Consider the following 129,027-nt stretch of genomic DNA (forward strand, 5'->3'; position numbering starts at 1 on the left):
TGGGGTACACGGAGGGCAAATCCACATGACAATTGTGTGATCATCCTGCATCTCCATCTCTCGCGTTCTTTTGCATAGCGTGTGTGTGATCTTTTTTGATGGTGAAAGTGCGAGTTATCGACAGAACGACAAAAAAAAGTAATGAAGGTTCATCGGTCAGACCTCGAAAATTTCTGTAATGGCACTTTGGGTGGCTGGTTTTTTCATGTACACCGGCACAATTTTTTTTTAAACCATCTGCAGTAACAACTCGTTTTTTTTTAGAGTCATTTATTATTAAAAATTTCATCTGACAATATTTATGAAGACTTCTATAGAAAAAAAAATCATTTCACTCTTGGCTGTTTTGTGTTGGATGTGTTTTCTTCATCTCTCCTCCTCTCTCTTTCTCTCTCTATCCTGAAGGTGAAAATTTCATGACAGAACATTGTAAAAAAAAAACAAAAAAAAATTGGAAATAAAACTATTTGACTAACATTTTTGCTCCCAATCTCCTCAATCCAAATTTTCTTCATGCAATTCTCCTTTTTCATCTTCTACTCTCAAAAAACGCAATTGATACAAAAAAAAATATTATAGTAATTGTAAGTTGTTTCTCTTCTCACCTTCTTTCATACTATTTTAAAAAAAAATAAAAAGAACATTTATAGGTTTTAATGGCATTTTTCATGAATTTTCCACATTTTTTTTCTACTTCAAATTTTGTTTGTGGGATGGGTTTTTCTTTTCACAAAAATCTCTCAATCTTGGAATAACATCTTTTTTTTTCTCGGTTAGTTTTAGCCGACAAAAATTCAATCGCATCTTTACTGTTGCTCTTTCTCTCTTTTTCACGGATTTTCTTCCATATTTGTATGAAGATGTTAATTATTTCTTGAATTTCTTTTATGAGGCTTATTGCTTCTTTTTTTTCTTCTTCTTTTTGATTGTAAAGAGTGGTTCATCTCGTTATTATTTTGGCTATAAGAGATAGTGCAGTAAAAGAGATATACAAAAAAAATATCTCATAAATTTTATTAACAGCAAAGAGGGACAAATTTGATCAAATTAACATATTTTTACGTTTTATCAGATGAAATACATTTAATTTCTCTGCACTTTCTCGCGACAATTCAAAAGAGACGAATAATAATTTCGAGCAATTTTTCTCACTTGATCGAAAATCATTAATTTACCAAATTATTTCATAGAAAAAAAAATAAAAGAACATTGAATACACAAAAAAAAAATTATTACAAAATTAAAGACGAGGAAAATTTGTATGGCAATAACACCTGATTCTTTTGTACATTATTTGGGCCACTTTTGCCCCCTTTCTTTCATTTTTGCTCTTTTTCTCACACTCGGCTGAATTTCAAAGGTTTTTTTTTTTTGGGGAAAATTTATACCTTATATGACAAATAGTGTATTAATTTAAACTGTGTAGTAACAAGTGTAAATTATGAACTACTTCTTAATAGAAAAAAAATTTTTTCTCCTTGCATATTAATAACGTACATTAATATTTTTTCTCTCCTCTTTTTTTTTTAATTATTTACATTAATGTATTTCATGCTAATATACAAAGTTCTCCTTATGAGTTTTCTTTTTTAAAATTTTATCCATTTTTTTTCTTAAATCTTTGCCACATCTCTTTTTTTTTGTCAAAAATACTACATTGCCTTTAACTATAATTCAATTTGTTTTTTTTTTCTTTAGTTCTTTTTTTCATCTGTCAAAAACTAAGATTTATAAAATATTTCCGTGTTGACACTTCCCAAGTTAAATTTAGTATATCAATTTTCATTTTCGGGGCGTCTCTAGTAACAAAAAAAATACAATTGAGGAAAACTAAAAAAAAACAGAAATTTTGGAAAAAAAATAAAAAAGAGAGTAGAGAAAAGTAATATTGAAATTTCACACAAAAGATGATAAAGAAAATCTGCCTTACATTTTCTCAGTTGTGGATGTGTTTGTGTGGGTCTGGTTTTGAGGGACATGGCTGCATTTATGGAGCTGCAACTTCCTCAGTGGGTTTTGGAGATATTTTCGGTTCACCTGAAAAAACAAACATAACATACATTTATTTAAAATTATTTCACAAATTATTTAAAAAAAAAACCGAGGATAAATTGATGTAGGGGAAAGTACTCTCCTTTCGAACGTTCGAAAATGTGAATTTATTTTATTTTTCCTAAAAGACTTAGGGTAAGTGTGCCAAATTCCGGGCAGCTTGTAATTTCGGCCACCTTTTTTGTTCCTCGAATTTCCATGATTTTTTAGTTTTTACATACTCTAGAGATTATACAATGCAAAAGAATAACAAAAAATTTAGCTTCGACAAACGATGATGACGTGAAAAAGACATTTGAAGAATTCCCGAAGGGCAAGGAACTATGAGAATGAAGGTGGCCGAAATAGGGCACCAGAGCTATGTCTATATTTTTATTCATTTTAAAATGTATTAAGAATGATTTAAGAGTAAATAAAGACGGTAAACTCTTTACAAGGTTCCAAGCAACACTCCTACAAAAGAAAGAATAAAAAAAATCAATTTGTATTTAAAATATTACATTTCAAACTTGAGACTTTGACGCTTGCATGCAACTATGCCGAAATTTGGCACATTTGCCCTAACAGAATTTCATTTAAAATCATTTCATAACTTCAAAAAAACAAGTATAAATTGAATTATTGATCTCAATTCTAAGACCAAGATCAAGAAAATTTAATGAATTTGGTATTCTGAAATGAAAAAGGGATGACAAAGCGTCCCAGGCTTTGCAAAGTGCTCGAATTCGTGACTTAGATAGATAGATTGTATAGGGAGCATGGTACGATCTGTGGGCTGCAGACACCTAGGCTCTATTTGAGCCCCTTATGTCTACCCAACAAACCTTACTCCAATTCTTTTAAAACGTGGCTGAACTGCAGAATATCCTGAGCTGCCGCTCTTTTGATATCCTCCAGTGTCAGCACTTCTTTCTTAAAGATCTGAATTCTCTGGCTTGAGAATTTGGAACAATAACATAAAATGTGTTCTACTGTTTCCAGACTCTCTCCACAACCCCTGCAAGCTGAGGTAACGTCTACACCCAACTTTGCAAGATGTGAATTTAGCCAGTGTCCTGTGTGAATTCGTGACTTAGATGCAGATTTAGATTTATTGTATTCAAATGTACTTTCAAAATATTTGTTAATATCTCTCATGGAGCCAAACAGTCACCAATGGCTAGGCTCTAGTATTCTCTGGTTGATATTTGCTGCTTTTAACCCAGTGGACTTGAAGGGGATAGGGGAAAGTGCTGTCCCTTCGAACGTTCATGCCTTCGAATACTGTGAATTTTCTTTTATTTTTCCTAAGAGACTTACACATAATTATCAAAAATTGATAATAAAAATGTGTAAGACTCCTAGCAAAAAATAAAATAAATTCACATTACAGTGCTGTCTCTCTATATGCACAGATTTTGTGTCGGTTGCATTCAAAATCAATTTGTTTACATTTTGACAAAGTAATAAAGAAAATTATTTTCTTGGTAACTAATTTTTCTTGTTTTTAATTTTCTTAATTTTATTTTTTCTGTCTCATATTATATTTAAAATAACACGGGAAATTCTAGAACAATAAAAAAATGATAATTTATTAAAAGAAAAAAACCGTTGGGAATTTAAAAAAAAAAGTTGTGCATATTCAGAGAGAGAACTGTCAAAAAAAGTACCCAAACTGTGCATATAGAGAGACAGCACTGTATTCGAAAACTTGAACGTTCGAAGGCAGAGTACTTTCCCCTATTTATAATTATCGGAATGAACGCCAATATATTGATTGATTGGTTGAGATGTTATTCCTCAAAAGTACTTTCGCATCATTTACCGTTTACCGGTTATCAACCGATTTATTGAACACATAGAATCACTCAAACGATCGTCCAAAATAGCTTAGGAGAAATACAACTTATTTTCTGATAAAAATTACTTATCGGTTATGAACCGATTAAGTACCGGTTTATAACCGATTAGAACCGGTACAGACTTGTTAAAAATTCCACAAGACCTTTCCAACGAGCCCAACATGACCCGATTCGGTTGGGAAATACGCTCTGTTGAGCTTTTGAAAACTTTGACCTTGAAAAACCGTTATTAGGAATAATTCAAAGGTATTTTCGTATAAGGACGAAATGTCGTCTGGGTAAATTGTAAAACATTTCCAACAATAAAAATATCACATGACACATTTCCGAGGAATCCCAAAAACTTTGGTTTTGGAAAGGAAGGGTTGATTTATGGGGGGTCTCCCGAATATCCCAAGTCTCTATCTTTAACCGTTTGTCTTCTAGGAGTGATAACGGCTGGACAAACAGACAGGCGGATAAACAGAAAACACCTGAAATGCAATTTTCACTGGAAATTTTAGGGTATGAAAAACTTGAGGGATTATACATACTGTATCCGCCAAAAGTTTCTTGACAAAGTTTTGTTCAAAAAATCAGGTGGAAAAAATGATAAAAAAAAACTACTTTTTAAATTTTTCTTTTTGTAAATGACTGGTTTATAAATTAGAGATATTATTTATGCGTTTCAAAAAAAAGAACTAATTTTAATTTATTTAAAAAACTATTTTTTTCCAAAATTTTATAATTTTTCATCGACCAAAAGTTTCTTGACAAATTTGAAAATGTCGCTCAAAATGGTCAAATAGGTGCAATCAATATCCTGTTATCAGTTATATTATCAAGTTTTGTTATTTGAGAGGTAAATGATCGGTTTGCACATTTCTAAATTTTTCAGTGGTCAATATGCAATATAGAAGCGATGATAAATAATGTATTTTTGTTAATTTATAATTTAGGTGATAATGGCAAGTTACTAAAAATTGAAAAATTGAAAATCGTCCAGAGATACTACTGGAATAAATATGTGTCACCAATATTTAAATTTGATAGAAAATCCCTGCAGGATATACATAAAATCGTAAATATTTATGGTGATAAGGTACGAGTACATTTGAAAAGGCTACTAGCAGACCAAGGGTTTTAACTCAGACGGTTGATAGCCACATTATAAGTACAGTGGAACCTCGATAGAGTCAACCCCCGATAGAGTCAATCTCCAATAGAGTCAACAGCTATTTTTTTACTCTACGCACTCCGATAGAGTCAACTTTTCCTTTATTATTGAACTAACAATATAATATGATTTTATTATGATCTTCTCGAAATTAAAACTAGTCTTTTTGTGTACCAATGTAACGTCTTTAACACAAGAAAAACATTTATGTAAGTACATGGTAATTATGATAAAACTCGTATATTAACCATGTAATCATTTATCAACAAAATAATTTTCTTCTCGTGATTTTAAGCATTTTGACCGATTGAAAATTCTCTTGTCTTTTCTTTCTTGTCTTAAGATTTTTTGATAAAGCATATGACCGCAATGATTGAACCATCATAAATTTGGAAGTGAATAATATTATTGCACAAGCAGAAAAAATATGAACTCGAATTACAAAAAGAAAAACGTACAAGATGCTAGTTTTTTGAGCATAACATAGTGAAGAAATTTTTCTTTTTAAAGAACTTACTGGTTAAAAAAAAATGTACATGATAAACGATCATAAAATTATCCTTCAAAAGAAAACGTGTAAGTTTATTTTAAGATACATTTTTAATTTAAAAGATTAGCATCTTAAAAGAAAATTTGGATCAAAAACAAATAAGCAACAGAAAATTAAAATTGGTCAGCAAAAAATGATATTACTTTTTTTGTACATTTAAGATTTAAGTACTCAATCTTCCGAAAAAAAAATCCGTACGACGTGTTTTCCTGTAATCACAAAAAAACCATTTTAGTGGTGAAGGGGAGCTGTAAGTAGGAAATTTAGGTCATATTAATAATCATGAGGTTGACTTATTAGGGGGTCATCAGAAGACTTCAAATCGATATCTCTAATGCCCATTTAGCGCCCATATTACAAAACAAGAAGAAAAAAATGAGAACCATTGGTTTTATTACCCTTTTTGTGAAGTTTAGAGCCATTATTAAAAGAACTATCAATCTCTTGTTTTATAAGAAAGAAGTAAGTTTAAATATAAATAAGTTTAAATATTTAATAAATAGTTAATATTTAAATATAATAAGTTTAAAAGAAATTTCATTGGGCTCGAATGTTTGAATAAATAACTAAAATTCTAGTTAATAACGTTAATTTCATCAGAATTTTCAATAATTAAATATGTACCGGAGCTCTTCTAAAAAAAATTGAAAAAAGAAATCTTTAATACACTATGTCCGTATCTTAACATCGTGGCTTGACTTCAATATTACCACATGAAGAGTAATTTATACTCAAGATATTTACTAATAATAAAAACATTCCGTAAAGTCATATCTTAATCACCAACTTTTTCCCAAACATGCGACTTTTTCGGACCAGAGGGTGTAGAATTTATGGGATAATTAAATAATATTCGACTATAATTTTGAATTTATCAATGACCTAGTACAAACATAAAATAATATCCCTTCCTATCAAAATTTCATATTTTAATGATTTTTTTTTAGACTCCAATAGAGTCAACGAATCCAATAGAGTCATCAGGCCTGGAAATAATTAGTTGACTCTATCGAGGTCCCACTGTATCTATAATAGTGACCCAATGTTGTCTGCTCCAAAAATTCAAAATCAGTTGGTTGAAGAAGGAGCATAAGCCCCAAATATTCCAAAAATCAAGCTCAAATTGAGAAAAATGGTAAGAATGATTGGATGACTCCTTGGATTTCATGGATAAGCAAGTTCAACCTGAATAAAAGGTTAAGTTCAACTTAAAGCGTACATCAGCATAATCTGCAGATTGCTGATTACTAATGTATTATCGATTGCCCGAAAATGCGTCGTGCGATTTTTTTTCATTTTTGGATATGTTTTAGAGATATGTTTTTCAAGGTCAAAGGTTAAAAATGAGCTCTAGAGAGCGCATTTATCAGGCTAATGGGGTCATGCTTGGGCTCGTTAGAAAGCTTTTCGTAGAAAAGGAATTCTTGACAAGTTTGAGCCAATTTCAATCTGTATGAACCGGCAATGAACCGATTCATAACCGATAACTAATTTTTATCCGAAATTCAATTATATTATTCCTAATGTGTATTTTGGACAATGTTTTGAGTGCTTTATAAATTGGTTAAAATGTAAACCGGTAATGAACCGGTTATGAACCGATAAGTAATTTTAGTTACACAATTTTCGTTTTAATTTAAATGTCTCTAACGATAGCTACTAGTCCATTTCCCTTACCGTTTCCTTCCAAAATTATTTTTTATATTCAAATAAGTTTTCTGACTTTAGTAATTTCACTGTTACTTTTCCCCTCCGTCTAGTTTCCCGACAATAATAATTTAGGAAATAAAATATTGTTTGTTACTTACAAGATTCAAGAGCAGATTGATCTTTCTTCTCTGGCGAAGCATTCTGTGCATCTTCGGGTGTCTTTAACTGTGGCGTATCTACCTTGACCTCCTCCTTCGTTGTCTCACACGGTGTCTCTTCAACTTTCTTCTCCTCGACAACAGCTACAGGTGCTGATTCAGTTTTTTGTGTGTCTGACTCCGTATTTGCACTCGTCTCTTCCTTTTTCTCCACCACAACAGCATCAACTTCCATCTTTTCCGGGCTTTTGTTGTTACTCATCTGTTCTGTCTCCTTCTTCTCCTCAGGCTCTTTCACTTCTTCAGCTGCATCATTGGCCTTCTCTTCTTCCTTCTTTTCTTCCTGTGGCTTCTCTTCTACTTTGTCATCCGCTTTGGCGGGAGTTTCTGCCTCCGTATCCGTGGTCTTCTCAGTATTATTTTCCTCTGGCTTTACTTCATCATCATTTTTCTCCTGGAAATTTTAATTATTTGTACAAAAGGTTAACAATGTGGGCTGAATAATAATTCAAAATATAAGTAAATATTTTTTCAAACAAAAGAAAATGCCTTTTTGTCTTGACATTTCGATAAAAAAAAATGTAGGATATTTCATAATATCGCGCAATCCACGCCAAAAATGAGGAGTAACGAAAGAAAATAATTGAGTAACCTTGATAAATTTTGTAATAAACTTACTCAAAGGTCAAAAAAAAAATTTACTATGCGGCAGTTTCTGATATTATGTTTGGTGTCTTTTTGGTAAACAAATTTGTTTAATTTGTAAGATGCTTATAAACAAAATTGCTTCATCTAAAAATAAAACATCTTTTCATATAAAAAACGAACTTTTTTGGTTAAAATTTTATACTCAAAAATCTTATTTATATTCCTAATAATAAAACATCAAATATGTAGAGATTTTATCTAGAAGAGAAAATCAGGAATTTAGATGACTCAAGTCTAGCCTCACAGGGTTTTATAAGTTAGACCAGTTCCAGAATGACCTCTTGAGGTTACTATAAAAATTTCCCAAAATTTTAAAAATGTGAAACTTTCGGGATTAAAAAAAGCTTTGCTTGTCCCTCAAATAGTAAATTTGATAAAAAAATATATACTTTCATTGTGAAAAATTCAGTAGGGGAGACCGGGGCAGATAAGCCAGCAAATGAAATTTTTGTTTGCCTAGACTTTGTGAAAAACATGTTTTAATGAAAGTAATAAATATTTCAATGAACCAGAAGGGAGTTAATTACTCTGATTAAATAGTAGAAAGGGTCCCAGGATTATGCATATTTTCGGGACCGAATACCGGACAAAATATTATAAGTTACAGAAACGCCGTGATGTACGAAAAAAAATCGGTTTCAATTTCTTTCATCTTCTTTCAGGTCTAACTAAAATACATAACGTATAGGCCTTACAAAAATGATTTTATAAGATTCCAAATTGCCATTTTGTACCTTAATTGTAAATAAAGCACTATTGATATTTTCAAAACAATGACCAACGCACAATAACTTTTGTTTATAAACATGCTTTCAACATTTCTTATGAGACTGTGTGAGATGACTAATTCTAGATTTCATTTACTCTCATTCGAATGTCAAAAACATGTTTACAAAACAAAAGTTATTGTGCGTTGGGCATAACACAGTAAAAACAATTTGTCATGTTTGCAATTATTGATTTTTTTTTCTATTTCATTCTGAAAGGAATTTAAAACTCAATAAAAGGGACAACAAAACGTTCCATGCTTTGCGCAATGATCAAACTCGTAACTTAGGGTGGTGGCATTACATACTTCTGGCCTGTCTTTCTGTTTAGTTCGAGCAAATAAAATACCAGAACAATTTTTGTTCGATTTTAGGAACTACCAAAACCGACCTTATGGCATCTACACACTAGAGAAATTTATGTCCATATTGAAGCGAATTCCCTAAGCTTACGTACAGGAAAAACTCTTCAATATGGACATAAATTTCTCTAGTGTGTTAGACAACAAAAACATTTTTGGCGGGATATTCTTAAATTAAGATTTCTACATAATACTGTTTCTAATATTTAAAGTAAATATTTTTAGTTCAAGCATTGTCTATTCTAGGAGACCACCTTTTCGGAGAGGAGGAGTACTTTTCGCCACCTTGTAAACACTTTTTCGCCACTTGTTTTCAAGTGATTTTTAAGAAACAGCAGCTTTCGAAAACCCCCAAAAGTACACGGCACAGTACTTTACTTATTTAACACCGATATTAGACAATTATTAGAGTATTTCGAATCATTTTTTGCACATTTTTTATTTGCGATAAAAATCAATTGAAAATTATGCTTGTTTCAACTAAATTCAGCGAGGAGCGCCACTTGTAAAATGCTTGGAAAAATGAGTGGCAAAAAGTACTTACACAACCGAAAAAAGTAAGCCCTATTTCACCACATCCGTATTTCTTTATTTTTTGGAAAACATTATTAAAAAATGATATTAGAACAAAGCTTAGTTAATAACGGATTGAATTTTAGTGAAAAAACATAAAAAATTGCAAGACAATTTGTCTGAGCGTTGACAAGTTTATTAAGAACTCCATTTTTTTGGTGACTGTTCATCTTGTCGACAATTTCTTTAATTAACTTTTAAATAATCTAGTCGGTGGAGCATCTGATATGGTTTTCTGATTCATTTGGCTGGAGGTCACGAAATAACACTCATTTCGTAGTTCCACAAACTCATAATTTTCTTAAAATGTGATTTAAATTTAGATGGCGAAAAAGGCTTACCGGCGAAAATGTACTGACTCTACCCTATTACGTTATGCTATGGCCCAGCTTCATTTATAAATATGCAAAAATAGCGTTTTCAATGTATCTCCACATTCTTCTATTTAATAGTTATTCTATTCTATTTAATTTAATCTTATTTAAAGTTAATCTATTCTATTCTATAATAATTCTATTTAATTTAATTTCTATTTAATATCTATATCTATATCTATCTTCTATTTAAAACTTTTTGAAATATTACGTGTACCTTTTGTCAAAGTAGTAATTATATACTTGAAATTGTAGGGCAAAAAGAATAAACATTAAAAATAAGTTTATCAGGATTTAAAATGAAAAATATTACGAAAAACGCTGGAAATGGTTAATTCTATGCTATGGCGTTAAAAATAAATTTTGGATTGACAACTAATCGAGTAAAATCATTTACCATAAGAACTATCACAGCTTTACTTTACTTGATGTTTTCCAAAATGTTGACAAGTTTTTTACCTTTGGTGTTCGCTAATAGATTTTTGTTAAATAGTACGGATTTCTAATCGATTTAAACTGCTTTGAACTTAATAAAATTTTTCGTTGCAAAAGCTAAAGGGTTCTTTTTAAGAATTCGTCACTTATATCAGCAAATGTAGGGGGAAGTGGGGCACCTTTGAAATATGGATTTTTCATCTATTTTAAAATATAATTAAGTCTTATCGTGATATAATTTACAGTGCCCGCTCTCTAATCCGGATCGGCGTAATCCGGACGAGTTATCGACGGTTACATTTAAAATCATTGAGGTTATGTATTCAGCAATGAAAATGAATTCTCCTGTGAAGTTTTTGTTTAATAAATGAAGTATAATAGCATAGAATTCTCTAATTATGTCTTTTTAAACTTCTTTAAAACTTTTATTCTAATTCTAGAAAATAACCTTGTATTATATTCTCGAGACGTTGAACAAATTCAAAAAATACATCCGGATTACGAAGCGGTCATCTGTCATTTTGTCACCCAATCATCCGGATTACGAAGCGGTCATCTGTCATTTTGTCGCCCAATCATCCGGATTACGAAGCGGGCACTGTAGCTTATCGATTTGTTTGTGCAAATAAATTATATCACGATAAGGCTCTGTTTTATTTAAAATTAGGTGAAAAATCCCAATTTCAAAGGTGCTTCACTTCTTCCCTCTACTAATTGTAAATCAGGCTTTCTCGGGAATATTTTAGTAATGTCTCCGTAAATCAATTTTTTGTTTTTTTTAATCAGATTTTGATTATTAGAAGTTTGAGGTTATACTGAACATAACCTTAAAGACCTAACCAAACTTCTAATGAAAAAAACAAATATAACAAATTACTAAAACTTTTTGTTATTAATTAAAATTCTTAAAACATTGCTAATGTAAAACACATTTTGGTTGTTACTCTTTTTCAATGTAAGGATTTGTGCTATAAAGTCCGTTATAGTGTTTGAAAGTTGTAATTTGTGAATTAAGACGATTAAGACTCACCTCAGCTACTTCCTCATGATTCTCCAGCTTCTTGGGACGCCCACGTCGTCCACTTGTGGGAGTCGCTGGAGTGTTACGGGCCTTCTTGGCCGGTGGTGGTGTAGCAGCATCCTTTGTGGATGGTGTTGTACCTTTGGAACTGGAGCGTGTTCGGCGTCCACCTTCCAATTCAATATTTCCACCCATTGTCTTCAGCAACTGCTCACTTTCGGCCTGAGCCCGCTCCAATGTGGTCTTTCGCTTGCTGGGTGTCCTCTTGGGCTGTTAAAAGAACAATAAAAAATAAATAAATATCACAGCAAACTGTGATTTCCCTCCTTTTTCCCAACAAGTGAGGTTATGTCCTAAGTGAAAACAGCGCGAATGACCTTCAATAGAGTTGTCTCACTCTTGATGACTCTTTCTCCCTCTCTCTCTCTCAAAACTCAGAGAGACAGACGCACGGTGAATGTTGATGCGTTTGGGGGAAATGATTTGAGTGTTCCTCAAATTTTTTCTACTCTCTTTCTCTCTCTCTCACCCTCTTTTCTCCCTCTAGAGAGCTTATTTGATAACTCTACCGCCACGCATTCTCTCTCCCTGTATGATGATGCCATGGACAAAAAGTGTGTGCAAATTTCTCGGGAAAATGCGCAAATTCATGAGAAGAAAATCTCGAAATTTCTCTGTGATTGCTCCAGTGGAAAAAAAAACTGCGTTGCGAGGGAAAGAGATAGGCGTTGGAAATTTTTCTGCGCGCGTCCTCTATTTGCGCTCTCTGGCATCGAACAGAGAAAGGAGAGCAAGGCAAAGAAGACGGGAAAAAAAAGCCAAATGTATGCGAAGCCACGCGTTTTTACCTCAATTGCACAATATTGTATATTGTGTATAATGAAAAATGATATGAGAAATTGGGATAGAAGTGGGTCAAATGGCTGGATAATTTGTATGAAAATGGTTGATTTTTGTTCTTACCGGTGTCTTGTCATTCTCCTCCACCTTCGGACTGACTGGCTGAACTTCTGACATCTTTTTGTCCTACTTCCACACTATTCCAATGGAAAACACTTTAATTTCGTTCACGACACACTCGAGCTGAATTTTGAACTATTGAATATGGTGCAGAGCGGTGGAAAATTGGAGTTTTCAGCTAAACTAGCTCCCGCACAAACTCTCAGTTTCACCAAATAATCTCGTTCAATATGGCGGCATGTTCGCGTCGGTCACGTGACCGCCGACAGCGCATGCAAATTCAATGGCGGCAAATTCAAAACTGGCATAAACTGTTATACTCAGTTACAATTTATTATTTTTGCCGGAAAAATTACAAATGAAAAATTGTGGGAAAATAATTTTAATGTGTGTTGGAGCGTCGGAACCAGAAGCGTGCTCGGTAGTCATCGGAGCACGTGAGAAAAGCCGGATGCGTGGGAGAATGGATGATATAGCGTACGGGACCATTGTGGCCCAGAGACATGAGATGCAGCCTCGAAGCATTGCGAGAATTCCAGGAGCACAGAGATGTTGTGGCTTCATCGGGAAAGAGAACATAGTCTTCGGTGTGATTGAACACGGCCTGGGTGCTGTGTTCCTGCTTCCCGGTTGTTCCAGCTCCCGTGTAGGCTATCAAACAGCGACTGGTGCTCAATTCCCAGAGTTTCACGAGCGAATCCTTGCCGGATGACAAGAGATATTTGCCATTCTTGGAAAATGCCACTGAGCACACCTCGGCTCCATCGTGAGCAGCAGCAAATGTATTGACACACCGTCCACTGACTCCGTCCCACAATTTTATGGCTCCATCGAGGCTTCCGGAAGCAAAGAGCTTAGCTGTCTGGGCGTACTTGACACAAACCACTCCAGCACGATGCTGCTGCGACGGAATAGCACTCACGAAGCATTGGGATGTCGCAATGTCATATACCCTGAGAACATGATGATCCGTGCCCACTACCATAAAATCTCCGGAAGGATGAAAGGAGAGGCATCTCACGGGCTCACAGTCCGTAAGAATCTTATGGGCTTTCTTCACCGAAGCCTTGGAGATGTCAAACAACTTCACGGAACAATCACGTGAACCAGATGCCAGGATTTGCTCCTTGGGATGGAATTCCAAGTAGGCAACTTCATCTGTGTGATCATACAAAGTCCTGATCACCGGATGACCTTGCTGCTCGCGTCCCGGATCGAGTTCTTCGGGAGCTGACTTGGCCAGCATTCGATCAACATCGAGAATCTTGATACTAGCATCAACACTGCCCGTGGCCACGAGTTGTCCATCAAAGCTGAATGCTCCTGCCCGGCATGCCTGCTTGTGCGATGTCACATAGGCTGTCTCATACGATGCTGGCTCAGGAGCAAGACTGGACCCTTCAGTCTCAAATTCAAGATCCAATCCACAGGCAATCTCATCGTACGAATTCTCCCGCTTAGTCGCCTCCTCCTGCATTCCTTGTATCATTACATTAAGCAACCTGTCGCTGGGTGGACACGGAGGATCAGCTCGTACCATTGTCGACAGTTCCACGGCGAGATTGTGATAGCCATCATAAAATAATTGGCTGCAATTCACAAAATAATAAACATCAAAAACCCCTTTGAAATATCCAACCGGAAAACTCACCTAATAATCAATCGATAGAGCAATTCCCTGTTCTTCAGGGTATTTCCGCTGTATAGGATGTCCATTACACTGCCTAATAAATCTCCCAACACAACTTTTGAACCTGAATTTTCCTTAAAACTTGAGAAAATTGAAAATTTAAGAGACGCCGCGTGTTTGTTTATATTTTGATTTCTATAACAAAACCACCAGGTGGCGCTGCAAACTGAAAAAGGAGGGTTACCAGATGAGTGAGAGAAAAATAAAGATTTGTAATTCTTTTTTATTGCAAAAAGAAATAGACAAAAGGTCATGGGAAAATACTTGATTTATTCTTTATTATATTCATTTATAGATGAATTTTCCAAGAAAAACAGGACTTCCGGGAAGTGTCCCTTCTTTGAAGTGCCATCAGCGCCACTGGTGGCTGGTAATGGAAACACGGAAAGCGTCATTGATATGATACCACACTGAAGAAACTACAAACCCTCGGTGCGTGCACAAACTTTCAAAAACACCCAGAAAAAGTGTGTCAATAAAGCTCATTTTAATTTTATCATCTGAAATACAAAAAAAAACAAATACAAATAAAAATTTCTTGCATGGGGAGTATGGAGTATCCACGTCAGCTCCCGTCAAATTCTGGGGCCCACATACTAAAAATCACATAAATTCTTAGAAAAAATGCATTTTTTGTCGCAAAATAGTTCCTTTTTGTTTCCCTCCTTCACTAACAACCCCTTACCAATGTCTTAATCTAGCCCCCGGCGAAGTGTTTTTTTATATGGAGCTGTTTGAAGCCACCTCACAAATTGATCAGAAACTCAGCTTACACTTCTCGGAACAAGACCACATTTAGACGGATAAGGCTTAGAGTGTTGTACACAAGGCTCAGCTCAATTTTGACATATATCGTGTAACGGTCACGAGTGCAGAAAAATTCCCATACGCATTTGTATGTGAAAGTAAGAAATTGGCTTCAACTTTGAAGGCCACTCGCAAGGGACTAGGTCTTAATGCCCTAGACACTATGAATTAAGCCGAGAGACGGCCTAACGTAATTATAATCAAAATAATGACTTGAATGAATTCCCATCAGTTTCCCACTAACTAAGCCGTTTCTTAGCTTAAGCCGAAAGACGGATTAGGTAGGAACTAATAGAAATGTTAATCTCATCATCATTTTGATTATAATTCTGTTAAGCCTTCTCTCGGCTTAAGTCGTAAGTATGTCTGTACAATTAGGTCGTGAGACTTATTTTGACCAATTCCTGATACATAAAGTGATCATTTATAAAGCTCAAGAAGTTTCACAAACTAAATAACTAAAATCATATCTTTATAGCATTCAACATATTCGCTATCTTACCCATCTTATAAAAAAGTGAACAGATAACCGATTCAAAAATCTAACCTATTTATTAACCGTACTCGCGATATATTTCATGAAAAATAAAAAAAAATATCCTTAACAAAAACTTACTAAACGGGTAAAGGGGTTGTAACCGAAGGTATGGAATGACAGAGCAAACAATAAGGAAGTAAAATAGTAGATTTGTTTTCCGATCATTCTGAGCCCAGAGTTGGGGTACAAATTGTGCGTTTCTGGAGCGATGTTACTATTTGGACGGTTTGACACAGAATCTGTCCAAATGGTAACATCGTTCCAAAAAGTCATATATGAAGTCCAAGTGTATGTAAGGCTACAAGTGAAGTCCAAGTGTCTACTGGCTTCTATAGTTATTTTTTGCTCTAGTTTTTGTGACTCCCAATTTTTGAACCTCACGTCCTTAAAGGGTTAATGATGAGACTATTTTCCCTTCGAAAATCAACAATAAGAGTGCAACTAATAAACAAAATTAATTAAATGTCTTAAATTTAACATTTGAAAATCCAATAGAGTCTAATTCGGTGTATTTTTTGCCTCTATAGACGATAAAGGGAAAAATAGGCCCAAATATTTAAATAATTCCTCTGACAATACCAATGAATGATATAATTTTTTGCTTAAAATATTGAAAATATAAAAAAAAATTAAAATATAACGGTGATTGAAAATTAGTCACTTTTTAGTGCATATGTGCATCTAAATATTTACTACTTAACAAATGGCTGGAAATTTACAAAAAATTTAGATTTCTACACCTTCTATTTTACGATTAGGGGAGACTGGGGCAAAATTTGCCAAAACGGATATTTTATTTTTTCACAAGTTATCAGTGAATTTGAATGATTTCTATTTAGCATACTCTTATAGGAAATTTACCGCTCTACAACTTTGCCGAAGTTATTTTCCTCCAGCTCAAAAGGAAATGCGCTTTCCGAGCCATTTTCCAAAAGATGATTTTATGGAAATTCTCGAAACAGCTGGGGCAAATTTTGACAGACGTGGAGTATTTTTTGTCATTTTCTTTCGTTTTGTTACGGGTTCTCGTGAATCAAAGAAATATTCAATTGAGATATTTTGATAGAAAATTTATTCCTTTGTAACTTTATGCAGACCACTTTTTAATATCTAAACCAGAAATATGTTTTCCAAATTATTTTCCAAAAGCTGTTTTTGGCAAGAAAATCCTCTTCGCCGGAGAAATGACAGAAGAGCGAATTAGCGAGTTGAATTGAACGAAGTTTGTAGAGTAAATTTCACATAGTAAAATAGAGGGAGAAAGGTGGTGGAGAGTGTTTTGTGTTTATGGATCTTCAGAAAAATTCAAGCATTAAAAATACATTTGTGATGTTGGGAATTCTTCCAAAAATCATTTAATCTCTTCCTGTTGGAATTGTGCTGCCTCAGAAATCATCTGCAGTTTAATCAGAACCAGTGACTGTATGTGTCTATTCGTCATGTGAAATGTCGGAATTATTCGTTTTTAGCCACCAATTATTGCCCCATGCCTTCTTGTAAATTTTAATCCGAGTGTTCATTTTTAATAAAACTAGATACTTCTGGAGAAAAATCAGTTTGGAAACAACAAATTCGTGTTCAGGATATCCAAATTATACAGCAAACACACACTAATCTAATGCATCAATTTCGGAAAGTAAGTTAACGAAAATTAATATCTCCTGAAAGGCAAATATTTTAAAAACAGGGCTCAAAATTTCAATATTTTTTTATTTTCTATATTCCTTGCTCGAATTCCTTAAAACCTTTGACGTTTACTGAGGTTCATGAAGGCAATCTATGATAAAAATTTGAAGCCTCTGTCTCTTTTTTCTTGGAACATGTCGAATTTTAAAATTTTAGAATTGCCAAATTTTGCCCCAGTCTCCCCTACATACAAGGATTAGAAAAAAAATTATGGAAAATCTTCAGTATAAACTTTCGATATAAATTCTTTTTCTGAAAGTGCGCAAAATTTTATATTCAATTTTGTAATAATCGAAAAGTCCTCAAATGCCACTAAAATAGCGGAAGTGCGATGTGAGTGAGTGAGCCCCAAAATTTAGAAAAAGTGAATGTTGAATGATGAAAAATAAAAATGAGCTTTTCGACCTACTTTTTTCTGAGTGTACTTGAAAGTTTTTGACTCACCGAAATTTTGTAATTTCTTTAGGGTGGTCATTGACATTTTTAAATTTTGTAAACAAACCCACGTGTAAACAAATAATTTTCTAAGGATTTTTGTGGAAAAAAATCAGTAAAAACCACTGAGAAAAATGGTAAAAGTGCGAAAACAGCGTCAGAAGAAGTCGTACAACTATGCAGCTAATAGAAAACGGATGAACAAGAAGCAGACTCGCGATGGGAAGATCAAATGGTGAGTGAAAATAATTTATCTGGAAATTCAGTTAGAAGTGAGCCTCATTTGGGGGCGCTTTTGCAGTCCGGAGGCAAAGGGTGCTTGGGAGAAAAGTCGCACTGTGAGCAAGAATTTCAAAAATATGGGTCTGTCGAGTGATCCCAATGCTGCAATTCCCATCCGGAAGAGTCAGAAGCAGCGTGTTGAGGTGCTGAAGAAAAGTCTCGAGAGTAGGGATATTCCTAAGGATGTCGTGTCAAATGCCCTGGAGGCTGGAATTCGTAGAAAGAAGAGGAAGAAGGTGGTTGCACCAAAGGGGCATGTGGCGAAGGAACTCGAAGAGAATGCCAATGCACCGAGAGAAAGTGGTTTCCGCTACTCCAAAGGCCAAGTTACGTTGATCTCCTACTACCTGGACAAGTACAAGTTGAACTACAAAGCCATGGTGAGAGACAGGAAGAACTATGAGCAGGAGACATGGAAGCAATTGAGGAGGAAAATACGGAAATTCCTGTCAATTCAGGAGCACGTCGATGGATACCTCAAATCAAGGGGCCTGGAGAGACTGAGCCTGGAGGAAGAGGACACAGATTCAGACTGAGGTGTTATTTTGTTCAAGCCTCTTTTTTTTTAATTGTTTCTCCATGTTTTTTTTTGTTTTTCTTCTCTTTGTGGTAATTGATTATGTCACATACATTACATTTAAATAGGTTTTTTTTCTCAACTGCAAGATATTTTGGGAATTTTCTTTTTGAATAGAACTTTTTTGTTTTCAAGTTATTGAAGTGTATTTTTTGTTTCTACCAAGGAGAATACATGGGAAAGAGATTGAAGGGGGTATATTTTTCTTTTAGTTTTGTGCAATATCTTTGCCAAAAAACACTATATATCTTCCTGCCTTCAATCCTTGAAAAGATATTTTCAGGATTTTTCCTCTTGGCAGGAATTTTCTTAAGAAAAAATTATACCCAATATAATTATTAATGTGAATAAACACTTAACGAATTAAATTTTTTTTCTAATTAATAAAATTCTTTCCAATTGTTCATTAAAATCAATTCTACAATATTTTTTTTTTAATATATTAGTTTTTTTTCAGTTTTTCTTGCTTAAATAGAAATTATCTCGACCTCTGCTCATTTCACAAGCATCACATTTTCCTTTACGGGATGTCTTTCTTCTCTCTCTCTCTCTCTCAATCTTTATCAGCTTGTATTTCCAATGATGATTTTTTTTTCAAGGAAGAAAAGGATGCACATGGAGCAAAACTGATATTCCCACTTGAATATTAGATGAGCACATATATTCTGTCAGTAGAAGAGGTCGAAAGTTTGGAGTGGTATATCTCAGCTCCTGATGAACATAATTCGATGGGTGAACTATTGATGGAAAGCTTGGCTTATTAGCTTTCAGAATCTGGTATATGTAATCTTCTATGAGTAAACCATGGTCATCCAGAACCATTTATGTCGAAAAAGACACTTTTTGCAACGTCATTTTTGGCCACCACTGCTGGGACCAGAAGTGACCCATAATTCTAATACATGGACTACTTGTTAGAGTAACTCAAAGGGTATAATTTGTAGAAGAAACTTTTTTTTTGGACATCTTACTTTTTTTATTCATCGACTTTTAACAGAATTTTAAAATGTTAAACGCAAGGAAAAAATTACAAATATCCTTCTATCCCATTTTCTGGACAAACTGATGAAGATATCGATTTGGAATGTTCTGAGTACCCCCCCATAAATTGATCCAAGGAATCCAAATGTCACTTCAATTTCACCCCAACGTCTATCTTTCCCCTCCAGAAACCACTCTTTTAGGAATATCTCAAGAACCAAACCATCGATACATTTCATTTTTGGATATGTTTTAGAGAGTGTCCTAGCGGACATTTCATCCATACATCTCAAAGACGTCCAACCTCTTCTTCTTGCACGTGCTAATAATCTGGTCAGAAGAGCAAAATTTCCTCTGATCAATTTTCTGACCAAAGAGACAAAGTTAGCGACCTTGATTGTTCTGAGTATCCCCCCAAAAGTCAATCAAAAGAATCGCAAAAACATATGCATTTGCCTCTAATCCCACTCCTTGTCCTCCAGGAACCACTCTTTTGCGAATATCTCAAGAAATAGACCATCGATCTTTTCCAATTTTGGATATGTTTTTGATATGGCCAAGGCGGATATTTTGTCCTCAGGCACCAATATCATACAAAAAATTTTTCTTGACATTTAGAAGACAACTGTTTAAATTCTTGTATCAGTGAATTTCAGCATAAAAAAATTACTTAACCAAATAAAAATTTGTCAAACTTGTAAAAAATTTAAAGATCTATCAAATACAGGGACTGTTTTATAATCCGGATGATTGGGAGACAAAATGACAGATGTCCGTTTCGTAATCCGGATGATTTTTTTTAATTTGTTCAACGTCTAGAAAATATAATACAAGGTTTTTTGTAGAAATAGAATAAAAGTTTTAAAGAAGCTTAAAAAGACATAATTAGAGAATTTTATGCTATTATACTTCATTCATTAAACAAAAACATCACAGGATAATTAATTTTCATTGCTGAACACACATCCATACATAACCTCAAAATTATTTTAAATTTAACCGTCAATAACTCGTCCGGATTACGCTGATCCGGATTAGAGAACGGGCACTGTAAAGCACATCCTGTCTGAATCCGTTAAAAATACACTCTCTTGCGCAGTCTATTCATTGGCCTTTAAAATTCCAAAAAGAAATTTCTGGATGATATTGGTTTCTGAGGACAAAATGTCCGCCTTGGCCATGTCAAAAACATATCCAAAATTGGAAAGGATCGATGGTCTATTTCTTGAGATATTCGCAAAATAGTGGTTTCTGGAGGACAAGGAGTGGGATTAGAGTCAAATGTATATGTTTTTGCGATTCCTTAGATTGACTTTTGGGGGGTTGGTACTAAGAACAATCAAGGTCGCTAACTTAGTCTCTTTGGTCAGAAAATTGATCAGAAGAAATTCTGCCCTTCTGACCAGATTATTAGCACGTGCAAGAAGAAGAGGTTGGACGTCTTTGAGTTGTATGAATGAAATGTCCGCTAGGACACTCTCTAAAACATATTCAAAAATGAAATGCATCGATGGTTTGGTTCTTGAGATATTCCTAAAAGAGTGGTTTCTGGAGGGGAAGGATAGACGTTGGGGTGAAATTGAAGTGACATTTGGATTCCTTGGATCAACTTATGGGGGGGTACTCAGAACATTCCAAATCGATATCTTCATCAGTTTGTCCAGAAAATGGGATAGAAGGATTTCTGTAATTCTTTCCTTACGTTTAACATTTTAAAATTCTTTTAAAAGTCGATGAATAAAAAAAAGTAAGATGTCCACAAAAAAAAGTTTCTTCTACAAATTATACCCTTTGAGTTCCTCTAACAAGTAGTCCATGTATTAGAATTATGGGTCACTCCTGGTCCCAGCAGTAGATGGCCAAAAATGACGTTGCAAAAAGTGTCTTTTTCGACATAAATGGTTCTAGATGACCATGGTTTACTCATAGCAGATTACATATACCAAATTCTGAAAGCTAATAAGACAAGCTTTCCATCAATAGTTCACCCATCGAATTATGTTCATCAGGAGCTGAGATATACCACTCCAAACTTTCGACCTCTTCTACTGACAGAATATATGTGCTCATCTAATAGATTTCTGTGCATGGAAGACAATCAAGGATTTAATTTTTTTTGAGAGGGATTTTTTAATTAAATGCATTTTCCTCCAAATGTTTTTTATTGCTCTGGGAAAAGACGTAAGTGAATTGTGAAGCGAAACTAGGATAAGATTGCTCCATGCACGAAATCTCAGTCTTCAAGGAAATGTCCAGGGGGAGAGGAATCATGTTTTTCAGTTGAAGTTCCCATGGGAGATTTCTTCATTTTTTTTTGTTTAAAAAAGGAAGGAAGAAGGAAGAGTTCAAGAGGAATATTTCTGGGGTTAGCATGGGAATGTCATGGCACAAGCGAATGAGGATATTCTAGTGATGGATGCTGAAGAATAGGGAGCAGCAGGAGCAAGACAACGATGAGGAAAAAAATTGGAAGAATGTGGAATGAAATGTTGATTCTGGGGATGGTAAATGGGGCTTTTCCTACGAAATGCCTTCCGGTGGTGCCGATAGATGTGGGAGGAATGTAAGAGTGTGAGGATTGTGGACTTTCCAGTGCATTTATCATCATCCCCATGGACACTTGCGAATGATGCAACGGTCAAGTAGATGTAGAAGATGATGGCTTGAGAGACAATAGCAGCAATATTATCTAATAATTGTTTGTTGTTGTTGTTGTTGTTGCTTGAGTATTTGTTGAGTGTGGTAGTAGTTGCATTGATGATTGAGGGGCCCTCTAGTTATTTCTTCTTTTGGGCCTTCTCGGCGGCCTTTGTGACTTTACCAGTGGTGGATTCTTTGAAATTCACCGACTTTATCACACCCACTGCAACCGTTTGACGCATATCGCGCACCGCGAAGCGCCCCAATGGCGGAAATTCAGAGAAACTCTCCACGCACAGGGGCTTCGTTGGCACCAAATTCACAATTGCAGCATCACCGGATTTTATGGCCTTGGGATTGACTTCGGTGGTTTTGCCAGAACGACGATCGCATTTTTCCTTGATTTCAGCAAATTTGCACGCAATATGAGCCGTATGGCAATCCAGCACAGGAGTATAGCCATCAGCAATCTGACCAGGATGATTGAGGACAATCACCTGTGAACAAATTGAAAATCTTAGCTTAAGTCATTTCCGTCTCTCTTGAAGAGGACGGCAGGGGACACCGAGGCAAATTAGTTGATAAGGTTGATTCGACATTTTTGGTGAGGAGAGAAAATAAAAGATCACTACAGCACCAGTTTTGGATTAGATATCGAATGCCGTTCTTTATTGAATACACTCAGTCCCGGGATTAACTCTTTCGTCTCTTTTGGGACTCTGAGTACCCAAAGAAGCATATGAATATTCTATGAAAAACAACGTTTTTTAATTATTTAGAACTGATAAAAAACCGATTCTTGGGGATGATTACAAATTATAAGGATGTCCAAATGTAAGATATTTTTTTGTAGAACCTCAATTAATTCCTGAGTTTAGATATTTTTGATTAAAAAATGATGAAATTGGCTTGCAGCATTTTTTAATCAAAAATATCTAAACTCAGGAATTAATTGAGGTTCTACAAAAAATATCTTACATTTGGACATCCTTATAGTTTGTAATCATCCACAAGAATCGGATTTTTATAAATTCTGAATAATTAAAAAACATTGTTTTTCATAGAATATTCATATGCTGCTTTGGGTACTCTCAGAGTCCCAAAAGAGACGAAAGAGTTAAGCACATTTTCGAGACCGAAAAAAACGCGCAAAATGTCTTTATGCAGCGAGAAAATTTGCATACTCGCAGGCGATTTCTTTTGAATGAATCTGCCGTAGAACGAATTTCAGCGCAAAAAGTCAGAGCAATAAAAGATTCAACTATATATTTAAAAGAAATTCAGTACCGTTTGACCAAAGTTCTTCAGTTGTTAGAATATTTAAAATTTCTACCCTAATAAAAAAAATTAAATATTTTTACTGAAAAATAAGCAGAGTCTTCAAATTTCCCGCGTCATAAATAGTATTACATTCAGGCGAATTTCAAAAATGATTTCATAAATTGACTCCCAATGGTAGGCAAACTTGCATAATTGTATGTACATAATCTCGTCATATGTGCATTATCCCGAAGTGCATAATGCCGGGACTGAGCGTACAATTTCAAAGAGACTGTATGATACAAATAATGATTGTTCATGCATTTTATGCATGAATTGTCTTTTTGGTCTATTTTGATCCCTAATTTTATTTTGGAGACTTTTGATGCAGCATATGCTGCATGTTATTGTGCAAATTGCACTCTTTTAAAATATTCCTATCCCACTTTTTTTCACTTTCTATTCAGCCTTTGAGAAATGAGCATTATCGCGAACATCGTGGAAAATTGAATTGTGAAAATTGGAATTAAATAAAGCCCTTAAGGCCAATAAAGTCTTTTAATAAGTTAAAGTGATTCTTTTAATAAAACTACCGCCGCTGTGACGGCTATAGGTATTGAAAGGCGCTGAACAAGCAGCTGAACTTGAAGTGGGCACTACGTCTTTTTTTGGCCCCTCTTCACTAGCTGATAAACCCATTTCAGGTAAAGCCCCAACAATGATCAATGATTGATTTAGATGGGCTTTAGACTTAAGGCATATCCGGCAGAGCTTCAAATCTAGGCTTACCCATATGGCTTAACCGGCTTGGCTTAACTTTTCTAATTTCTTATCAACCTATATTTCTTGGAAAATTATCATTTCCAATTTAGTGATCCATTAAATTTTAAAAAAAGCAATAAAATTGGTTGCTATTATGAATTTCAAGATCCTGGGGAACTGAGCTAAACCTTAGGTCTGAAGCCGGTCTTGGTCTTAGCCATATGGCTTAACTGCTCTAATTTCTTATCAATCACAATTAAAAAAAATACTGAGAATTAGATTATTAAAGACAAATGAACTATTAGGTTCTCAAAAAAAAACAATAAAATTGCTTGCTACTTAAGATTTTGGCACCTTCGGGAACTGGGCTAAATCTTTAGTCATCCTGAAGACCGCTTTACAGTCATGTCCCAAAAAGTGTTTCACAACATAGGGGGAAGTGGGGCACCTTTGAAAATTGCGATTTTTAACCTATTTTTAAATAAAATTGAGCCTTATCGTGATATAATTTAGATTCTTAATCTGTTTGTGCAGCTAAATTATATCATGATAAGGCTCAATTTTATTTAAAAATAGATGAAAAATCCAAATTTCAAAGGTGCCCCACTTTCTTCTAGTCAGTAAATGATTTTTTTCGTTAGGGCGAAGTGGGGCACCTTTGTAATAGGGCAGTTTTGAAATTGGGCTCATTTCCTTTTTTTTAAGTTCAATTGAGCCTTATCATGATGTATATTTCCTTCGCAGATGGTTTGTGGAGCTAAATTATTTGCAAGGTCCAATTTTAATTTAAAATATGAGCAAAAAACTCTATGTTAAAGCTTCCCTTATTTCAAAAATGCTCCACTTTCCATTACATATAATTTATGAAAAATGTTCGTAATGGATTAGAGCCATGGCTCTTTTCAGGAAATTTAGGCATTGGGCTAGCTATTAAAATTTAATATTAGAATAGGTCAAATTCAGTAAAAACATATTAAAAAAAATGAGTTGTTCGAAGCTTGAACCGTCCGAAGGTACTATGCGTTCCTCTACTATTTTTTTTTTGTTTTCCGGTTGTGCTTAAAAGCTCCTCAATGTTAGGTAATTTTGTCGAAATTGATTACGTAAATTTTGATACATATTGAAATTAATGGTTTCTAATCATCACTTAATGACTCTTTACTCAATCACAAAAAAAAAACAATTCTGAATTCCTCGGGATTTCAGAACCTTTCATATAAATAAAATCTTGGTCAAATAAAAGTGGGAGGGTTTGACTTATGACCTTAATGATCTTGAAAAAACAACTACATATTTTCTTGAGGTAAATGACCAAATGATTCCTCCATCCCGGAACAAGGTCTTCCAGGAGAAAGAAGGGCATGTTCATCCATTCATATTCTTTAATTATATCCATTCATAAGGTCAATTTGTGGGAGTCAGCTAATTTTCAATGTCTTAGAGACCCGAAATCGATACATCGAACTGGTTCATTCGTTTCACTCAAACAGTTAGACAGAAAAATGGAAGGTGGGGGTCACGCTAAGTATCTCAAAACCAAAGGACTATATAAAGATTTCTTTTTTAACAAAAAAAAAAAAGAAATTTTACCTGAGCAGTAAAATCAGCAGCAGCCTTGGGAGGCTGATTCTTGGAGTCCCCAGCCACATATCCGCGACGAAGCTCCTTCACTGACACGTTCTTCACGTTGAAGCCAACATTGTCACCTGGCATGGCTTCGGCCAGAGCTTCATGATGCATCTCAACGGACTTCACCTCAGTCGTGAGATTCACAGGAGCAAACACCACGACCATTCCTGAAAGAATACCCAGTCAGGAGAGGACCTTCTATTTTTAGAATCTTGTATTTTATCTCCAAAATCTTTTAAATTTCAAACCTGGCTTGAGGATGCCAGTTTCCACACGGCCCACTGGAACGGTTCCGATGCCGCCAATCTTGTAGACATCCTGAAGTGGAAGTCGCAAGGGTTTGTCTGTGGGTCGAGATGGTGGTAAGATTGCATCGAGAGCATCAATGAGAGTGCGTCCTTCGACTTTTCCCTCTTTGCGGTCAATGGACCATCCCTTGAACCAGGGCATCTTCTCGCTCACTTCCAGCATATTGTCCCCATGCCATCCACTAATGGGCACAAAGGCTACAGCAGCAGGATTGTAGCCGATCTTCTTGATGTACGAAGACACCTCCTTCTTGATTTCTTCATAGCGAGCTTCGTGGTAGGGCGGCTCAGTTGAATCCATCTTATTGACGCCCACAATCAACTGTTTCACGCCCAAGGTGAAAGCCAATAGAGCATGCTCGCGAGTCTGCCCATTCTTGGAGATTCCTGCCTCGAACTCTCCAGTACCAGCTGCTACAATCAGTACAGCACAGTCAGCTTGAGAAGTCCCAGTAATCATGTTCTTGATGAAATCCCTGTGGCCAGGAGCATCAATGATGGTGATGTAGTACTTGGCCGTCTCAAATTTCCATAGAGCAATGTCTATGGTGATACCACGCTCACGCTCAGCCTTCAGCTTATCCAGTACCCAGGCGTACTTGAAGGATCCCTTGCCCATTTCCTGAGCCTCTTTCTCAAACTTCTCGATGGTACGCTTGTCGATGCCTCCGCACTTGTAGATCAAATGGCCAGTGGTTGTGGACTTACCAGAGTCCACATGACCAATCACGACGATGTTAATATGAATCTTTTCTTTGCCCATCTTCAGGGAGATTTCCTCACTCGGGTTTCACTGTTCTTTTTCAACTGCAATAAAGGATTACTTCGATTAGGGTTTCTGGATTTTTTTTTAAATCTTGTTACTGAGATTTTTATTAATTTTTTTTTCACCAAAAATTACTTTTTTGTTTGTTTTATTGGGTTTACTAGTTAAAACGTGTTGAGATTTCTTTAATCGAGCGTAAAAGAGAATAAAACAATATTCATAGTAATCTTCCATACTAAAATAAATTACTACGATTATCCTGTAATGGAAGTAGCATGACTATCGTAGTAGGGGGAAGTGGGGCACCTTTGAAATCGGGATTTTTCATCTATTTTTAAATAAAATTGAGCCATATCATGATATAATTTAGCTGCGCAAACAAATTAAGAATCTAAAGGCGATTAGGCTCAATTTTATTTAAAAATAGGTGAAAAATCGCAATTTCAAAGGTGCCCCACTTCCCCCTATAATTTCCAACGATTATCTTAGCAAATCGTTCAAGTTTCAGATCAAAATTCAATTTCTGCTTTTTGGATGAATTACAACGATTATTATCTTTCTTTTTTTTTGAAAATTCAACTGATAAATTTCATTTAGTTTTTCTATGTTATCTAATTTAAAAGCATAATTGTCCTGTTGAAAAATTAACTTTTTACTACGATAAGCCTTGAAGTTGAAAATTTTACTACGGTAATCGTATTATTCCCATTACATGGGATAATTGTTGTAATTTGTTTTACAGTGGAGAATTTCTACGATTGTTGTTATATTATTTTCGACAATCGTTGGAAATACTACTATGATAATCGTGTTAGTTTCATTAAAAAAAAAAGGATAATCGTAGTATTTTTTACAATGTAGGTGAGATTATTGAGAATCTAACATGGGTTGCTAGGGGGTTAAGATAAATTATAAAAGAAGCTATAATATAACACACATATTCGTCCTCATGTGATATTAAGTTACTTCAGATAAAAAAATCAAATCCATAAGCTTTTTAAAGTTTTCAAATAAACTTTCAAAAAGGTTGAATAGATTGAGCAATAATTTGTCAAATATGCTTCGTAAATGTCAAATGTTTTGATTGAACAATTAAAGTGGATCCATAAATATTTAACACATAAGAAATAATAAGGTATGTTTCCTTGGAAAACGGTAGAATTAATAAATTAAATATGAAATGTGTTGACAATTTATACACGATGATGGTTTAAAGTGATTTCTGTTCATTTTTGGTTATTTATTAACCAAATTGGAATATAATATATTTTGTGGAATTGAATTGAATTTATTTTCCATTTCCTTGTTTTAAGTCGTGTGTTTCTCATTGTTCTCACGATGAAAAATCCCATCATCATTTTGCTACCGAATCAAGAAGTTAACGTAGGAAAAACGTTATGTTCACGTTATTAAATAAATATGTTAAAATTAACTTTTTCTTGTGATGATTTTTCCAAAATGTATGTGTGGATTGTGTGGAAGAGGACCTTCAAAACAAAAACAATGAGAAAGTCCCACTTTTTTAACTATTTCAATTTTTGAGGCCTCTGCTACATCTTTAGATCAGGAAAATTTCATGAAATCAAAATTCATTTGCCTTTCTATTTCAAATGTTTTGTGAATATTCTGGTCATTCTAGTCAGCACTCAATTTAGAGTGAATCTAAATTGAATTTCTTGTGATGTTCAAAAGAAGAACAAGAATATGCTAAATAAGAGTGTCTTATGAAAAATTTTTGAGGGGAATACAAGCTCAGCTCAGCTCAGCTTTTCATTATCTCTTTAAGGACGTGAAGGTCAAAAATTGGAAGTCACAAATTTCTTTCTTTACTTTGTAGTGCAAAACATATGGTCATAGAAAAAAATTGTTTTTAGGTCACCGGTGATCCAATCGTTCTTAAAGGGTTATCTTGGCTGATTGGGCGACGAAATGACATTTTGGTTTTTTGAATGTGGTTAACGGTTTTTATTTTAAGAAAGGGGTATGAATTTCGATTTTATGAAATTTTCCTGATGTAAAAGGTGTGCCGGAGCCATTACTGCCCAAATTTAATTTATTTAGGGCTCGAGCAGACCTTTTATATCAGGACAATTTCACGAAGTCAAAATTCACTACCCTTTCTTAAACGTTTCCCATCTTATGAGACTATCTCACTTTCTCGCTTTCTGTTTTCTTTTCTTGAACATCAATATAAATTCAATTTAGTTCAATCCAATATTGAAAGCAAGTGGAGAATAATAGGATAGAGATTTGCAAAATATTTGAGAAAGAAAGGCATGCAGATTTTGATTTCATGAAATTTTCCTGATCTAAAAGGTGTGCCGGAACTATTATTAACCAAATTTAATTTTTTTCTTGACTACATTGAATTTTTTTGACCAAATTATATTTTTTTATTGCTCAACTATTTTTTCATAAAAAAACATTTTACTAAATTTTAATTATTTTATGCTCAGGATCAGGAAAATTTTATAAAGTCAAAATTCACATCCCTTCCCTTCTTAATAGCTTTGCATGTGTCTATCCTAATTCTCCACACTCTTTCATCTTTTGAACATCACACCAAATTAAATTTACTGCAGTCCAATTTTGAGACTGAAAAAATGGGTAGACTTATGCAAATCTTTTGGGAAAGAAAGAAAAGTGAATTTTGACTTCATAAAAAAATTCCTGATCTAAAAAGTTAGCGGAGCCATTACAGAATGAAATAATATATATATATTTTTAATTTTCAAATTAGTTCTGCTATAAATCACAAAAATTTTATGTCCTATATTTTTCCATTTAACTTTGTTATGAAAGCAAATCTTATCTTAATCTTCCTATCTAATCATTCCTAATAACGGTTTTTCAATTTCAAAGGTTAAAAAGACACAGAGAGTGCACTTATCAAGAGAATGGGGGTCATGTTTGGGCTCGTTGGAAAGGTCTTGGAATTTCCGACAAAACTGAACCGGTTCCAATCGATTTTGGACCGGTAATGGACTTTGTTGATTTTGTAATGGAATTTGAGTGATTTATGATTCGGTTCAAATCAGTTGAGAACCGGTAAACGGTAAATGACGCGAAAGTACTTTTGTGGTATAATAGCATCTAAGTCACGAGTTCGAGCATTTCGCAGTCTAAGACACTTTGTCACCCCTTTTTTTTAAATTAGTTCTGCTATGAATAACAAAAAAAATATTATGTCCTATATTTTCCAATTTAACTTAGGTATAAGAGCAAAGCGTATCTTAATCTTAATTTTTGATCATTTTTTTAAACTTTAACTTCACTTTTGAATTGTGTTCTGGTTTTACAGTTTTCAAGAATACCAGGAATGGCATTAATTATTAAAATCTTCCCTTCATCATAATTTTTTGGATAAACATACATTTTCATGAAACTTTTTCATTTTATATGCAAAAAACTTTAGGATTCCCACCTGAATAGGTAACACCCTCTATTAACTCTTTTGCATCATTTTGTGCTTTTAATATACCCAAAGAAAAATGATTATTCTGGGAAAAACAATTTCTTATACTATTTAGTATCGATAAAACTTCGATTCTTATGGATAATTACACACTATAAGGATGCTTAAATCTAGGATATTTTTGCGGAAGCCCGGTAATTTCCTGAGCTAAGATATTTTCGATCAAGAATGTGTAATTTTCTAGCTGGAAATGTTACGTTCTCGAAAGAGTTAATCCAGTGAAGAGAATTAATAATTTTTGTAAAACCTTTCTCCTTCTGAGCTGCTTTTATGAAATTATTTTTCCTTTGGAAAATCCCTCTCTTGCAAAATATTGCTAAAATATTTCCAAAGCTTTAATATAAGCCGTGCTATCGATATTTTCTGAGAATTCCTGGAACATGCAATTATTTTCCCAGGACATGTATTTCCTTGAAATAGGATTACAACACAATGTAATACATTATATTGAATTTTCTCTCTTTAATGACATTTTGCCTGAGAAAGTGCTTCCCATTCTCTCTTTGTAAAATAATATGCCATAAAGGAATATTTTTTTTCTGGTTAGAGGTAATATGGAAAAACTTTTGCCACAACATCAGTTCTTGGAGAGAAAATTCTTTATGGGAAAAAGTCCCACGTTTGTGAGCTGGAACTGAAGGAACTTTTGTACAAGTATTTAATTCTTAAAGGAATTAAATTTAGCAAATTTGATGAAGATATGCTGCGAATTCATTTCCAAAAATACTCTTTGAAAAGAGATTCTATATACTTTGGCTTTTTTTTTGTCCCTTTTGCCATTCTATACTGTGGTTCATCGTGTCCCTCCTCCCCATCTGTCTCCTCGAATGGATGCACCGATGCAAATTTTATTTTTGGAATATTTGAAGAACAAAAACGACTCAGCAGAAAATTGCTGCAATTTTCACATGCAACCGATCTTCTTTCTGTTCTTGCAATCCTCCAAGGAATTTGAGAAACTTTTCTATACTTCCACGGGGGAGATGTTCTCTTTTTTTTCAACTAAAAGGGGTGCTTGGGGGGAGGAAATTGATTTGGCAAATGGCGTCTAGAGAACCGGCGTGCCACCCACCAGAATATATCCCAAAAAACCCATCCCAAAATTTTGCCTCTGTCGCATTGATGTTGGGAGGCAAAAAGGAATAGAAAAGCTTTGGATTTTCATCGGGAAATTTTGTCGTGAATTTTCACACGGTGGGAAAAGAGATTAGTGGGGTGGAAAATCTGATGGAAAAGCGAAAAAAATGGAAGGAGACGTGAAAAAATCATATGAAAAATAACGCTTAAATGAAACCAACAGTGTGGAGATTTTTTTTTGCCAAAGACCTGAGAAATTGAGGCTTTATTGGGGAAAATCAATTATTTCCGGGAGGTAAAAGGCTTTTCAAAGTAAATTTACCACCCCACGTTTTTCCTTGATAGTCTAAACTCCCATCCGATATCGGCTTTTTTCAGGAAAATTTTCCAATTTTGTGTTATTCAGACGACAAACATTGCTAAAATTCGCGCCAATTTGAAGCACAAAGTCAAAAAGCTCGATTAGAAATGCGGAAATTATGATTTTTTCTGAGGAAAATCAATCCCAAGATGGAAGCCGGCATTTTCCCGAATGTATAAGAAAATTCTATTAATCCTCCCAGACACTCTTGGGATTGGGAAATACTCTCCCTCATTGCCTACAGGATTGTGAAAAATTCTTAAGAGAGAACACTTAAAAGATGAAGTACCTCTTGGTGAGATTGTGGGATGCAAAAATGGAGTCACCAGGAACCACCACACAATTTTTTTTTTCCACAGTCAAAGGAGTCACACACAGAGCTTCCACTCACCACGAGCACGTACGAACGAAAGAACAAATTTTTCAGTCACGGTCTCACCACTGAGATGCTCCTGCGCTCTGGCAATCCCGGGAACACTCGACAGTCATCCGATCGATAAATAGAATCTCTGTGGCGGATTGTCTATTGTTGCTCATCTCTCCATCTCACGGTGAACGAAGCTTAATGGGGAGCTACCAAGGGCGTCTTGGGAATGGGGAGTTGAGGTCAGGACAATGGGAATCCAATTTAATTCAAATTGACGGAAAAAATACTCATTTCTGTTGAATTTTTCTATTTTAAAATCATTTTTACAATTTAACACAAAATTTTAATCCAATTTATTGATGATTAGACCAAATAGGAAGAAAACTGCTCCAACCGAGTCCTTCACCACCTCGTGCTACAGATTGCAGCTTCTGTGTCTCTTCTGGACTCAGCTTAAGAATTGTATTCAGCACAGGTACCAGATGAGCCTTCTCATCACCATTGCTAAGAGTCAGGAACTGGAATTTAATAATAAATAAATAAATGGCCAACATTTTACCTACGGGAAGAAAAGATATGGGGCAGTTTCACTAAGGGGCATTTAAAAATGAGCTTTTAGCAGTCCCTAAGAATTTTATCACAATTGTTAATTCAAATTTGGATGCTATTCAAACACTGCACTGAGAGAAATCCGAAAAAGTTAAAATAGCATTCCGGAAATGTTTATTTTACCCGTTTTACCCTGCAGTATTGATCCGAAATCGGTGTAAATATTATGCTTTTTAGGTGTATTAGGGGTTAAAGTTATCCTTTTTCATGTTAATTTTACCCTTAGAAAGGTGTAAAATTAACATAAAAAAATGTTGATATATTTTTACACTTAAAAAGTGTTAAAGTTATGAGGAAAAAAAGTTAATCGTACCCCCTTTTTTCTCATTGCATCAGCTTATAATGCGTTCAATGCGTGATTTGTGTTTTTTGTAGGGAAAGCGAGCTACCTTCGAACGACCCAATGCAATGGAGGTCATTAATGGAGGTTATGCAGATTTTCTAGGGAGAAATTCTGCCGAGAATCTGCAGATTTTCGGTAGAAATTCTGCCGAAAATCTACAATTTTCTACGCAGAAATTCTGCCGAAAATCTACAGATTTTCTCTGAATGTACTAGAATATACCGTTAAAATTCAAAAAACCTCCGAGTAAAATCGGCAGGCAGAGCAATGATTTGACGGGTTCAGTGAAAAATATTCCATCTTTTCTGACACAGCTGTCTGGAAAGTCTGGAATGTAGATAATAATCCACAGAAAATCGGCAAAATATCTACAGAAATTCGTCAGAATATGCACTAGAATTCGTCAGAAAATCTTCAAAAAATTCTGACGAATTTTGTCCCAAGCTCAAATAAAATTCGTAGGAATATCTACAGATTTCTCGGCAGATTTTCAGCAGAGGTGTAGATATTTTCTGCAGAAATCTTAAAGATATCTGACGGGAAACCTTGTATCCAAGCGGGAACTATACTTTTTTGCCAATATGGCCGATAATTTTGACATTTGGCAGCGAGGGAGATTGCTTTCGGGGAAGTTTTTCCTATTCTTCCTGATTTTGGTGAATTCTGATTGTCCAGAAGTGTTTTTTTTGGCTCTTGAGAAAGCTTAATGTGTCTGCAATAACATCGTGTTGAGAGAAATGTGTGTTAAAGTGTTATTGTGTGAAATATTTTGAGGAATCTGTTGGCAAGCAGGAACTTTGTGTCTTCTTGACCACTTCCTGGACATCTCAGAATGATACTGGTCAATAATTCTTCTTGTTTTAGTGATCGACATTGTAAAGAAGTCATTTGACACGCAAAAATAATTCACAAAATTGATATTATTGGCTTTTGGAAAATTCAAGTTTGTCTCCTTTTCGTTCTTTTGGGGACGAGAGTACCAATGAGTTTTCAAATTTCCCAGAGGCGGAAAAAATTATTTCTCTCTAAAAGTGTCATATTTGACCACTAAGACTTACAATAAAGTGAGTTTTACTGAAATGCGTTCGCTGGATATGTTGTGGTCCGGAAAGAGTCAAGGTTTTTCGAGTTTTATGAACTTGATTTCAAGGAAGAGGTAGGGCAAATGTCCTAATTCAAAACCATTTCCAGACGCTTTGACTTTCACAGAAGATTCAACACATTAAGTTCATATTTTTTCTGAAAGGAATTACATAAATTTGCTCCTTGACTCTTCTAGAATGTTACTGTTTAGTGAAAATTCTTTAGATATAATTTGAAAACTTCTTAAATACAAGAAGAATACGCGAGGGTAAAATGCTTCTATTGGAAACATATTAATCCAAATGGAGACAAGGGAAAGTTTCTAATTGGAGACAAACAGTGTAAGTCAAACCGCGATGAAAGGCTTCCAAAACCTTGTTGAGTTGCTCTTGAGTGCACGATTTGTTCTTATTCCTGGTCTTTTCTTCTTTCCCATCTAAAACAATAAGAAAATCTCTCCAAAAAAAAATCATATTTCCGGGGTTTCATATTGAAGCATTTACAGACACTTCAGAAAAACCCTTTTTGTTCACGAAATTAGTAATTATTTCATTTGAAAACTTCACGTACCGTTTATAAAGATTAGCACTTAATTTAATTAAAATTAGCCAGAAATATGACATAAATGTTAAACGAAATGAATAAACAACCGTCACTTTATTGTGTTTTTCATTGGAAAACATGGTCGATCGATGAAAACTTCGATGTTGAAAAGGTACACTTTTAATTTTTCTGAGAAATTAATAAATTAAAATTCGTGAATATGAATGGATTTTCGCTTTATTTGGAGCAAAATTAACTATATAATGAAACTGAGGTATAGAAAATATATAAATATAGTAATTTAGTACTGTATTTATCATGATATATACAAGGAAATATAATTAATATCAAACCAAAGACAACGAAATTTGGAATAAACTCGATACACTACCATGCAATAAATAACTATAACAATTTACCAACCAAACTTAAAAATGCAAATGAAAATGTTAAATTTAAGAAGTTATTGATAGATGGGCTTTAGGAGGAATCACCGGAGAATCGGTTGCAACAACGAAAAAGAAAAAACTAATTGTATAGTCTTAATATAGAATCTATGGATTTGTAAGACACTAAGTGTAACAATAAATTGAATTGAATTGAATTGAGAACAGTGACGTTTCCATTTAGAGTAGTGAAAAATTTCCATTTAAAGCAGGTTATGAATTAGCTTAATTTACCCTACCCGATTTTCAGATTGCGGCACATGATGATTAGATAATGTGAAATTATGTGAACTCAACTCACCTTGAAAATGACATTCTTCAAATACTCGGAATTATGCAAGTGAGCCTCCCGTTCGAGGGATCTCTGTTGTCGCCGCACTTCCTCCTTCAGCATCTCATTGAGTTGCGTCAACTTAGCCAAGTCCTGCTCAGCTTCTGCCAGAAGAGCAGTTAAGTGTTTAATGTGATTTTCACTGGCCTGCAACTTCTCCTTCGTTGCCTGGAGTTCGGCATTTGGCGAAACAGATCCGCCTACGGCACCCTCGTAAGTAGGCGCATGATCTTCAAATGGTGAATTGAGAAGTTCATCCAGTGGAATCAAGTCTCGACGTCCTCGACTAATTTTTCGTGTTACTGCATTGGATGATTGGGAGGTATTTTCTGATCCCTCTCCATCTTCTCGTTCCATCAGCATGAGGTCCATTTTCTGTTCATCCGTTGTGGCCAGATCAAAAGGAAATCTCGCTCGTTCTTCTTTTCGTACATCAGGAATATTGGCTGTTTCAGTAGGAACTTCTGGTTGAACTCGAATATTGGCCAATTCCTTGGAGTACTTCTCGTGTAGATCATCAATTTGGGTCTTGAAGCACGCATTGAGTGTTTCAATGTGAAGACGCTGGACTTTCAGAGCTTCTTGATGATCCTGTAGTTGTTTCTTGTTGGCCTCGATGAGACTCTCGTTGGTTAAACGTGTTTCCTCGAGTTGTGTCATCAACTCCTTGAGACGCGTCTGCGAACGGACTTTATCATCCTGAAACACTTTCACCATACGCTCAAGTTCATCATGCTGCTGCTTTAGGGCTCCATGGCGATTGTTCAAACTGTTCACTGTACTCTGAAGAGCTGCAACTTCTTCTTCAAGATCTCTCTCACGACTTGTATCCTTTGTCTCGTGTTTCTTCATAAGAACAGCCTGAGCACGAACTTTATAGTTGGAAAATTCTGCTAGAGTCTCTTCCAATTCCTTTGTCTTCTCTGACATTTCCGTTCGTAGCCTTGTAATTTCTTCTTCGAGATTGAACACCTGCCTCATGAATTTATCTCGTTCAGCCTGAAGAGTTGAGCCTACTTTCTCAGTTTCTCTACCTTTCTCAGACAATTGCCCACGAATCTCTTCTAGATCCTGACGACCATTCTCAATTTCCTTGGTTGCCTGATCGAGCTTCATGCGCAATTCTGTTTTATCGTGATCACTTTCTCTGAGCTTCTTCTGCTGCGAATCAATTTGCTTCTTCAGTTCAACTGAGTGAGTTTGTTCAGATTTGAGGCTCTCCTCGAGAACACGTATCTGATCATTCAACACTTTTATGGATTCACGTTGAGTCTCTAGACTCGTTTCAAGATCTGCGACTTGATTCTTCTTAGCATCGAGTTTCTGTGATACTTCATTGAGGGATTTCTCGTAAGCATCAATTTCCAAGGAGAGAACATTAGATTTCTTAGCTACAGCTTTAGACTTCTCCAGTTCACTCTTCATGTTCTGCTCCCTCTGAACGGCCTCTTTGTGTTGATTCTTACTCTCTGCCAAGTTCTTTCGCAATTCGTCAATCTCCTTCTGAAGCTGTCGCTGCGTGATCAGAAAAGCTTCTTTCTCCTTCTTCAGCGATTTCAATTCACCAAGATCTCCTGAATTTGAATCGAGTTTCTCAACTGTTGTCCTCAATTTTTCATTCTCTTTCTGGAGATTCTCACGATCCTTCCCTTCAGCTTCCAATGCAGCGATTTGAGCATTTTGTTCACTGACTTTCTTCTTAAGTTTTTGCGCCAGGACACGAAGTTTTCCGTACTTTTCTTCGAAATTTTCTCCTGAAGTGGATTCTGTGGATTCCTCCAGATGCATCTGGGAAGACGATGTGTTAGGATCAGGAGAGGAAAGTTGACGCTTCTGCAGTTCTTCAATTCTCTGCTCAGCTTCATGGAGTTGAACAGCTAGCTTGTCATTTGCGGCCTTCAGTGACTCTAAATCAAGTTCCTGCCTTGATATCATCTCCCCACGTTCCTTCAGAACTTCATTAATCTCCTTCATTTCCTTCAGCAGATCCCCATTCTCTAGCTTATACCGCGATTCCATTTCTTCAAGCTGGAACTTGTGCTTCTCCAGTTCAGCTTGTTTCTGTTCAGCTTCCTTTTGAGACTTCTTCAGTTCTTGGCTTTGTTCATCCAGGAACTGTTCTTTTTCTTGAATTCTTATCACCAATTCTGAAGATTTAGCTTCCAAATCTTCAACTTCTTTTTGAAGCTTAGCGTTTTCTTTCTCATGTTTTTCTAGAATTGTTCTCAGTTTCTCTTCAAATGATTTCGTCAACTCTTCAATTTCTGCTTCTTTCTTCTGAAGAAGATTCTCAGTAGAGAGCTTCTTCTCTGTTAATTCCTGAACTTGAAGCTGGAGGTTCTCAAATTTACTTTTCTGATCTTCATTGAGAGATAGGGCTTGTTTCTCGAAGCATTCGGTAATTTTAAGGCAATCTGCTTCCTTCTGCTTGATTTCTTCCTCTAATTTTTGGGATTGTTCAGCCATTTGACGAAGTTTTTCTTGAAGATCTTGAACTTCCTGGCTGTGATTTTCTTTGAACGTGTTGGACTGCTCTTCTTTTTCTTTCGTCATCCTGGATAACTCCGCTTCTTTCTCTGCTTCCTTCTGCTTCAATTCTTCTTCCAATTTATGGGATCGTTCAGCCAATTCACGAAGTTTTTCTTGAAGATCCTGAATTTTCTGGTCCTGATTTGCTTTAAGGTTGTTAGATTGCTCTTCCTTTTCTTTCGTCATCCTGGATAACTCCGCTTCTTTCTCTGCTTCTTTCTGCTTCAATTCTTCTTCCAATTTATGGGATCGTTCAGCCATTTGACGAAGTTTTTCTTGAAGATCGTGGATTTTCTGGTTCTGATTTGCTTTAAGGGTGTTTGATTGCTCTTCCTTTTCTTTCGTCATCCTGGATAACTCCGCTTCTTTCTCTGCTTCCTTCTGCTTTACTTCTTCTTCCAATTTATGGGATCGTTCAGCCATTTGACGAAGTTTTTCTTGAAGATCCTGAATTTTCTGGTTCTGATTTGCTTTAAGGGTGTTTGATTGCTCTTCCTTTTCTTTCGTCATCCTAGATAACTCCGCTTCTTTCTCTGTTTCCTTCTGCTTCACTTCTTCTTCTAATTTATGGGATCGTTCAGCCATTTGACGAAGTTTTTCTTGAAGATCCTGAATTTTCTGGTTCTGATTTGCTTTAAGGATGTTTGATTGCTCTTCCTTTTCTTTCGTTATCCTGGATAACTCAGCTTCTTTCTCTGCTTCCTTCTGCTTCACTTCTTCCAATTTATGGGATCGTTCAGCCAATTCACGAAGTTTTTCTTGAAGATCGTGGATTTTCTGGTTCTGATTTGCTTTAAGGGTGTTTGATTGCTCTTCCTTTTCTTTCGTCATCCTGGATAACTCCGCTTCTTTCTCTGCTTCCTTCTGCTTGAAGTCTTCTTCTAATTTATGGGATCGTTCAGCCATTTCACGAAGTTTTCCTTGAAGATTTTGCACTTCCTGGCTATGATTTTCCTTAAGCATCTTCAACTGCTCTTCCGCTTCTTCCCTAAATTTGGTTAATTCCATCTCCTTGCTGTTGCATTGCTTTTGAAGATCTTCAAGTTGCTTCATTCGATTTTCCAGTTCAGTATTTGACTGTTCTTGTTGGAATTTCTCAAGCCCCTGTTCTTTAAACTTCTGCTCAAGTTCAGAACATTTATCAGAAAATTCCTTAATTTTAAATCGAAGATTTTCTATTTCTTTTTCATAATTTTCCTTCATAGCGTTGGATTGCTCGTTAAAGGACTCAGCTAATTGGACGTTGTATTGCTCTTTCTCATTCAGAGCAGACTCTAGGACCTTAGAATGTTCAGAGAGCTTCAAGATTTCTTCATGGAACTTCTCCACGTCTTTCTTTTGACTTTCAATTATGTTCTTCGTCTCATTTTCCAAGGATTCTGCCAGCTTTTCGCACTCGCTTTCCTTTCCTTTCAATTTCTCCTCGAGATTTTGTGATTTTTCTGTGATGTCTTGGATTTCTTTCTTCATGCTCTCAATGCTTTCTCTGTGATTTTCTTCTATTAACTTCCTTGCGTGTTCTCTCTGGACTTCTGCCTCCTTCAGAGCACTTTCCAATTGCTGTACTTTCTTCTCAGCTTCCAGGAGGCTTTCTTTGTGTTCTTCTTCTTTTGATTTTGAATACTGTTCGAAGGATTTTTTATACTCTTCCTCTTTCTCTGATAGCTTTACATTCAGCTCCTTGATTTTTGATTCAAGTTCCTTTATCACTATTTTGCAAGCTGCAATCTCTTGCGATTGATCATCTGCACTTTGTTGCTCCTTCAATAATTCCAACTCTTTGATTTTCTCACTGAATTTTTCCATTTCTACATCACGTTCTTCAATGAATTTCTTCATTTTACTGGCCACTTTTTGCATCTCCTTCTGCCATCCTGGAATTGTGACAGAATAATCCTTAACGATTTCCACCACAGTCTTGTAGGATTGCTTCAATTGCTTCAGTTTGGACGACATCTCGATAATCTTCCCTCGGTAGAGTTTCATTTTCGCAGCTGATTTTTCCATCTCCTTCTGGTACTTTTCCTCCAAAGCTTGACTCTCGGAGAGTTTCCTATTGTGTTCATCCTTGAGGCTCTTGAGGTCTTCCAACAATTTTGTGTTGTCTTCAGAAACTCTAGCCAATTTTGCTCGAGTCTCTTCGAGAATTTGACTATCTTTTTCTCTGCTGGAAGTAGCTTCCCTAAGCTGAATCAACAAATTCTGCTGTTCCACTCCAATCTTACTAACTTCCTTCAGTTTAACATCCATCGAAGTAAAATCAGCAGCCAGGGAGTCATTTTCCTCAGTTAATCTGTTAATTTGTCTCTTAAGAGCTTCATTTTCAATAGACAATCCCTCCAGGGATTTCTCCCTCTCAACACAAGCTTCCTTCAGCTTTCCCTCCAGGGATTTTATTACACCCTCAAGCTCACTAATTTTTATCGTGGCATTGAGCTTGTTTTCAGTCAGTGACTCCACAACTTCCTGCATGGCTTTGAGGCATTTCTTATCAGCACTCTTCTGTGATTCATAATTATTGATATCTTCCTTCAGGTTTTTATTTTCTTCCACCAATTCTATCGAAAGAACATCGTGCTGTACCTCGTATAAAATTCCCTAAAGACATTGACTTACCTTCTTTCGATTGCTTAGTCTTCTGTATAAGACTCAGCAGGAACTTGCATTTCCTCACTAGCTCCTCACGGGACATTCCCTCGAAGGGACTCGCCTTTTTTCCATCCGAGGTGCCCTGAGACAAAATCAATTTATCAATAATTCTGTTATTAATTTTCAATGATTTTTCAACAATCACCTGCTCCGGGCTTTCCTGATTCATTTTTAATAAATTTTTAGAACTTTTGGCCAGGAATTGAGGTAAATTCTCCAGCTTTTCCTGGAAATTATCATTTTTATCCCACCACGTCAAGTGACTTCACTTTCGAATGATTTGCACTACACTGAAGTAATCATTCTAATTTACAAAAAAATACACTGCTAAAAATTACAAAACTTAACGAAGAAAAATATTTTTAAAATTTAAAAGCAATTCTAAATAATAGAAATATCAGTCACATTTCAATATATTCAATAGATAATATTTTTAAGTGTTGTAACTAGAAGTTGATTTTTGATGATTGGATTTACAATTTACATATTGATATTTCTATGAGTTTTTCTCGTCCTTAAAGGGTTAAACTTCTGACTTAAATATTATATTCAGATTCAGAGGTTAAACAGGCCTGTCACTCACGGTTCACTTTTGATGCCGATTTAGCGCGATGATAAAGGATGAAGGACTGAGCGGCACGCTCAGCGCAATCACGAAGATTTACGGTGCGATTAGCGCGATCACCACGATTATTGAGACCATTGAGACTACTATCTCAAAAATACTTTCACATCATTTACCGGTTCGAGTTCGAAACCAATTTGAACTGATTCATATCACTTTAAAAAAAAAACGCCTCTAAAATAATCTAGGAGTAATACAAATAATTTTGGGATAAAAATGTTTTATAAGATTTACAATTGGTTCATTACCTAGCTAGGGTAAAGTGATACAATTTGGAATTTGGACAGTGGTACAAATTGGACATTTTCTCAAGTTCAAATCAGACAGCGAATTTTGTGCTTGATAAATACAGTAACTAAAGTTTTAATTTTTTTTATTTTCTATTTTAGAGTTTTATTACAGTAGAGTCTCTCAAATCTGAATCTCTCAAATTCGAACGCCGTTTGGATTCAAATTGTCAATTGTGAGGTTATGTTAGAAAGTTCGTATTCTTGGTGAATGAAAATCATATTTATGTGCTTCTTCCTGAATGTTTACATACATTATGGTCGAGTAAAATGAAAAGGAAGTGTGTTGCCACTAAGACTTGCGAGAAAGTACGGGAATTTGATTCAAAGTACAATTTAATCTCACACAAATTTCGTTAGTTTTGAAAAAATCGTTCGAATTTGGGAGGTGAGAAATGTCAAAAATACCCCCCGAGCGTTCGAATTTAAGAGACTCTACTGTATTTGGTTTCTTGTGCTCCAATTAAAGTGAAAATCCATCAATATGACTAAATTCTAACATACAAAATTCTCATTTGAATTAACAGTGCAACTTTTCAGCGTCGAAAAATTTCATCGATCGACCATTATTTCCAAAGAAAACCCCAAAAAGGCTGATTTTTGTTCTTTCGATTTTGTTAACATTTCTTAACATTTCTGACAAATGTTAGTGGGATAAAGTGTTTAATCTCGATAGTTAACAGTACATAAAGGTTGCATTTTATATAATTACTTATTTGTAAGCAAAAAGTGGTTTTGTGAAATATGAGAACGTGAGTAAGTGACAATTTGCACACCGAGATTTGATTTTATTGCAGAAGCAATCTTAAGGCCCATTTATAGCTATGTATTACGCCGACGTAATACACCGGCGTATTACGCCGACGTAATACAACGTTATATTACGCCGACGTAATACGCCGGTGTATTACGCCGACGTAATACAACGTTGTATTACGCCGACGTAATATAACGTTGTATTACGCCGACGTAATACAATGTTGTATTACGTCGGCGTAATACGCCGGTGTATTACGTCGGCGTAATACATAGCTATAAATGGGTACTTACTGTTTCAGATGGGTAGGAAGACGAGGAAGACAAATATACCTGTGGGATTAAATTTCTCACTAGGGGAGACCGGGTTACTTTTAGCCAGCAAATGAAGCTTTTTTTTCGCACATTATTTGTGAAAAATGATAAGGTTTTTCTATTGTTTTTATGTTTCATAATTAGCATTAGGATATTGGCTGTATGGAACAGTGTAAAAAAAGGTTCTGGCAAAAAGAGGTCAAAAATAGTCGTATGTTCAATATACGTCTTTAATACGAGTGTCCAATACGTTTTGCCCAAATTGTATTGTTCTGCATTCACATAGTTTTCTAGTGTTTAAGAACTTTTTGAACGGTATTTAAAGAAATTGCAATAAACAGTAATATTCTAGAAGAGGGCATTAGATTAGAAATCTAGATTACATTAGAGGCAATAAAGGTTTTTTAAATTTAAAATTAGTTTAGTACCCTCAGTCGTAGTCTTACTAATATTTTTTTGAAAGTTTGAGTTCATTTTGAGCTTTCGTTTGGTTGCTGTTGTCAGTTTTGTGTGACAGGTCAGAGAAAAAACAGCAAATTTCCTTGTGCAACATTTCTCGTTTTCTAAGTGCAAAAAAACAATTTAAAGTACTCCGTTTGAAGCAAATATTATATTTCCTGAAAGGTGTTATTCTACTTCATATATTGGGTTTTATGACCGTAAAAATTGAAATTGTGAGTTTTAGGAGCAAAAAATGAATATATTCTCTGGAGCCTCGGGTGGTTCGATGTAAAAATTCAAAAATAACCGGCCTTAGCACTTAATTGTTTTTTTCAAGTAAATAACTATTTTGCATAATTTCTCTCACAGAAGATAATTAAAATGGCATAAAGACAGACCACAGCGAGTAGTCAGGTCAAATTCTTGGAATTGATCAATGATAAACGGCTGGAATTCATGGTTTTGGTCGTAATATACGAAAAAGCAGATTTTGGCTGTGATGATGATTGAACCCGACTTTAAATGTCCAAGATCATGAAAAGACCGGAAGATGAACAATGTATTTTATATTACCTTTAAGATATACAAGAAAGTGACATTTTCATAGCTGATCTGTGAATTATTTGTTAAAAATCAGTTTTGTCAACGCTAAATTTTGAAAATTCTAAAGTTTTTTTCTAAAAATATATATTTTTTATAGTAATCATAGAACAGCCATCCATAAAAATACTTAGTATTAATTTATTTTATTCTGTGTTCAGTATTTTTTAATAAAAATATTTTAGTCATTTGATACCTAAACGATTATCAAACTCTTCAGGGTATCTTCACCTTTTCTCACCTGGCTCTGAAATTAAAAAAAAGATAATGACGAACAGATGGTATTTTTGAGTTTGTTGGACCATAGCCTAGAAATGTAAAGAGTCTCATTTAAAACTTATCTCACTATACTTTTTAAAGAATCAGACGTTAGAGGTTATAGGGTTAATAATAATAAAGAGAAGATAATTACTAAAATTTTGCCATGAGAGGGTCAAAAATCGGTGGTCAGAAAAACTTACTTTTTCTGACTTTTTAGATCAAAATACAACTTTAGAAGGCAGTAGGAAAAATTTTATTTTTGGGTTACCGGTGACCCCGGTGACCCAATCGTTCTTAAAGGGTTAAGTTACCTTTGCATTTTCTTGACATCCCTTTAATTTTGCTAGTTACCTCGAATATTATGTAGTGTAATAACGACCATTTTGTAATAAAGTAAAACGATAGGTGTCAATAATATATGAAAACTTTAGTCTGGTTCGTCACAGATTCTGTGGGAATGGAAGAAAATCAAGAAAATACTAAATATTATGGGGAAATCTCTGACGATAATAATTCTTCATTGATTGGGGGAGAAGTGGCAGAAGCTCCAACTCCTGAATATCTTCAGAGGAAATTGTATTTCCTCCTGGAACATCTCAAATTGTTCCATGCAGAACTTCCAGAGTAAGACTTTGTTATTGTTTTGATATGGCTTGAATCCTTCATTTCTTAATGTTATGCAAAATCCACCCTTATCACAGATCATACCAGATGAGGATCCCATATGAATTACTTACCGGTTTGGCGAATTCTCTGCTAAATGACACCATTTTTGAGATCGTGAAGGGTCTGATGGAAATTCAGCACGTTACAGAGAAGCATCTGGAACAATTGCGGCAGCAAGTTGAGACAGAACACAATATTGAGGTTCAGGAATGGGTATCTAAGATTCACGATGATGAAGAATTGGAGCATATTCTCAATCTCATGAAGATAAAACATACGCAGAAATTGAAGGAAACGGACATAAAGCTTGTATTGCATTTGGATCAAAAAGTGAAGGATCAACAAATAACTCTGGATAAAGCAGGTGTTCCTGGATTTTATGTCACAGACAATCCTAAGGATATCAAAATCCAAATGCACCTATTAGATTTTATTCTTCGACTTAGCAATATGAAATTCGAGCCAAATAAATAAAATTGTATTTTGAAATTCCCGCCTGAAACTTTTCGTTAATTTTTTTTGCGCTCAGTTTTCGCTGAGTTTGACGTTGGGGTTCGGCACGTGAAAAACGTAAACATTGAGAAAATAGTGGAAAATATTTGTTAAAAATGTCCAAATACAAAAGTTTAATAAATTTAAATACACCCTACGCAAGGAGGATGCAGTATTTGTCTAATAGGATTTTTGGGGAAGTTGCCAGACCTACAAATTCAAAGTCAATGAAGGTGGTCAAGATGTTCAGCGCCAAACCCGTAGAAAAGGAAGATTATTACGTGAATTACTACCCGCGGCATGTGGAAGTTGGCTGGTTGATGAGGCATCTCCGGGCATATGGTCTTTTCCGCGATGAGCATGAGGACTTCAAAGAGGAAATGAAAAGACTCCGCGCTCTACGTGGGAAAGCTCCTCCACCCCGTGGCGAAGGCAAGAGATCTAAGAAATAGTCCCTGGATCAATTTAAATTAATTTCTTTACATAGAATTATGTAGATAAAAATGAGTTTATGTAAAAAATAATTAAAATTATTAAAAAAAAATCAAAATTTTTTGTTTCTTTTACTTCACACCCTTCACACTGCTGACAGCGCTATGAGTGGCTGGTATTCGTATTACAATTCAGTCGAATAGAAAATTCAGTTGGCCCAGTCGAAGAAATTTTATTTTTCTCGTAAAATGTGTTTTTTATTAGTTTTTACACAGAAAAGTACTTGAAAATATACTCTTTAAAGTTTAATTCTAACATCACATATCTAGAGAAGTTTATTTTGGACGTGAATATCCCAAAATCTAGATTCTTTATTCAATAGTTGAGTTGTCATTAGAAATTTACAATAAAGTTTTATAATTTTTGGTATTTTATCACAACATCGAATATACGAAAAGGTAAATACTTTTTTCTTCCTCAAATATTACTTTTTAATATCTTACTGATTGTAATATTTCGGAAAAACCTTGGAAATTGTTCTATTGCTTCGTTCAAAACGAAGTACGTAAAAGAATGGGGCATAAGTATTTTTTCCAAGAAAAGGGGATGAAAGACTTGTATCTGATCCGATTCCTGTCTCTTTTGAGGATCATCAAACCTAGTTTTGAAATATTAACAAACCCTGGGGGTTTCTTACCCTGTTAGTCTGCATTTAGGAAGGAAATCCTTAGGGCTTATGGGATGATTTAGAGCTCAAGGAACTTAATAATCTTGGTATCTTTGGCACTGGGGTTTAGTTTTCTTTACTTTAGAAGGGTTTTGATTCCTCCAATTCAATCTGGAGGTTCTCAAGAAATGTCTGATGTTCAGATTCTCTGCATTCTCCTGGAACAATCTTAGGATGTGTTCATGACTGTAGATCGCCGATTGTAGCCTTTCCGACTTTCAGTAGTTCCTTGGGCTTCACATTCCTTCCTTACGCGATTGATAATATTTGCCACAAGTTGCTCATCCCGTTTCCTCTGATCTTCCCATGAATCTTCAAAAAGGCGATTCCCTGTAGTTATTTTCACGGACACATTTTCTGTAGACACTTCCTGGTTCACCGTGATGGTAGCAGGAAAGTCTACGGTGTTTGTGTGACGACTGGCCAGATGTCCGATGTAGCCTTTGCGAGATTTAAAAAATGCACTGCACTGGTCACATTGGAAGAGAGCACTTGGGTGGCTAGAGGAAGAATTAGTGGGATTGTGGATTTTGTACTTGTGGCGGTACCAGTGAGTTCGACTGGATAGAACTTCTCCGCATAATTTACACACAACACTTCCGTCCTCTTGAATGAGATAGTGCAGTAAGTCAGCCTTCTCTTGGACATTCTTAGTTTTGTCCAAAATTGCAGATTCCCTTTCTGGATCGTCTTCTGCATTTTTTGGAGGTTTTTCTGGAAGAATCTGCACTACCAGGGCTGGTGGGAAGTTGCACATATCCTTGGTTTTATCTGAAAAGAAAAAAGAATATTTGAGCTCCCTTAGACTGTCTTCAGACCAAAGGTTTAGCCCAGTTCCCGAGGGTCTCAAAACCTTCAACAGCAACCAATTTTATTGATTTTTCAGCCCCTAAAGATCATTATTTACCCTTCACAATCCAATTAAGTCAAAATTTTCCAAAAAATCTTGATCGATATGAAATTAGAGAATTTAAGCCATATGGCAAAGCCAAGGTCTGAAGTCCATATTAGGTGCAATTGAAATTGATTCGAGGAATGTAAATATATTTCCTTGATTTTGAGAGATCTAAACGTATCAGTTGATATCCATATAGTCTTAAATTGTGTCAATTTTGGATAGAATTTTTTTTATTAAATCTCTCACGATAGGAGCTTCACTCTCTAAGTATGATTAAGTAACCAGATATTTTTCCCTGGCTACTTATGAGAACTGTTCCCAAGGGTCCAAATGTTCCAAATGTCGGACACGTTACATGAGCCCTAAAGTCCTAAGGTTCTTCGCTTTATTTGCTATCTTCTTTTCAAAAGTTATTTAGAACCTTAAAAAGTTAAATTATTTTCCCTCTAAAATTCTTAGAATATTTAAAATTAAATAAAAAAAATCATAGATATTGCCATATTGCTTTGTGTTTTATATCGGACACCATGTTCTTGAAGTCCTTTCCAAATCTCTTTCAAGGTTTATTTTACAGATTTTACATCTTGTTCGTAGAGTCAACGCTATTTTGTTCCTTTGGCATTTATACAACTTCTAGAAATTGAAAAAAAAAAAATATAAAAATTTTGAGAGTTAAAAGAAGTGTCCGATATTTCAAGCTGACTCACAGATCCCCTATTTTACTAGGTGAATTTAAAATTCTAAATAAAAGGATCATAAGACTAGCTAATCATCATATGTAAAACAAAGATAACGTTCTTTTCTGATTGTAAACAGGTTGCAGACCTAAGATTTATCCATATGGCTTATTGCTCTGATTTCTCAAAAAATAAGATTTTTGCGAAAATATTTATTTTTAAGCAAATAATCCAACAGATTTTGTAAAATCACTAGAATTTCTTATTGCATAAATTCCAGATTTTCGGGAACTTGGTATAACTGGACTAAATCAAAAAGAAGTGAATTTTCAGACATTTTTTCTTTTCAATGAACTTTTGCTGGGTCCAAGGAGAATATTTTAATGAAAGAGATAAGTGGATTTTGACAATAATCTGACAAATTCAGGGAAGACAGAGAGATAGGGATGTAATTCGTACAACTAGACTTATCCTGTAAAATTTGGTAGTAAAGATTTATCGACATACACAGAGTATTAAGCTAAATATTCGCTAAAATATAATAGAAAAAATATAATATAAATAAATAAAGCTAAAATATAATAGAATATTTAGCTAAATATTAGAGCTAAATATTCTTGAGAATCAGTTGGAGTTTGTTTGGGCCTTAAATCGGTCTTCAGATTAGAGGTTTAGTCCAATTCCCGAAGTTCTTAAAATCCTATGTACAGTATACTCTCGCTCAATCGGCTCTTTCTCAATCGGGCGACAAATTTTGTTGACAATTTTCACGTTTAATTATGAAGCTAATTCGATCAAATTCACTGTAGTTCTTTCTATTTTATCGTGATTCTTTATAATTGAGCGCTTTTTGTGGAATTTACATAGGCTTTGACGGTCAATTCTATCGCTAAACCGGATGACATTTTGCCCCATATTCCCGATTGAGAGAGAGTCTACTGTAGCAACCAATTTTATTAGTTTTTCAGATTCTAATAGAGCATTTGTCCTTAATAATCCAAGCATAAGTCAAAATTTTCCGAAACATTTTGATTGATAAGAAATTAGAGGAATTAAGCCCTCTGGCTAAACCTTTAGATCTGAAGCCCGTGTAGGGCTTAGCAATATGGTTTAACTCTAATTTCTTATCAGTCAAGATTTTTTGAAATATTTTTGGTCAAGATTGGATTATTAAAGACAAATAATCCACTATAGATTCTAAAAATCTAATGAAATTAGTGGCTACTTAGGATTTTGATACCTCATAAAATGGGCTTAACCTCTAGTCTGAGATCGATTTATTGAGATAACACGAGTTTAATCAAATAATTCCACTACTTTCTTAAATGTTTTCAATTTAATATCTCAGAATTGTTAAATAGAATGTCTTCAGTAAATACCATATCTCTATTACCAAACAGGATCTGGGGACGGATTCTGCATATTTTCCAGAATTGTCATACAAAAAAAAAAACTAATGAGAAAAGTCACGAGTTAAAAATAACTTGATAAACTTTGTAATGAACAATGTAAGATTTATCGATTTTAAAGCCAAATCCTATGCAAGTATCCAACTTAAACTGTCCCAGTTTGTTCATTTATACGAAATCTTTCTACAGTATGACAATTCTCATAGATATGCAGAATTACCTTTATTTCAGTGAATGAAAGTGAGTTCTTGTTACATCTTTCACTCATCAGATAAACATTTCGTCGCTTTCGTCGGCTCCAAAGAAGAGTATTGTGAGTCTACTTACAATAGTATAAAAATACTATCTTTTTATACTATTGGATTCAGAAATCTTAGATCTAAGTACATCCCCACAAAATTTTATGTTCATTAAGATAAGATATTGCCGCAAAAGTTACAAGAAAAAAATACTGCAAATAACTTAAAAGTAGCGTTAACCAGAAGATATTCAATGCGTATGTATGATAAAATATAGTTTCTGAAAGTATACTACTGAAGCTGAAAGTATATACAGTAGACTCTCGCTCAATCGGCTCTTTTTCAATCAGGCGCAAAATTTTGTTGGCAATTTTCACGTTTAATTATGAAGCTAATTTGCTCAAATTCGCTGTAGTTCTTATTTTATCGTGATTCTTTATATTTGAGCACTTTTTGTGGAATTTACAATGATTTCGATACCCAAATCTCTCGGTCATTTGGATGACATTTTGACCCATATACCCGATTGAGAGAGAGTCTACTGTAATTGCAGTGAAATATTTTAAAAACAAATTTTAACTGTCAAGTCAAAACTTTTTAACCTCTTTTGTAAAGTTTACATTTTAGACTTATAATAATGCTCAACGTATAATAAATTTTGTTTTGCAAACATCTTTTTGACAACTTAGTGAGAGTGAAAGAGATATAAATCTAGTAATCTTATTCACTGTCATAGGAAATTTTGAAAGCATGTTTACAAACAAAAGTTATTATGCGTTGGGAATATATCTACATTTCATTTACACTCATAGATAATGTTGAAAACAGGTTTACAAACAAAAATTATTGTGCACTAGGCGTATAAAAAATTTCCGCTCCTCTAGTAAAATTTCCGTAAGAGTGAATAAGATCGACATCTAGTCATCTCTGTCCATCTCATAAGTAATTTTGAAAACATGTTTAGAAACAAAGGTTATTTCGTGTTGGGCATAGTCCCTCTTGTTTTGTAAACATGTTTACGAAGCAAATGTCATTGTGCAAGATGACTAGATGTAGATTTCACTTACTGTAATGTCACATAGGATGAACATGGAAATGTGGAACATATCGCCATGTCGGACAAACTGATTTTAATTTCGGCCAGACTCTTAAAACTTAAATAAAAATAAATTATTTTAAGAGCACTTTAAAATTTAACCCTCTAACGGTGTTTTCTTTAATATGTGAAAAAAAGTTCTAAAATAATGTTTTCTAGGATAATTATGATCCAATAAACTCGAAAAAAACCATCCATTCTTCATTATCTCTTAGTTTAGGCGCTAGGATAGAAAATATAAAAATTTTTTGAAACTCTTTTTGCTTCTAAAATTCAAATTTTTAGTTTTTTCAAATTTTTTAAATAAAATATACAAAGTAGAATGACATATCTTTCAGTAAAAAATAAATGTATTTTAGTCAGATAACTTTAAATCGGTATTTTTATGGAAATTGGAAATGAGTTTTTGTGCACAAATATTTTTTGTTGCTTTTTCTCTGACCTGTCACACAAAACTGGGAATAGCAACTAAACGAAGAGTCAAAATGAGTTCAAACTTTCAAGAGATGTTTATAAGACTATTACCGAGGACACTATAGCACTTTTAAATAAATAAAACCTTTATTGTCGCTGTAAATGTAATTTTTGTGAAGACCGCCTGGAGGCGGTCTTACCCGTTCGTTAGAGGGTTAATAAATTTTTACTAGAAAATTAAAATTGCAGCTTCCAAATTGGTTTGTCCGAAATACCACGTTGTCCGACTTTTTAACAATTGTGGCTCAAACACAATAATTTTGTTTTGTAAAACATGTATTTGAATTTGACATTTCAACGAGAATATGGGCTAAAATTTACTTCTAATCATCTCGCCCATCTCGCTCACTCTCATAGGCTGTTTCGAAAACATGTTTACAAAACCAAAAATTATTGTGCAATGCTCATTATGATAATAATTTGTTAAACTGCATCTCATGATCGATATAATTAAAAGATTAGTTTTCAATGTAATAAAAGGCTGTTGATAATTTAATATGAAATTTATTACAATAAAAAATCATTCATTTCCGTTTTTTTCTGTAATTTCTTTCACACCGTGTTAAATTAAATTTTCAGTGTATTCTTACAAAGCATTTTTCTTCTATTTTCAGTGGTTTTTTTCTCTTCCTCGAGTGGATGACATATATAAAAGTTCGATAAAAAACAGGTAAATACTTTTTCTCATTTTAATCTTGGGTTTTGTTTTGCTTTATTAAAAAAGAACAAAATATGATTCATCTTTTATACAAATGATTTTTTTTGTCTGACTTGTTGTAGGTGTAAATACAAATATATATAAAGATTCCATCTGCTTTTTTTGTTTAATAATATTAATTTTTTAAATAATTAAATTCACACGCACACAAAACACACAAAATTGTTTTAATTTTACTTCATCGCGAAGCAGTTTTTATATTTTTATATTTTTCTTTGCAATGTTTTTTTCACGTTGTTTTCCCTTTCAATATTTTGTTGTGTGCGAAAAATACAAATTAGACTAAAAGTATTCACTGGACAAGGGTTTTCAGAAAAAAAAATAGGTGGTTCTTGTTTTCGCGATTTTTTTTTCAATAACAGGGATAACGGGTGGTATATTGTTGTGAAAAGAAAAATAAATTGCCAATTGTCCCTCTTTGAGGTTCTTTAATTATACAACACTAGAATTATTAGGTTATATGTAGGTGATTGTAAAAAAAAAGGTTTATTTAACCACACCCGTTAATTAGGACTTTTTTAATTCCTTCATTATAACTTCTTCCATGCATTCTCTCTCTCTCTTTCAAAAATATAATCATTGCACTGTTCTTAATGTTGAAAATAGACTTGAAATTTTTTTTTATCAAAATATTAAAAAAAAAACAAAAAAAAATGAAAATCGGTTTTTACAGCACGTGAAATTTCTTTTGTTTTAGCCTATTCTATATATATATTTTTCTTCATTGAAAATAATTATAGTAGAAAATAGAAAATAATTAATAATATTTATAATATTTCCAAAATAAAAACTTTATTACTAGAGTAATATATTGCTTTTAAGTTTTTTTTTCTTTAAATTACTATTTTTACTGAAGATTTTCCTTCATGGTTGCTTCTTTCTTCTCCTTTTTTTTCGATAAATTATTTATTCTTTTTTGTTATTACTCTGTTTTTCTCTTTTTACATCTCCATTGTACAACTGCAATGGCACAAATCTTTTAATTTAAAAGATTTGTTTTCGGTGAAGCAAAAATAGACTACAAACTGACCAATTTTTTTTAGTGTGTTTATGTGTAACAAACCATCTGTTCGTGTTAATACAATAACCACTCAAAATTAGAGAAAAAATATACAAAAAAATGTTTTAAGGGAAAAAAGGTAAAAGTTCTATACAAATTATATTTATACTAAAGATAGTGTTTCTTCTCCTTAAAAAATTGTTATTTTGTTGCTTTCGTTACTGTTGTATATTTTCTTTTTTTTAATTCTTTCACGTTCTATTTTTCACGGTTTTTGTGCAAGTACTTTTTGTGTTTATGCAATTCCTCTTTACACGAAAAACTTGTTGTTTTTATTTACAGAAGAAAGAAGATTATTAACATTATTCAAAAATAATAATTATCACAAAAATTGTATAAATCAAATCGAAATATTATTTTTTCGATTTTTTGCTATTGTGAGTTTACTCGTATTTCGAGTTTATATTAAAAAAAAAAACAGAGGTGTTAGCAAAGCTTAGCTTTTCATTCTAGTAATATTTTCACTCTTTTTTTTTAAAGGTATTTTCCGCTTCCAAAAAATAAATGTGTAAGATACTAGGGCAATTTTTCAGGGTATTGTTTTTTTTTATTGATAAAACCTTTCCCATTTTACAATTAAAAAAAATTCACTTTATTTAAATTAAATTGAGAACATAGTATAGTTGTTTTTTATTTCAAGTAACATAATTCAATTGGGACTAAGATTTCTTTTAATTATTTTTTTCTCATTTTTACTACTCCATGGCATTTACTTCAATTTCTTTTTAATTATTCACTTTACAATTTTCCTCAAAATGATTAATTTATTCTAATTTGTACTTTCTTTTTTTACGTGATAGTTTTTTTTTTAAATTTTTTCTCATATTTCTTTATTTATTTTGTAGTTGTGGAGAAAGAAAAAAATGAATTTTGATTTTATTTTTTGATTTGTCTCCGGTACAGCTTTTAGGATTAGGAAAATTTCGTGAAATCAAAATTGATAATCAATCGTTTTGGATATACAGTAGACTCTCTCTCAATCGGAAATATGGGGCGAAATGTCATCCGGTTTATCGATAGATTTAGGCACCAAAGCCTTTGTAAATTTCACAAAAAGCGCTCAATTATAAAGAATCACGATAAAATAGGTAGAACTACAGCGAATTTGAGCAAATTAGCTTTATAATTAAACGTGAAAATTGTCAACAAAATTTTTCGCCCGATTGAAAAAGAGCCGATTGAGTGAGTCTACTGTATCCATCTTACTTTTTCGCACTCTTCTTCTTCTTCTTCTTTTAACCATCATAAGAAATTGAATTTTACAGTAGACTCGCTAATTCGCACTTTCTGCGTCCAGTTTAATCTTGAAAAACTTTAGCCTTAGATTTTTCAAACCATTTGCTGACGTTTTCAAGATTTTAGTGAAGAAAGGCCATTTTTGTATATTAAACAGAAAAAAATATTTTGTGAAATTGTTCGTAAATGTTTGTGAAATCCTATGGAGGATTTACGAAATGCTCGTGAATCATATAACCCACAAACAAGTTTGTAAAATTTTGTACTTTTTTCACAAACATTGTTCGTAAAATGATCATTTGACGAACATTTTTTGTACTTTTACAAACATTTGTTCGTAAATGTTCGTAAACACACAAAAAAAATTTCATAAAATTTTGTCATTTGTTCGTAAATTTTTGCCAGACAAACAAAAATACGGACAAATGACAAAACTTTATGAAATTTTTTTCGTGTGTTTACGAACATTTACGAACAAATGTTTGTAAAAGTACAAAAAATGTTCGTCAAATGATCATTTTACGAACAATGTTTCTGAAAAACGTACAAAATTTTTTGTAAGTCCACCATAGGACTTCACAAACATTTACGAACAATTTTACAAAATATTTTTTTCTGTGTAGAGGCCTTGTCGTATACAGTCTACTCTCGCTAATTCGGCTCTTTTAAGATTGGGCTACTTTTTAATTCGGGCAGAAGTTACATTTGAAAAAAGTTTGTTCATTGTTCAAGTTTGATTATGATTATGAAATGAAGTAAAAATGCTCAAATTTGCCTTAGTTTTGATGTGATTTCGCATTATTTAAGGATTTTCATGAAATTTACAATATAATATGAGTATGTAAACTTGATATGTGTGTGCAGATTAATACAGTAGACTCTCACTCAATCGGCTCTTTTTCAATCGGGCGGAAAATTTTGTTGACAATTTTCACGTTTAATTATGAAGCAAATTTGCTCAATTTTGCTGTAGTTCTTCCTATTTTATCGTGATCCCTTATAATTGAGCGCTTTTTGTGGAATTTACAAAGGCTTTGACGCCCAAATTTATCGATAAACCGGATGACATTTCGCCCCAAATGCCTAATTGAGAGAGAGTCTACTGTAAAAAACCGTTGCACTTCAAAAAGTTTGTTGCCCAAATTTCTCTCTAATTCGGGTGACATTTTGGCCCCAAATGCCCGAATTTCAGAGAGGCTACTGTATTTTAATTCATTTTGAGTACGAATGAGATGGACTTAAGCCCTACACCTTGGAATCAATTTTTGTCAAGTTACATTTTTGACAGAAATTTGACGTTTCTACCTACAGCACTGCGTAGGCAATTTCCTGCAAAAAAAGCAATTTTTGATGAAATTTATTCTCAATATTTAGAGGCCTTTATGGCCTCTACACATTGGTAGCAATTTTTGTCAAAAATTGCTTTTTTGAAGGAAATTCCCTGCAGCGTTGTAGGGGGAAACGTCAAATTTCTGTCAAAAACGCAATTTTTGACAAAAATTGCTCCCAATGTGTAGAGGCCATTATGCAAAACGTTTGAGAAAGAAAGAGATGTGAATTTTGAATTAATGAAATTTTCCTGATCCAAAATCTGACAGAGGTATAAAAAATATTTCAGAAAATTGGTTTAGTCGCAAAAAGCGATGATTGGCTTGATAGTTAATTCATTTTAAAAATTTATTTTGCAAACCAAAATTTTTTGTTTTACTTTTAAAATTTAGTTAGGCTAATTTTGGGGATACTGGATTTCTGTTTTTTTTCTCTTGTTTTTCAAAATTTGTATTTCAGACTTTGGAAGAAAGTTGAAAGAATTGTGTAAATGTGTAAATATTTTTTTTGTACAACAAAAAAAGGAAAAGAAAAATAGTCAGTCAGATTGTTGTTCATTTAAGGCACTTTAGCACCACAGGGGTCTCTCTTTCAGAAGTTCCTCTCAAATTTTATTGCTTCTGGGCTCTTTCTTCCTGATCCTTATTTTGTTTTTTAGTGTTTTCTGTTTTTTTTTGGCGCATTAGTGGTTTCTTTTGTGCTTGTTCCTTGTGGGAGAAGAAAGGATTCGAGAGATTCCTTGTCATTTTCACACTGTTTTTGTTTTAAATGGAGATTTTCTGGATTTTGTGGTTTCCGGATTTCTCCATTGGCAATTTTTTTTTTTAAATTTTTTTTTAGCTTGATGGATCACAGGAGATCACTGGGTGTTTCATCTCTAAAAAAACAAGTCCAAATGTCTTTCCTTCATCTCGTTGATTGTTCTTGTTTTAATTTTTCTGTTGTTTCTCTCTCACTGAGTTGTTGGCATTGCAGTCTCAATTTTTTCCATCTTAGGAATTGAAGCATTATCAATTCCAGCACCCACGAGGAAGTTCAGGGGATAGACACAGTCCTTGGGCATATAGCACTCATGTGTTGTCTTCATATGATTTTTCATTTTGTCTGGCCTCGAGAATTCTTTACCACATACAGGACATGGGAAGACTTTGCGTTGCGTACCTTCGTGGTAGAGAAAGGCATGTCGCTGGAAGCTGTATTTGTTTTTGAACGTCTTCTGAATATTATCCTTGGCACATTCTGTACACTGGTAGACACCTTCATTGATGCTGGCATAGCGGAAGAGATTGAGTCCTCGTACACTCATTTCTGTCAGCTGTTCTGCGGGATCATCAACGGCCGAATTGGCTTTCCGCCGTATCCGTCTACGGACTGGCTGTCGTGTTGATCCTGACGTAGGTGTACTGATTGTTGTTGTTGTTGATGCCGTTGTTGTGGTGGCTGAGGCAACTGAGCTGCTGGTGGCAGGTGTTTCGGCGGGTGGTGTCATTGCCAGTGTGGCGGGTGATGAGTGAGACTGCGGAGATGACGCTCCCTCAAGGGTTGGTGAGTTGTTGTTGAGGGAGTCATGTTGCAATTGTTGCAGTGCATTGGGCAAACTCATCGCAGTAGTCTGTGTGATTGGATTTACCCGGATCTTTATAGATTTTCCATCTTTAGATTCCTGTTTCGGCACCACATATCCCGCCATTGATTCTCTATTCCCATCATCTACAAAAGCACCATTCAAATAAAAAAAAAAGAAAATACTAAAATTAAAAAAAATAAAAATAAAATGTACAAAAAAAAAGGAATGAAAATCAAAGCATAGGGTAAATGTCCTAATTCAAAACCATTTCCAGACGCTTAAACTTTGACAGAAGATTCAATACATTAAGTTCATATTTTTTCTGAAAGGAATTACATAAATTTGCTCCTTGACTCTTCTAGAAAGCTAAATACTCTTTTAGAAAGAAAAATGCGCGAGTGTAAAATGCTTCTATTGGAAACAAATTAATCCAAATGGAGACAAGGGAAAATTTCTAATTGGAGACAAACAGTGTAAGTGAAACCGCGACGAAAACCTTGTTGAGTTGCTCTTGAGTGCAGGATTTGTTCTTATTCCTGGTCTTTTCCCTTTTCCCATCTAAAACAATAAGAAAATCTCTCCAAAAAAAATCATATTTCCGGGGTTTCCTATTGAAGCATTTGTAGACACTTCAGAAAAACCCTTTTTGTTCACGAAATAGGTAATTATTTCATTTGAAAACTTCACGTACCGTTAACAATGAAGATTAGCACTTAATTTAACTACACAGTAAAAAAATTAACACTATTATAGTGTATAATCTTTCACACCACTATTATAGTGTTAAATTTGGAAAAAGTGTTAAATTTAAAATTGTTGAATTTAAAAATTGTTGAATTTTTATGTGTAAACTCAAAAATTGTCGAATTCTGTTTATTGTTGAATTTTCTTTTCATTTCGAAGATTTTGATTTTTTTGCCTTTTTAGACATTTTTATTAGTTTTTCCTGTACTCGGGATCCCCCCTAATGTGAAATGATTACATTTGATGCTCGGATCTTCACGATATACTTATTATGCATATAAATATTTGATGTTCTATATGACTTTTGCTCAATGAAAAGCATCTCGGCTGAAGTATAAGTCTTAATTGGAAATTCAACAATTTTTACACAACTTTTATTTAAAAATTCACTAACTTTGGTTGAAATACACAAGGCTTCACACTATAATAGTGTTAAAAATTATGATCAAACTATAATAGTGTTAATTTTTGATCATGTGACAAAAAATACCATAAAGTTGTGTATTTTTTCACACTATAATAATGTGAAAAACTGTAATCATACTATAATAATGGTAATTTTTAGAACTTGTCAAACAGTTTTAAATCACGAAACATTGTTGAAAAATTTTTATGATTATAACAGTGGGAAATTTTACACAGATCGCAATTAAATAATTAATTTATTCGATTTCACACTATTATAGTGTTAAAATTTTACACATTTTCAAATTAAACAATATTGTTGAAAATTTTTCAACTATAATAGTGGTAATTTTCAATCACGTGACAATAAATTACCAAAATGTTGTGCATTTTTTTAAACATTTTTAAATTAACCAACTAAAATGGTCGATTTTGCACTATTATAGTAGTAAATTTTTACACATTTTTTTACTGTGTAAAATTAGCCAGAAATATGACATAAATGTTAAACAAAACGAATAAACAACAGTCAATTTATTGTGTTTTTCATTGGAAAACATGGTCGATTGATGAAAAATTCAATGGTGAAAAGGGTTTGCGGAAACTTCGTATTTTACATGTTCGTATTGCACTTTTCGTATTGCGGAAATTTCGTATTCTAGTACATTTCGTATTTTACCATTTCGTATTTCACATTTCGTCTTTCATACATTTTGTACAAAAATTGAACATTTTGTCTGCCATATATTTTACACAAGCATATCAACCAATAAAATAATAAAATTGCAGTTCTATGGGTTTTGGGGTTTAAAGTCGAACTTCATAAGCTCTAATTATCCGTATTGCCTGTTCGGGGCTAAGAGAATTTTTTTGTGTTTTTGGAAGATATCAGTATCGCCTGTTGGGCAAAGGGAATTTTTCTGTGCTTTGGGAAGTTATCTGTATCGCCTGTTGAGGCAAAAGAAAATTTTGTGTTTTGGAAAGTTATCAGTAGCGCCTGTTCAATTTTTGTACAAAATGTATGAAAGACGAAATGTGAAATACGAAATGGTAAAATACGAAATGTACTAGAATACGAAGTTTCCGTAATACGAAATATGCAATACGCACATGTAAAATAAGAAATGTAAAATACGAAGTTTCCATATCCCGGTGAAAAGGTACACTTTTAATTTTTCTGAGAAATTAACAAATTAAAATTTCTGAATATGCATGGATTTTCGCTTTATTTGGAGCAAAATTACCTAAATAATGAAACTGAGGTATAGGAAATATATAAATATAGTAATTTAGTACTGTATTTATCATGAAAACAGTGACGTTTCCATTTGGAGTAGTGAAAAATTTCCATTTGGAGCAGGGTTTGAATTAGCTTAATTTACCCTAATTCACAGTCGAAACCAAAAGACAAACCAAAACAAAATGAGGAATATTTGAACGAAAAGTAAAAGCAAACTTGAAATAAATTTCAAATTAAATTTTGATTACTTTTATTTACTAATTTTTGCCAAAAAAAAAAAATATAGATGTATATATAGATGTAAATTATATTTATTGGGTGTATTGTGTTCTAAATCATTTTGATAAAATTACTTCATTTTTTATCTCTCTTTTCTTTTTAGTTTATATCATCAGCATTGTGTTGTGTGTATTTTTCTTTTAAAGAGACATAATACATAATAGAGAATAATAAATTACACCTTTACAAAATAAAAACCCATAAATTAAATTAAAAATTAATAACGTATTGGAAGGTTTTTTTCTTCATTTTCTTTTTATCAGCTTCATCCATTTCTGTCTTCTATATATAAAAAAAAATATTTCCTCTATGCGTATCATTACACGCCTTGCAAATTGATAGTCCTTTTTCTATTGGGAGGATACTTCAATATTAAAAAAAATATGTATTGTGCAAAAATGTACAAAGAAATATAATAATAAAAACAAGTAAAACATAATAAATCTTTGAGTGCACTTGTGGAAATAAAAATTATATAAAATTGAGAAAGTTTTTCTTTTGTTGTTGCTTTCCAATAAATATTAATTTTTTATTTATCTTTGTTTGGAAAAAAAAGAATAAAATCTTATGGGTGTTAATTACACAAAATAAAAACAAGAAAAAAAAACATTGGATTGTGTTTGCTTGTTCCAAAGTCTACAATAACGCAAATATATATGCAAAACTTTTTAATCAAAATTAATCGTTATTTTAATTTCCTGATTGAAAATTTGATGTGCATTTTTTCACACTTTTGCTGTAATTATTTATTCTTTTTTTTATAAACCATTTTAATATAAAATTAATTACTATTTTGTATAGTTGTTTCTTTTTTTTCATTTCTCTCTCTACTAACTAAATTGCACTATCTATGTAAAAGACTAAGAAAAATGAAAATTCTACAAATAAAAAAAAGAAAAATAGGGGGTTTTTAAAAATGAATTATTGTTTTTTTTGTTAACAAAACCAAAATAATGAACATAAGATAAATATTTAATTGTTTTCTCCTTGATTTATTTTACCTGGAAAAGGTCTGAAGAACTTTTTCAATGTTTTGTCTTCACATTTTTTAGTTCGTTACTTTTAATTTTTGTTGTTTTAGGCGCATTGTGTATTTTTTAAAATTTTTCTGTTAAAGAATTTGTTGTCTTCGTATTTCCGCATAATATTCCAGTTGATCATTTTCAGAAAATAAAAGTGATGGATAAAAAAAAGAAAAGATTATTAGAATCTTATATGCAAAAAATGAACTCTCACCATTATTCCATTGCTCAAAATATCCAAAAATTCATAGATTTTTTTTTAATATTTGTATTTTATTTGTAAATATTTAAATTTTTTATAAGATATTTAATTTTAACGTGGTTTCTAATTCAAAATCAAATTAAAACTGGAAGATTACATTATTTTTTGATTTTTAAATTTCTAATATTAGATTTTATTGGGAAGAATATTTCAAGGCATCTTTTTTCAGTCTGTTTATATTTAGCATTGTATACTTTGTTATATTTTTTATCAATAGTTTTTTCCTCTTTTTTTTTTCTTTTACTTTATTGTCGTCATTAATTACTCAATTTGATATCAAATGATTTGATAAGGCCTCTCGTAAGTGTTTAAAAAAATTCACGGTGAACATTTTCAACTTGGAGCTTGAATCATTCGGTGAGAAGCATCATTGTATGATTAGCTCTTTTGTATCTTTCTCTTATCTTGGTTTCTTTCCACCTTTTACACAGTTTCTTATATTTTTTTTCACTTATTACTTTATCGTGTTAATTTTATTACAGAAAAAAAGTGCCGTACACTTGTTTGGATCACAGGATGTCAGTCCCAGTTAATATATATTTTTTCATTATAATATTTCATTTAATTCTATATTTCTTTGTCTTCATTATTTGACTCACAAAAAATTAAAAAAAAAACAGATATAAGAATTTTTACTTCGCGGATGCTAAATTTTTGACCAAGATAATTCAATTTATTTTTCTTCGGAAAAGTCGATAGGAAAAAGAGTAATATTAAATGGAACATGGACATATTAATTAGTTCTTCTTTAAAAAAAAAATAACAACTTTATGGTATATCTTTTTTTTTTGAATTTTCATTTTTAATTTCTTCCTTCTCCTCTAAGTATAGATAACAATTGTACTCATTTTCTACAAAATATTATTATATTAGTTTTCATTGATTGTTTTTTCTCTTTTTTTTATTATAAACACTATAATTTTTTTTCTATGGTCGCTAAATATTTTGATCCATTGTTTTTTTTTAAATATTCTCCATCTTCTTTGTATATCTCTGTCAATTTTGATTTTATTTTTTGTTTTGTTAGAAATTGCGTAGTTTTTTCCTTATACTCCTTTGATTATTAAATTATTAAATGTTTCTTTTTTTTTATTACACAGTAGTTCTATAAAAATACCCTTTTGAAGGAATGATATTTTTTTTTATAAATCATAAATTTCTAATTTAACAATTTTTAACGTATTATTGTTTTTTTGCTTCCTTGTTTCCATCCCATCTTAAGCGCTGCCACTGTTAACAGCCACAATATTTTAGATAATAATAATTTTCTTTTTATAATAACTTTTTTTTTCTCACTTAGCACTTTATCTATCCCACGGAACTGTACAAGTTCTCTCAAAAAAAAAATCATACATATTTTTTTTTTATCTCGTCTTATAAATTTTAATAAGTTCTACTTGCAATTTAAGGTACACAGGTTGATTGAAAGTTACTTTTTCACTTTCGCATCAAAGTCGCACGATGGTGCGCGACGAATTGTGGATTGAGAAGGAAAGAGGTGGAAAGTGAAAAAGGATTTTTTTTTGCTTCTCACAAGGTTTCTTCCTTTGTCAATTTTTCTTTTTTTTTTGGGTTTTACTTCTTTACTGAATCCGCTCACTTTTATGAATCCTATTGACCCTGACTCGTGGCGGCTGAGACAGTTGCAGCGCCAGTTGCATTTGCTGAACTACTTTCCAATTTGTGGATAATCTTAACGTGGGCCGTCATATTGTCCTTTCTCGTGAATTCTTTGAAGCAGTAGGGACATGGGTAGACTTTGACATTGCGCTTGTGTGACGTAACATAGTGGCGACAGAAATTGCTGATGTGGGTATAAACGCGGGAGCATACTTTGCAGCGATACACATGATCGCCCTCTTTGGTACAGAAATCCCTGACGGAGCCCTCTGAGTCATCAATGATGTACTTTCCGCTGCGATTGCTCGTAATCTGTGGCTCAATCTTGATGGTGGTGGTTGATTGGGGGGACGTCGAGGAGGATGTTGAGGTGGCGGTCGTTGTGAATAGGTTGCTGCTGAAGATGTCAATAAAGTCATTGTTATTGAGGTTTCCAAAGACATTTGTCACTTGGAGGGTGTTTCCGCCAGTACCACCACTCCCCGTACTTCCACCCTGTTGCTCTCCTGAGATGCCATTTTGTTTCACTTTTGGACGTTTCTGTAGCTTTGGTAGGATTTTCTGGGGTGCCAAAATATGATGCTGCAGAATTGGCGTCAATTTTGGCATCTCCAACTGAACGGTGGTACTCCGTGTGCCACTAGATGTGGCCCCTCCGCCTGGTGTTGTCTGTTCGCCTGAAGGTGGGGGTGGTGATGCAGAATTGGGATCATACTTAAACTCTACAGGTTCATCGTATTCATCCAACATCAATTGGGGCTCCATAAAGGTGGCATCCATTGCACTATCGCCATCTGATCCATCATCGCCAAAGCAACGATCACCTGAAATTAATTAATTTAAAAAAAATCATATTTATCCAAATTTTCTATTCTATATCCAAAAAAAATAAGATATTTCATTTTTAAAATCTCTCCAAATGATCTTGAAATTTACTGTAAAAAACAATCAAAAACAACTCTTGATCTTTCACTTTCGCTCAAATGACAATGAAGTGTAGGAAAAGCTATAGGGATTTAAAGCCTTTTTGTTTCTGCATGTCGGTGTATCGAATTAAATCATATCACGTCGGCCAAAAATCCCTAAAGCTCTATTTTTCCCTAATTCGATTAATCATTTGATCGAGTTAGAAAGAAGGCAAGTCGCAAACGAAAAAAAAAGAAAAATTGCAAGAACAAGAGAGAGAGACAAAGTGAATCCGACTCACCTGCCGACTTGATTGATATTCGATCCGAACACTTTTTTGACTTTAAATATTACTTTGAATTAAATTTCTTTAAGGAAATACAAAAAAAAGTTTAAAGAAATCAATACTGATTGTTGGAATATTGAAAAGGCAAATAGAAAGATGAAAAAAAAAGAAGTTTCATATAGAGTATCACAAGATCGCGAAAAATCTCAAACACTACGACGCGCGTTGCTTTACAAATCCCATTAGCTTTTCCGACTTTTTTTTTGTTATCATTTTGCTTTTTATATTGTCTTTTGAAATATCTATTGGCTTACACTATTTTTTTTTATGTGATTTTTGTTACCCTGCGAGAGAGTAAGAATTTTATAATACAGCAATTGACTTTGGCGCTTTTGACGCCATGGGAAATATCCCTCATTTTTTTTTAACTCATACACAACTCATTCATTCCACAATCACACAAGACCTATCATTTAATATTCAAAGTCTCTGAATTTGAATATTTGATTAAAGTCTGTCTATCAATATGTTCACAAATACACTCTGATCACTTACCTGAGGTACTGTTGTCTTGATCTTTTCGCGGACTGGGTTCTTTAGACGTTGAGGCGGCGGGATGAGACGCTGATTTGCTCTGTTGCGACTCTGAAGTATCCATTGCTTCCTAAATAATCCAAAATAAGTGGAATTACTATATGTGCGCAATAAAAACGAAATACATAAAATATCGAAAAAGGATATACAGTAGAACTCCGCTATAGGCCATCGCTCTATAGGCCACAATTTATAGATCGTTGATTTCAAAACACTGATTTTAAGTTAGGTTATGTTTTTTAGTACGAGACATGCAATGTTGTCATACAGTAGACCCTCTCTCAATCGGAAATATGGGGCGAAATGTCATCCGGTTTATCGATAGATTTGGTCGTCAAAGCCTTTGTAAATTCCACAAAAAGCGCTCAATTATAAAGAATCACGATAAAATAGGAAGAACTACAGCGAATTAGCTTCATAATTAAACGTGAAAATTATCAACAAAATTTTTCGCCCGATTGAAAAAGAGCCGATTGAGTGAGAGTCTACTGTACTGTAATTATTTTAATATTTTTGGCAAACTTTATTGAGTAGTTGTGATAATTGTGATCCATAATGAAGAGAGCGAGGACAAGTACCACAATTGCAAAGAAAGTGGAAGCCATTGAGCAATTTCAATACTAAAAGTCGTTGATAATTTTAAAAATGACATGGACAATAGTGCGACCCAAGTGTCAAATCTGGAACCAAATATGGACTATAGCGAGGCTCTACTGTAAGTTAATATTGATGTTAACTTCACTCTGGCATACTAGACATTCATCTTGGTGAAACCGCGTCATAAATAGAGTATTTATTAATTGATTCTCGTGTTTAGGAATAATTTGAATACATCTTAATTGTATGCATTTGCTTAGTAGGGTTCTTGAGATTTCATAATGCAATAAAAAATATTGTTCAGTGCCAATTTTTTTCCAATTAGTGACAGGATAGCTTTGTTACGTAGCGAGTAAGAATTACAAGCAATGGTGTATATCGGTATATGACAAAAGTGACAAAGATCTCAATTTCTGTCACTCTCCGAAATGTCAAATATATCGTCGGTTGCGTCTACCTCTGTCGTATCTGCATTTCTTTTGTATTAGCATTTCACGCAAGAGGGGACGTCTGTATTGTAGCTTAAACCGAATGCAGATACAAAACAAATGCAGGTACGACAGAGGTAGCCGCAACCGACGATATGTTTGCAAAGAAAAGTTTGCGTTGTGCACTAACGAGAGCTTGAGCGGCATTTATTGTTGATAAGGACTGACAAAATTGCGAAGTGATGTTTTCACTGAATTCCGGATGCACAATCTAATTCTTAACTCTGTATATTTTTACTTAACCCTTTGTTAAGTAAGACCACCTTAAGGCGGGCATCACAAAAATCACATTAACTGCGATACTAGAAGTTTTTATTCATTTAAACTTGCTTTAATACTGACTTACTGACATTTCTTCTGAAGGTAAATGTAAATAAATGCAGTAAATGTTAATTTGAACGATGTAAATGTGTTTTGTCGATGCGTGCCTTAATACGTAGTAATTATTAGAGGCTTAAGTAGTCAAGTACAGCAAATATCAGATATCTAATCAATTGTTTCTTTCATTTCAGAGTTACTTACTTGATTGGAATCTTGATCAGCGTCTTCTCGGTTGGGGTTATCGTCAGATCCTTCATTGCCGGAATTTGAGTACATATCTGTACCCATTTTTACTTCCAACAGTTCAGGTGAGCCCTAGAAATTAGTTATTGATTAGATTCTTCAATTCCTTCAATTCATTCAAGTGTCTACGGAATAGGAGCAGTTTGAAAGATTTTGTCCCAGTCAACTTTAATAGAATGCATTTTTGGTCATTCGAGCCGATTTATTAACTACATTATTTTCTAAGATAAGTAGTTTAAGTGAGCCCTAGAAATTAGTTATTCATTGTATTCTTCAATTCCATCAAACCATCCAAATGTCTACGGAAAAGGAGCTGTTTGAAAGATCTTCTTGTTCAAGACAACTTTAATAGAATACATTTTTGGTCATTCGAGCCGGTTTATTAACCACATTCTTTTTTAATATAACTTTATATTAATATTAAGGTAAGTAATATTTTACGTCTTAGAATTTTACTAATAATTTTATAATTATTAAGTTTCTTAAAACAAAAACTGTAATGTTAACAAAGTAATTCTGTGATACGATTTTTTTTTAAAACTAAAACTCTTTTGAGTGCATATGAATCGTGTTAATACTTACTTGAATGAGATTATCGCGGGATTCGTAGTCATCATAGTCATTTCCTGCACCATTTGAACTGCCTGATAATTTCCGCGGTCTCCCTCGTTTCCGTTTAGGCATAGTTAGTGCACTGCCTAGCAACGGATTACTCAGAAGCATTCCTTGTTGTTTCCGTTGCGCCAAATATGGATGGATTCTGTGTAACTGAGGCGGGGGTGGTGTGTGAGCTGGACCCAAGGGTCTTTCATCATTTACTTCTGTAAGACCCTTTATCCGTAAGCTTTCGGCTACCCTCAGAAATGCCGTTAGTCGTTCTTGATCTACAGAAACTTCCCCTCGATACATAAAATCCAGTAAGCTCTTCATATCGGCAAAGGGTACATCTTTCAGTATAACGATGGGATGTTTTTCGGGGTGGTTGACAAACAGTGCCTGGAAATAGGGACTGCATGCCGATAACACCATCTGCAAAAGAGATGTGAGGGAAATATGAAAAAACAATCTGTTGTCCCTATATAAAATTTGGGGAAAAAAACAGATCACGGATAGGAGGAGCGAATGAAGTGGTTGCAGGGTTGATTGTGACACAAATAAATTAATTATTCCTATCAGTGTGTGTCAACAAAATGGGAAGAGAGACCCTGTTTGTTCGCCATGGCAGAGCAACAGAATGCCACGATAAGTCCTTTTCCGATAAACTCCTTATCACATGGCTGTAAAAACCTCCCCAGAAATTACTCATATCACAGTTGAAGCATATACAGAGTTTTTTTTTTTTGTTGTACTCTCCAACTCCCGATAGTGACTTGGCTTTTCTTTCTAAAGCACTTTTTTTCTATCAATGTCTATCGATTTTCATGAGCTCCTCGTGACCTTTTTCCCACAAAGTCTCTATCACAGTGCACTGTACTATAGCCTGTGCGATAGATCAACCTAAATCGAGGGAATAAAGCTTCGTTCTCACTTACCTTGTGAGCTTTGAGGTATTGTCCTTCGACGGCTAATGTGACATCCGTAAATGTTTCAGCATGTAGCAATTGATCGAAGACAGATAGTAAATTTGTTTGATGATTGTTCCATCGAAGACAAAATCTTTGGGACGTCATTTTGCTATTTATAAGAAAATATCTCTACTAAGATATTTTATAGGTGTAAAAGAAGAGATGAATAATACAAGGCGTTGTTTAACGCCTTCAGCCAGTTCCACGCAATTGTCTCTCCTCGTGAGCAATATCCTCTCAAACACGTCCAATTTACACCTTCCAATATTCAAAATGGAAGAACTTTGCGAAACACGTTGTCACAGTAAAACAAATTAATTGCTTCTCAAAATTGTTTCTGTGGTTTGGAAGATTCTCCTTTTGTCCCCTTCACTGTAAATAGAATAAACGATCAACAATGAATGAGAATTGGTATTGTTCTGCTTATGGTTGAATATAATTAGTTAGAAATATTGTTATTCTACATATTTAATTTAAAAAAAAATGGGAGGATTGTATGTAAGAAGTGGGATATTTCTAGATTTAAGATCGGATAGAATACGTTATAGATTTCTAAAAGGGTTAATACGATGACAGCGCCCTCGAACGAGAAAATACGATCCAGAGAAATATAATGTCTAAGGAATGGTATTTGTGGAATTCAAGTTGGACTTGATGTTTTTAAAATTTACATGCGAATTGAGTATTTTTTTTTCAAGATATTCTTCGTATTTCTCTTGTGGATTTATTGATTTATCCTTGACGATTGATTCTGTAGAATCCAACTGGCTCATTCCAGCACACTCTTCTCCTCCTTCAGTTAATCGCCTCCATCATCTCACTCTAATGAGCCTCAGAGAGCATAGAAAAAAAATTCAATGTATGGTACACATGTGCGACTACTCGTCTTATATATTTGATAGTCGCAAATTGCGTAATAAGATTCAAGAGAACACACACAGTCATGTGCTGAATCTACAGGTGTCGCTTTATTGATATCCCCTCATAGTTCTTTCTCTCTCTCACACTCAATACACCAACTGCAGGTTGTATGTGACTTTCAAGAGTCATAAATACACTTAAAACCTGAGTGGATTTTTCATCTCACTCACACTTTCTTCCATTCATGCGACTATAAGCAGTGAAGAAGTAATAATAAAAAGAGACAGGCAAAATATGAATGGACAGTTAGTAAAAAAAACAAAAATAATAAAACTCGCGGATAGAAAGAGAGGCATTATCTTATGTACAAAAGCTATACATCTTTCATTATGTAGGTGTACAACATTCTGTGAAATATTTTTTCTGACATTTTTTTTCACTATTTTATATACACTTCAACTTGAAATGTGAGCAAGTTTTAAATATGCAATTTTCTCTTGTCCAATTTATATACAATCATATGCAGAGTGATGAAATCTTGGTCAACTTTAAACGCGTTTTTTTTTGACCAAGATTTCATCACTCTGCATATGATTGTAAATAAATTGGACAAAAAAAAACGCGTTTAAAGTATATAAAAACACAAATGATACGAATGTTACATAGATTCTGTGTAACGTGTAGATAATTCAAAATAAACCATTTATTTTTAATGCAATTTTTCTGTAACTGAATAATGAAATTTTGTTTTTGTCTCATCTTTCTTCCGTTGTACATTGGCTATGACAATATTGTTGAATGTGGGTGATGGGTTAAGTGCTGATTGAGGGAGTGTCCCATAAGTTTTATTAAGTCTTTCGTGTGGACAGTACGAATAAATCTATCCTAAGAAAAGACTACAAAATCTAATAAGTTATAACTACTAGTTTTAAATCTTAAAACTAGTAGTTATAACTTATTAGATTTTGTAGTCTTTTCTTAGGATAGATTTATTCGTACTGTCCACACGAAAGACTTAATAAAACTTATGGGACACTCCCTCAATTACAATCATATGCAGAGTGATGAAATCTTGGTCAAAAAAAAACGCGTTTAAAGTATATAAAAACACAAATGATTCGAATGTTACATAGATTCTGTGTCACGTGTAGATAATTCAAAATAAACCATTTATTTTTAATGCAATTTTTCTGTAACTGAATAATGAATTTTTGTTTTTGTCTCATCTTTCTTCCGTTGTACATTGGCTATGACAATATTGTTGAATGTGGGTGATGGGTTAAGTGCTGATTGAGGGAGTGTCCCATTAGTTTTATTAAGTCTTTCGTGTGGACAGTACGAATAAATCTATCCTAAGAAAAGACTACAAAATCTAATAAGTTATAACTACTAGTTTTAAGATTTTCTTTATTAACAACTTTATTCTCGTGAATTATTCCGTAATTTGTCTTATTAGCATAACTTCTATAAAGATCTTTTGGATCTTTTCCTATAGTCAGATTTTAAGTGTGTTGGACAAATATAAAATGCGCAGCAGTTGAAAGGTTGAGATCCACTGCCTTATTTGTATTTTGAAGAATCCCAAAAAACATCCCACCCAATGATGTCCAAATTGAATTCAATATAGGAGTCAATAATACAAAATTGCGTCACGTCACTCTTTTATCCGAGTGGCCCCGCGAGGAAAAATTTGTGTGTAGCATAGAAAAAAGAAGTTTTGGTGCGGAGTATAGAGAGGCTCAAAAAATAAATGACTCACAAGTTTTTTTCCAGTATGGCACACTGTTAGATTTTGGTGGACAAACTATTTTTTTTTCTCATGTGGATCCTGCCGCCATTTTAGCGCGCGATCGCGCAATCCACGCGATCGTGGTGGATCTTCGTGACTTTTCTCACCCGATCCGGTCTTGTGTTTGCTCTCTCGTTTGGGCTTCGTGTGTGATTTTCACACACATACTACAGTAACTAAGTACTTAATTCTCAGTATTATTATCCTCCGCCCCAAGATTCTGCTTATTAAACTGGTAATTTTAGGGTGTGGGAAAGAAATGCAATCTTTACTGAATTCAACAGTTTTTTTTTTGATTTTACTGCATTATTAATTAAAACTACTACATATCCTTAATGTATGGAAGGGAAAATTGTTGCTTGTAATAACGTGGGAAATGTAATTGGATTATTGACATTTACCTTTAAAGTGACAATTTATTCTCTCTCACTCTCTTTACTGTCTCTGTATCTGTGCAAATTACTATAATTAACTTGGCATTCGTTGGGAGAAGAGAGATACGATTCAGTGAAATTCAGCCCCACAAGGACTTAACACTTTCACAGTTCTATCTTGTGTCACATGAATATACACTCACACTTTTATAGAAATTTTCCACAATTTGCGCCAGTAGCGCCTCCACAATTTTTCCCTGGGACATTTAGATTTTTCATCCAATGAAAAAAAATTATATATATATATATATATATTTCACTGTGGAAAGTCCTTAGATAAACTACCACTAGATGTGAGCAATGCGTTGGTGTTTCCACTAGTTTTGATTTCTGTGGGGAAATATATTTGAGCTATTTCAGGAGGGTAGAGTGGCACTGTGGTGAAAGACAAAAAAAGAAGTGTGCGATCACTCCTCGTAGGATATTAATACTGAGAGAAGAGTGCCATGTAGCACGAGAGTAACTCTCAGAATTGGGAGGGATGAAATTCTCCTCAAAATAGATGACGACACTGTATAAAAATTCCGCAGTCGCGAAGTCAAGCAGAATATCCCACCGTCATGGTTATTTACTGATGGGGCAAATATGTATACGTGCATGGATTGAAATTCCCCATGGAGTCACTCAGCGGGCTCTCACATATACATTGACATTGAGGTGGATATAGCGGGGAGAGCCCCAACATGGACGCCAAGTCAGCAAAGTTCCACATATCCCTTCCTTTTTCACTCTCTCACACCTTCCCTATCTTACCATTTCACTCTGGCTCTCATATTCAAATAGGATTGGGGTTAAGCCGTGGTTATATGTATCTCCCTTTAATCTCTCATTCTCACGATTCTCTCTTGGATACTTGTGGTTCTATTGAAGTCTCTCCTCTATGAGTGGGTAGGATAAAGCGCCTACTTTGCCTAGCCACACAATTGTGACAATTGAGTACATTCTACCATGTAGCAATTGATTGGACTTTTGACGAACTTATGCCCACTCTGATGGTGGTTAAAAAAAAATCATAAATGTTAATGTATATGTGTGGGGAGTTTTGTTCCATGCTCCACAGAGTAATGTGGAAGAAAAGTAAAAAAAAGCCACTTCAGTATATTTGCCTGTTTCGCCATCGTCATCAAAGCATGATCATTAAATACGATCGTCCACACGAGGGGAGGCGTACTTTGCGGTGGAAGTCACGATTAACGCCACATCGATGTGGTGGTGGGTAAAATGTGAAATCATCAGTAAATTCTCTCAAGTGTGGCAAATCACGAGGCTTTTTCCCATCGACATATTTATTTCTTATGAAAATAAACCCTCTCCCTTCCTGACTCCAAAATCAGTCTCATTTTACACATTTTTCAGGGTATTTTGTAATGACTTTGTGGTTAGATTCAAATTACTCTACAAAAGTCTACACAATCTCAGAGATCGAAAAAAGGGGTGGATGCATAAGCGCTTTACGGTTCTTTCTATTTTTTTTTTTTTAAATTTCTATCTCATTTACTGAGAAAGTATGGTATAAAAAAAATTCTTATCAAATTCCTGTATCGCATACACACATACTTTTATGGCGGGTAGATAATTTTTTTTCTCGTCTCACAATATCACTCTTTCTTCGCAATGTGACAACAGAGAGGAATTAAGCCGAGAATATACTTTCCTTTACAGCTCCTATCGACCAAAAGAACTGCCAATTCATGCTACTTGGTACAAAAAAAAAAACTTGCTGATCTAGAAATTTTCAAGTTTGAAAAGTCTACACAACTCTGGGTAGAAAGTCGCCCTTCGGATGGAGACATCCGAATGCCCCACGATTCTAACACGATTCCTAGTTTAATGTTTCCAAGTCGGATGCCTGTGTGAGTATGGCGCAATTATAAAATATCCCACATCGCTTTTTGCCAGTGCTAGAGAATATTTAAACAAAAAAAAAAGCACAGTGTATGTCCCAAGAGGGAGTTAGCAATTCGTGATGTGCGCAGTGAATTTCCTCTTCTGTAGTCATCATATTAAATATTTCCACGTTCAATTGCCATTTTTCCATCCTCGTTCTCACCACACCACCTCGTCCCAGTGGCCGCTTTGTTTTTCAAATAGCAGAAGTTGCCTTCACTACTTCAGCAGTAATGTTAATTGGAGATTTTTTTTCATATCCCCCCCTTGGGCAAAGCAAGAACTGGGTGGTGAGTGTGGCCAGGCCAGAGGCCGCAACTTCGATGGAACACACATTGAAATCAAGAGAAAAACAACATGAAAAAGGCGAAAACTTGCTATGGGAAATTTTTAAGGCTGAAAAAAACACCACTTGGGGTGAAATTCGTGTCATTTCGAAATATCCCATCCGTTAGGGAGACATCTTGCTGTCAATCAAACAGTGACCTCAATGGAAATTTTGCCCTCTGTTTTTCTGAAAAACTCTACCTAGCAGTTTCCATTCAAATAATTTTTCTCAGTCTTGTGTCAATTGAGTGGGCAAAGAGAAGAAATAATGACGAAATTGCTTTATGTTATTGACCTAAATTCCGGCTAAAGTCCTTCTCTAATGGAGCGCATTTGGCTCCAGGGGGGGATTACTTGCTTCGACTAGAGTCACTCGTATCTCACGAGTGGTTTCAGTGGAGATGTTGATGTTTTTTTATATTCCTCTTCATTGGTGCTTTTTTCATATATATTTTTTTTCTTAAGTCTGTTCCGTTGGACAGCAAGAGGAGTATATTAGGTGCAGAAGAAAAGGAGAAACAGAGGAAAAAAAAGATGATGGAGACTTTCTAAAAATGCTAACAGTGGAGCCCAATAAAATGCCTTAATAGTGGTGGAAGCTCCAAAGTTAATTTGAATTCCAATATATCGCTTGAACTCTTTTTTTTTTCTCTCGAAAAACAACCCACACACGTGTACTGTATTCCTCCACCGCCTCCACCACCTCTTTTGAGATACAATCATCTTCTTTTGGCTCAGTGATCAAATATAGAAAGATCCTAAAAATGCGTTGAGTGTTTCTTTACACCCAAATGGTCTTCTGAGGATGTTAAAAATAGCCTTGATGCTATTGACGAAGGGAGAAGGATATTCACCCCTTTTTTATTCACCACACTCGCGCATCTTCGTAAATGGCTGTGCTCTGTTTCCCAGGAACCATCTTGGAAAATGCATATGGGAAATTTTTTCTCACTAATCTTGCGGGTTGGGACTTAAAAAAATGCTTTTTTCCCTTGTACAATGGATATGAAGAGACGCGAAAAGGCATTTTTCCACGCCTCTCCTCAATACCATGTTGGATAGCGCTATGTTGGGTGTTGAGGAAAGCTCTCTTTTACAGCCACGATCGTGTCAAGAAGAAATGCTAGTTCACACGGGCTCCACACCACACATATTGAAGACACACTCGATAGTTGAGAAGGAGAAGAAATTGGGGTCGAGGAGTTCAGTGACCGATGCTTCTTACAAACTATTCAACATTGTATCATGGACTCTTTTTTATAATCGTGTGTGGAGTCGAGGCTTTTTTTTTCTTTTCTATTTCTTACATGTTCCTCGTCACTTCGTCACATAAGAAAGGAGAAAAAGAGTCCCAAAAAAGATTTGTTTTTAAAAATATAGCTGGTTTTTTTTTGTCTTGAAGAGGAAAATCTTGTCCAAAGTTTGATTTCATAATTAGCTTTTATGTGACTATATTATCTATGAGAATGACGGAACGAAGTTTTCGAGAGAAAGAGAGAGAAGCGTTGACATTGCTTCTGATTTTATTATTTATTTATATAACAACATACCATAATATTGGCCATTCGCTGACGGATAATTAATAGGCGGCATACCAATACGCAGTAATCAGCTGATCTCAGGTGTTACTCTTTAATGTACATACACTGTTATATTTATTAGTTGTTTTCTTCTTATTTCATATCACAAGAATGCCTTTTTTTATGACTGTGATTATTTATTTTCGAATACTTGAATCGGTTTGCAGAAACATAAATAGTGGATTTATATTTGATGTATCCCAATACTTGGTATTTCCTATGCTAACTCTAAATTCTTATTCTGCGTCTTGATAATTTTGCTGAATAGCAAAATAGCCCAAGTTTCTTGTTGATCATTCTCATGAAGGACTTGTGATTTCGCCCCAAAATTCCCGCTAAAAAGTCATTTGGTGTGTTCAGTAGCCAAGTTTCATTGCAAACACCCTGGATTTCACAATATTCTGGGAAAAACCACTTTACAGTGGCAGGAAATTCGTGATTCAGGGTTTTTATTTGGAGAAGCGCGAGAATGAGAGAGCAAGATTTGCGAGTGAGATCGCGCGAATAGAAGGGTGGGGCGGCTTAAGGTAGGGCTGCCCAAAAGGAGGTGATCGTGTTCATATAGCGCTTAGAGAGGATGTTCAAGTCTCAAGCCTAACCCCAAAAAAATTACGACACAACTTTATTTTTCGCCTTGCAAACGCACATTAAACCAGAAATTGCGAAAGAGAGAAAAAAATGAGCAGTTTAAATAAAAATCCCCCAAGTTGGAGAAGGCAAACAGAGTGTACATGAAGTGGTGTAAGTGAAGGATTTTACCATGTATTAGTTGGGGAGAAGATGTTATAAAAAAAAATCGCCACGTACCTACTTAATTTTTATGTGATTGGCAGGGCTGGTAAGTCCGTTTCGCCTGAATCACGAACAGAAATAATGAACAGTGGAGAGTTAACCCTTTGGCGCACAAATTTCCTGTTTTGCACACAGCACATTGAGTTTTCTTTGAGATATCCACAGTACGGGTAATCTTTATGGTAGAATTTTCAAAAGGCACTATTTTCGTCTCACAACTCCTTTGCCAGTCAATTTGAGCTAATTTTTTTTTGTTGTCTTGCTAAATTTGCACGGTAAATCACTTAAAAATCCCAGATTTTATAAATGAAAAACCAAATGTCCGGATATAGTTTTTTTTTCACGAAACTTTTTGTTGCACAGTTTTAACGAAATCTCCTTGAAACGTTCCCGAGTGATAATATTTTCCTTGAAAATCACATTAGAAACTTTGAAGTAATCCAAGTGAATCCAAAGTGGTGATGATGAAAATCCTCATGATTCATCTTTTTTTTTTGAATTGCTGGCACATTTTTTTATTTTCATCAAGTTTTATGTGTGCACTCTCTAAATCTTGGAGAAATACTTCAAGATTTTTTCAAATTTACTTATTTTTTTCTTTTAAATTCTCACCACAAATTAACAAAAAGTCATGAAAACGTACAATTTTGAGAATTGGATGACGTCAATATGTAATTTGTATGGAGACACGTAAAAAACTGAGAGTTCTATCTTCTTGCTCCAACTCCCCCTGATTCTAGAGAGAAGTTCGGAAAAATTCAGAAATATATTTTATATTAACCGAAATGTCACTGTTACACTTTTTCTTCACTAGGTATGTCTTGAGCAAAGAATCACTTTTAGGATGAAACATAAGTTATTTCAAGGAAACTTATAGATTTAACAAAAAAAAATTTTCAGGAAAATATTTTCCTTCTGTCGGAACTTTTGCACTTTTCGTGTGGAAATGCAAACCAGTTGCTTGGGTGTTTTTGCTGAGAAAACTTAAATTGTTGAAATAATAATAAAATAAAAAAATAAAACTGTCGCACTTCTGCCTCCTTCAGCGTTTCCTTGAAAAATCCATGGTAAAATGCTGGTGTAGCACTCCTGAACCCGACTAACGTACGTTCCGTACCGCAATCCGCGGCAATTTTCATACAACTAAACTCAATGTTGAATGTAGAGAAATGTCGAGGAGTTAACTCGATGGCCTATACTAGTATGACTTTGTATCCGTGTGACTCTTTCGAAATATTTTGAAGTTGTGTGTAAGTTCTCTCTTCATTCGTTTTCCCGTAGATGATATATATGTATATACCGTCCTTACGCCACATACGAATACCGGCACTTTGTATGCGTAGTGGTGAAAAACCCATAGAAAATTGCTGAGAGAGCGAGAGACTTAAAAGCTACCCAACCCATCCGTCCCCCAAACATCATTTTATTCCTCTGACTTTTTGAGTCAAATAGAAAATCAACCCATTATTTGTGGGTTGATTTGCTTATGTATATGAAAGATATTTTTTTCATATGATGATCATCTATCCCATTCCTTCCAATTTGACTTTTATGAAGATTTTAACACACCCAGGCTCCTCCGATTTCAGGTTCTCTCTTGCTCGCGGGGCTTTTAGGTGGCAGAAGCAGTGAAGTGCCTGAAAGAGGAAAATGCCAGATCGCGCGGGGTTGGAGGTGGTGAGAGTATGTAGGTGTGTGTGTGATGGGTATGAATGTGTGGGATTCTGTGTGAAAGGCGCAGTTGATGGGATGGGGCTCGATTGGGTGAAGCAACAGCCTGAAAATGTACGATGTTGAAAATTCTGTTAACCCTTTTCGGTAGAGTTTTGGGTGGGGGTATATTCAACAGTTTCTCAGTGCCACAAATCATGGCGTGGAGGGAAAAAAACAGACGTGGCTCTGAAAGCCCACATAAAGAGAAAATCCAATTTGATGGTGTGGTTTTAAATCCCGGCTGAGTTTTTTTTAAACACAAAGTCCTTAATTTTTTTTCCCTTGGGATTCAATATCCTTGTTCGATACACTATTGGATATAATTAGGTATTTTTGATAATGCATCCTGCTTAGATTAAAAAATTTAAATATGAAGTCAAGGTTCAAGGATCAATTAGCCCTTATGGGATGCTTCTTGAAAGAGATTATTTGTTGTTTTCTTAAATTACAAATTGCCAAGCCCAAGTCTCTCATGAACTAGCTATATGAATTTGATCCGTTCCGTCCCCGATCCATCGTTTTCGTTTCGCGTCCGCGATCCCCCATGCAAGAGAAGACACTTGATCGTAGAAGTGGAAGTGAGAAAGAAGATAAACTCATGGCGAGGCTCGAGTTGGTGGAAATCTATTCTAATCGCGTTTCATACCAACTTGCTTAGCTTAACAATTTATATGTGGTTGATTGGCAATGATGGTGTGTGTTTGTGCAGAGGAGGAATATAAGTACATGAATTGGTTGCGTGATCAGGGACAATTTCTTCATAGCTAATATTTTTATTTATTTTATCTTTCACTCTGTCCTATCGTGTCTTCTTTGTCAGACATGTTGGAGAAAAGGACATGATGTGATGTGACGGCAATTTAAAATTGCTTGGAATAATTGTGTATATACACTGAACAATGTATCTCAACATTTTGCTGTAATCTCACTGACAAAGTTGGTATAAGCTCATTATGGGGCAATGGAAAGGAATTGGAAAAGGGAGGTTGGTAACATGGATGAGGCGGCGGAGGATGCGCAAAGAGGAGGCAAAGAAGAGGAACGTTCTCAGTAAAAGGGGGTGTGAGTGAAGGGGGCAGAAGCCATATTTATAGCTTGTTTCTGATCCTTCCTGTTGGCTGCATATTCTCATGTATTCGTATCTCTTAGTTGCGCATTTTGCGAGGTTGCTTTTGTTTCTTTATGTTTTTTTTTTCCTTCTTCACCACAAACACCAGGGAATTGAGAATTCTCAGTGTGTTGGCAAAAAAAGGGGTTAAGGCAGGAAAGTCATTTGTTGAATGTTTCATATCTTTTTTTTTTGTTTTTCTTATTCTCGCAAATTCCACACTTTGGCGATTCATTCCTCCTATAGAGAAGGATTATTTTCGTTGTGGATGTTTTTTTTCTGCCTGGCTGCTGTTGAGATCAACCATCACCCAAGGATTTCTCAATTTTCCATTTCGCTTCTCTTTAGGTTTTCTTCTCTTGCTGCGGCTGAGACGTTCAGTCACGATCTCACGACTGACAAAATTAACCCCTTGCTGTTTATCTGCGCGATGGGTGCGCCTGGTGATGAGACTTGACTTTAATGAGAATCTGGTGATATTTTGCACACAGTTCCCATTAAGGATCAAAGTCTAATTGAATGTCTCACAATATACGGGTATGGGGTATTTTGGATTTGATAGCTAGAAGATAGCTATGGTTATAAATCAACTTTTTTATTTACTGTGGCTCCCTGTGATTCTCCCCTTGACAAAAACGTAAGAGCCTCACATTCCCCATTGGGTGTCGACAGTGAGGAGCCAGAATTTATCATGAAATAGGACTACAAGAATGTATTAACTGTGAACTAAAAGATGGTGTGTATGTGTATTTGCAATCGAGTCAAAAAATATTTTTATCGCGGCAGGGTGCTTTGTGGTGAAACTTCTTAGTGGGTACACTTGAGTGAGTGAGAAAGGAAGAATGACGGGGCGACGAGGGAAAGGAAAGTCAAGTAAGAGGCCAACCAGTGAAGTAGGCGCTCACTTCGTGTTCCACATACAACACAGCAAAATAATCAACCCAAAGAGGCTCAAAATGCCCGTCAGGAGTGTGTATGTGGCGCTTTTTTTTTCATACAAAGTGCTATTTTTGAGCCGCCATCAGAGAAAATAGCCCCCACAACGTACACACACTGTTGTATCTCTATGGCTCCCCCGTCCTTTTGCACCTCCACCATCATATGGCTTACACGGTGGTGTTGGGCCCATCTATGCTGGGTGCGGGCACTGAATGTATGAGCGAGAATGAGATGGGTTTACTGGGGGACGGGGGCGGGTGCGGGTGTGCGGATGGGCTAACAATTTATCGCCAGAAATAATCCTACCATTTATTCACGCGGATGTGCCTTGTGCGTATAACTGTCCCGCACATATGGGTGTTTGTTATCATCGCGGTAGGATGGAGTCAGGCATCCCGTACTGCTCAAAATGCCACTCACGAAGTCATATGCCAGTTTTCGGCAGGAAGGAGAAAATCACGAAAGTCCGCAACAAAATGCGTGGTTGACAATGTTTGATGATCTCTGGACATATGTTGACCAAATTGTATTCTTGCCACGAAGTGGTGTGCTTATAATGCTAAAATGGGTCCGGTACAAGAAGGGGGTGTTGATGGATGACACAATTTGCAATTGTTTTCAATTTGCTGCTATTCATCAAATATTTTCCTTTGCTTGAATTCAGCTCTGTGCTGTGGTGTCCACCGTGGGCGCCTTTCTGGGACACTCGCAAAAGAAGCCAACATTGGCACTTTATATCTGTGACCTGCATGGCTTTCCTGTTGTCGAATGTTGTTTGGTTCAGAGGGGGGCTTGAGGGATGGGCATATGGGGACGGCAGCAAAACATGGTGTCTGTACAAAAGGAGTACTCTGTAGGCAAAAATTATCATAAACCAAACGAAAACACTCGCAATATATTAGTTTCTAATCTTCTGGCCTTGAGTGATTTTTCCCATTTGGTGTGTAGGTTTTGTAATCATCTCTACCGCTCCACTCTGAGCTCTCCATGTTTTTTTTTTTAGTAGCATGGAGTCAAATACAAGCTTATACATCCAAAGACTCCTCTCTTTGCCATTGAGTGCTACAACTACGTGAGCAAAATTGATATGATGTTGGAGGAGCGTGAGAGAGAGGGCAAAAAAAAAAGTTTATATATGTGCCATTATTCAAATGACAAAAACTGTTGAGATTTACTTGGATATTCGACATTCATCCTATAGAACTTTACGATACCATTTGATGGTGGGGCATACGGGTTGGGCTGTGTGGGAATTATTGGGACATTGAGAAGGTTGAAAGTCGTCCAAAATAGAGTTCGCGCCCCCGGGTGGGCTCGAACCACCAACCTTTCGGTTAACAGCCGAACGCGCTAGCCAATTGCGCCACGGAGGCTTATGAGGGGAGTTGAGGGCTCTAGGTTTTTTCCCCAAGGACACCCTTCATCACCTTGCTCCCCAGTTCGACCCTCAAGCTCCACACATCTCCCTCCATAACTGCCCAATTTTGAACATTACGATGGCCTTGGTTACAGAGGGAATTTCGGTAACTTGTTGCATGACTTCCACTGAATGCTCGAGTTTCACTGATTTTCACCACGATTCATGGAATTTTTTTTTCTAACTCAAGTTCCAGTCGTGATATTCCTCCTCCCAGTGATAATATTTTTTTTTTCTCAAGTGGGAATAGAGGTGTATTTGAACTTTATTGTTTTTGTGTTACAAGTTGTTCTTCCTTAGTTCTCCAGGATTTAGAGATAGGGTAAAAAATTAAAAACTATGACTATTGTCCTAGTTTAAAATTATTGGTGGGTCAGAAATTGTTAGGAAGGATGAGTTGGGATGAGAGAAATAATAATATATAGAAAAATTCCACGTTGAACCCAATTTATGTTCATTAGGAGTAATAATGTGTTGGGTTCCAAATTATCTTCACGAAGTGTTAAAATATGATTCTTCTAGCTTTTATTATGGATATTTCTACTTTATATATGTATGTGAATTTAGTCTGAAGCAGCAAAAAAAACCAAAAGAGAGAATGAGAATGCACTGTATAATTTACAATTGTGTTATACATTTAAGAGAGTCAATTAATGATTGTTTACATTTTCCCACAGTTTTTTTTACTGCTTGTCTCTTTTCCTTCTTTTGCTGCGATTAAATCTCCACAGATACTGTCTCGTCTCGATGAAAGGGGAGAAATTTCTCTACTGAGGAGTATTTTAAGGTGTCATTCAGGGAAATTGTAATTTGTTCTATATTGGATTTCATTTGTTTATGATTCTGATGTTTTATTGAAATCAGCAAAAAGACTTTTATTCAAAAGATCTGAGAGTTCGGCCCTGCAATGTTAAAATGTTGGGGAAGGGGTAGTGTATGCGAAATGGAACAGCAGTCTACTGCGTTTTCGAGCCTCCGTGGCGCAATCGGCTAGCGCGTTCGGCTGTTAACCGAAAGGTTGGTGGTTCGAGCCCACCCGGGGGCGCTCTATTTTCCTCATTTTTCCACCAAATTTTTCACCATTTTCTTTTCTGTTTTTGTTTTTTTTTCTTAAAGAGAAAAAAAAATACTTGTTCAAGCTGTTTAACATAGTCAACTGTATGTATACAGTGTCCACAGAATATGATGGAAATTGCTGAAGAGGCAAAAGGAGCTATAGAGAAGTATATATAAGTACAGAGGAATAAAGTACTCATATAGTTACGCAACCCGGTTAATTGGCGCAATTATTCATTACATATTAATTGCTCAACAAGAGACCAGTGTGAATATGAAAAAAAATAGAAGAGAAGAAACAAGCCCCAAGAGTTTCTGATTGACTTGTAATATTTCTTGGGTGTACAACTTTGGCTATGGTGCGGCTTACGATGTTTGTTTCGTATTTTTCGTGTTGGTGGTTTACTCCTTTGGCGCTCTCTGTTGATTTTCTCATTGATTGGAGGTCACCCGAGTGTGTCTCAATGGGGGGAGAGTTTCGCGGACAAATAATTAATATGACTAGTGTGTGCCAATGCGTGTGTAGTTGAGGAGCCACAGTGTCGATGGCTTTATGATGACAACGCAGAGTGGCAAAAGAGACTTTTGTGCCTTAAGGCCAATAAGGGCGGAGCCCCTATTTCACAGTTCCTCATTTAAAAACACTGAGAATAGTTGCTGAATACATACTTGTAGATTTCAACTTAAATTGATGTCACATTAAACATTTTACCCTGTATTTTTACCACAAGGATTTCTCAGTAATTTCTGTGTAAATTTCAACATAAAAATTTTCCATAATTTTTTTTTTCTGAGGTTAGTCAATTAATCATAAACAGGATTGATTGGCATTAATATAATGCCATTTGAAATTGCATTTGAATGGGATTTTGAGATAGAGGAATACAGTATGTTCTATTGAATTATGATTTCCACCACCATACCCAATCACTGGGAGCCTCAATCTTGGCCTCTTTTTCCTGAAGTTGCATCTCTATTCGGTTGATGCCAGCGAGGCAATTTTCACACACACAAAGGCTCATATGTGAGATAGGAGAGAAAACCTCTCATTTGGATCCAGCGATCCGTATCCATTCTTCACAATAGATCCACTGTATGTTTGCCACCACGCGATCATGGAAAGAATCCACCTCTCACTTCCCCACTGGATCCCTCGATCGTGGGCTTCGTTGGTGGATCACGGTGCTCAAGTGATGGGTACTACGGGTGTGTGTGAATATAGAGATCGGGCGGATGAAAATCTATGTGGCAGCAACTCACTGGCTTTGGCTATGAGCACTCCTTTTCGGAATGGGGCTAAGCTCGCCGCACGCTGCAACACGTGTAGAATGATTCGCAGTGACATTCAACGGTCGCATGAGTGCTTCTCATGAGAGCTGATGGGGAGTTACATCGCGAGAATACTATGGGGACAATGTGACGGCTGAGTTATTTCTTGTCGGAAGATTTTCAATTGTTTCCTAGGTACTTTAGCGAAGCTATTATAGTTTGTTGTTTCCTGAATTAAACTTAGGATATTAAATTGTGCCTACAAAGGTACTCGGAAGAGTTTTATTTTACTTTCAAGATTTTAAATGGGGGAAAGGGTGGTATACTCTTTCACGCATGTTTGACTCTAAACTCGGTATTCTACTGTATATCGACGGTTCCATTCCATAGGGGAGACTGGGGCAAAAAGTCACAAGGATATTTTATTTTTTTACAAGCTACTCGAGCACTTCAAAAATTTCTAATTAGCTATTAATTCTAATCCTTCTCCGTCGAATTTTACGGACTAAACATTTGCAAGTCTATTTGGATTTTTAGGATTAATTTATGTCTATCCAGTACTTTTTTTTTAAATTTTTTTGTTGGCAGAATTTGGTTTGTCCGTTATTCTGTCTTGTAGGGTGTACTCTTACTTTTCTAAAATATAATACTTATCGAAGTTAGGATTCTTCCTCTGTTTTACTTCCAGTTGTTAAACGCATTTGGGTCCTTACAGCCTATCTAAGTTTTTTTTCCTGAAATTTGTCTTATTTTATTTTTCTAAATGGAAATGATTTAATATTTAAGTATCTTGCAGTTTTTCTTACAGTCCTACACCTCAATTCTGAGATGAAGAAAGCTTCAACATGTTAAACGTGTTAGATTTTTAGTATCAAAATTAAAAACCAGAGATAAGCCCGGATAAGCTTATGGTAGCTGAGATTCTTGACACCCTTTATAGGTCGGGTCAGTGGGGTCGGGGGACTTAAAGTTTTTTTAATCAAAAGATCTTTTAGGTCCAGCTATAACTTACTTAAATTTGAAATCGATCAATGTCATAGGGGCTGAGTTATTGTGAAAACAAAATTTGGTGGTGTATCAAAATGACAGAAGGAGGATAGCGGTTTGATCTGACTTCATCAACTTCTAGCGGCCCATCGACATTTAACCTCTCTGTGTTCTCACTCCAGAAGTGCTTATTCGAGGGACGGAACGGGACAGGACATCCACGAAAATCGATTTTTAGCTCACACGATATTCGTGGTCTATGAATGTCAAAACGTGTAGATCCAAAATTTGAGCCCGATCTGACTAAGTCGGATTTCACCTAGAACCACAGAAGCTGAGATTGTAAAGAATCTCAGCTAAAAATACTGTTTGAGTAAAAAGCTAATGATGCTTCATTTATTACAATCTTCGTGGTTAGCTTTAAAAGTAAGAAAAACAAGATGTCTGACATTTCCATTTCAGCCTCGTTATTGTGAAGTTTTCTCTAAATTCTGAAATAAATCTTAAGATTAATTTGGTCTTTAAAGACTGATTTGTATTCTCAAATAAAGATCTTTAATTTTCAAGTCTAACTTTTTTGAACTTTCAGATTGAAGTGCGACAAACTTCACAACAACAAAAATTCAATCAAAATCTCCTTCAAAATTTTTTTTAAAAAAAATTTCACCTGGTCGGGAAGACCTTTCAAAATTTTAATTTAACAAAATTTTTAGGTAAAACTGGAATAGATAAGATGCAATTAGCCTCTTTAACTTAGAATTGGAAATCTTAAGTTTTTGACACTAAATCTTTAAGCTCTTTGTGTCGGGATTTCGGGGTTTATTACACTTCATCTTAAAAACTTAAAGAAATTTTACACTTTAAAATGAAAAGTCTTTATCAGAAAATACGAACAAGACTTTACAAGTTGAATTAAAGATTTAACGCTTAAGATATTTATTTTAAAATTTAGGGGTTAGGCAACATATTTGTAAATAAAATCCACAGTTATATTTTTGGAAAAAATTACTAACTACTTTGGGACTGGTCTAGAAATTTATTATTTTCTTATGTTATTTGGAAAATCACTTCTTCTGCCGATTGGTGAGTGAAGGAGCGGTATGCTGGGAGCATAAATGTCGCCTGTTGAGTGTGGCAACGCAAGTTGAATGTTGCTGCAAATTTGTGGACCCGTTAGTAGGCCGATGTGACATGCAGGGCATGCGGGGTGTTTGACCCCCAGAGTCTCCATCTCACTCGCTCTATGCTGCACTCAATCAGGCAACTAATACATTCATGTCCAAGTGGGGAGATTTTTTTTATAATTTCACTTTATACAGCAAATTTCTATCAATTAGGCTCGCCTGTCAATTGACGAAGATTGCGCGGGTAGAATTTGAATAATAAATGTAAATGAAGGGAAAAAGTGTGCGTTAAGGGAGTCTATTTATGTACAAAAAAAAAAATGAATTGTTTTGGCGAGGATTTATTGATGGAACAAAAAAGGCAATTGAGTGATTATCAATGTGTCTGTGTCATATACAAGAATTATTGCTCAATGGAAGTGATTGAAAGAGAGAAAAATGTTTAATGAAACAGCATAACAGATCCAAATGGAAAACATACGACCCTGTAACATTTTCTTTCTCATCCAATGACCATTAGATAATTATCAGTTCTTGTAAATTGACTTATTGCTAATTGTCTGTTTCTCTCTCACTGAGATAAAATTTACAACACGTCACTGGGGAGACCTCTAATTTATTTCCAATGTCCGTTTTCAGTATGCTACATGTTCCTTTCAATGGTTCACTGAATTCCTTTGTTTAATTGCTCTCTGTTGCATTCAATTTTTGTTTTTTTTTCAAAGATTATACTTACGGGAGGAAGTTCCTTTGTTCCTGGGTCGCGAGTGGGAAAAGGGTGTTCAGAGTCACATCTCAGGTTAGCATTAGTGCTCTGGCAAAGGTAGAGATCAAAGGAAGAGAAAATGAAGAAGGGGCGAAGCAGCAAAAGACACTTTATGAGGTGGAAAAGAAGTGGAGAGGAACGGATTTGCCGGGAGGCACTAAAAAGGTTTTGGCACCGTTAAGAATTGCGATCCATCCGGGGAGAATCATCATGAGACATATACAATCAAACCACGTGAAGTTTCTCTCTTTTGCTCATATACCTTTTGGATACCGCGAGAATCCAGCACTGCACGGCGCAACTTAAGTAGTACAACAATATCGTAACAGAATGGCTAACTGTAATCTGACTCTTGAATTTAATTCGAAAATGAGCCAAGGAACATAATTATGGTTACAAGATAGTACACACTATGTGGCTTGGTGGTTCAGCCACTCTACCTCCTCCATGGTAATGGCACTGGAGTCAGAGGAACAGAGAATATACTAACAGTTATATATTTTCGCTTGATCCACTAAATTTTGTATTCCTTTTTGGCGTTCAACAGAAAGAGAGAAAGAGAGAGTTTGAGGAAAATTGCTGAGAATTCATATACATAATGACATGATATATTTTTGTTATTTAGTCTTGGTTCATGATGATCATTAATATTAATGCAAACTGAGATATTGTGCTATAAGGGATTATTCAGTTTTTAATGGTTTCCCTTCCAAATATTAGCGCCCGCTCTGATTGATTCTTCAAAGTTCTATAATACAGTGCGATTTCAATAGTGTAAACGAATTCTACAAACAATTTACACTATTAATATTCATATAATATAAATTCGCAATTTAACTATGAAAGTGCTGTAACCCTACAAAATACCTTGTTTTAATTTAAAACACAATATTATGAACCTATAAAATGCTACAGCATATTGTTTTTTAGTTATAATAATGAAAAAACAATTTACATTACTGGAGCTTAAAATATTCATTAGTGTAAATAATAAGCATTTTCCACTAGGGGAAAGTGACCATGCTTGATACTGTAAAATGATGTCCAAGGTTTGTGATTATTTTCTGATTAACTCACAAATCGAAGCGATTCTTGCACTATGACAAAGAAATGTCTCACTTATTAGGTTCATAATTCCACCTCAAATAGTTCCTGGAAATCCTAAGATTTTCCTCAAGAAGAAAATGGAAATTCAGTAGCGATTTTTATACAAGTTGGGTCCGGGGCCTTCCTGTATAATAATTGATTCGACAATTCGGAGGCCCATTTTCACTGCAAAAAATTCACCGGATACAAAAAATTGCACATCAATATTTAGACGGAACTCTAATCTATCTGCTTAAATCGTTTATATGACTGGTTATTAGTTTTAAAATCACTTTTATGTAATTTTTCTAAGCCATGTTTTTATGACATTAGGGCGCTAGCGAAAACCATTTTTTCACTTTGAGTCCATGAAAATGTCATTCTGCAATCTTAAAATTCAGGCAACAGGGTTGAAGATTATGTCAATTGCCGATAAAATTGGCAGATTGCAATATGTGTAATTATGAAATAATCATATCTAATGATATAGTTGCCACATTAAAATTATCATTCATGGACGCTTCTTAAAATATAGGATGGATACAGGTAGAATTTATGAATTTGTTACCACCCACAAAAACAGTGTCCAACAATTAAAAATATTTTTACAAAAATATTAGTACTGATGAACCCTCTATGTGCCTATGATAGTAGTTTTCCTGTACAGCGACATTAATTAAGAAATACTTATGAAATATCATGTATCGAAATTACAGTTTTGGGCCTATTTTTGATTTTTGCTTCCTGAAACTAGGAAAAAAGAGCTAGGATCCTAATTTTTTTAGGAAATGTGAGGCTTAGCACCAGCTATTGAAATATATTGCGATGAGTCATAACTATTGATTAACATAGGAAAAAAATAGTTATTATCAAGCTTGGATCGTATCAAGCATGGTCACTTTCCCCTATCCCATTTAATTCGTATTATTGCAGATTTACGCTGTTGAAGTCGTACTGCATCATATTAACCAGAGAGTAAGATTTTTTCATAAGCATGTCTCTTGTAATAATGCGATCCGGTCGACTACGTTAGGCTCAGATCCCTCAGATCGCTCTTATATTTCCAGGGTAGATATTTTGAACAATATTAATTTTGAAAATGATCAGTCGCAATTTTTATTTTTAATCCTGAAATTAATATTCTATGCATAACAAAATATTTTGTTAAATATATTGTAACGGTTTGTAAATTCGAAAAGGGATAAGTTATAAGTTCGTAGAAGAAGGGATCTCAGTGATGCAATAGGGAAGACCGGATGAGATCTCTGATTTGACTCTCACAGTTGTGAGGTCGAGTTCTGACCGGTTCGTTAACAGGGCCCTTATTTTCTCTTCGTTTCCCCTCCAAAATCATGTTGTATTTTAGGATTGCTAGGAAACAGGTCGTGCGATTTTTTTTCTTCATATTTGGATATATTTTAAAGATTGTCCAGACGGGTATTTCGTTCTTATATGAAAATACTGTTGAATGATTTCTAATAATGGTTTTTAAGGCCAAAAGTGAAAGTGGATCTAGGGAGTATATTTCTCAACCGAATGGTATTAGGGTCGGAGGATCGTCTGTTCGACAGGGAACCCCTATTGACACTTTTGCCAAAATCTTGAAAATTATTTAATGTATCTAGTAAAATATAAGTAATATAACGTTTTTTTCTGTAATATACCTTTTACTATAAACAGAGATGTTCAAATTTCATATCCCAAATGGTACAGAGTAGGGTGTCAATAAGTGCTGCAACGAGTTCTTAAAGTGTCAATAAACGTTACTTTCACCCTATGTAAAGGCTCGCTGAAAAGGTCTTGGAATTTCTGACAAGCTTGGATCGATTTCAATCCAATTTTTATAACTAATATTTTACTAATTAATTTTTACCAGAAATTCAATTATATTAGGGTAAGTGTGCCAAATTCCGGCCAGCTTGCAATTTCGGTCATATTTTTTGTTCCTCAAATTTCCATGAATTTTTAGTTTTTGGATACTCTTGAGATTGTACAATGCAAAAAAATAACAAAAAATGTCGCTTCGACGAGCATGATGATCCGAAAAACACATTGAAAGAATTTGGGAAGGGCAAGGAACTATGAGAATGAAGGTGGCCGAAATAGGCCACCAATGCTATGTCTACATTTTTATTCATTTTAAAATGTATTATGAATGATTTTAGAGAAAATAAAAATGATAAACTGTCTGCAAGGTTCCAAGCAACACTCCTTATAAAAGAGTAACAAAAATATTCAATTTATATTAAAAATATTACATATCAAACTTGAGACGTTGTCGCTTGCATGCAACTATGCCGAAATTTGACACACTTACCCTACTTCTAAGGAATTTCGGGCTATGTTTTGAGTGATTTATAAATCGGTTTAAATCAGTTGAGAACCGGTAAACGGTAAATGATGCGAAAATTCTTTTGAGGCATAGCAGCTAAGGCACGAGTTCGAGCACTACGCAAAGCTTGATTGAGACACTTTTCCACCGTTTATTCAGTAATATTCTTAATGATATTTTATAGTCTAGTAGTAATTTAAGACAAACGAAAATCGAGGAAAAGTCATGAAATTTTGCTAAAAGAAACGAAAACATTGATAAAATATTCCATGTTTCTGCAGATGAAAATATATTTAAACCTAGCATAATTTTAAGTTTAGCATAACGCTAATCTGCACAGTACTACTGAATTTATTATTCGAGTCAAATTCAGTTGTAAGCGAACAGAGTCTAAGCAAATAGGCCTACGTCTTGGAATCTACGCTTTATAAATAATACACACACTACAACTCCCTAAAGTTTCTAATTATTAACCTGTAAAACCTCATTTGACGAAATCTTCTAAAGAAATCACGTTGATTTAAATTGATAGACTAGGAAGGTTCATAGAAATGCTTTATAGGAATGGTTTAAAGAAAACTTACAATTTTGTTTTTTAAAATCACAGTAATATGGAGTTTACTTTTTTGACATAAAAAGAATAAGGACAACAAATGAATAAAAAATTAGGGACTTTTTAGATTGTCTAAATTTTTATTGCAAAACTTCAGCACATTCGAATTCCATACTGTTAAATTGCATCCTATATTTATGTATTAGCGATAATTAAGATAGGCTCTATAAATCTCTACTGGTGTAAATTTAACATATAGTAAAGTACATGAGCTTCGTTTTGCCTTTGGTGATGAGACAAAATAAATGATTATATTAGTGAGAGGAGACATGAAGGTAGTCACATCAATTTTGCATAGAAAGTGATATTAAGCTGGATAGGCTAATTATTTCAATTAATTCTCTAAGGTTTTTGCTCTACAATCTTAAGGCCATAGTATCTTTATGCCATCTTTCAAGAAAAAAATACAGTTTATAATATAGAATATTTTGCAAACACTTTTATCTTAAAAACTGTTTAGAACACAAAATTCAGAATTGTAAATTTCATTTAGTGAGTAAAGTCTAATAAAAAGAAATCGACTAAAATAATGCTCAAAATGTTTATGAGCATTTTGAATGATTTGTGAATCTCAATGTGATCAGTAAATCACAAAGATTTATTCATTGTACTTCAATTGTTGAAGAAAATAATGTTAGAATTTCAATCAACACTAGCCATCATTATATTGTGGTTTTCTTCACATTGCCTCTCATGATGTCTATAAATTGATTTTCTATTGCAGAAAGCTTCTGTGAAATGTGGTTTTTCATTTTATTTCTAAGGATAGGTATTTCAGTAGTTTTTACAAAATGATCATGATTTTTTGAAGATTAATTTTATTGTACTGTGAAGTCTAGGTTTCTTCTAGAACAAGTAAAATTACTATTTTTTAAAATTGTTCGTTACAAGACTGAATGCCTTATATCTATTTAATTTTAATTGAATAATTGCAGTGGAAAACGGTCTTGATGGGGACTAAAGACGAAAATTGTAGCATTGCATCAAATTGAAAATTGTGTGGGTGAAAAATTTTGAAAGAGTAAAATGCTGGTTTATTCATTAAATACACATCCATAGTGTGAGTGTGAAAACAAATTTTCCAATCTACTCCAATAAAAGTGAAACATGGTAAAATTCAATGTGGTGTATGCGTTTGCTATCATTGGACATGAGGGTGAGATCAATATGTCAACGCGTAGCATACGCAACATTTTATCATATTTCCATTCTCTTCTTTTATTTCCATTTCAATTTTCTGTGCATGTCGAAATTATAAGGGTGTGTTATCAATTCACTTAAAATGGATTGATGTCTGGGTCTCTTTCAGGCCAATTGAAAAATATGTTGATGAGTTTTTCCACCATGAGTTTTTGCCCTCAAATGTTATCGTCGTTTTGTACCCATTTTTATTCCATTCACCCAGAAATGTCCTGACTGGGAGAAATATTTCTGTAATTACTTATTTGTGAAAAGTTTTGAGGGTAGAGTAACTTAAAGTGCAACTGAAGAAAAAAAATTATGCCCTTCTTCCTTGGTTGTTATATCCTGAAGGCAGTGTCTTAGAGAAACACCCCTTGAATTTTACTGAGAAAATCCATTAAAATGCTGAAAAGTACATTTTCTTTGTTAGTGATGTCTGGTAGTTGGAAAACCATCCCTCATGAGTTTTGGAGGCGAATTTTTATAGTTTGTTTTAAATACACAAATTACTATCATCTGGGCGAAGGGAGAAAAGACAAGGATCGTCTGTTTTGGTATTTCGTTGAGAATAGGGGTGGATTTCTTCAGTGTTCACCCTTCGAAATAACTATAATTAGAATAATTCTCAGTGTATGGGTTTTTTCAAGGAGGACCCTCATGGTGGCAAACGGTTCTGACAAGAAAGAAAGAGGAAACATTTTCTGGAATTGTTGCCGTCATCTTTTAATTTTTATTATGTATAGAAATTCCCCCTAGAGGTTTTCTCGGTGAAGCGTCTCTTGAAAAGTCAGGGTGAGGCCCACAGGGAGATGCATTCAAGACCGATGAATGATGATTGTCTCACCCTCCCCCGCGATGGGTATAATACTGGAAAAAATCATCGTGGTGGTGTGAAGCACAGGAGTGTGACGAGAAACATTTCAACCCTCACCCCTTTGTCGTCTGGTTTTGGGTTCCCTTCTTCACAATCCTAATATAAGTCTAAAGTGTCTAAATAGGACTAAATTGCTTCAGAAAAATGCCCACATGAATCCTTTTGACTCACAAATCACATCAATGCTTCCTCCCCAATTTCAATTTATCCCATAACCAGGAAAAAGAAGCAAGAGATTTGTGAGTGAAGTACAAGAGATAGAATTTACGATGACGATGATGATGGTACAATGGTCATAGGAGAAGAAATAAGACACCGCTCTTGAGGCTTTCTTTTTTCTTCTTTCTGTGTGCCCAAAACATTTCTTGTATTATTTTTTTTATTCGTGATGTTTTTACAGAAACAGTTCATTCACCCATCTCTAGAAGTCAAGGACTTCACCACCACAAATCTCTTTTCTTGACTCTTTTTTTTATATTTTCAATAGACAAATTTCAAGCTCTTGATCATTCTTTCTCTCTTGCTAGAGTAGATATGGTGAAAGGAGGAGTGAGGAGGATGATGCCTGTGAAGAAGAAAAAAAAGTTATAGGAAAGAAAAGAATTGCTGTATTAGAAGTTCATGCTACAGTTGTATAACATTCCACCATTCGGTCTCTTTCGCACCACCATCATCATCTCGTGTGAGAATCCATCATAAGATGAAGGAATAAGAAGTTGTTAGAAAAAAATCCGAATAGAATTGAGAGAGATAAAAGTTTTTTTCCTATTCAATACAATGCTGTGATTTTACATATCTCTCATTCAACAAGATATCCTTACAAAAGCGGTTGAAAAGCTATTTTTGGAATATCCTGTTGAATTTAGTTAAAAGTAATTTTAATTAAATTTTTGAACTTTGTGTTTTATAAGGACAGCGCTGGAATGATCGACACTGAAGATCAGATCGTCACCCCAAAGTTAAAATGATCTTTTTTTTAAATTTGTTTTGCTGTTTTTACCATTATATTCTGACTTTCAGTATTGTTCCCTTCAAAGCTTCTCTTATATCTTTTTATTTATTTATCAAAGCCTCGAGAGAGTCTGCCGCCAACTTATTACCAATATCATCAGAATAATTGCAAAAAAACTAAATTATTAACAGCTTATGTTGAAAAGAATTATAAAGATAATTCGTGGATGATCTGCCGTTTTTTAATGTTGAACGTTAAATAGAATAAATTTAAACAGTGGATTAACGCATACGGGAAACTGGTGCACCACCGAACACAGGGTAGAAGCGAACACTGCGATTATTTAATTAGGTGATTAGTCTTCAGAGATGAGATCTGTCTGAATTTTAGATACTATAAGGATGCTTGTCCACTGAAGAACTGTTCTTCATAGTTCAAAAAATAGACCCTCGTTTTCGGAGGTCTAACTTTTGGCTTAAAGATGGAATGAAGTTATCCATATCTATCCATGTAGATTCTTCAAACAAAAAAAATGGTTAAATGAGACAAAATTATTATGATTTGTATTTTAATGTACGTATAGACCATTTAAAAATTATGCTATTTTACTAACGGTAGCCATCCCGGTTAAATTACTTATTCGAAAAAGTTCGGATTTATAATAGGTCTCATGTTACAATTATTCTCACTGGTCTGCAGAATCTATTTCGTGATAATTCTTATCAGAATTTTTCGTATTTTGTAGATTAAGTTTTGAAAAATTCAGTAGTTGAAGCTGTGTGTGGTCCTGGCAATTTCGTACTTAGTATATTTCTTTGTTCCCTATCGTTTAATACCCGAAAACCTAATTCCTGATGTATAAACTTGTAATTTTTTGGATACTGATATATCAATTTAGCCGTAAAAGATAAAATTGATCATTTGAATGATCAGTAAATTCGGTGGCAAAACATCCCATCTCTGGAGAATACTAAAACTCGAGACTTTGATATTATCTTCTAAAAATTATGAATAAATTGTTTTGATTTAACCCTTTAAGAACGATTGGAACACCGGTGTCCCATGAAGAAAATAATTTTTCCTGACTACCTAAAGTTATTTTTTTTCTTATGTCTGTACATAATTGTAAAGTAGAAGGTTGAAGGAATCTAGAATATTTTTTGCAAGTCTCCAGCTATTTGCTATATAGTAAATATTTAGGCTTGAAAATTACGAGTTTTTAAATTCTTATATTGAAAAATGATTTTAATTATTTTTTATACTTCCAATTTATTTAAGCAAAACCGTTTTGGAAAAAGAAACTACAATACTCATACATAATATTTTTCATCACACTAAAAATTATTATTCATTGGTATTGTCAGAAAATTGATTTAAATTTTTGGGCTATTTTTGTCCCTAACGCTCGGAGAGGTAAAAAATGTACCGAATCAGATTCTGGTGGATATTCCAAAGTCAGATGTAACACGTTTCATTGATTTTGTTTATCGGTTAAATTTTTATGGTTGATTATGGTTGATTTAAGAGTGTCTCGTCGTTAAAGGGTTAAAATGTTTTTCATCGGTATTGATACGTACAAGTTTGAGCCTTCCGTTTTTATTTTTCGTGTTTATCGGTTTGCAGTCAATTTAAACCGGTTCATAATATCACTTAATTTTCTCTAAACTTTATTAAAATACAATATGTTTTTAGATAAAAATTTAATATCGTTAAAATACATATTCATAATCATTTAAAAGCAATTCAGAAATGTCCGACATTCTAAGACCTTTCAACTTAATCTACACTTGCCCTTATCGGTTGAAAAAAAAAACGCTCTCCAAAGCTGTTTACTCTTTGGCCTTAAAAAAATCTTTATTAAGAATGGTTCAAGGTTATTTTCGTATATGGATGAGATATCCGCTTAGCCATTTAAACATATCCTTAATATCAGTTATGAGATATGTATTGAAAGCTTTTAGGATAAGCTTTGGTTAATGAATTGGCATATGGAATAGCTCTTGTTTTAAGGCTACTTTGAAAGAAAGGGTTATAAAAGCGCCCTTACTGAATCTTCTTAAAATTATGTCAAAAGGATGTTTCCGAATTTGACAAATTTTTTCTGATACTTTTCATGAGAGGTGAGCAAGAACCGTTTGAGACCGAACAAACGTCAAATGAAAATTGTACGTCAGCAATGGGTAAAATGCTACTTGAACAAATTTCTTTTGACGTTAATTCAGTTTCAAGCGATTCTTGCTCATCGCTCCTTTATATAGAGGAATATCTATATGGCAAACTTTTAACAAAATTAAGGACATCTTTTTGACAAACTTCTTTTGTTAAATTGACAAAACCTTTTGTTTTCAGAGTAACATTATTCCTGAAATTCAGATCCAATGAAATTAATTTTATTTTTTGCAGGAACATATGTAAATTGTCTTCATTTATTATTTTCCTTTTAAAATACTATGCGTCTAAATTAAGACATACGATTGCGATCACTATCTCTTTGTATAACCATGGAATTCTTCCTGACTCAGGGTTTATTAAACAAAGTTGTCTAGGACATCATTATCTACAAATTCTTCCCTTGAGACATGACTATGTAGTCATATTTTTGGTGAACAAATATTGAAAGATCACTCATGATAAGTCAAAGCTATCGATGGTAGAGTCCACAGTCATCATTTTTTTGTGACTGTCTGGAATATCCTTCTTTTTCATCATTTTTGGTCTCTCCTGTCGAGTCATTATCCCTTGGCGTTTTGTCGAGACGACGTTGGGTCAGAAACGTGCTAGAGGGAAAAGAAATTACTGTCTGATGAATTCTTTAGTTTATTTTTTATGAGGAAGACACCACGCACCTGAAATCCATTGGAATGGAAGATGAGGTTTAAGAAAAAAAAGGAGAAGAGAGACAATTGTGTGAATGTATAGAAAAAGGATGTTTGTCTGGGAGCTTTTAAGGGAATAATCCCGAGTCACTGTTGAGGCAGCCTCCATGGCACAAGAGCAAGAGCATCATACAGAAGACAGCAGAGAGTCAAAAGTCAATGACCCAAACAGTAGAGGGTTAAAAGAGAAGACGATCTCACAGGAATTTTTCACATCTTCCTTTCTGTTCCAGAGTGTAGGGATTTAAAATTTAAATTGAGCCTCTTCGCTGGTATATGCTTCTGCATGGAAAATGGTGCTCTGTATGTAAGCGCTTGATTATTTCCTCTCTTGCTGGTTTCTCGGGCAATTAAGCCTGTTTGGGGGTATGTTAATTTAGATTGAGTTAAATTAAAATATTAAACAATCTGCCACACTGTGGAGGTTCTCCCCTTCGATATTATTCAATGAAAGCGATTTTATGTCTTTGCTCTCTCCCCGATCCTCTGATTCTAATTTATTCATTTGAGTACAGAACGAGAGAAGAGTGGGTATGCAAAAAAAAAATCACAAATTACCCGAAGATGGTTGATGTGAAGGGAGGGAAATAATAATCAACAGGTTGCAATTGTGTGTTGTGTATACACATCTTTCGACCCTTCATATTATGCACGGGTTCTTCCACTAAGGATTGTTGATGATGTCGTTGAGGTTGAGGTGAAATTGAGAAGGGAAACTCAAATAGTGTTGGCAACCTGCAATATCTGGATTAGGGCGAAACAACAAAACGTGTCTTGTGACATGGGCAAGTGGCATAGAGGAAGAAAAAGAAAATATTCCATTATATATAGGGGACGAAATGGGATTCCTGATCCAATAATATCGGTGTGTGTCTATCATGTAAATGGTATGGACTCTTGAATTCCACCTTAAAAACATACCTGTTGGTATAATGTTGAAATTGTTGAATCCACTCACATGGAGTTTCCATTGCATTTTGCTTGGTTGGTGCGCGCACATGAAACACCATGGCGGGGTCTTGAACTCAAACCAGGTCATGAAGAGTTTCGCCCGCTCTCTGGTTACCAAGAGACTTGACTCCCCAGTGGTATTTTCTCAAACGTCAACATTTCAGGGGGATAGCCATATAAAGGGAGCATAGGAAAAAGAGTGAGATTTCATCAGAAGAGGGGAGCTGAGGCACCTGTATTTAAATTCTCTTTTAACTATTCCACTACTTTTTTCAACTAATGCATCTGCCGGAGAGGTAGTTATAATTCCCTCGTATAGTAGAAAATATATTAACAAGCATAGATGTTCTGTGTGAATAATTTACTATCCTTTATTGAGATTTCTCTGGAAAGGCACCTTTCGTGATGCTCTTTTTTCCCAACTCTCCTTGCTCTATTGCACCTGAAACAGGTTTTAAAAGGACCCAGAGTATGTAGCGTTTTTTAAACTCTCCACCTTTTTGATCTATGCTGGTGATGGTATAAAAAATAAAAGGGGAGAATCTAACTAGGAGTACCTAATTCTACTATAAAAAGTCACTATTTGTCTCGTTCTCACATTTACATCAAGTTAGATTTCACCTATTTTTTGATATGCCGCACGAAGAGATATAATAAAAATTTAATTTCCCGTCACAAAGTACCTGACACTCTGTGGACAGAGGGAATGATTTCCTGACCGGTGACCATGTCCATCCGCATCTGATGGAATAATGGTTTCTCTCTCTCATGTTCATGAACTGTGATTTTTGTCTGAGCAACTTCCAACAAATGTTCACGTAATTGGTGTCAGCAGAAAAATTCTGTACAAGTTAGGACTAGGTATATCGATAATTCTATTTTATACTATTCCATTTCAAAATGATAATTCTAAAGAAAGCTATTTGAATTGGTATGCTGCTCCTGTTATGTTTATGTTGGAAAACTTGAATTATTCGGATATTCAATTATCATCAAATTTTCACATTTAAAGAAAAAAAAGTAAAATATAAAAAAAATTATTTTCTTACATTAGGAATAACCACTTGTTCTCAAAGGGTTGATACAAGTAGCGGAGGGTGGGATAGTTTCACGCATACATTACTTTCAAAAATACATATTTTTGAGATAATAAATAACTTGGGAATTGTGTTACGTATTTTTAGTTAGCAAATGCTGAAGAGAAACTAACGTGATAGTCAGTTTAAGTATGGTAAATATTCACTTTGCAAATAAGTTTCGGATAAAGTTTAGCTGCACCCTTTCAACCAATAAGTTAAGGAGCAATGAAATAATTCATGTCTAGAAATTTCTTTAGCGAGAAGGCCTAGGTCCTCTATAGGATGTTGTGGTGTAGAGTTCAGTATTTTAGTAAGTGTGTATGTTAATAGGGGAAGTGGGGCACCTTTGAAATTGGGATTTTTCTTCTATGTTTAAATGGAACTGAGCCATATCATAATGTAATTTAGCTTCTCAATCTATTTGTGCACCTAAATTATATCACGATAAGGCTCAATTTTAGTTAAAAATAGGTGAAAAATCCCAATTTCAAAGGTGCCCCACATTCAAAGGTGCCCCACTTCCCCCTAAGTATGCTTTTCGGAACAAAACTATTTTGATTCGACTAAGAACAGTAATGATGTAAGGCAAAAGGTTTTGCTTGTTTCTCATAATAAAATTTACACAGGGAGACCGGGGTTGAATTAGTTACCAAATAAAATTTTTCATTGCGTATAATTTGTACAAAAAATGTTTGTATGAGGCTGATAAATATTTCAATGAATATAGTAAGTGTAGTATATATTTAGAATAAAGAGTGGTTTCCTCAATATTTCTTCGAAGGCAAACTATAAGATATCACTGTCTAATACTATACGTGGCTAATTCTGCTCCGGTCTGTCCTACTATACAGCCTAGTAAAATCTTACATTACCCATAAGGCGAATTCTGTCTTAATATTGCAGGCAATACCCTACGACAAACTGACGTTGAAAATTTGGCAGCAGGACTCTAGGCCAGCCATCATCAAATTGATTTAAATAGCATTTTTGATAAACCATATTGAATAGGGGGAACTGGTGCACTCGTAAACATGGGGTAGTTTTAAACACTGCTGTTTTTTTAAATTAAATACTAGACTTGAGAGAATAAGACCTATATTAATTCATAGAAACTGTAGGGATCCTTGTCTCCTACAGAAAGTGTAGGTGGATCTTAGAGTCTATCGGTCTCATGCGATTTTTTCATGTTTTAGGAGTTTCTATAGGCGGACACTTCATTAAGAAAATATTGTTAAATCATTCTTAATTACGATTTTCGAATATATGGGTTTATTTAAAAGGTCTTTAAATTTTTGAAAAGTGTAAACCATTTTCAATTGGTTTTGAACTGACAACTAATATTTAACCGTATTGTACTAATGCACTTATGCTTTTCCTAAGTTAGTTTTTTGGGGATTGGGTTTATTTTAGAGTATTTTATTAATCGGTTCAATTCGATTATCAACCAATAAATTTAAAGAGAGATTGCACAAAGGGAAAAATCTTGCGAAACCCTCGTTTTCATGATCGCTTTGCTTTTTTCATGAATTTACCTTTAAAGAAATTTAGGTTTAGTAAATCATACACGAATTTGAGGTATAGTATCTAAGGTACGACTTCGTGAATTTTTGCAAAACGATGATGACCTGTTACCCCTTATTACTAGTTTTGAAATCATTGACAATGACCTTTCAATCAAAGTTTAGACTGAAGCCTTTCTAGATGGTCAACCTTTTGAGGACGATTTAAACACTGATCTTTTCTAAGTAAAATAATTTTTTTTGACTATCTTGAGTTTTTTTTTCTAATTTTTGTATAATCACAAAAGAGACGAATGTATGAGTATAGAATAATTTTTGCAAATCTCCAGCTATTTACTAATAGTAAATTTTTAAGTATAAAAGTGAGGAATTTTCAAATAATTGCAATGATAAATGAATTTTAATATTTCATTATAAGGTAAAGTGCCCTCAATTCGACCGGCAGAGTTATTTATTCAATTTATTTATATTTGCACTAATATTTGGCGTATGATCTAACATTAATAGGTCAATTATTCCATAAATAAATTCTAATCAGTGACGATTTTATAGAAATTCACCATTAAAACATTCAAATACCGGTCGAGTCTAGCATCCGGTCGACTCGAGGGCACTTTACCTTGTTTTCCTTTTCTTTGCAGTAAAAAGCTTTAGAGGCACTTGAAAGTACAATAACTAATATTTTTTGTAATAACGAAATTTATCATTGGTATGTTCATGAAAACTTCTTAAATATTATGGGCTATAAAAATTCTACTGTTTCATATACAGAAAAAAAAATATTTCGTAAAATTGTTCGTAAATATTTGTGAATTATTATTGGGGACTTAAGAAAGTTCGTAAATTGTATAACTCGCTAAAAAGTTCGTAAGAGTTTGTACTTTTTTTTACAAACATTGTTCGTAACATGATTACACGATAAGCATTTTTTGTTTGTTTAACAAACATTTGTTCGTATATTCTTGTTTGTCTGATAACATTTTACGAAAAAAATGACAAAATTTCGTGATCATTTTTCTGTGTATTTACGAACATTTACGAACAAAAGATCAAAAAATGCTTGTCAAATGGTCATGCTACGAACAATGTTTGTGAAAACTACAAACTTTTTAGTGGGTTATATGATTACGAGCATTTCATAAGTAAGTAAAACAAATATTGAAACTGATTCTGTTGGATTTTCCAAGGTTTGAAATTAGACGCTTCGTTGATTTTGTTTATCCGCTTAACTTTTATGAATGAATTTTGGTCGGTGAGAAGCCTTAAAGGGTTAATTGTAAATGTAGTAAATTCGGTAAATGCTTTTAAATAATATATATAAATGTTGCCTTATATTTTTATTTCATTTCCTTTTTCTATTTAACATTTTTCAATGCAGTGTGACCTGTGTAAGAAGTGAAGTACTCAGCCCATAAAAATCAAACATTTTATCCTGCTATTAAGTAAATTCCACAGTTTATGTAAATAGTTGTACCAACCCTTAATGATCATTACTCAGTTAATTTGTTTTCAATAAGTGAAAAAATAAACAGACAGGGCTAAAAATTATGAACTCTTAATGAGTTTTGTGTGCAAATGGGATGGGAAGTATTAATGAGATGCCCCTTTCAGATCTTATGCAAATTAGTTCTAAAATACAATCTCTTCCTTTTTCTATTTTTGCTCATAAAATATCGACAGTCCACGTTTATTTATTTTCTCACTGTCAATTTTTTATTAATGCTATTAAGCATTTCTTTGGTGACTTGTTTGTAAGGTGACGCAAATTTTTATATTCTTTCACACTGGAGGATTTTGAGTGAGAGATGGAGAATTTCATGAATTGTCAACAGGGCTTTTATGAAGTTGTATAGCTTCGTATATAAAATGATTGAATTTGTGGCGAAAGGTAAAGTAAAAAAAAAACGTATGTGAATGTTCATCGAAGCGATAAAATAGATTTAACTGGTTTTTGCTCACTTGTGGTAAATAAATAAAACTTTTGGCCACATGGTAAATTGGGGAGAAATACCTGAGAATTTGAAATAAGAGTTAAATTAAGTTAGATGGAAGGGAAGAAATATATGTATATACTTACATATCAAATCAGTGGAGGAAGGCAGTGAAAAGAGAAAAAAAAGTTATAAGTTTTAATGGTGCTTATTCTAGTTGGTTTTTTTTCTTCAATCACGAAAATTAACTCCTGCGTGATATTTTTCTTCATTTCTTTTCCAATGACTGATTCTGAATCTTCTGAATCTTCAGGTGCTCCTTAACTTCCCCTTCAATTGAGCTAAACAACAGTCTGAAGAAATGACAAGTCGAAGGGTTTGAGATGCAAATTCATGGTCAGAAATTACATGGCATTCGAGGACATCGAATTTTATCCTCAGGCATCAAACACTCCAGTGGCGTTAACATGAAAAATTGCATTAATTAGTTGTGAGCAATGGCATATAAATGCTACTGAAGAGAAAGAAATAATGAACAGGACATCCTGCACGAATCACTTTCTCACGTGCATTTGCATACTAATTATTTCCGCTTTTATTTGCTCCATTCATATCTATTAAATCCTCGTCCAGCGATTTTTTTATTATTCCTGGGGACGCTTCCATTGCAGCGACATAAATGCAAATTGTGATCATAATCGGGAGGTCATCGATCGCCTTCCTGACTCTCTGATTGTTTTTTTTTCCTTTCAACCACTGAATTTTTGGGGAGGGAGCTCACATTCATGCAACGAAGTAAATTAATTATGATTCTGATTTATTTAGGTGGGAAAGAAATTTAAATGGGGTAACTATACAAAATGGTCTAGTTAGGGTGTTCAGAATCATTAATTGAATTAAGGACTTTATATGTCGTATAATTTTAAAAGGAAGCAATGGAAAGACTAAAAAGTCTCTCATACTCAAAAAAAAGTGCAATCCGTTCAGGTTTGTCAGTAGTTCAAAGACCATTCCAACGAGTCACTAAATATAATACCATTCTGTTGAGAAATACGTTCTCTAGAGCTTTTTAACCCAGGGTCGACCTATGAGAGGGGTCCCTTGAACGGTCCAAATTTATATCTCTACCCGTTTGGGATATAGGCGAGGTAACGGCTGGACGGACAGACGCATACGGACGGAAAGATGGACAAACAGCCTGATATTGTGTCTCAGAAATCGTCTGAAACGCGAAGATTTATTGAAAAACGTAGTTCCCGGGTGGTAGACGGTGGAAATTTTGGAGGGGTGAAAAAATCGAGGGATTATATAGGGGAGACTGGGGTAAAAAGTCACAAAAAGAATATTTTATTTTTTTACAAGCTGCTCGAGCGCTTCAAAAATTTCTAATTAGCGCATTTTTATATAAAATTTACCGCTCTACAACTTTGTGAAATAATTTTCCTCTATTTTGTAAGGAAATACGTTTATCGAGCCAATTTCTAAAAGGTAATTTTGTGACTATTCTCAAAAATGCTGGGGCAAATATTACCAGACATTGGGTATTATCATATTTTGATTCGCTTCATTACGGGCTTCCGTAAATTTGAAAAAATACCTAGAGGACATATTTTCATAGAATATTTATTCATCTACACCGTTGTAAAACAGCGTTTTTTTCTGCGAGAAAAGTGAGAAAACGAGAGAAGCGCTTTTCGAGCTATTTTAGAAAAAAAAACACACAAAAGACTTACTTAGTATATGCCGACGAATAATTTACTTGATATGAGAACCGGTGAACGTCGGGGGTGTAGGGTAGCTCAGAAAAACATGTAAATTCTTCCCAAAGCTTTCGGCTCGGACTCCAAGCCTTCCTCAGTGGCTGGACGGGAAAGAGCCTGTTTTATTTTCGTTCTGTATCATGCAAAAATTTTTTTTTTTTTTTTACAACTTACTCAAATCTTGAGATTTTCTAGCTTTGTCAGGGGGTCTGGGGGTTCACAGGGCATGGGATTTAGGGACTGCACTTTAAAATATTTTGGTTTTTTCTTAATTTTTAGGGTAGTAAGTAACTTCCTTTTCTTGTCTTGTGGGCTTCTTTGTGAGAACTGGTTCAAAGTTCATCCTCATACTGGTTTCTTTTGAAATTACCGTTGAAAATTTAAATTTCATTTTTGGATGCCCCTTCTCCAACCATCATTAATCATCTGGAGACATGTGAGCCATCAGCCTCAATGAGGGCGGCATAAACTGCTGACAGATTTTCAATGTCTTGTCTTTTGTTTACTGTTGTTGAGATGTTTCTTTTTATGTGTAGCATCTCCAAGACCATCCTTTTTTCCTGGTTTTTGTGCCTAGCAAGAACAAACAGAAAGTTCTTTAGCAAGGTAAAGGACCAGATACCACTGGAACAACAATCAAATGTGGTTTATGAGATACCGTGTGGAGGATGCGAAAAGAAATACATTGGCACCACGGGTCAGCTCCTCAAGAAACGCATCCAACAACATAAGAGGGATTGTAGGCCACCCATAAGGAACGACCAGGCCACTGCATTGTGTGCTCACTCCGCAAACACCGGCCACATTTTCCGATTCGAGGACACAAGAATTATTGATAGGCACAAAAACCAGGAAAAAAGGATGGTCTTGGAGATGCTACACATAAAAAGAAACATCTCAACAACAGTAAACAAAAGACAAGACATTGAAAATCTGTCAGCAGTTTATGCCGCCCTCATTGAGGCTGATGGCTCACATGTCTCCAGATGATTAATGATGGTTGGAGAAGGGGCATCCAAAAATGAAATTTAAATTTTCAACGGTAATTTCAAAAGAAACCAGTATGAGGATGAACTTTGAACCAGTTCTCACAAAGAAGCCCACAAGACAAGAAAAGGAAGTTACTTACTACCCTAAAAATTAAGAAAAAACCAAAATATTTTAAAGTGCAGTCCCTAAATCCCATGCCCTGTGAACCCCCAGACCCCCTGACAAAGCTAGAAAATCTCAAGATTTGAGTAAGTTGTAAAAAAAAAAAAAAAAAAAAAAAAAATTTTTTGCATGATACAGAACGAAAATAAAACAGGCTCTTTCCCGTCCAGCCACTGAGGAAGGCTTGGAGTCCGAGCCGAAAGCTTTGGGAAGAATTTACATGTTTTTCTGAGCTACCCTACACCCCCGACGTTCACCGGTTCTCATATCAAACACAAAAGACTGCAAATCGTTTGACCAATGCAAACAACAAGCGGCGAGACATGATAATAACGTTTCTTTTCGTCGTGAGGTATCAGACATTGGTTCGCTTTTTTGTTACTTTTTGCTCTATACCTTTTGTTACTTTTTACCCCAAGTGGCCATTTTTAATAAAAGGATTTTTGGAGAAAAGAACTTTTGTGAAATTCTAAAATGGATAGCGGATTCGTATTCAAAAAATCCAAATTATTTAGAAAATATTCACCAGTGCATCAATTTTGGAAAATAAGTAGGTAATAATTGTTATGTTCTGCAAGGAAAATATTTCAAAAATAGAGCTGAAAATTTCGTTATTTTTATTTTCTAAATTCCTTGTTCGAATTCTAAGAAACTTACGACATTGAAAAAGGTCTATGGAGGCTATCTATAGAAAAAAATTGAGCCGCAATCTTTTTTACCTTGGAAGATATTGAATTTTGAATTTTTCGATTTGTGACTTTTGCCCCAGTCTCCCCTACTGCTCTTTCTGTGGAATTCAAGCAGCAAAATAAAGTCAAATTCCTGAATTTGCTTTATCGACTTTTTCACCTAGCTCTGGGTCTAGTGTTATACAGTGTCGACCATAAGTTTCTTGGCAAATCTAAGTTCGAGAAACCAGTTGGAAAAAATTATAGAAAAAATAACTTTAAAATTTTTCTTTTTGCAAATGATTTGCTTGCAATTCATTGATGTTATTTAAGTATTTTGAAAAAATTTAATTCATTTTATTTCATATCAAAAATAATTGGTTTCCCAAAGGTGAGCATTTTTCATCGACCAAAAGTTTCTTGACACATTTGTAAAACTTTCTCAAAATGGTGAAATACGTGCAAATATGTTCTTTTAACCCAGTTATATTTTGAAGTTATGTCATTTGAGAGACAAATGGTGGGTTTGCACATTTATAAAGTTTTCAATGTCAATTTATACATATAATGACCAACGCACAATAACTTTTGTTTGTAAACATGTTTTCAAAATTTCCTGTGAGAGTGAGCGAGATGACTAGATCTAGATTTCATTCACTCTCACTGAAATGTCAAAAACATGTTTACTAAACAAAAGTTATTGTGCGCTGGGCATGAAAGGTATGACAAATATTAATAAAATAATGTGTTTTGTAACTTTATAATTTAGGTTAAAATGGCAAGTTAGAAGAAGTTAAAGGATGAATAATCGTCTAGAGATACTGCCGGAAGGAATCTGCATCGTCACTCGTTTAATTTTACGGAAAATCGTGACAGAATATACATAAAATCTTTAAAGTTTACGGTAATGAGGCACGAGTACATCTGGTAAACCCAGGGTTTCGATTCAGAGGGTTGATAACCACATTGTAAGTATCTCTGATAGTGACCTAGTCTGCTCCAAAAATTCAAAATCAGTTGGTTTTACAAATGTGTCAAGAAACTTTTGGCCGATGAAAAATGCTCAACTTTGGGAAAACAATTCTTTTTGATATGAAATAAAGTGAACTATTTTTTTTAATACGTGAATAACATCTATGGATTGCAAGCAAATCATTTGCAAAAAGAAAAACTTTAAAAAGTTTTTTCTATATATTTTTTTTCAACTGGTTTATCGAACATAGATTTGTCAAGAAACTTATGGCCGACACTGTACGTCTTTTATAATACTATACTTTCTTTGCCTTATTTAACAATTTTATTAATAAAATTATAAAATAATGTATTGTTTTAAAGTGTATTTTCTTACTTTGTTTTATAATTTTATTATTCTTTCTTCCACTACATTGCTGTATTAAAAACAGGAATCATAAAATATTATAGCACAGGATTTAGCTACGATTCTTTTCATAAATGTAGTTTCAGAGAATTTTGTATATTTCTTAGTAAATTTAATAAATCAAGGCTCTCAAGGGAAATGTGATTCATTGGACAGACATTATCATGTGTACAAAGGGCATAAAGGGTCACTTTATTTTATCGAAATCATTCCCCATGAAATGTTGCCCTTTGGGAATTGAACCCTTGATGCATAGGAAATTAATTTATTGAAAATTGTTGAATTTATTTCAAGCTTTTGTTGGTGGGCCTTTGTGTGAAAAAATCTCTTCCCTCAGAAGGGACCCCATTTCCTTATCATCGAACCATAAAGGGTATACTTTAAATGATTGCATGAAAGTGACCTGAAATCTCAATGGGACCAACCACAGTGAAATACATTTTGTTTATTTCTTTTTGAAGTCAATTGTTGAATTTCCTGAAGCAGCAAATTATTCATAAATTTCCTTTACACAATTTTGTGTTTTTTTTCCCAACAACTTCTCATTTTATAAACTAAACAGTGCACCTCATTTTAAATATAGAAAAATCATGGCGGAAGAGGGCAAAAATAATCATTGAGTGGAAAAGGGGGATGTTCATTGGGGAGGAAATTAGATGCAAATTGTTTCGAGGATGGGATGTTTATGGTTGGAAAGCGTGGAAACGGATGTTACTGCAAGGGAAAAAACAAACTAGTGGCCTGTGTGGTGATTTAATGAAGTTTCAACTCTATTTTCTCTCTAGACCGTGAAAATATGCTTCACCTGTTTTTAACTTCACATTGGATGGACTCGGCTGTTCTTTCCCCCATTCTGTTAAGGAACACCACTTTACTTTCGTGGCAGTTTCTGTCTTGGAGGGATGCACGTTTCATTGTAAATTTCACACGAATACCGACAGGTTCATGTCCAACAATAGGATGTGAAATATCAAGGAAGACGGAAGGGTGTGGAATTGATTGCAGAAAGAAGGGCAAGTGGTGAAAAAAACACGCATAATTTTCAGGGTTCTTTTTTCACTTATCGATCTAGAAAGGAAATGCACGATCGTGAGAGAGGAATAATGTAAATTGACACAATTAAAAAATATTCTTGCTATACTTTCTTATTAGGGTTTGGGGTGTTAAAGACGTCCCTTCAGGGGAATATTTAATTTTTCCCAAGAAAAAGAAACCCTCTTGAGAAATCGTTGGATAATTTTTAAGTAAATGAAGATCTTGATAAATATTCAACATTATTCGTATTAGAGTTTAATAAGGATATGGATTGTTGGACAAATATCCATTTTTGTGGGAAACTCTGTAAGAATGTTTTGGAGTCCAAAAGGATCACTAGTAACGATCACGATCACTTATTGAGACGGTATGACGAGATGTTATGGGTGTGCTACAAGAAGGGTGGGTACATAAGACATATTGAACAAATGATTTTTTTGCCTCCTTTTTAATTCCACTGTCACTCCTCTCCACTTTAAATAGTAATATTAAGTTATACGGGCGCAACATGTTATTTTGTGAAGTTGGCAGTTCATTGAACTATGTGTGTGTATTATATCTGTGGATATGACTTGAACCGCGAAGAAACAAATAGACGAATGAGAAAGGAAGAAAAGTCAGGAATTATTGAATACTCTCGCAAGAGGTTTCATGGGAGTGAAATGGTCGCCCGAGAAAAAGAGAGAGGAAGAAAAAGATACTTTTGAGTTTTGCCTTTTAAGAAATATTTCTTTATAATGTGTATGGAACAATAAGTTTTGTAAATTGTACCATAATTCCTATTGCATTTCCTTACTGCAAACCGTCAAGATAGCGAAATTTGTAAAGGAAGTTATGAAGATCATGGTTATATCCACTTTTAGAGCTTAGACAAAACTCAATTGGAAGTTTTAATATAGTAAGGCCTATAAGAATAAGGAGCTTTTAGATCATTAATATTTTCACCCATAGAAATTGCTACTTGTGCTTGTACATCTCTGGGAGTGTCGTCTTTTTTCCTGTCTCGAGATCATTTTTACCCTCCTTCCTTTCTAATTCTCCTCATGAGGTCTTTGTTCACCGAGAGGCATCCACATGGAAAATTGCAAGAGAAAAGGCATGACATAGAATCAGAGTGAAGGTATCTCCATATGAAATTTCCTTGTGAATAAATCTTCAGTCTAATTTTGTGGACTGTGTGTATACATTGAATTAAATATCTATGTTGAAGAAGTCAAGTCAGAGAAAAACAGCAGGGCATATAAAAATGGACAAGGAAACTCATTTAACTAGGCGTATATACATGAAGCCTTTAGGTTTTTATTTTGACAAAATATAAAATGATCTGTTCCAGGTGCCCTAAAAAGCATTCAAAAGATTTGATACATTTAAAATTCATTGACTAATTTAAAAAGATATTATTTCTTATTAGCGTTATTGACCTATAATTTTGTTTTTTAAATCTTTTATGGAGTAGTTCTGTTACTAGTCACCAGTGACTGAAAAACTAAAATGTTTTCTACACTGGAAAAAATAAAGGATCAAATTGATCCAAATTTGATCCTTTGCAAAGGATGAATGAAATTTCAAAATCTGAATGCACATTTATCATAATAGAACATGTTAATATGATCCATCCTCTGCAAAAGGATCAAATTTGGATCAATTTGATCTTTTTATTTTTCCAGTGTAATTATAGAACCTCGTAGATTCTTGACTTTGGATTTATCATAAAATCTACTGCTTCAAGATGTATGTTTTATATTTAAAGAGCGTATCTTTTATCTTCAAGAAGCTTTATGTGATTTATTACATGTAGTTGACATCATATTCCTTCCTCCCCATATTTGTAGATCTATTAAGATGCTTCTAAAACAAGACATTATGTATATTTATTTTACTGGTAAAAATAAAAGGATCAAATTGATCCAAATTTGATCCTTTTGAAAAGGATGGATCAAATTTCGAACTCTGAATGAACATTTATCATAATAGAACATGTTAATTTGATCCATCCTTTGCTAAAGGATCAATTTGATCCTTTTATTTTTACCAGTGTTACAGTTTTTGTGTGTTACTGATTAAATAGGAAAATTAGATTTTAATGTTTTTATAATCCTTAATTTTTCTTATTAGGGGAAAGTGACTTGCTTTTGAATATGCCAGCCCTTGAGTATTTATTTGATTTTTTCTTTTCTCAATGCCAAAATTTGTATTTTATAAAGTTAATAGAAAATTAGTTTCTAATACTAACTACAGTTCATAGAATATAATTTTTGCTTTAGATAGTAAGATAAATATTGAAATATTCAAATGCTAGCACATTCAAGCACTTCCTATTTTCTAATTAACTTAAAATATTTTATATAAACTGACGTCTAGTAACAGTATATTACGGTAAAGTGGTCAGTTTCTGGTCGCGTCAGCAACAGATGAGATCTCTGACTCGACTCTCACAGTTGCGAGTTCTTGTCTCGCTCGGTGCAAACAACTGAATGTTTAGAAAAAGACATTTTCACGTAATAAAAAAGTGCATCGCATCTGCTCTAAAACTCCGGGAGCATGGAAGAAGCATCCACACTGCGGGAATCTACAAACGGACTTAGCAAATTCTTCCAATAGAGGATCAATAACAATATAACATATGATTACATTGTAACAAATATCCTGATACGATTAATAATAACTGGGGTTTATCGACTGCACTGTCAAAATGAATGTGGTAATGGTTATCGAAAAATTGTCCAAGAAGGAGTCCTAATACCGGGCGCATTAGAAAATTTCGGTAAAAGATATTGGAAGTCCCAACAATACTTTTACTTTTGACGATTACCGTCACGGAAATCGCGTGCCAAATTAGATTGTCTAGAAAACAACATTTTTGTTGTTCTTTTAGTGCACACATTAGCTTCCACGGTCTCCGGATGCAAATCCGCTCGACTTCTCCGTATGGGATATTTTCTTAACCAAGGGCAGGACTAGAAAATACCAAAGGGTTGATGAGCCGAAATTAATCCTTTATCGTGAATGGGCTCGTATTCCGAAAACTCACGTTCGGGCAGCGGGCTATGCGTTCATCAACAGACTCAGGAGCAGGACGGTAATCCGTATCAAAGATAGTAAGGTCAAAAATTTAAAATTGAAAGATTTCTCGTTCACAGAAAAAAATTGATTTTGAATTAAAAAAAAATAGAGCGTTTTGAAAAGGTTACATTTCAATTGGGTTACCCTGATAAGCTTTAAGGCCTTGACAGACTTGAGGATTAGCCGAGAGACGACTTAGCGTAATTATATTCGAAATAATGGTTAAGCCACGTTTGTATTATTTTCTACTAAGCCGTCTTTCGGCTTAAGTCCTAAGTGCGTCAAGGACCTTAGATTCAATAATCAATAATACCTAAACTCTTGCCTTGTTACTACTCGCATGCCACATTTTCGAATATTGCATTTTTCCCTCAAAGCAAAAAAATCTATTCTATTAATTAAATGGAACAGAATTATTTGAATAGAAAATTTGCTCTGGGAATTGTAATATTCGAAGGCTGTTGATATTTGCTGGCTGGACTCCTGGACTATATAATAATTCGAGGACCATTCTGCTGTTGTTCCCGTCCTTATTTTGAGTAGTAGAACTTTTGCTTATGTTTTCCGGATTTTCCGAAAATTGTCAAAAGAAAACAAGGAAAACAATATTTACTCCACTACTGGTATAATTAAAGGTGCATTTCGACAAAAAATTAAAAACAATTAATTATCCATATATCCATAAAAATCATAGATTCTAAACTCGTGTTTGGGAGATGCTACATATAACAGTATACTATATCATAAAAAAGTATTGAAAAATATTACAGTACGATTCCGGTATAGTCAATCCGTAAAAATTTTAAACACCGTGGAAAAATATGTAAAATTCAAGGTTTAATGTTAAACTTTTAAACAACTTTTTTAAAGTAAGAATCAGAGACAATTTTTAACGAGTGAAATAGTAATTACAACAATTAATAACTTAAAATATCGCAGGTATATAGGGTGGAGTAACCACTTATCGCCATGTTTAGGAAAAAGAGAAATTAATTTTATTATAACTTTTGAAGTTTTATTACAAGATAACTCAAATGTGACACAAAACTACTCAGATGTATTGGCTTTTGATTCGTCAAAACAATAGTCTTAGAATTTAACGCTGGACTACTTAAAAAACTAATTTTTATTAACAATGCAAAAATAACCGTTTCGTCGCCACTTTTCACCACTTTTCGCCAGTTTTGTAACCACTTCTCGCCACTCACTTGAAAAGGTTCAAACTCGATTATTTTAGGCAATGTTATAAAAAGAATATATTCAGCATTTCTTTTTCCTCATGATCACCTTATTTTTACTCACTTTAAACGATTTTCTTCACTTTTATTTGAGAAATTAAATTACAGGTCTATTGCAGAAAGTAAACAATGCAGATTTGACAATTGACAATCTGCGAAATGAAGTTAGCGTCGCCTATTGAAAAGAGATGGCTACAGGCGGTAAAATCATTCCAAAATATTACCACTTTTCGCCATGCCTCATTTTTATATAAAAATAATATAAAACGAAATATTAATTAACTATATACTAATTTTATCTATTCTATAAGTGAAATTAAATATTCAATGGACAAATTATTGATCCAAAAAAGTATTTTTTGCTTGATGAAAATTTGATGACACTTAGTATATTTGATAAGAAATATTGGATTCGATGCACTTGCTAAAAATATTACTCTAAAATATGTTCAAAATCATAAATCCAAAACGAATAATTATTACTTTTCGACTCTATACGTAGCAGCAGTAAAAATACAAAGAACTTTGCGGCTCATTTATTTCACAAATCGCGGAAAATAGAGATTTCAATATTAGTGGCGAAAGTAGGGCACTGACTGGCGAGAAGTGGTGATTCCACCCTAGGAATCAAATGTGTTGACTCTATTAGAGTCGTACTGTAGTTTCATAGGATTTCATGAAGATTATCCTACAAGTAATTTCAGGTTTCGTACATATGCAGTAGAATTGAACCCTCTTTTATCAATTTTTTTTACTTTTAATTAAAATTCTGTTTGTCTTTACTCGAGATTGGAATTAGTTAAATTTATTTAATTTAGTTTTTTGTATAAATAAGGACTTTGAAAAAATATGGATTAAAATCAGTCAATATTTTTATCTTCGAATTTTAATGAAATGGAAAAAAAGTTTAAATAAGCCGTATTTTGTCCAATTAAGCCTGATACAACTGTATCTTTTTTTTAAATACTTTTTTTAATTTTATGTAAGAGTGGTAATTATTTTTTGTTTAACATGAAATTAGCAAAAAAATAAGATTAGCATGAAAGTTCTAGTTTAGTATGCAAAACACCTGGAAATTCTCATTCTTAAATTTTTAAAATGAGAAGTGCTTACGGTTTAACAAAACTAAAACCAATCCATTATAATTTTATTATTTCACATAAGAGATCCACCACAAAAGTTTCAGGCTAGAGAGAGCACAAGGAAGGGAAAATGTTGATGGACTGATGGAGAAGGCACGGCTAGTGGGGCGCGTTAGAAGTTAGAAGATTGTTTGAGAGGTGGTTGGGAAAAGAGGCTAGTGAGAAGATCCCAGTTGGAATAATTCTATGGGATCATTGTGATACACACGCGTCTTCACAACTTGTAGGTCGTTCACTCGGATGTTCAGTTGGAGGAAGAGCATTAGATAGGAAATTTTGGGTGTGTGAGAGAAATAGAACTAATTATAGAGTGAGAAAAAAATCCAGTCTTACGGATTTTTTTTTCTTCCATCAGCCTAAGAGATTTCTTGTCTCTTAAATTATTTCGGATTCTTGAACTCTCTTCATTGGTGCCATTTCTCTTTTGAACCATTTGGGATGGTGAAAAAAGAGAGGATAGCTTTTTGTAGTAAGATGACTTGAAAAGGAAATGAACCATTAGATTTTGCCAAGGGGTGGAGATTTAATATGTATTTTTGTTTTTAAATTTATATATATCACTATTTTAAAATAACTTGTGAGAAGATGAATTCACATTGATAGGTTTTCTACAACACGTACTATTGTTCAATGAATTTTATGTTTTTTTGTCGTAAGAATTTGCATAGTTTCTGCTGTAAATTTGATTTTATCTTATTTATGGCAATTTCACAGTATTTTGTAGACACGTTTAATGACACTTTAAGAGCCTGTCTGTTGTCAACTTTAAGATTCATTTATGTAGAAGTTTTGCTACTCTCCATTCTTAATTTCTGTTGTGAGTATCAATCACTGTGTGATGCTGTTTTTTTTTGTTGTCAGCAAAAAATACAATTTAACAGCTTGGAGTGGAAAGTGTTTGTCAATTACTGGTAATATGTCTCTTAGTAATTCTTATTATGGTGATAAAATATCCAATCAACGTTTTATTGGTGGAAAATTGTGGGGTTTACTCCAGCAGTGGGTAGATATAGAAGTGATCGCTTTGAATACAAACCACACTAATTTGGTCTTAAATGCACATTCCAACAAATTATCCCAGACATTGGTGTATTCCTCATGCCATTCACGAGATGCCTTCCAGGTCATCCCTCAGAAATTTGTATTTGTAAAATGTTTTCAAAAGAGAAGGAAAAAGAAACTATGGCAGGTTAATTGATCAATTTGGACTAATTTCACTCCCTTTAGGAAATCCTTGTTAAAATTTGCCTAATTGATATTTTCCAAAGTGATTTCACTTGGGTCATTTCTTTGGCAATCCCTGTGTAAATGATGAGGTCTGGGACTAATGATGAGGAAGTTGTTGTATAGTGATGAAATTTTCTTGTGAAGGAATTTCCCATTATGGAAAATACCACTATTTGATCCTTATGTAATTTGTCTTTGCAATTATCAGGTATTCAGACGCCAATTTGGTGGCGAGACCTTTTTCGCTAAAAGTGTCTTTCCTACCCTTATACCTGTTTCAATTTTGGCCGGTTTGGTTCATGGAATAAATTTTGAAAATGGTATGTCGCTGAAGTTGCAAGTTTTGATGGATGAAAGGGTGCAAGGGAGGAAGGTGAAAGAAAGAATTACACCATAATTTTGTATTTCATGTTCATAATGTTGTGAACTTGCTGCAATTGAACTCTCCACCATGATCACCACCAAGATGGGTTGAGTGAGAAAGAGAAATCACAAAGAAGGAAACGTGGCCTGAAATTGTAATGCTACACGCGGACTCAGGGCATTTTTTTCCATCTTTCATCTCTGACCATCTCTGTTGCACTCCCTGAATGGTGGAATTGTGTCTTTCTCCGGGTGAGATTGTCTTACTCTTGTACTGGGTGCTGATATATGGTCAAGAAAAATGATGACGGAGATGAAGAAGAGTGGAACAACAAGAGTTGATTGTGTTACAAACCAGAGAAGGAGATTCCAGTGAATTCAGCTCCAACATGTCCAAGTTTGTGTTGACGAAGAGGCTACAACAAAAAAAAAAAAACGCCAAGAGTAGAACCACCAAAGAGAATGGTACCAATTTCTTCTTCACCTCCATATTATCTTCTTCGCGTTTTGTCCATTTCTTTCACTTCTCATCGTTTAACTTGTGGTGCCCCAAGATGAATCCTCCACATTTCACCACATATGCTGAATTCTTGAATCTCCACTTGTGCGTATGTATTTGGAGATCTTGCGGGGATCATATAAGAAAGCAACGGTACAAAACTCTCTTTTTCGTATCGTTGCGTAATTATAAACTTTTTTCTTTTCCTCCTTTTCTTCTTTTTTTATCGTTTTATATTGTAGAATTGTAAGAACATTTTTCTTTCATGCCATCTCCTTGAAATAGTATATCTCATTCTGGCCATTATTGGTCTATTGTTTCAACTTTTGCCAAGAAAGAAGAATCATAGTACATTCAGAGGGAATCTAAAATCACTGAATAGTGTCATGGGATTGTCGCATTTTCTCTCAATCTATCGCCCTTTTTTGTGCACCATGTGGTTTATAGAGGAAAGTCATCGTGGTTTTTATCTTCGCCGCCCAGTGATCACCTCAATGTGATTTTCATGTGAAAATGCAGGAGAGGAATTGAGACGAGCCCATATAGCGGTATTTATGGGTTGATATTGACGATCTTTCTTATAAGATTAAAGACTGTATCGAAAGATGTGTTCACAGGTAATAAGTATGTTGCCTGAAAAGAATAACACTGTTTTTCACAAATACGGTGTTATTCTTAACAATCTCACCTACTATAATCCCAATAAAAGTTCAACTTTTCAGATTGAGCTTAAACTTAGCGAAAGTATTTCTTGTAACTCTCTGATAAACGAATAAACGAATTTATGAAGGGAAAAATTGAGAAAATCTAAACACGGAAAACGTAATCGTCTTTAGCGGAACAAAACGCTCACTAGTACTAATGATCAATTTTTGAAAATAAGTTGTTAAAAAATTATATTTTCTCTACAGCAAATAGTTTAATAGGATATGGCGTCTAAATCATAAGCCTGAACACTTCATAAAATTATTTCCTCTTCGTTTGATTCTATATGGCAGAGGTGTGCAAGAACCGTTTGAAACCGAAAAAACGACAAAAGAAACTTGTACGTCAGTGGTCAAAACTCTACTTGGACAAACTTATTTTGACGTTTATTCGGTTTTAACGGTTCTTGCACACCTCTGCTATATGGAAATAATCATTATATCCCATTTAGAGGAATTGTGCTTAATTTCGGACAGCTTGCAATATTAAACACTCCCTTTGTTTCTCAAAATTCCTTACATTTTTAGTTTTTTAATATATAGAAGTTTTAGAATTACAAAGTAGCAGAATAGAAGTGTCTTTACGAGCGATATGCTGTAGAAACATCCTTGAAAGAGTTTCCGAAGTGCAAAGAATTTCGAGAAATTTAGGGTCCAATATAGCACACAAACCAATATTTATAATTTTTATTCAATTTTAAAAGTATTAAGAATACTTTTAGATGAAAATGTTATTGACTACTTTTTAATTACCAAATAACAAAATGGGAGTTACTTAAGTAACAAACATGTAAATTTAATCAAAATCTGTTAGTCCTGTAGCATTCCGTAATTGTCTGGAGCCTGAATGTATTCTGAATTCTGACTATTAAAAGCTTTATTCAAATTATAGAACGCGTTAGAATCTAACGCGCATTTCGTTTGAGAATTACAATATGATATAATTTTTTTAAATGGCGACGTGTGGCTAATGGTGTAGGGGAAAGCGCCCTACCTTCGGACGACTCAAGCTTCGAACAATTTTTACTTATATACTTAATCAGCGCTACAACCAATTGCTGGTCTTGGCCTGACGCAAGACCCGTTGCCACTCGGACCTGTTACGCGCTACTGTTCTCCAATTCCGCACCCCTAATGAGCTGGTATTGGAAGGTATTGAAATTTTGAAGGGCACTTAGTGGGTCAAGTAGTAGAGCACTCGCACTATGATGCAAGTGTTCCGGGTTCGAATCCCCTTTAGGTCACCAGGAATTTTTCTGGCGTTAAAGGTGTTCGAATTGCGTCCAGTGAGCTTCACTGCACTTGATTCCACGGGCATGGGATTGACAACCTTATCCCGTACAAGAAAAAATAATAATGCATGTCTAGAAATCCCCTTGCGGGAAGGCCTTGTTCCTTCATGGAATATTGTGCCAGCATTATTATATTAATGAGCTGGCGTTCTGGTCCACGCCGACGGTCCATCTGAGGCTGGGTCAGCCTCGTTTTCTCGAAGCATATAGTGCACTCCTAAAGACTTTCCAGGCTGGGTCGTCCTCATCCTTCCGAACCAGATGACCAGCCCACCGAAGCCTATTGCTTGACGACAGTCACCTCTCTGTAGCGCTTATACACCTCATGGTTATATAGGCTCCGGAATCCGGCTCCGACTCTGGAATCATCCCTCCTCAAATATGCGACCAAAAATCCGTCGTAGTATCCTTCTCTCAAACGCGGCCAAGAGTTTGCAATTGAGTTCGCTGAGAGCCCACATCTCTGACGAATACGTGAGAACTGGCAGGATCATAGTCCTATACAGCAGTAGCTTAGCCTTTTTATGCTTAAGGTTCTGGACCGGAAAACTCTTGATAGATAGAAATAGGCCCTGTTAGCGTTCAGCAGCCGTGCGCGGACTTCTGTTGAGATGTTTTTTCGGCTATGATTGTGGACCCAAGGTACACGAAGGAGTTGACAACTTCAAAGTTATAGTCCCCCACCAGGAACCTTGTTTGACCGATGCTCTCCGTAGATGTTGCCGGAGTTACTGCTGATGAGGCCACCATGTACTTTGTTTTCGAATAATTCATCCTTTTTAATATGTTTTTAATGAATCTTATGCCCAACGCACAGTAACTTTTGTTTAGTAAATATGTTTTCGACATTTCTGTGAGAGTGAATGAGATCTTGATCTAGTCATCTCGCTCATTCTCATTGGAAATTTTGAAAACATGTTTATAAACAAAAGTTATTGTGCGCTGGTCATTACCCATTATAATATTATATTTCAATAGCTAGTCCGATGCTTCAAATTTTCTGTAAGGGGCTATGGGTTAAATCCATTAGGAACATAGAGAAAAAATGACTTTTTCGAAGCTTGAGTCGTCCGAAGGTAGTGCGCTTTACCCTATTCCGGAACTTCTCATAATTTATTATCAAAAATAATTCACCTTAATTAAAATCGAATTCGTTTTGGTAAGACGAAGATCAACTATTTGCTTGCTTTTTGCGGCGACAAACTTATTTATTTACAACAGATTTTGTAGAAGATATCCATATTTTTCATAATACAATATTAATTTTGGATAAATAATAATTATTTGAAAGTTAAATAAACTTATAAATTAATTGTAAATTTTTGATATGGTGTCTAAAGAACTTTGAAACAATGATTTTTTGTAGCAGATCCTCTGGCAATTGCATGATCTGTTGGATATTAAATCGCGCACTATCTTAGCAAATCATCTCAAGCACTTGTTTTGTCCTCAAATGTCCTGAGGAGGTCAAAATCCATCAAATACACTTCAAAGCTGACACTGAGCTTTATGATTGATCTTTTAAAATGATCTTCAAAAATTGCGATTGTCCAAATGAATTGAAAGCTCTCATGTTCTCCTTCCCTTCATTCAAAAACATGTGCAAGATTGAATGAGAAGGAATACGCATTGTTGATGAATCATAAATCACTTAAAATTAAAGTGTGTATGTGAAGTTCTATAGTTGTTCACATGATTGAATTTAATATGGAAAAAAATGAGTGAAATGAGATGGGGTCTTATAAGGGTTAATGATGATCACACAATTTACTGCATGGTGACTTAAAAAGATAAAAGATGTTTCTCATTCAATAAATTTTAGTTTGTGTGATGATATTATTCTTTTTGGGAATGTCTATGTCTAAAACTCTCAATGAACTCTCGTAGCTTTTGACAGAGCTTTCACAGAAATTCTCATCTGCCTTGGTTTTCATGGGTATATCATAGAGTTGTAGCTCGTGGATTTTAATTATGATTTCTTATGGGTTTGTCTTGGGCCTGTGTTTTAATTGCAATCTTCCCATGATTTTAGAGAAATGTGAATACTTCTCAAAAATGTCCATAAAAATTCCTTTAGATCACACTTTCAATTGTGTCTTTACCACGGTAGTAAATTTTATGTCAGAAACGATTTTTGTGGTGCTGCTGCCTACATGAAGATGACGAATAATTCTATGCTGAAAGATTAATTAGATATATCAGATTATAAAATTATTTGAATTTTATAGATTTTGTGGCAAAATTGTTATGATGAAATTATTTATTTTTAAAGGATGATAAATTGATTTTCCTTAGTGCAAAGTTTGTATAAAATCTTTTCCTTATAGAAGATCATTATACGATGTTTCTCTGGTGGATGTTAATTTTGGGATTTGCTGAGGGCAAGATGGCAAAAACGTGAGAGGTGGAGAGGATCGCGATGTGAGTGTGATTTGGATGAGAAGGAAAATTCCTTCGTAATTTTAAATGGCACAGAGAGTGAGAGAGAAGCAATGTATGAGGGAATAGAGCCTCCGTTCAATATCATGAGAAAATAATACATTTGCGCGCGCGCGTACAGAAAAGTGACGATTGTTGTTGGAAGGCAAGGAGTTTTCCACTCTCGTGATCTCCCCCGCAATTACTACAACACTGCCTTGTTGGTGTTGTTTTGGCGATTGTGAATGAATGTCATCTTACACAAAAGAGGAAAAAACATGATCTTTAATGAGGCGTCTTTTGCAGTAAGAGGCAACTTGGTGTAGCAATCACAATAAATAACGTGTGATCCATGTTTTACGAGCTTATTTTTTTATTTTTATTGTTTTTTATCATATGAAAAGGGAGAAAATATATATTTCAATTTGCCAAATGATCAAGAAATAACAACAAAGTATTTTTTTTTTAGTGCGTACTTTGTCTCTTGTGCAATCTCTTGATCGATCCTCCGTCTGTGCATGAAAATGCCATAAATTTCAAAATGTTATGGTAATTCAATGAAGAAGGAATTGTACGAGGGAGTGCTAAAGGAGAATAGAATATGATCGGGAAAATCAACTTTACTACCTCTACTAGTTCGTCTGCTTCCCGCATCTTGGTGTGTGGAAGTCATCATGGGTATTATTCCATGAGAGTCAGGATTTTGTGACAATCCCAGAAATTCCGGGGTGAATGAACGAGTAAAGCTAAAATTCTCCCACTTTTGCTCCTCCATGGTTGCGTCACACACGGGGTCAATTTGATGCCTTCTCAGTGTTCTGTCTCTCTTTCACTCTGTCTCCCTTTGTTGGACGCTCTTTTTTCCACTTTATTTGACAGCAATCAATTTTTCCCGGATGTTCGCTCTGTTAACTCCTCTAACACTCACATGAACTGGAGAAGAGGGAGGAGGAAGAAATTTCTAATAGAATTTTTCCTCAATTCATGCAACAGGGCAAGTCAAAGGGGTTTTCTCCCCAACTCATCCATGATCTTTATCATGTCATGAATAATTTCTCTTTTGATTTTTTCAAAAAATTCTACCACACAAAAGAAGGGGAAACTAATTCTGAGTTTCAACCAAATTCCTATGATTTAAATCTGTGTGAAAATATAGGGGAAAGCCGAGCAGTGACATTCACTAATGTCGGAAAAATATGATTTTACAGTTACACTAGATCCCGGCATTATGCACATTTTCGGGACCGAAAAAAACGCGCGAAATGGCATTATGCATCGAGAAAATTTGCATACCTACAGGGGCTTTCTTTTGAATAAATTGACCGTTGAACGAATTTCGCGCAGAGTAAAAGTCGGTAAAAGTAGTTCAAACAAAAAGATTCAAATGTTTCAACTAATTCAACAATATAAATGCATTAACAAACAGTACATGGCCAGAGTTCTTCAATAAATGGTTAGAATAATAAAAAAAATACCTTTAAAAAAAGAAATTAAAATTTTGTTCTGAAAAAGTAGCAAAATGTTTTCAAATTTCCCGCGTCGCACAATAGTATGCATTCAGGCGTATTTCAAAAATGATTTCATAAATTGACCCCCGATGGTAGGCAAATTTGCATAATTGTGTGTGCATAATTCCGTCAGGTGCATAATCCCGAAGGACTTAATGCCGGGACTGAGTGTAGGTTCTTCAAATATGAACGCTTGGGAGTATAGGGTAAGAGCTCATAATTTTGGACAGTTTCTAAATTTGGACACTTTGAGGGTAAAATTGGACACTTAAAATAAATTGATTGAAATTATGGATTTTTATTCCAATATTTGGTGAATAGGGGAGATTGAGGCAAAATTTGCCAAAACGGATATTTTATTTTTTCACAAGTTTTATCAGTGAATCTGAATGATTTCTATTTATTCTTATAGGAAATTTACCGCTCTACAACTTTACCGAAGTTATTTTCTTCTAACTCGAAAGGAAATGCACTTTCCGAGCCTTTTTGCAAAAGATGATTTTGTGGAAATTTTCAAAACTGCTGGGGCAAATTTTGCCAGACGTGGGGTATTTTTTGTCATTTTCCTTCGCTTTGTTACGAGTTCTCGTGAATGAAAGAAATACCCAAGTGAGATATTTTCATAGAAAATTTATTCCTTTATAACTTTATCCAGACCACTTTTTAATATCTAAACCAGAAATGTGTTTTTCAAATTATTTTCCAAAAGCTGTTTTTGGCAAGAAAATACTCTTAGAAATGGCAGAAGGGCGAATTGGGTGAGTTGAACCGAACGAAGTTTCCTGAGTAAATGTCAGATAGCAAAACAGAGGAAGAAAGCTGGAGGATGGTGTTTTGTGTTTAGTGATCTTCAGAAAAATTCAAGACTTAAAAACACATTTGTGATGTTGGGAATTGTTCCAAAAATCATTTAATCTGTTCCTGTTGCAATTGTACTGCCTCAGAAATCATCTACAATTTAATTAGAAACAGTGACTGGATATGCCTTTTCGCCATGTAAAATGTCGGAATTATTCGTTTTTTGCCAATTATTGCCAAATGCGTTTTGACAAATTTTACCCCGAATGTTCATTTTTGATTAAGCTGTATCTGGAGGAAAATCACTTTGAAAAATTCGCAAACGAACAACAGATTCATGTTCAGGATATCCAAATTATACAGTAATTACACACTAAAGGTGTCTACACATTGAGCACAGTTTTCGTCAAAAATTGCTTTTTTGAAGGAAATTGTCTGCAGTGCTGTAGGCAGAAACGTCAAAATTCTGTCAAAAATGCAATTTTTGACAAAAATTGCTCCCAATGTGTAGAGGCCTTAATGCATCAATTTCGGAAAGTAAGTTAGTGAAAATTGATATCTCCTGAAGGGCAAATATTTTAAAAACAGGGCTCAAAATTTCAATATTTTTTATCTTCTATATTCCTTGCTCGAATTCCTTAAAACCTTTGACGTTTATTAAGGTTTATGAAGGCAATCTATGATAAATATTTGAAGTATCGGTCTCTTTTATTTTGGAAGATATTGAACTTTAAAATTTTCGATTTGACAAATCTTGCCCCAGTCTCCCCTAATAAATTCTATTTATCTAAATATTTTTAGGAAGTTTTTAACACTAAATTCGTTAAATTTTGAATAAGATTTGAGTTAAAATTGCTTTGTTGAAATTTTAGTGTGAGCAATTGCTTACGAGAAATATGACAGAATTTCGCGTTTACTTCAGTCTTATGTAGCTGTGGTGAAGTACTAACAATCTTTCCTCGGTACTTTTAAGTGATATTATTAAATATTCATTGAACATTGTGTGTGGTTGTGATACTGTGTGAAGTGATACTCCTTATATTGGACAGGTGTTTTTTCTCGAAATTTCGTCAAGTTTTAGTTTTTGTGATGACTAGGTTGTATAAGTGCCTAGGAAAACAAGAGAGCATCATCTTTACGAACGAGATGTAGTGAGAAAATCCTTAAAAAGCTCCCGGAAGGGCTAAGGAATGAGCAAATCCGCGAGTACTTGGATTACCGAGGTCAACTCACTTTAATGAATTATATTGAAAGTTTCTGGGCTTCTTGTGACATTCTACGGTTCCCTGATACAAATAGAAAGAGGACTTGATAAGAAATGGAGAACAACGGGCATCATATTGAGGCAGATTAGCTGTCCAAATATACAGCCAATGTGTCCAAATTAACAACCAAGGTGTCCAAAATTTGAGTCAAATTCACCTCTACATATCAATTCATTTTTAAATGTATTGAGACTAATTTTAGTAAAAACAAAGACGATAAATAGTTTGCTAAGTTTCTAAATAACCCTTCTGAAAAGAGAGTAAAAAAAATCAATTAGTATTGAAAATATCGCACTTCAAACTTGGAAAACTGATGCTTATAAGCACCCTGTCCAAAATTATGAGCCTTTCCTCTATAGATCACATTTGTCAATCCTCTAATGTGCATAATCTTAAAGAAACATCTTTTTATCTTTTTTCGCCTCTTTTTTTTGTTATTTTTTTTATTAATTTTTTTTTCTCCTTATCACATTTGTAAGAGGGATGAACCCTATTTTGTGATTAAATGAATATTCTATTCTATTAATAATATTTTCAAAAAATTTAACGTAATTCATGTAATGTGCACCGAAACTAAGAAAAAAACAAAAAAATATTTTTGAAATTTTAAATTTAATTTTTATTAGATTTTATTTTTAAGTTTTCAAAAACTCGAAAATATTCGTTACAAGTTCTACTATCAAATAAAAAATGTTTTTTTTAATTGCAAAATTTAGGCGACCGCTTAAGTTCTGATCCTTAAATATAATTGAGTTTTAATTAAATTTTCTCGATATAAGATGTGTGGCAGATGATCGGTATTATGTCTCAAATAGACTCAGGTTGATCCTTGAGAATATTATTCAGCCCGTAAAATATGACGATAAAGGATCGGCACAAACTATATACATTGAGAGTATTACGGATTATAGGTTCTTTGTATAATTTTTTTTCCTGATCCTTATTTGAATCTTAACGGCTTATATTCGAAAACTTTTGATTTTTCTGTAACGGCCTAAGGATACTCACGCTAATCCTCCAGAATATTTAGTCTTAAAAAATCTGTCAATAAAGGATTAGGTAAAAGGAATTTATGCAAAGGACCTTTTTTCGATGATCGTAAGCTCTTAGTGTATGACAATTTAGGATTAATCTTTACTGTAAAATTTTACAGTCTTAATTATTCTCGAGGATCAATCTGAGTTTATTTCAGCTCTAAAAGGATATCAAAACCAGATAAGAATATTAGTGCTTTAATTTACGTCTTTGCTTTAGAGATGATCCTGATAGGCTAGGCAAAACTAAACTTAGCTTGATCGCTTATCTCGTTCGTTAGTTGGTGATTTCTAATTGAATACCTTTAGAGAAGGCTTCTGGTGAAGTTAGAATTAAATAGCGTGACTGTGTTGGAATCCTTCACAGAAGTTCACGCTTAGATTCCAGAATCTGGAATCAAAGAGAATATTAATGATTGACTTCCCCCTTGTTGGTCTCGCCGTATATTCCTCTGTATGTTTTTGTTGGGAATGCGTGGAGTATTTTTATCTTTTTTTTTTCTTTTCCATATTATATATATATGCTGTGTGCTTGGGAGTCTTGAGAAACCCACACGGGGTTGTTCACCCCGGCCCCTTTCTCTCACATTGCGACAGTGTTGTGTTGCCTTGTTTGTGTCTGTTTAACTTGTCTCTTTCACTCTATTCCCATGTGGAGAGTATATTTGATGATCACGAGATGCTTTTTCTGGGCCTCCCGACTTTCCGAAGATGGTGTATGAGTGTGTGGAAAGTGGGAAGAGATGTTCTTGTCGTCTCCTGACGCGGCAAGGGAAAGATTCTTAGAGCGATATATTCTTCGAGAAATCCTCATTAGTGCGGTTCTCCCAATGGAAAGTCGACTTTTTGCCCTTCCACTGAAAGAATTCACACTGGCTGTTGCCTTTCCTGAGAGAGTCCATAAACACCCATGGCTAGGTACTGAGGGAGGAAACAATTGAATAGTGTGGCCGGGATTTACAAGCCCACACGTCGATGAACTTTTATTGCTGTGCCTCTCTTTGTGACGTGAGTGGCGTGAAAATTGCGCCACTCTGGCTGATCTTCTTTGCCAATCTCACCGGAATGATCCTCCAACGGTGGTGTAACTCAGCACTCCTCACTAGAGTTTAGTGTGTTGTATAGGAGTATAGAGAATTTTGCAGTGAATCAAATGATTCAGCAATGCTTACAATTATTTGAAATTATAACTTTGATTTATCCAACAATATGTGGAGGCTTGGATCACACATATGGAGGAGCCTTTTATATACTTAAACTTTCACACAGCAAAAAGTATCAGTATTTTGTGTGTAAGCGAATGGGGAGATGGAGAAAGAAAGAGAGAGGCAATGACCTAAACACAATCACTTATGGGATCATGGGAAATATACAGCAAAGTGTAGCTTCACTTCTGCATCATCTCTCCACTTCGGCTGTGGTCACCAATTTCTTGCTAGGCTAGAGTGCTCCTAATCTCATGGGTCTCTCCAATGACTTCTCTTTCTCTCTTACCCATGGTGATCACACTCCCCAATCGTATGCGGCACAGGCAGTGGAGCATACATGTAATTGAGGATGTACACACAACCTAGAAACAATTCCCTGCCTGACTGATCACTTTTATGATCATGTTTGCCTGGAATGAGATCGAGCGAGATGAAGTGGAAGGAACGGTGACAATTTTGTCAAATGCATTAAAAGCAAAATGCCTCGAGGGGATGTCACCAAATCACAGCATTTATCGATCACAATTTTTCAAATGATCAAGATTATTGCGGAAATGATCAGTGATCGAGCGGTAGAGTGACGGGTAAATTTGTCTCTGTCGAAGTTCTTTGATCGCAGAAGGATCGGAGATAACCACAGCAGCACAGCAAATGATTAAATTTTATTTTATAAACAGTTACTTTTGATCTTGATATTTAAAAATCTTTTTTCTAAGTTTGAGGGAAGACTTTCATATTACATTTTGCTTAATAATATTCTTTTCACTAAACTTTTTTTTATACATAGGGTAAAGTGATACAAGTTGGACATAGTGTTACAAGTTTGACAATTTGCCGGTACAAGTTGGACAGGGATTTTTCCTTGATAAATACAGTACAACATTTTTTTTAAGCACAAGGAACCAAATTATAAAACTAAAGCATTAAAAATATACAAATAAATATGAAGTACTGAATTTATCAAGAAAAAAAGCTCTGTCCAACTTGTACCATTGTCCAACTTGTACTATGGTCCAACTTGTACCACTTTAACCTAGTGCTTTAAAATTGGAATAAGAAACTGATGAAAAATGTTTTAACTGAAAATTTTAATACCTTAATACAGCGAAAGGTCTACAGGTATTAAATTTGTTACAGGGTTAATATGGTGCACTGTTTTTAAGAAATTCGTGCCAATTCCTTATTACACAACATCGTATTACACCTTAAAACCCTTAAAAGTATCGTATTTTCGTCCCTAGGAATCTTTTTTTATAGACAAAATTACAAATAATGTTTCCTGAACTACTCAACCTCTTGGTTAAGCCAAGCTTCCTGAAGCCTTTTATTAGAATGATTTTACTACTTAAAGTCTTATGACCTCTATCAATCAGAAACTCTAGTTATAAAAATAAAATTTTCCTACTGTTGAAGTCTTTAATTTGAAGAAAAAGTCAAATTTGATCATTTTATTGTCAATATAAACAATTTCTTAGAAAAGAACAGTTATAGCAATATTAAGAAATAAAAATACATATTTAAATTTCTCACTTATTTTGTACTATAAAATCGAATTAACGGCTGGTGTTCACGCACGCACAAGAGTGAATGCGGATCACTATGCCAAAAATGATTATTGGACAGACCTTTACTTGATATAATAATACTAGGTTGGTTGGACGAACCCCACATCCAAACCACCTCCTTTTTTTAAAAAAAAAAGATACCTATTCAAATTTCCTACAATGTACAGTGGCGGCCAAAATAATAGAATCAGCTCTGCAAAGACAACTATTTTACCTTTAGCATTTTTGTTTATTCCAATTCGATGAAGTAATTTTGATATAGAAATGTTCAAATAATTACCTTACGTCAAATAAGTATTGTTTTGGTTGCTATAGGTCTGTCTTTTTCACAGAATAGATCAATAGTGAAATTTGGTTTGAAAAACACGATAGGACCACTTTCATTTAAATTAAAGAATGTGGTCTATACATCGAATAAGTTTAAATAGACCCATATTTAGAAACCATAAATGACAGTTTTCCATTTTTTTTTGGCCGAACTGAATTTCACTATTGACGTATTCTGTGTAAAATAGTGACTTCTAGGGGCCAAAACAACTATTCTACGATTCTAATGATTTGAAGATTCTTACTTCAGAATTATATAATCAACCTGGGGTAAAAAATACAAAAGATAAAAAATATAAGCTTTGCAAAGTGATTCTATTATTTTGGCCGCTACTGTATATTTTAAAATAAATAAAAGGAAAGACATAGCTTTGGGTAATATATCGGCCACTTTGAGTCTCATAGTTCCTTGCCTTTCCGGAAGCCTTCTAAAGTCTTTTTCATATCATCTCGTTCCTGAAAGCGATATTTTTGTTTTTTTTTTTTTAATTTTTTATGTATAATCCCTAGGGAATAAGAAAAACTATGGAAAATTGAAGAACAAATGAAGTAGCCGAAATCGCAAGCTGGCCGAGATTTGATAAATTTCCCTTTATTCATATGGGCAGTTGTAAGGTAGAAAAATTTAAACAAAAAAAATTTGCAAGAATCTTATCAAAAACTTGCTGTTTCTTTTTTTAAATGCTTCTTAAGAGAAGCAGATTTTTCCAGTCTTAATAGCGTGTGCCCTAATTTATCAAAGCTTTCAGTGCTTTCAATATAGATCTTTTTTATTAGATCTTTTATACCAACTACAGGTGAAGGCTTTCACGGTTCGCACACGCTTTGGCTTCGAACACTTCATATTTTTCTCATATTCCTCTAATGAATCTGATCTATTTGAAATTCCAAGCTTAATAGGGGAGACCGGGGTACTTTTAGCCAGCAAATGAGGCTTTTTTCGCGCATGATTCATGAAAAAATGATCAGGTTTGTCTAATATTTTTATGTTTCATAAGTAGCATTAGGATGTTGGCTATATGAAACAGTGTAATTCAAAGCTCTAAAATCCTTGACTTTTTCTAGAAAGGATAAGAAAAAAGCATGACACATTGGCTACACTTTATTTTAAACTGGAGATACCAAATATTGTTTCGCTTGATACACTGAAGCCCACTGATGCTAAATATGTCACTTAAACCTAAAGAAAAAGGCTTTAGCCGACTTTTTTATGACGTTTTTATAATTGCGGCAAAATTGATGCAAATATCTTGAAAAAATATTTTTCACAAATCGCACATTCAAATGTCGATATTGCTTAGAATATCCAACGACTCCTTCATATTAACATTGGTAATATGAAGGAGTCGTTGGAATATCAATAGTACTTTTTCTATAAGTACTCAATAGTAAGACTATGAGATTTTGACTAACAACTTTGAAAACCAAATGCTAGGCCAAAAACTGTCATATCAAAATTACAATTTTATACCCATTTTATAAAAATGCTTCTAAATTGTAGGATAACAGGATCAGATTTATAAATATTTCTGGGAATATGGGGATATGTTCCTGCTTTCATTAAAAAAAAATACTTTGCTCAATGTGCATTTTAAGGGAAACAAGGAAAATCCACTGTCTGCTTTTACCCCTGGCTAATTGTACCCCGGTCTCCCCTATAGTTTTTCTAATTCTTCTAGAAGCAAGTAAAATTTTTCAATGTTAATTTGCTAAGTTCTTTTGAATCGAAAAAAATCCGTTGTAATAATAAATTTATTTATTTTATATGAAGGAACTAAAAACTTTTGAAAAAAAGGTCGAATGATTAGCTTACTGGATATCTCATACGATCAGGAAAGAGTTGAAACTTCAAAATTATTTCTTATATACTGGAAAAATATTGTGTAACGGCGAGAAACTTTTAAATATCTACTCGAAATTGATTTAGATTAGATATTTGGAAATTTTATTTATTTAAAAAAGATAAAATTGAAAAAATGAAAACACTATGATTTTTCCAAAGAAAAGATTTCAAAGTTGTGGTATATACTTTGTTAGTTATAAATATTAAATAATTTTCCGTTTTCAGGATAATAATTTTTTTTCTAATCACTGTTTTAGATTTATTAACACTAAACCTATAGACCGTTTTTGGTCGGTTTTCGGTCTAGTGACAAACTGCGGTAGGGTAGGATGGGTAGGATGCTCAACAAATTTGTCTTGGAAAAGAGCAAAAATTAAAATTTAAATATTGAAAAATATATTACATGCATATTTTAGGAAATTCATAAAGTTTGATAG

General features: G+C 34.3%; 8 protein-coding genes and 2 non-coding genes across 18 annotated transcripts; 4 read left to right on the top strand and 6 right to left on the bottom strand.

Annotated features, from left to right (window-relative positions):
- Nucleotides 1-1,000: 1,000 nt before the first annotated feature.
- LOC129810232 (translation initiation factor IF-2) lies at nucleotides 1,001-12,863 on the bottom strand. 3 transcript variants are annotated; one of them, XR_008752709.1, is made up of 5 exons: nucleotides 12,611-12,855; nucleotides 11,657-11,917; nucleotides 7,408-7,861; nucleotides 1,931-2,037; nucleotides 1,001-1,799 (listed from the first exon to the last, which is right to left on the bottom strand). XR_008752709.1 is itself a non-coding variant. In XM_055860560.1 (4 exons), exons 1-4 carry the CDS (start codon nucleotides 12,662-12,664, stop codon nucleotides 1,988-1,990), a joined length of 819 nt encoding a protein of 272 aa, XP_055716535.1. In that variant the 5' UTR covers nucleotides 12,665-12,863; the 3' UTR covers nucleotides 1,001-1,987. The 3 variants fall into 3 exon arrangements, 1 of the variants encoding a protein (XP_055716535.1); XR_008752708.1 differs by having other exon boundaries at nucleotides 1,001-1,830; XM_055860560.1 differs by having other exon boundaries at nucleotides 1,001-2,037; nucleotides 12,611-12,863.
- Nucleotides 12,864-12,919: 56 nt separating this feature from the next.
- LOC129810231 (cleavage stimulation factor subunit 1) lies at nucleotides 12,920-14,450 on the bottom strand. The gene is made up of 2 exons (XM_055860559.1): nucleotides 14,259-14,450; nucleotides 12,920-14,196 (listed from the first exon to the last, which is right to left on the bottom strand). Exons 1-2 carry the CDS (start codon nucleotides 14,321-14,323, stop codon nucleotides 12,990-12,992), a joined length of 1,272 nt encoding a protein of 423 aa, XP_055716534.1. The 5' UTR covers nucleotides 14,324-14,450; the 3' UTR covers nucleotides 12,920-12,989.
- A 3,343-nt stretch (nucleotides 14,451-17,793) lies between these two features.
- Nucleotides 17,794-19,011, top strand: LOC129810233 (nucleolar protein 16). Its single transcript, XM_055860561.1, has 2 exons — nucleotides 17,794-17,998; nucleotides 18,065-19,011. The coding sequence occupies exons 1-2, from the start codon at nucleotides 17,898-17,900 to the stop codon at nucleotides 18,579-18,581; spliced, it is 618 nt and encodes a 205-aa protein (XP_055716536.1). The 5' UTR covers nucleotides 17,794-17,897; the 3' UTR covers nucleotides 18,582-19,011.
- Nucleotides 19,012-21,713: 2,702 nt separating this feature from the next.
- LOC129810234 (elongation factor 1-alpha 2) lies at nucleotides 21,714-32,311 on the bottom strand. The gene is made up of 4 exons (XM_055860562.1): nucleotides 32,171-32,311; nucleotides 26,143-27,009; nucleotides 25,856-26,061; nucleotides 21,714-22,740 (listed from the first exon to the last, which is right to left on the bottom strand). Exons 2-4 carry the CDS (start codon nucleotides 26,963-26,965, stop codon nucleotides 22,381-22,383), a joined length of 1,389 nt encoding a protein of 462 aa, XP_055716537.1. The 5' UTR covers nucleotides 26,966-27,009; nucleotides 32,171-32,311; the 3' UTR covers nucleotides 21,714-22,380.
- Nucleotides 32,312-32,538: 227 nt separating this feature from the next.
- Nucleotides 32,539-41,073, bottom strand: LOC129810235 (GRIP and coiled-coil domain-containing protein 2). The gene is made up of 4 exons (XM_055860563.1): nucleotides 40,927-41,073; nucleotides 40,749-40,863; nucleotides 35,574-40,690; nucleotides 32,539-32,766 (listed from the first exon to the last, which is right to left on the bottom strand). The coding sequence occupies exons 1-4, from the start codon at nucleotides 40,948-40,950 to the stop codon at nucleotides 32,602-32,604; spliced, it is 5,421 nt and encodes a 1,806-aa protein (XP_055716538.1). The 5' UTR covers nucleotides 40,951-41,073; the 3' UTR covers nucleotides 32,539-32,601.
- A 3,419-nt stretch (nucleotides 41,074-44,492) lies between these two features.
- Nucleotides 44,493-45,225, top strand: LOC129810238 (gonadal protein gdl). Its single transcript, XM_055860572.1, has 2 exons — nucleotides 44,493-44,690; nucleotides 44,768-45,225. The coding sequence occupies exons 1-2, from the start codon at nucleotides 44,524-44,526 to the stop codon at nucleotides 45,204-45,206; spliced, it is 606 nt and encodes a 201-aa protein (XP_055716547.1). The 5' UTR covers nucleotides 44,493-44,523; the 3' UTR covers nucleotides 45,207-45,225.
- Nucleotides 45,226-45,273: 48 nt separating this feature from the next.
- Nucleotides 45,274-45,721, top strand: LOC129810239 (28S ribosomal protein S33, mitochondrial). The gene has a single exon (XM_055860573.1). It carries the CDS (start codon nucleotides 45,341-45,343, stop codon nucleotides 45,674-45,676), a length of 336 nt encoding a protein of 111 aa, XP_055716548.1. The 5' UTR covers nucleotides 45,274-45,340; the 3' UTR covers nucleotides 45,677-45,721.
- A 149-nt stretch (nucleotides 45,722-45,870) lies between these two features.
- Nucleotides 45,871-76,583, bottom strand: LOC129810236 (protein tramtrack, alpha isoform). 7 transcript variants are annotated; one of them, XM_055860571.1, is made up of 6 exons: nucleotides 75,344-76,583; nucleotides 67,626-68,030; nucleotides 66,676-67,122; nucleotides 66,052-66,165; nucleotides 64,406-64,514; nucleotides 45,871-47,154 (listed from the first exon to the last, which is right to left on the bottom strand). In XM_055860571.1, exons 2-6 carry the CDS (start codon nucleotides 67,761-67,763, stop codon nucleotides 46,553-46,555), a joined length of 1,410 nt encoding a protein of 469 aa, XP_055716546.1. In that variant the 5' UTR covers nucleotides 67,764-68,030; nucleotides 75,344-76,583; the 3' UTR covers nucleotides 45,871-46,552. The 7 variants fall into 7 exon arrangements, with proteins under 7 accessions (XP_055716546.1, XP_055716544.1, XP_055716542.1 ...); XM_055860569.1 differs by lacking the exon at nucleotides 45,871-47,154 and adding an exon at nucleotides 55,854-57,229 and having other exon boundaries at nucleotides 75,348-76,573; XM_055860567.1 differs by lacking the exon at nucleotides 45,871-47,154 and adding an exon at nucleotides 55,854-57,229 and having other exon boundaries at nucleotides 75,344-76,573.
- Nucleotides 76,584-80,387: 3,804 nt separating this feature from the next.
- On the bottom strand, nucleotides 80,388-80,461 carry Trnan-guu (transfer RNA asparagine (anticodon GUU)). Its single transcript has one exon. It is a non-coding gene; the product is annotated as a tRNA-Asn (tRNA).
- A 1,015-nt stretch (nucleotides 80,462-81,476) lies between these two features.
- Trnan-guu (transfer RNA asparagine (anticodon GUU)) lies at nucleotides 81,477-81,550 on the top strand. Its single transcript has one exon. It is a non-coding gene; the product is annotated as a tRNA-Asn (tRNA).
- Nucleotides 81,551-129,027: the final 47,477 nt, after the last annotated feature.

This window comes from Phlebotomus papatasi, chromosome 1 (assembly GCF_024763615.1).
Source record: "Phlebotomus papatasi isolate M1 chromosome 1, Ppap_2.1, whole genome shotgun sequence".
NCBI lineage: Eukaryota > Metazoa > Arthropoda > Insecta > Diptera > Psychodidae > Phlebotomus > Phlebotomus papatasi.

Coding starts and splice junctions, on each gene's coding strand:
- LOC129810231 (XM_055860559.1), bottom strand. CDS start 14,323: ATGGACATCCTATACAGCGGAAATACCCTGAAGAACAGGGAATTGCTC. Junction 14,197..14,258: donor CTCTATCGATTGATTATTAG/GTGAGTTTTCCG, acceptor TGTGAATTGCAG/CCAATTATTTTATGATGGCT.
- LOC129810238 (XM_055860572.1), top strand. CDS start 44,524: ATGGAAGAAAATCAAGAAAATACTAAATATTATGGGGAAATCTCTGAC. Junction 44,691..44,767: donor TTCCATGCAGAACTTCCAGA/GTAAGACTTTGT, acceptor CCCTTATCACAG/ATCATACCAGATGAGGATCC.
- LOC129810232 (XM_055860560.1), bottom strand. CDS start 12,664: ATGTCAGAAGTTCAGCCAGTCAGTCCGAAGGTGGAGGAGAATGACAAG. Junction 7,862..11,656: donor ATCATGAGGAAGTAGCTGAG/GTGAGTCTTAAT, acceptor TAAAATTTCCAG/GAGAAAAATGATGATGAAGT. Junction 2,038..7,407: donor TCAATCTGCTCTTGAATCTT/GTAAGTAACAAA, acceptor TTGTTTTTTCAG/GTGAACCGAAAATATCTCCA.
- LOC129810239 (XM_055860573.1), top strand. CDS start 45,341: ATGTCCAAATACAAAAGTTTAATAAATTTAAATACACCCTACGCAAGG.
- LOC129810235 (XM_055860563.1), bottom strand. CDS start 40,950: ATGAATCAGGAAAGCCCGGAGCAG. Junction 40,864..40,926: donor ATCAGGAAAGCCCGGAGCAG/GTGATTGTTGAA, acceptor ATTTTGTCTCAG/GGCACCTCGGATGGAAAAAA. Junction 32,767..35,573: donor TGAAGAATGTCATTTTCAAG/GTGAGTTGAGTT, acceptor ATTAAATTCCAG/TTCCTGACTCTTAGCAATGG.
- LOC129810234 (XM_055860562.1), bottom strand. CDS start 26,965: ATGGGCAAAGAAAAGATTCATATTAACATCGTCGTGATTGGTCATGTG. Junction 26,062..26,142: donor AACTGGCATCCTCAAGCCAG/GTTTGAAATTTA, acceptor GTATTCTTTCAG/GAATGGTCGTGGTGTTTGCT. Junction 22,741..25,855: donor CTGCTGATTTTACTGCTCAG/GTAAAATTTCTT, acceptor ATTTGTTCACAG/GTGATTGTCCTCAATCATCC.
- LOC129810236 (XM_055860566.1), bottom strand. CDS start 67,763: ATGACGTCCCAAAGATTTTGTCTTCGATGGAACAATCATCAAACAAAT. Junction 67,123..67,625: donor AATACCTCAAAGCTCACAAG/GTAAGTGAGAAC, acceptor TCTCTTTTGCAG/ATGGTGTTATCGGCATGCAG. Junction 66,166..66,675: donor CCCGCGATAATCTCATTCAA/GTAAGTATTAAC, acceptor ACTAATTTCTAG/GGCTCACCTGAACTGTTGGA.
- LOC129810233 (XM_055860561.1), top strand. CDS start 17,898: ATGGTAAAAGTGCGAAAACAGCGTCAGAAGAAGTCGTACAACTATGCA. Junction 17,999..18,064: donor CGCGATGGGAAGATCAAATG/GTGAGTGAAAAT, acceptor GCGCTTTTGCAG/TCCGGAGGCAAAGGGTGCTT.